The sequence below is a fragment of the Gigantopelta aegis genome, chromosome 8 (genome assembly GCF_016097555.1).
Source record: "Gigantopelta aegis isolate Gae_Host chromosome 8, Gae_host_genome, whole genome shotgun sequence".
In the NCBI taxonomy this organism is placed as follows: Eukaryota; Metazoa; Mollusca; class Gastropoda; order Neomphalida; family Peltospiridae; genus Gigantopelta; species Gigantopelta aegis.
In genome coordinates, this window is record NC_054706.1 from 54345433 (window position 1) to 54456676 (window position 111244).

The 111244-nt window shown below is 35.0% G+C and overlaps 4 protein-coding genes across 4 annotated transcripts; 3 read left to right on the forward strand and 1 right to left on the reverse strand.

Annotated features, from left to right (window-relative positions):
- Nucleotides 1–4579: 4579 nt before the first annotated feature.
- LOC121379105 (L-threonine 3-dehydrogenase-like) lies at nucleotides 4580–11563 on the forward strand. Its single transcript, XM_041507577.1, has 5 exons — nucleotides 4580–5147; nucleotides 7429–7579; nucleotides 8024–8120; nucleotides 8857–9025; nucleotides 9670–11563. The coding sequence occupies exons 1-5, from the start codon at nucleotides 4682–4684 to the stop codon at nucleotides 9870–9872; spliced, it is 1086 nt and encodes a 361-aa protein (XP_041363511.1). The 5' UTR covers nucleotides 4580–4681; the 3' UTR covers nucleotides 9873–11563.
- A 7034-nt stretch (nucleotides 11564–18597) lies between these two features.
- Nucleotides 18598–36446, forward strand: LOC121378548 (programmed cell death protein 6-like). The gene is made up of 7 exons (XM_041506768.1): nucleotides 18598–18723; nucleotides 21821–22072; nucleotides 27300–27427; nucleotides 28532–28606; nucleotides 29772–29846; nucleotides 30733–30901; nucleotides 33643–36446. The coding sequence occupies exons 1-7, from the start codon at nucleotides 18691–18693 to the stop codon at nucleotides 33682–33684; spliced, it is 774 nt and encodes a 257-aa protein (XP_041362702.1). The 5' UTR covers nucleotides 18598–18690; the 3' UTR covers nucleotides 33685–36446.
- A 2308-nt stretch (nucleotides 36447–38754) lies between these two features.
- LOC121378309 (UPF0472 protein C16orf72 homolog) lies at nucleotides 38755–51153 on the reverse strand. Its single transcript, XM_041506417.1, has 4 exons — nucleotides 50822–51153; nucleotides 45274–45345; nucleotides 43604–43900; nucleotides 38755–41882 (listed from the first exon to the last, which is right to left on the reverse strand). The coding sequence occupies exons 1-4, from the start codon at nucleotides 51015–51017 to the stop codon at nucleotides 41683–41685; spliced, it is 765 nt and encodes a 254-aa protein (XP_041362351.1). The 5' UTR covers nucleotides 51018–51153; the 3' UTR covers nucleotides 38755–41682.
- Nucleotides 51154–51178: 25 nt separating this feature from the next.
- Nucleotides 51179–104755, forward strand: LOC121378308 (ubiquitin carboxyl-terminal hydrolase 7-like). The gene is given in 33 exon segments (XM_041506416.1): nucleotides 51179–51322; nucleotides 68698–68796; nucleotides 70298–70400; nucleotides 70817–70909; nucleotides 71638–71711; nucleotides 72252–72316; nucleotides 72837–72925; nucleotides 73345–73453; nucleotides 73921–74051; nucleotides 75946–76000; nucleotides 76605–76685; nucleotides 77796–77919; nucleotides 78959–79041; nucleotides 79399–79508; nucleotides 80456–80609; nucleotides 83578–83722; nucleotides 84699–84768; nucleotides 85761–85892; nucleotides 87531–87594; nucleotides 88306–88407; nucleotides 89608–89707; nucleotides 90749–90841; nucleotides 93235–93302; nucleotides 94144–94304; nucleotides 96666–96833; nucleotides 97530–97638; nucleotides 97798–97875; nucleotides 98172–98281; nucleotides 98804–98972; nucleotides 99620–99667; nucleotides 100081–100152; nucleotides 100661–100763; nucleotides 101455–104755. Coding segments are annotated over 33 exon segments (3297 nt in total). The 5' UTR covers nucleotides 51179–51294; the 3' UTR covers nucleotides 101562–104755.
- The last annotated feature ends 6489 nt before the right edge of the window (nucleotides 104756–111244 follow it).

The following is a 111244-nucleotide window of genomic DNA, read 5'->3' on the forward strand; positions in this document are numbered from 1 at the left end:
GACTGTGACTAAGTTTGGTTAATTTACAAACCTGTAACAAATTTGGATACAACAGAGTGAAACAAGTGAAATGCCCTAAAAATCGACTAACACGCAACTCCATAACCGTTACTTCTCAGGCGCACGTATGTTTTTGAAAATATGAAAAATGCATTTTGTGGTATTAGAAACACCAAGATGTCTAGAAACACTTCAGTTGTACGGGAATGGATAATCTAAAGTATAAAATATAAGTAATGTTCGATTGCAGTGATCATAAACGGCTCTAATAATGATAAATATGCCTTAGTGTTTAAAAACTAGGATCTGAATGAACTACTTCTACTTCTATACTGGTTTTTCAGTTTGTGATAAAAAGAAATATACCTCTCGCTTACACACAATAAAATTAGAACAAAAGAAAAAGTCTTATCTTTTTATTCACCCACCCCATACCCCGATTTTGTGGGCTGGGAGTTGTGGAAAGGTTTAACATTATGACGTCATAGACAATGTACGGACCGTTAGCCCATCATCAGGGTTAGTTTTAAATATAATTATATAGTAATTATTATTGTTTTTGTACATCTTAAAATCTTTCTTCTTTTTACAGTGTTTCAAATTACTGTTTAAAATATTTTATTCTTTTTTTTGTGTTTCAAAGACAAGAAAACCTTTTGATGTATCATTCAGCAAAAGAAGTCAACGGTGTGTACCCACAACCACTAAAGCACGTGTCAAAGGATGGTGTGCACCACCAAATAACATTCTACACAAACAATCAAGGGATTGTGTCCACCCCAAAAACATTCAACATCAACAATCAAAGGATAGTGCACGACAAAAAATCATCCCATATCAACAATCAAAGGATGGGTGCACACCACAAACACATTCAACATTAACTATCAAAGGATGCTGCGTTCCCCCAAAACATGCAACATCAACAATGAAAGGATCGGTACTCACCTCAAAAAGATTCAACATCAACAAAGGATGGTGTGTACCCCAAAACATATTTAACATAAAAAAGCAAAGAATGGGTGCGCACAAAAATATTCAATATCAATAAGCAAGCAATGGGTGCACTCCATAAACATTCAACATAAAACAAAGGGTGGTGTACACCCAAAAACATTCAACATCAACAATCAAAGGAATGTGTGCACAAATCCAAATCATCAACATTAACAATCAAAGGATAGTGCGCACCCTTAAAATAATTTAATATCAATAATCAAAAGATGGGCGCGCACCCAAAAAACCCACATCCAACATCAACAATCAAAGGATGGTGTGCATCCCAAAGACATTCAACATCAACAATCAAAGGATTGTGCGCACTCCAAAAGACATCCAAACATCAACAATTAAAGGGAGGTGCACATCCAAAAACAAATGATACGTTACAACAAAAACATATTCAATATCAATACGCAAAAGATGGTGCACACTCCAAACACATGCAATATTAGCAATCAAAGGACGGTGCGCACCTGCCATTTTTATTTTTTTTATTCAATATCAATAACCAAACGATGGGGTGTACTCCATAAACAGCCAACATATTCAACAAAGGATGGTGTGAAAACATTCAACATCAACAATCAAAGGATGGTGTGCACCCCAAATACATTCAACATTAACAAAGGATGATGTGCACCCCAAAAACATCAAAGGATGGTGCACACCTACACAGACTATTCAATATCGTTAATCAAAAGATGGGGTGCACTCCATAAACATTTAACATCAACCAGGATGGTGCGCAACAAAACACATTCAACAGCAACAATCGAAGAATAGTGTGCAACCTATAACATAATTCAACATTAACAAAGGATGATGTGCACCCCAAAAACATTCAACATAAAATAAATCAAAGGATGGGTACACACCGCAAAAACATTCAACATTAACAATCGAAGGATGGTGTGCAGCCCAAAAACATTCAACATAAAACAAATCAAAGGATGGGTACACACTGCAAACACATTCAACATTAACAATCAAAGGATGGTGCGCACCCACAAAAATGTTCAGTATCAATAAACAAACGATGGGGTGCACTCCATAAACATTCAGCATCAACAATCAAAGTATGGGTGCACACCCCAAACACATTCAACATCAACAATCAAAAGGTGGTGCACACCAAAAACACATTCAATATCAACAATCAACAGACGGTGCGCACCGCAAACACAATCAACATTAACAATCAAACGATGGTGCGCACCCCCCCCCCCCCGAAAAAAAAAACCCACAAAAAAAACAACAACAACAAACTATTCAGTATCAATAATAAAAGGTCGGTGCGCACTCCCAAACACAATCAACATTAACAATCAAAAGATGGTGCGCACCCCCAAAAAATATTCAATATCAATAAGCAAATGATGGGGTGCACTCCATAAACTTTCAACATCAACAATCAAAGGATGGTGCGCATTCTCCCCCCCCCCCCTCCGCAAAACAAAAAATTAAACACCAACAGTTAAAGGAGGATGCCCATCCCAATATTGCCAGGATTTTAAAAAATAAGTAAATGCTGAAAAAACTATATACTTTTATAACTGACGAGTTACACATAAGTTTGAAAAATATATGTGTGCGTCGACACCATAAAAATGTCCAGGACCCAATTTCACTAAACAAATTCGGTCGTCTTAAGACGGGGGCATAGGCTGCGGCGGGTATAGGTGTCCAAGGAAAATGTAGACAAAAGAATCAGTTTCGTCCATATTCGATCCCCTCACTCCAGATCCAGACCATGCTATGCCATTGTAAGAAAACTTGCTCTACAAATATTTAAACATAAAAGAATAAACTTGGAAGAATGGAAATTCATATACTACTACTTTAATTTCGTCTTTACGTATATATTTTTCAGTACCAACAGAGACCACCCATTGTACATAATAGCTTTTTATTTGCTTTGTCTGTACACTTATTATTTTTTTTTTTATTCAGGTGCCTGTGCAAGTAGGGGTCTAGACTGGTGAACGAAGTCTCTAGGGGGTTCGGGTCATGCACACCCATAAATTATATTTAAAAAGACGAAAAATTTGGAGGCTTCGACCCCTAACTCGTTCCCGTCATCCCCGCCTGCCTTACTGTATTTGTGTACCCATATCTAATTTTATTACCCATATGGTCTACAATAAACGGTTAGATAAATGTATTATCCCACTCTTATCTTTATGGCATGGACTATAATATAAATAATACATTGAAAACTGTTACAGTACACTTCTGACATCGCTACAGTTGCTATAGTAGCTGCAAGTCTGCGACGGTTTGCTATGATATTGACATCATTCCGCGTCAATGTAATTGACATTGCTGAATGTTGTTAACCTTAATTGTAAAGCGATTACAATCATATTTAACGTTTGTTAGAAAGCACACTTTGTGGATAATAAATAAACATTCTTACACACCCGTTGGTGAGAACATCATTTGTTATTTTTTATAACACATACTTGTTCACATATAGGCCCTATACGTGCGTTAACATTTTAAAGACATACGGCTGGCTGCTCCAGGTGATGGACATCTAATTGTGTAACCAATAATTCATGATGTTCTCACCAACGGGTGAGTAAAAAAAAACGGTTTCTATATAGTAGTATTCAGAACAGAACTGAACTTATTTATATCTGGGGCTTACGAGGAACATAATCAAATATAGAATTTGATCGTATACGGGTGTACACACACACACACACGCGTGTTGGTCAGATTTTATTATTTTTATGGCCCTAAAGTGAAGTGACACGGAACTATAAACGCGACGGGATACCGACCAAAGGCTTAATAGCCAGGAAATGAGGAATGTATTGGGAGCATCTACACCGGGAAGGAGGGGGGGGGGGGGGGGGCAACATTGTCTGCCAGTCATGTTCTGGGGCGAAAGGAAAATATTTAAAATATATATTAAGGGTGCGCATGTCCTCCCGTAGTCTAATTTCTAATTTTTCTGTTACGCCAGTGATGCCCACAATAGATTAAATATCACACTAATTGAACAGAGGACTTGTTTTGTTTGTAATAGTCAAGCTGTGGAAGATGAAAAACATTTTATTTTAGACTGTCCTATTTATTATGTTGAAAGGCAACAACTATTTGATAAGCTAAACTCCTTTTCCGACTTCTCTACTCTAAATAGCAATTTACAGTTTATATTTATTATGTCATACAATAATGGTGACATTGAAATTCTTAACCATGTATTAACATTTATTGACGGCTGTATTTCTAAACGTAAAGTTCTTGTTCCAGCTATCAGCGGGGCAGTAATTTAATTATTTCCAAGTACTTTAACCATTTATTTTTATAATATACTTTATTCCTACAAATATGATACAAATTCTGTTTCTCCGTCTGGCATGTACATTAATATTATTATTATTATTGTTATTGTTGTTATTGATGTTGTATGTTTGTTTTTATCTCTTTGCCGACACCAGCTTCTTTGGTAATATGCAATAAACTGAATAGAATTGAATTGTATTATTTAAAACGCTAGTATAAATTTTGTTATGGGTAAATACGGTATCAAGTATGACACACTAGCCCGAGTACTCTGACTGTAAGAGAGCTAGACGGACAGAGTACTCGGGCTACAGTGCAGACATGACCTGGTCGACCCGGATAATCTAGTTGGGTCAGGAAACTGGGTCTGAACATTATCGTTCTTATGCTATCAGTTGCAAAGATGTCGTCCTCTGTTCCCGCGACAATGAAAGCTCTCGTGAAGGAGAAAGAGAGCGAGTCTTACATATACAAGGAAATCCCCGTACCCGACCCTCAGGAGGACGAAGTGTTGATTCGAGTGGACTGTGTTGCGATCTGTGGCTCCGACATAAACCTGTACAAGTGGAACGACATCGCACGGGTAATCGCGTCAATTCCATTCGTTCCGGGACACGAGTGCGCGGGTACCGTGGTCAAATGCGGGCCTAAAGCAAGTCTACCTTTGGGGTCAAAAGTGGGAGTCGAGAATCACTTTTTTTGCGGTTCGTGTTACCAGTGCAAGTTCGACAACCCTGCAATATGCCGCAACATGGGACAGTTCGGTCATGGGAAACTGACACAACACGGGGGCTGTTCGGAGTACTCGATCGTGCAACAAAAGTACCTGTATCAGTTGAAAAGAGACCTGAGTAAGTCTAGTTTTGAATGTTGTTTTTTTCTCTCTTTTTTTTTCTACTCATTATACATGTTGAACTAGAATACAAAATTTAGGGGCAGATGCTGAATTGTCCTAGGAAGGTGGTGCAACTTAAGGGCACTTATAAAATACTTCGGCGGAAGTCGACACCTATAGGTAGGGCCTACTCATGACAGGCATGCGTTCCAGCAGGTTGCTCAGAATGTGCACATAAAACCCTTTGACCTGACCTGACCTGACCTGACCTGACCTAATGTTCCAAGGTACACTACAGTAATATGAATTTTATTTAAAAAATAAAATACACACCAGTAGTTTCCGAAGTACGTACTCACCCTCTCCCTCTCTCTCTCTCTCTCTAATAACTATAGGGTCAGCGGCGTTAGGTTATCACCGTCTCCCACCTGAATTTTCTGCGTTCAATGGGGTGCGCAACTGCTCCCCTAGTGCTGGAGCAAAACTTCAAATTGAGGCAAATATTACTCAGATATTCGGGCAAAATATGCTAGCCAGAGACCTTTTTACCATCTATTCCAAAATTAGATGTAATCCATGTTTAAAAACAAAACAAAAAAAACAACCCTGATGATTCGTTTGCAGTTTGGTAGTAATGCGAATATGAATAAATGAAGAGTTTAAGCGCAAAACGCGATATATCCATTTTTGATTTTCAGTAAAAATAAATTTTTTAATTGGCGTATATCGCGTTTTGATAAATAATAATTAAAAAAACCCCAAAAAACCCCCGGGATTTACCCAATACAATTTCATAAGAATCAATCACGTTTTGCTGCAAATCAGCAGGCCTACGATTAGCCCGTACTGACATACAATAATGGCTTTAACTAAAAACTAGAAAGAAAATGGTTTATATCGCGTTTGCGCCTGAACTCTTCAAATGTTGTCATCCAGATTCGGGCATTTTCGTTTAATTCTGCCCAACCCCACCCCCTACAAAAATGGGAGCCCATACGCCTATGCATCCCAGAATCCTTTGAATTGCAGTTGTTTTTCAAAACATGTTTAAACATTTAAAACAAAATAAATTAACAATGTGAAGAAAAAGGTTTAAGATGATGAACTAAAGTATAGTACCTTTAAGTAAGTATATATAACTGCGATAGATACTCACCTCAGGTCTGTACCCAGACCTCAGTAACTGGGAGGGAGGTGTGTGTGTGTGGGGGTGGGGGGACAATAAAAAAAAGGTGATTCGGACATTAATGTATAATATTATGATCTTTATCCGGACAAACTAGGCATCTTTAAACTTAAAAAGAGCTACCTTTTTCATAAGCAACATCCCCCACCCCACCCCACCCCACCCCACCCACCCCACCCCACCCACTGGGCACGCTCCTACATCTGGGCTTAAATGGCTCCTGTCATATATACCAAGTGAGGACCGTGTGAACGATATATATGAAGTGGGTGCAAAGGCAGATCCAAGGACATGTTCCCTGAGCTCCCCATCTACAAAATTAAATAGCCCTATTTAATCAATTTCATTTAAGTGCCCTTTTCAGAGAGTTGGTTCATGTACCCATTTGTCCTTGGTCACTTCCCTAAAATATTTCCTGGGTGGGGTACATCCATAAAAGGATGGGTGGATGGGGCCACAAACACATTTTAAAATAACAGAACCAAAAAGAAGAAGAAAAAATATGTTTTAGGCATCAAGTGGGAAAGCGCAAATTTTATGGGCAGATGCTGAATTTCTCTAGAAAGGTGGTGCAACCTTAAAAAGGGCAGTTCTTAAATATTCCAAAGTACACCAATAGCAGTAACATTTATTTTAACTCCGCGATTCTAGCGGCCATGCAAAGTGTAATGTCAGTAAGATGTGGTTTTGATCGGATTGATTAGTATTGCAACACGTGATAGGCAATACGTATAGACTAATAGGGCCTCCAAGAGTCCAAAATATTGGACTCGAGTACTCGAGGGTCAAATTTGACCCGGACCCAAGTACCCTACACTTACGCTAGATGATAATGAGACTAAGGAATAAAGTAAAATAGCAATGCTGTTAGATCTACTGGTAGACCAGTAGAGCTAATTTTAATCAGACTGTAAATGAGAGTGACCTTCCTTAAACGAGTACTCGAGTCCAGTGAACGGACACAAGTCTTGCTCGACTCGGCCCGTGTCCGAGTACTAGAGTACTTGTGAAGACCCTATAGGCTAGCATCGTGTATCTAAACTCATAGGGTTAATATACACATATATAAAATAGGACATGTATATAGTTCACATAATGTTATATTTTACAGCCCCTGAAGAAATAGCCATGCTTGAGCCACTGGGGGTGTCCCACAATGCTATTGAGAAGCTAGAAGTAAAAGACGAAGAGGTTTTAGTCATAGGCTGTGGACCAGTCGGCCTGCTGGCTCAAGCGGTAGCGAAAGCTCTTGGTGCCAAAAGGTGATTTTTATGTTATATGCACTGGCCTAGGAAGGGGGGAGGTGGGGGGGGGGGCAAGGGGCATATGCCCCCCACTTTTCAGATATTTTGCTTTATATTTGCTTTATAATAGTGTAAAAGTGTGTAAATATAACAGTGTGTGGTATGTGCTATCCTGTATGTGGGATGATGCATATAAAAAATATCCCTTGCTACTGATGAAAAAATGTAGCCCTTGCTACTAATGGAAAAATGTAGCGAGTTTTCTCTCTAAGGTCATATGTCAAAATTACCAAATGTTTGACACCCAATGGCCAATTATTAACAAATAAATGTGCTCTAGTGTTGTTGTTAAACAAAACAAACTTTAACTTTATACACTATGTCTAGTTGTATGTATTTCTTCAATAATTAAACAAAAAATATTAAAAAGTTGTTGTTTTATCCTCAGACATTATTTTTCAGAGTGATCGGTGCTGATATCGACGAGACCCGACTTGAACTGGCTAAGAAGATGGGTGCCGATATTATCGTTAACACCATGAAAGAAAACCTCAAAGAAGTTAGTTCTTACTACGAACCTTAAATAAAACTGTTGAATGATATATTCCATTCTATTAAATGTATGTTTGAAAGTGTCTCCACGATCGATGTTGCATTTAATATACATGTTTGTGCCTTATTATGTATATAGGCCTACAATCATTGACTAGCAGGTGTTTAATTACCATCTATGCTTTCATTGTTCTAATGAAAGATGTACACTTTTATCACCTTTAAAACACAATTACGTTTTGTTAACAGAGAGTACTTAAGTATAATCAATTGTAAGAATAGCATCTTCACTCGTTCATCTGCTAATACCATTATATTTATATTTAAAACGAGGCCAATATGAAAATGTTCAAACAATAATAAATGTTTTAAAAAGTATTTCAGTCTCATTATAATTTTGGATATAAACATTATTAATGCTTCTCGTGGTTAGAACTCTCTGGCGAAGTCAGATATTATGCCCACGACAGGCGTGCTTGGATAGGTTTTTTTCCATATGAAAGCATGTCGAAAATTAATTACTGATTTTAAATGGATTAGGGCTGTTACCGAATTAATCATGTATTTGTTATTTTATACGTAGATGGTGCACGCACACGCATGTACACACACACATACACACACACACAGACAGACAGACAGACACAAATACACACCCTTTATATTCACATGTCGCCCAATTTAAAATCCTGGTGGGTCGATTCTGGTATAGCTATTAACGCATGTATATTCTGTTATTTTAGTTTGTGATGAAACACACAGACGGACTGGGTATTGGTAGAATATGTGAGTGCAGTGGAGCTCCCACCATGGTGAATTCCTCCTTTGGAATGCTCAGAAAAGGTGGTCATATCGTAATGGTGGGATTACCCAAGGAACCGCTTCATGTGGAAAACGTCCTGCAGGATGTTGGTATGACAATATTTTTGTTCTTAAATGACCCTGATTCTTTTTAAAATAATACGAGTCTGCCAGGGCCGATATTTTCGAATCCATCTTAGCGCTACGAAATCGTAAAACCATTGTAGGTTATGACGTCAATATCTGTTGCAGTCAACTCAGATCTCTTATAAAAAAATAAAAATAAAATGTTTCTTACTTATCCATTTCAGAGGACACTGTGTTATCCATTATATCTTACAGCGATATCCCACCTATGTTGAAGGTCGATATAAACAAAAAGATATCTAATGAAATTAACACTATTGAAGCTTATTTCTGTCTATGAGGTATTTAGAGCTGTAAGTAAGTTTTAGTTTAAACGTTTCCCCCCCCCCCCCCCCCCCCGCTATTCATGCTGCTGTATTGACTTTGATGTGTTTTTTTGAAAGTTTAATCGTAAATTCCTGGAAAATATATCCTAGAAACACACTCGCGTAATTTTCAGTCATTCATTATTTTTTTCATTTTAATTAGACAAATTTTTAGTGTAGTTTTGATCGATATGAGGTTGTTTTAGCATAGAGTATACACGGTGATAAGGCTACTTCCATTGGAGATAATCGCGAAAATAAATAAGTGTCATAATCATTGTCATTTTGGTGTTTCTTTTGTAGTTTTCAAGTCACTGACGCTAAAGACTGTGCACGGTCGACAAATTTACCACACTTGGAGTGAAGTCGAGAATCTAGTGGCCGACAAGAAGATAGATGTTAACAAAATCATTTCCCACAAATTTCAAATGTCTCATTTTGAAGAGGCATTTTCTGCTTTATTTAGTGGAAAAGCTTGCAAAATTGTCATATATCCCTCAGCCTGAATTTCTCAGATTACAAGGATCGTGAAATCGATATATACATATCTGTAAAATACATATTATACGTCCATATAAACAGGGTATTTGAATATATTTCTTGACTTGGCAAATGTCCTTGTAGCACATGTAGCACGTGCTACGGCTCCCGCACTTCAGGGGGTCCTGTGGTGATATGTACATTTACCCCCCCCCCCCAAGGTAATTTTCCCCCTCTCCCCGAGGGGGTTGCAAAATACATATCCTTGGAAGGGGCCTCGCTGTTATTTGTGCTACATGCCCCGCGGATCCTTAAACCTGCTCTAAGTGACATCGCGTATGTTAAAGATTTTTATTTAACAGGGGCGTAGGCTGGGGGGTTTCGGACGAACCCCCCCCTCTTCCCGCTGAAGCAAATAGTCCGCTTTCAGAACTAAAACATATGGGTTTATACATAATATGGACTGTCTGGTGGTGCAAAAACAAAATAGAAAAAGGGTCCACTTGGTTCATATTCGAAACCCCCCAGGTCAAGCTCACACTACGCCCCTGTTTAAATTGCATTCATTTCAATGTTAAATTAATATAAAAGGTTATTTCATTGTAATTATTGGTTGTGGCGCATGGGTTTTGTTGTTTGTTTGCTTGTTTGTTTTAACACAATAAACAACTCTTTGTTGTTTTATCTGTAAAATAATAAAGAAAAACTTATCGTATATCGACAAAAAGGAGGATTTCTTGAGAGAAAAAAACTGGCTTAAGTAATAAATATAATAATAAACTTGATACCAGTTACTTTAAAGTATTGGTCGCTTATAAAACAATGTTTAATTTCTCACTCGATAAAGCTCATATGAAGTGAACATTAATTCGCATAAAACATAAGCTTGATAATAACTTGTGATTTGTTATCAGGACACACCAATTGTACAAATATCAATATAACATACAACATTGCTTTACATGCATTGTAATATCGTGTAGATGTGTAACAATTATTCAAATATTATCGAACTTTTGAATGAAACAGTTTCAGTGACTGCGAATCTTTTCTTTTTTTTCTTCTTTTTTTTAAACATTAACAGTTTCCTTTCCAGTTTTACAACTGTCTGTTTTGGGTGGTGGGGGATGGGAGTGGCTGCAACATAATTCAAAGGAATTTGAGTTGTAATTGAACCAAATAATTAAATAAGTAACAGAGTCATTTTCAAACTGTTCGTACGCCAGTTGATAATGTATGGTATGTAACGTATTTTGTACTTTTCTTTTTACATGCACATTACGCCAATGCTTTTTAAAGTAGACAAAATAAGATGTGGTAATAGTAAGGCGTAATTGTTTTTGTTGTGGTGTTGTTGGGGTTTTTTTTGGGGGGGGGGTTTGGATTTTTTTTGGGGGGGAGAGGGGTTATCTATAGTGCCAATATTTCGTTAATATATGTCAAAACCGACAATTATTTCGTTAATATATATGTCAAAACCGACGATTATTTCGTTAATATATATGTTAAAACCGACGATAACCATACGCTTTATGAATCGTCCATTCGTTTTTCTATGAACTACATTAAAACAATACGGTGTCCAAATTTCTCCTTGGGGTGGGACATAGCCCTGTGGTAAAGTGCTCGCTTGATGTGCGGTCAGTCTGGGATCGATCCCCGTCGGTGGACCAGTTGGGCTATTTCTCGTTCCAGCCTGTGTACCACGATTGGTGTATCAACAGCCATGGTATGTACTGTCCTGTCTGTGGGATGGTGCTTATAAAAGATCCCTTGCTAGTACTTATGGAAAAATGTAGCGGGTTTCCTCTCTAAGACTCAAAATTACCAAATGTTTGACATCCAGTAGCCTATGATTAATAAAATCAGTGTGCTCTAGTGGTGTCATTAAACAAAACAAACTTTTAATTTCACCTTGTCCATGTTACATGGCACATTATCATACGTTACTCTTTTTTTTCTCTCTTTTTGTTTTCTTTCTTTTTTTTTTATTCAAATTTTTATTCGGAGCTTCAAACACATATTATTACAGTACATAATGAAATGTTACATTTTCTGTTAAAACACAGTTATTAATACAAGAAGATATGTATTACATGTGAAGTACTCTACTGAGATATTGCCACTTTTTTCTTATTTTACTAGCTTTTTCCGGGGGATAAAGATAAAGAGAATACAATTCAATCTGCTTATAACGACGTATGTTGGCTAAACATGAAATATAATTTAGCTGAGTTTTTTCATTCTACAAATATGTATATAGTATTTTATTAAAAGCAAACAAAGATTGATAATATCAATATTTGGACTATTAATAAAAAGACCAAACAGAAGTACCTCAGTGGCATTAGGTATGACAGTGCCGCATTTTACATTTAGGTCATCTAGGAAGCAATACCAAATAGTTTTAACATACTGACATTCAACAAATAAATGAACTAGAGTTTCTTTAGTATCACCACAAAATGTACATAATTTAGTTTCAAAAAGTTTGCATTGCATCAGCTTACTGTTAGTATAGTATATTCGGTGATTAATTTTGAACTGAAAAGATTGTAATTTCGCATCGTCAGTTATAAACATTTTCCCAATTGATCCCTTTATTTAATTTTTGTTGTGATTTAATTGGTTTTCCGTTTATTTTATCAATGAAAAGCTTGTAAAATGGCTTTGTTACTTTCTCGTGGTTTTTTTTAGAAGATTTACATTCGAATTGTGTATTTTATGTAATTTATTAAAATTATTAAATCTAAGTGTGTGTTTCCATTCATTTGGTATTGCATCCAAAAGTCCATAATACTGTAAATAATTTACATTCAGTTGATAAAACCTACAAAAATCCTCATAAGTAAAACAATTACCTTTATTATTTATCAGATCATTAACAAAATAGATGTTTTTTGTACACCAAGAATTATTAAAAAAAACACTGACTTATTGTTTATTTTAATACATGGATTAAACCGTAGAGGCTGAGATAGAATGTCTTGTGGGGTTGTGGTGGGGTTTTGTTGAACTTCAGCCCAACATGAAAATGCATCCTGCCAAAATTGATTAAATCTAGATATTACTTTCCTATAGCAGTCCTTATGTCAAAATAAAATTTTGTCTCCTCCCAGATCCTCCAAATCATCAAGGAGGCTCTTCCAGGCAGATAAATTAAAAGGATCAACGAGTTTTTTTAACCATGATATTTTTAACGCACAAGAGAAAGACATAATATGAGGTATTTACAGGCCACCTTTTTCATATTCCTTTATAAGTACATTTCTTTTAACTTTATCAATTTTTCCATTCCATATAAAGTTAAATAGTGTGGACTGTAATTCTTTTAAATAATGAAGTGGTGGATCTGGGAGGACTGTCAAGATTTGAATTAAAATTGGTAATGCCAGTGATTTTATTACAGTTGCTTTTCCAATTATAGATATATTTCTGAAAGACCAATCGTTTAAGAGGTTTTTTTAAAAGATTGACATTTATTCCTAAAATTCTCAGAATAGTTGTCAACTTGCATTACGTTGTATTTAATACCGAGAAGTTTAAATTTGCCATCATGATTCCATATAAAAAAAAATTATTTGTGTTGTATTCCACACTACAACCTCGTCTTGCCCCAATCCATATAGCTTGTGTTTTATCAAAATGTGCTCTCAGACCAGAACAGGCAGCCAATTTGTCTACTAAAAGAAGTGCGCTATTCAGTGACTGTTCCGTGTCGTCCAACATAAGGGATGTATCATCAGCATATTGCGTGATAAGATATTCTGTATTATTAATTTTAATTCCATTAATATTGGGGTCGTATTTTAACGCTGCACTTAAAACTTCAACTGCTATTATGAATAAATATGGTGACAGTGGGTCGCCTTGTCTGACCCCCCTTTCTATTGGAAAAAAAAGGGGACAAATGTCCATTATTTAGTATGCAACTCGAAACATCACCATAAAAAGTATTATTGAAACACTGGGCAATGGACGGACCAAGACCAATGAACCGTAAAACATGTTTAATAAAAGACCATTCTAAAGAATCAAAAGCTTTTTCAAAATCTAAAAGAAGAAGAATTCCAGGAATTTCTTCGTCCTCTATTTCTTTTTTTTCTTTTTTTTTCTTTTTTTGGAGTAAATCCATAATTAACCTAGTACATTCTCCAATATATCGATTTTTCATAAAACCATGTTGTGTTTCAGTAATTATATTACTTAAAATACTTGTAATTCGATTAGCAATTGCTGCAGATGCAATTTTATAATCAACATTGAGTAGAGATATAGGACGCCAATTTTTCAAATAGTATTTGGGTTTTCCTTCTTTTGGGATACAAATAATTATTCCCTGCTTTTGTGTTACGGACAAACTTTCATGTTCATAACCATAGTTTAAAGAACGTATCATATATACATGTAAATCTCGCCAAAAAACCTTGTAAAATTCAGTAGTAAAACCATCAAGACCAGGAGATTTACCATTTTTCATATTTTTCAATGAAATTCTACATTCTGCGTACGTTAATAATCTTTCTAATTTATCACTTTTGTCTTTGTCTAAAAAATTATCATACTCCATTGACAGGAATTATACACTTCGATGCCATTTCATCGGTTCTTGTTCAGGTTAGCCATTATATTTTTGAATCTATCACATGTATTTGTTTTTGTCCATTACATTTGTTTGACACAACCAATATCGTATGAGTTTTTTCGTTAAAAATGCATTCATTCCTATATTTAAATTCTTCATAAATTATTGTACAATGTTATAAAGTATTATACAATGAATAAGTGCTATGATTTACATGATGTTGTCTCTTTATAATATATTTTTGAATACAGTTTATATTGTCTTTAAACTTGTCTCACCATTAATACCTTATACATCTCAATAAAGTGATTACATAAATATTTACAGTCTTCTGTGTTTGATGTATACATACATTGGCACTATTTATGTTGTTACATGTATATACATTACATGCAGGTGAAGCTTTTATTATGGATATACATTGCTTAATTAAACAGATCGGGAGCCCCGGGTACATAGGCCTACTAATTGCACCCCCTTCCCCCGCATGTACGCTCACACACACACACACATACACATACACACATGAAAGAGTATTATCTGTCTGTTCAGTGTCATCGACTGTCGGGTATGCTATTCGCTTAAACATCGCTGGATCCTAATATCTAACTGTTCTACCATAACCTGCCCCGTCGGTTTAAAAACCTGTCCCGTCCACCTAAGGTGAAGCGGATCCCTCAAACTCATGTGAATCAGGTATACCCCCCCCCCCCCATCCCGCCACTGTTTAGTATGTTTAAGATATATCCCCAGGGGTGAGTTCAGCCATTCCAAACAGAAAAACGTTCACTAACGTTTGCTGGTTGAACTTTGGGTTTATGAACATCTAAGCGTATGAGACCCGGGGGTGGTGGGGGGGGGGGTGGCAATTGTCCTAATGCTGGAGCATATCCTCAAATTCGGGCAATAACGATAGATACATTCGAGAAAAATAAGGTGGGCTGAAACCATTAAACCATGTATTTGCATAATTCTACCCACAATATTGGTTATAATTCAAGTAAAAATTATTGATGATTCGTAAATGGAACCCTATATAGCTGTTTGGCAGTAATGCCAAATGTTGTTATCCACAACCGGTTTCGATAGCGTTGTGGTTAAGCCATCGGACATAAGTCTGGTAGGTGCAGGGTTCGTAGTCCGGTACCGGCTCCCACCCAGAGCCAGTTTTAACGACTCAATGGGTAGGTGTAAGACCACTGCACCCTCTTCTCTGTCACTAACAATTAACCTACTGTCATGGACAGACAGCCCAGATAGCTGATGTGTGTGCCTAGGACAACGTGCTTGAACCTTAATTTAATATAAGCACAAAATTAAGTTGAAATGAAATGAAATGTTATCCAGATTTGGGCATATTTGTTTAATCCGGGAAAAAATCAGCCTGCACCCCTACATAAATGGGAGCACGTACGACTGTTTATGAATCCTGTACCTCGTTTCAGCAACACATTGAAGTTGTTGCTGCTGGGTGTTTTTAGTTTACTTCTTGATTAGTTTATCCTAACTGAAATCTATCTTTGATTATTCTTAAAGTTGTAAAATTTGTCCCTATATACTAATTAGAGACATTTTTTTTTTTTACTATGAATAGTACGGCCACGGTCTTTGATGTACCAGTTATGTGGAACATTGGTTGAAATGGGGAAAAAGCCCTAGTCCAAAGAGGGCGATCGATTCTGCAATTCATCACACCTCGTGCGAACGCTCCGCCATATTTCGCGTCTACCATCAAAAGAACAACAAATGTGTTTACTAGTGTGGAAATCTGCGATTAATTATAATAATAATAAAATAAAATAAAGACAGGTTATGTTAACTTTGCGCAACGTCAAACATGGGATTTCCAATAACATTAGCGGATCCAGAGGGGTGTCGCAGAGGTCCCATGACCTACCTACTCCACCTAGTTGAAGTACCCCTTTAATGACTTAAAAACAATGATCATCCATACTGTACAACCCTAAATTACCATGAAAATGCGTCTCTAAGCATCTTTAATTCAAATATTTCTGGAGAACATGTTCCCCTACGCTCGTATAAATCTGGCTTCCTTTCGGAACTGGGCAAACTCAAAATTGCCTTTTATTAGAAATGTGTGACTAAATTCTGGATCCACCCCAGAATAAGCTAACAAAAGTTTCATGAAAGTATAAGATCAACATTGTTTCATCTTTTACGTGCTGGGAAATCTAATTAAAAGTGACCGCCTTGTGGTAGTTTTTTCTACTGACTATAAGTTAGCTGTTTAGTGCTATATAGACAAACAATCTGGATTTATATAGATGATTTTGGGCATATACCAGCTAGTAGTATATTTAAATATCAAGAGCTTAGTATTTTTTCTTAGTAACGTATATCTGTAATGCTATATTTTATTCGTTATCTAATACATGTATATAGATAATATCTGAATATCTTTTCCAAGCCAACTCTCAGTGAAAGATTAAATACCAAACCAGCTGCAACCATATACACTACTCCCACCAATGAAGCTGCAAAGGATCTTGTTTTTATCTACGTTTCCATTTATAGATAGCCTACGTGTACACCACTGCCTTTGATGTCACACTGCTTTAGACGTGGGGAGGGGGAGGGGGCTAAATCACTGAGCTACATCCCGCACATGATATGATATAGGCCAATGATATGATATGATATGATATGACATGCCAATGACATATCGTATATTATCGCGAAAATCGTGGTCTGCGATTTCTAGACATGAATAATAGCGCTTTATGAGTACAAAATAACGGGGGTATTTTACAAATAAATGACAAATGGTATATGAATGGTAAACAACTGAAAATGTCTACATATTATAACTTTTTAGGTGTGTTATTTTCCACAAGATTATCATGGACAAAATGTACGGATAATATGGCTTGTTAAGAAAGTGGCAGTACACATTTTATCGTATATCTGTTAGTGGTTTATTTAAACGTTTTGATAGTAAGATAAAGCCTATATTATTGTATTGAGTAGAAATATGAGGATTAGAAGAAAGACCAGTTCGTGAAAAAATTCCATGCAAACGTTTGGAAATTTGTACTGGGTGTAGATAAACATGTATCAAGTAATGCAATATTAGCAGAATGTGGAAGATGTGGTCTTTATGTTTATTATTGTATTAAATGTGTTAAATATTGGTGTAAACTAATATTACGGCTAACTGATGACCGATACCCTACACAAAGTTATCCACTTATGAACAAGCTTGATATTGCTGGGTTACTCGGGCAACGGGATAAGAACACTGTTAAACGCAAAGCCAGGATGTTGGTGATATATCCCAATTTGTATTTATATTTAGACCGAGATTAGAAGATTGTGGGAAACAAGGAATTTTAGGAAAACTTAATGATTAAGCTAGATTGTTGTTCTAGACTATAAACAGATGAAGTATTTATTAGATGTTGAATATTATATAACACACATCAATGCAAGAGAAAATAGACGTATTGATAATTCATAAATTATCTTTACGTTGTAATATTAGAAAAAACTCGAATCTTCATTAGAAAACTAAATATGTCAAATGTGTAATAACAATTGTACTGAAGATCAGTTGCATTTTATATTTATTTGTAAAGCGTGTACATACTGACCTGCGAAATATATAGGCTACGTATAAGTATTAGAATATTGCAAATATTGTAAAATTTAGTAAATTATTGAACTCTAATGATACACACATTCTTATGAATAGCATAATGTGTGTTAAACTAGCACTTAAATATTGATCCGTTACTTGCAAGCTGTTAGTTAATGTATTTTATTTACTGATATCTTGTTTTTGTATATTGTAAACTATTATGTAAACTGTTGTATATGGGCCAATGGCCTACACACAGAAATGAATAAACATATGATATATGGTATTTTGTGTTGTGGTGTGGTGTGATGTGATATGACATGACAATGACATATCGTATATTATCGCAAAAATCGTGGTCTGCGATCTCTAGAAATGAATAATAGCACTTTATGAGTACAAAATAATTAAACTTTAAAATCATCTATAATTTGTTGCTTTAATGTTGTAGTTAGGTTTGTATTTGGCATTCATAAAATATGCTAATTATGAAAAATAAAGATTGCAGCTTTAAAAACGCGTCGGACTATGATGAGCAAGCGCAGTGGACATTTCCTGCTTGATAATAGAATTATGCCCCCTTTCAATGGCGTAGAACTCGGGATTATGACTTTTACTAGTATTTTTCTTTAATATTTTGTTTGTTGAAGTCTTTAGAAAAATGTCTTGGGGTGGAAATCAACAGCCTGGATATGTAGGTTTTAATATTATTTGTCATAATACGTAATAAAAACAACTGTACTGACAAAGAGTCGTTAGCCCGAAAGTTTTGGCGAAAAGGGCCTGCCGCCAAGCGGTCACCCGAAATATGCCAAAAACCCGGTTTTTGGCATATTTACAATCAAAAAACCTTTTCGCAATCAAAAAAACCTCACAGAAAACATAATTCTGCCAAAATCGTGTCCAATAAGGTTTTTTTTATATACTTTATTGACAGTTTATCAATATTATATGATTTACAATTTACATGAAGCATAAATATTGTTGTCAGTCCTAAACATGTCATATGCATACGTCCGTTTCCACCTTGTTTGCAAAATGCGGAACAGGACTGATTTTAGGGTCCGACTATTTACCCCCAAGATACCCCAAAAATACACCCAAAAAAAACCTTTCCTCAATGCAGGACTTGAAATAGCTGCCTGCTAAAAGCAGTAATTTTTTAGACCTAAAGTCTTAACCTTTAGACTACTGGATTAATTTTTAACAAAAACCACGTTGAGTGGGTACAAGTTTATAATTTTTACTCACATATATTCACTTAAATGTTTCATAAATAAATGAAATAAAGTTCATATATGAATCGGTAAGTATTATTTTCGTGTCTTTTTTTGTAATTTTTATTATTTTAGATCGGCTAATGGTGATTAAAATTAGGCAAAAAATCTAAAAAGTTGCTTTTACTTACGGGCATTTGTGGCCAGCTGTCCAGTATTTATGTCCATTATTCCCGATAACAGTGGTTTTCTGACCAGATTTTTTTTTTAAACCCGAACTACGATTCATATTGCAATATTTGGTAATTTTCGTTGTTGGTAAAACGATCAAATTTATTATCAAATTAACTGTTACAATCAGCTATCGATCCCTGAAAATTACCGCGACGTGCCGCCATTGTTGTCAAGCGAAAATACTTGCCGAAAACCACTTTTTGAACTCAAAATTTCAAGGTATTTTCAATTGAAAAAATCAAAACAAAAACCACCATTTTGAAAAAAAATCTTTTTTCTTTAATTATATTTCCGTTTCCGGTGAGTGTCGTGTGCAAAACGGCGGGAAATATGAATTGGGGAATGCACTGTATGCAGTGTACAGTATATCGACTGACGTGACGTCGGGCGAGATATCTCGCCTGCAGTAGTCAGAAGGTTAACCTGATTGTTAACAACTACGATAAATTACTCTCCTTCCTTTAATGGCAAGACTTTCGATCATTCTTTCATTCAGTATATTCAGGCTTTAGGTTAGCCCGAGTACTCTTGACTGTAAGAGAGCAAGACGGACATTTGGAAGGTTGTACGCTCTCATTACAGTCTGAGACCATGGTATGTAATGTGGGATGGTACATATAAAATGTAAAAATGAAGCAGGTTTCCTCTCTAACACTATGATAAAATTTTAAAATGTTTGACATCCAATAGCAGATGATTAATGAATCAATGTGCTCTAGTGGTGTCGTTCAACCCCAAAAATATTTTTTTGGTGATTGTCAGGCACTTTGTGACTTGTCGTATTATTGTATGAGACAGCCCCTGGTAGACGGAATCACTGAATGGGCGATCATGTGATGCTACATTATGATATAGGCTAGTGACCGTAGAATTCTGCTGTCTGAAGTTTGCCAAAGCTTAGCTCAATGAGGGTGCTGTCGGGTTTCTTTCTGTAGTGTGTGTATTAGGATTAATATGTGGATTTTTTTTAATCAAGGAACTCGAAAATGATCAATGCAAAGGTATTTGATGTCAAACATAGGATTATTGTGGTATTAGAGCGGGAATCTTTGACTACCGGTACCCTTTGGTGGGCAGCGATTGCAAAAAAATTACATAGCTTGGTTTCTGACTGTACTGAGAGCGTATAACCTTCCAAATGTCCGTCTTGCTCTTTTACAGTCAGAGTACTCGGGCTAGCTTTGGGTTAGGGTTAAGATCAATGACTGTAACTTTCCGAACGCTTGATTTGGCTTTATACACAATAAATAAAAAGTTTTACACACCCTTTGCTGAGAACACCATGCGTTATTTTAGGTTACACATGGTTGTTTACACATATTAACAATTTCAAGACATATGACTGGCTGCTTCTAGGTGATGACCAGGTCACCAGTGCCATACATCCAATAAAAACTATACAATGGAAATCAATTAGACTGGTGTATAGTTAACATTCATGTGTCTGTGACGCATAAGTCAACTACAAGTGCAACGGCTGTAAATAACCTTTAGTCAATTCTCAGAAATATTCGTTAAAATAAGGTTAATGAGCAAAGAAAGTTTGGTGTATATAATGACACCACTAGAGCACATTGATTAATTAATCATCGGCTATTGGATGTCAAACATTTTGTAATTATGACTCATCAAAGTAGTCATCAAACGAAACCTGCTACATGTTTTCATTAGCAGCAAAGGATCTTTTATATGCACTTTCCCATAAAGTAAGTAAGGAAAGTACACACCACGTCCTTTGACCAGTTGTTTTGCACTGGTTGGAACTACAAAACCCCCAATCATTTGACTATATTCACTGAGGTGGTTTGATCCTGCGACGCAAGCATTTCAGGCGAGCGCTCAACTAACTTGGCTAAATCCCGCCCTAAAACGAGCAAAGAAAGCAGTATTGAACTTAACCCACTGATAAAGACGGCACAGTTCTTACCACCTTTTTTTCATGATTGTCAAAGTCTGTAATTTAAAAGAAAACTTAACTTTAAAAATTATTGTTTTCAGTCTTCAGCTGTACTGCTATTTAATTATTGAAGTCATATTTGTCTTTTTCTTCTTTTTTTGTTCCAGGCAGTTGGCCCCCCCGACCCTCTTTCTTGTACACTTATGTTATACATATGAAATTATTGAGAGGTAATATACAGTTTTAAGTACTATCTACAGATAAAAAATATTGATACAGAATAATCCTGGATGTGCAGACATTCATATTATAAGAGCATGACAATGGTGTCACAATGTAATTAATATACAGTTTTAATTGCAAAAAAGCCTAGTATTAGATCAAATGTGTTACAATGGCTAAAAAGTCAGGAATGTTTCTTTATTAATTTGTTTTATTTCAAGAGTGGATATGGAACTGGTGCAGCTTTTGGACAGCAGCAGCAGCCTCCCCAGTATGGTCAACGGTCGCAACCGTATGGAAGTCCGCAGTACGGCCAGCAGGGATACGGTTCTCAACCGCCACCCTACCAACAGCAGCAAGCCCCACCTCCATACAGCAGTCCACAGGGCTACGGAGGTCAGCAGCATAATGCTGGCTTCGGTGCACCAGCTCCTCCCCCCGGAATCAGTCAGGAGTTATGGGGCTGGTTTCAGGTCAGTATTTAGGAAAGAATACACTCGTGTAGGAAGCAGGGTGGGGTGGGGGGGCACTTTATAGCAGCAGCGATGGTTTTTATATATTTATAATACATGTATTTATATATGTGTGTGTGTGCCTCTCTCCACCCCCGTTATTGGCACCTTCCTACGCCCGTGGAATATACTACTCAAAAGAATTTAAGGGTCAAAAATTTATAACCAAATAAGTTTCAGAGTGTATTAGATTGATGATGTAAACTACACCAAAAATTTAATTTATTGTTCCATATTTACAAAAAACCACAAATAAACGTCACTGTATACAAGAAACTCACATGACATGCTGTCAAAGTTGAAGGTTGTCAAACATGGATTTTACACATTAGAACATTCGTTTAATAGTGTGTGAATCCACCCCTGGCGCGAATACACTCGACACATCGTTGCCTCATGCTGTTGATCAGACGTCTGAAGAACTCTTGAGGAATGGCCTGCCACTCTGCCATAAGAAGTTGACCCAGATCATGAAGGTTGGCCGGAGGGGCATGGTTATACCGAACTCTCCTGCCTAATTCGTCCCAGGCGACTCTATTGGGGCCAAGTCAGGCGAATATGCTGGCCAATCCATCCTGGCGATACCTTGTTGTCTGAGAAAGTCCGTTACCACCCTGGCGCGGTGGGGTCTGGCATTGTCATCCTGCAGAACTGCCCCGCCGCCAATCTGCTGAAGGCCTGGGAGAACCAACGGCCGGATTATCTCATTCAGATAGCGGATTCCATTCAGATTGCCATCCACCACATAGAGGGGGGTCCTGTGGTGGATAGAGATGCCGCCCCACACCATGACGCTGCCACCACCGAACCGGTGATGTTGTCTAACGTTAACGTCAGCGAAGCGCTCCCCAGGACGTCTGTAGACACGAACCCGACCGTCGTTGAACTGGAGACTAAACCTGGACTCATCAGTGAACACCGCAGATGAAGCGTGCACCAGTGACGTCTGGCCGTTCTGTGACGTGGTAGGAGTGGTGGTCGAACAGCCTGGCGACGGCAGTGTAGATTATTGGCTCTCAGACGATTGCGTATGGTTTGATCAGACACTCGAGTTCCAGTCGCAGTTCGCAGATTGTCACGTAATCGGCGTGCAGTGGTTGTGCGTTGACGTAGAGCCATATTGGTGATGTAGCGGTCCTCTCTATTTGTAGTGCTTCGGAGTCTTCCCGAACGTGGACGATTTCGAACAGAATTCGTTGCTTGGTACCGTTGCCACAGTCGGCCAACGACTCTCTGACTGACACCAAGTCTCAGAGCAGCATTTCTTTGCGTATTGCCATCCTGAAGCCAAGCAATAGCCCTTCCTCGATCTTCGATAGTCAGTTGACGTCGTACCATTGTCGAATTTGGAGTGTGCACCGTACACGAACGCAAGCTCCAATTATACGGAAATTCAGCATTGGGAACATGGAATACACATGCAAAGCGTGCAAATGAAGCGCTTTGTGAAAAAGCAAGTTATGGGCACTTAGCAGACCTTTCGCTTTCGCCCTAATTTACGTGCAAATGTAAGCATGTTTTCGCCATTAGAACTAGTCGACAGTGTTAATGACTGGATTTTAATTCATTTATGGGTTGCTTAGACCCACTTTCGTCAAAATGGAACAATACCATGCGTGACATTATGGTATAGCTAATATAATTGACATTCAGAAAATAATGTCGAAAATATCGTCTGACCCTTAAATTCTTTTGAGTAGTATATTTTATCAGGGTTTCTGCCAGAGGGTAAAACGGGTATGGTGCCATACCCAAATATTTTGGCAGATTTTATATTTTTAAGTTAACTTTTTGACAAAATTAATTACTGTTATAATTACTGTATGATTTTCTTAACCCTAACCTGAACTGAACCCATTTTCTTTCTGGGGGAGGCCCCCATACCCCCTGTTGACTGGTTGCATTCAATTCCATAGCGCCATACCCAAATAGTTCTTTCTGGCAGAAACACTGTTTATGGCTTCAGGCCCAGCAGAAGAGCTTTCACAACTGCCTCATGAGAGAGCCATAGTGTGTCGATAGCTCTAACCAGTCTCAGATGTGGGTCATTTAACACCCCCTGAAAAATAATTAGCAATAAGTCATTTGTTTTCAGCACATATATTAATAGCACATTTCTTGGTTGGCAGCGGTTTTCATCTCTAAGTATCTGTGTGACCCTTAATCATATTTCTTACACCACATAACCATAATTAAAATGTGTCAGGCAGTTTATTAAATAAAATATTCCTTCCTTCATTATATTACAAAATTTACATAAATGAGTTAGATATTACTACATGTATATGAATTTGTCTCTATGCATGTGTAAGACGTTAAAAAACCACACAATATAACCAGATCATAACATTGTCCATGAAGATAAATCGGTTATAAACAAATAGCAATGTTTTATGTAAATCAAACAACATATGACATACCTGAATTTCCTCAAGTCCAGCCATTCTCACAGAAGAGTTTGAATAGAATTTCCACAACTGTAACACTTTCCGACAGGTACTTTTGGTGGCTTCGAACAGTGTTTTTAGCAAATAATGCAGTGCATGCCTGCAAATTAAAACAAATATTTTTTTAAAGTGAAAACTGCAACTGTCAATCACTGGGGCTTGTTTTACGAAATACAGGTCAGTAGCATTATATCATAATACTCCGTACTCCGATTTTTTTGGACGACCCGTCCATCCCAACAGATTTGAAAATAAAACATTGTATAATGCAGATATATTTAAAGCAAGCTTTCTGTTGACATACCGGCCTCGGTGGCGTCGTGGCAGGCCATCGGTCTACAGGCTGGTAGGTACTGGGTTCGGATCCCAGTCGAGGCATGGAATTTTTAATCCAGATACCGACTCCAAACCCTGAGTGAGTGATCCGCAAGGCTCAATGGGTAGGTGTAAACCACTTGCACCGACCAGTGATCCATAACTGGTTCAACAAAGGCCATGGTTTGTGCTATCCTGCCTGTGGGAAGCACAAATAAAAGATCCCTTGCTGCCTGTCGTAAAAAGAGTAGCCTATGTGGCGACAGCGGGTTTCCTCTAAAAAAATCTGTGTGGTCCTTAACCATATGTCTGATGCCATATAACCATAAATAAAATGTGTTGAGTGCATCGTTAAATAAAACACTTCTTTCTTTCTTTCTTTCTGTTGACATGTTTTGCTAAAAAAAGCAGGGACAATATTTTACGCGAACCGCCGTTCTGTTCACGTGTCAGTTACACAAAATTAAATTTACGCGAACCGCAAATTGGTTACGTCATGACCTGTAAACGTTCAGAAATTAAAACTTGCAAACTTTACGATTACAGTAAGTTTATTCACGCAGACATTCCGACAAATGTTTTAGCCTGAATTTTAGATACTTGATGCGCAGCAAACCAGTAAACAACGTTATATTGCAACAGTTGTAACTTGCTACCAGTCTAAACTAAATGTTCAGTATAGAGTCGAGCCAAAAGTTTTAAAGAAATGTGCACGGACCGCTGGGGACGGCTAAAGTATCTGCTGCTATTTTATCTCTAAAGGAATATTATTATGTAGACATAATATTGGATTGGCTATAATTTTACATATGTTGAAAACAGTTTTAACGTAAAGAAGGAATCTAAAAGTGTCACAAAAATTGAAAAATACTAACATCGCATAATGAGTTTAAAAAAACAAATAGTTAGAACGTCACTGTAGTATAGAAGTACCATCGATAAAGTGAAAGTAGCATAACCACCGCAAACCGAAAAAGAGGAATCCCTCCAAATGATTATTGTATCTATTTCAAAGGCGTAGCGCCCATTACGCACAGTAAGCATGTTTGTAATGCAAAAACAAAATCCGGGAATAGGTCGAGGCTGTCTGTAATTGTTCTGTAACATATCCTTTTAAAATTGAATCGAAAAAAGATAGGAGAAAATGCCCCCGAAAAGGCTCAGAATGAATCTCAAAATCTTAACAGGGGCAGGCCCTGCTAAAAAACATTCTGGCTACGCTCTTGTATTTTGTTTTAGTACTGGGGCTGATATTCAGTTCTTTTATAATATTGTTAATTTTAGCAAGCATTAAAGACATTTTTTTTTTTTTTAAATGTTTTCTTTTGTATTTGTTTTAACTTTGTTTGAGCTAAAAACTATGTATTTAAAATATAATTTCAAAATAATTTTGAGGTAACTGATCAGGTAACCCACGGGTTACGCAAATATAATTAACGTAACCGAACAATTGGTTACCTAGGTAAAAATAATGTGAACTGACTTCCGGTTGCCTTAGATTTTGAAATATTGTCCCCTGAAAAGTGCTTCACCTATCGTTTATTCAGTTAAATGGTACAGTTTATTCTTTGATCGGCCTTGAAGCTTGATTACTCAGCACGGGAATCCCTTTACACTTAGGCGTCTTCCTGGCGGATTAGCGGTCCCAAATTACCAAACACCAATTAACACAAGAATGTGGTCGAGAGCCTGGTCCATTGTTAGGTAATGAGGAAGTTTTTTTTACTGATCGTGGTGATTAGGTGTGCTTGAGATTCTGTTGCACAAGTTGTTTCCAAGAGGTAATCAACTGCCATGCTCATACTTGTGGTAATTGTTTTCTAAAGCACTTGAAATCAAGGCGTAGCGGCAGTTGATTTAAGGTGCTTACGTGCTGTCAAAGCGCAGGGCCCGCTACGGCTAATGGCCCTGGGGAAACCCCTGGCTACTTTGTATAAAAATTAATAATTGGCAAAGCCCTGTTGAAATTGTACTTTTGACATATTAATTTTTATTATTTTAATAATTTTATTTACGTATGTACAAAAGTTATATCTGTTTGTAACTATTATTTTATTTACACGTGTAATGTACAGAAGTTAACTCTTATAAATAACACATTAAACTGGCTGTCAAAATGCTGTTAATCATATTTTTTAATTTTAAAATTAAGTACATGCCTCAATAAGCCTTCCCTAAAATAGGCTATTGCCAAAGAAACATTTTGTTTTAAAAAGAATGCATTTACTTGGCTTTGATAAAAAATCATGTAAAATTTGAGTCGTAAGTAGTAATAGTAGACTGAAAGTGAAAAGGTTAAAAGTTACTAGTGGAACAAACCAAGAAGTGAATAAATCTTGTATAATCAATCTATATATACATGAGCATAATAAAAAAAAACCAAATAGGATTTTCTTTTTTCCTGACTGTTTTTACTGTGGTTTCAGGCTGTAGATCAGGACAAGTCAGGGCAGATAACTCCCCATGAGTTGCAGCGTGCCTTGATGAATGGAAACTGGTCACCTTTTAATCCCGAAACTTGCAGACTCATGATTGGAATGTTTGACACAGACAAGTAAGTTTTAAGTATCTGTCTAAACTTGCTAATTGAGTTACTCATTGCTCCCTTTTCGTGCCAGATATAAAAAAAAAAAATTTGACTTTATTCGTGATTTTTTAAACTTTTACATTGTTTTATTCACAGTGAATAAATTGGCAGGGCTAGCTCTGGCACTCACCAAGTTCGCCATTTGCAAATTTTTAAAGCAATTCGATTTAATGAATTGGCCAAAAAAAAATTAATTAGGCAAAATAATTCAGTTAATAATTGATATTTTGTTACAAGATAATTGAGTTTCTGCAATTTTTCAAGTTTAATAGATAATTTGACAAAATTTTCTGATCACCCAGAGTTAGCCCTGATTGGCACGATAGCAGTCCCGTTCATTGACAATAGGTTGAGTGAAATCTGCCTAATCCAGCACTGTATATACCAACACATTTCATCAGTCCCACTTGAATCATCTGTACTTCTAAACCTAATCTTGTTTTTGTTTTGTCTGCTGCAGTGTCCAGTTAGTGTTAGTTGTTAGTGATTAATAAGAGAGAAATCGATGCATTACTTTAAACTTCCCCATCGAGCTATTAAAACTTACTGTTGTGTTGGAGCCAGTTTTTCAGAACCCAATACGTACCAGCCATAACAGGGCTAGCTCTGGCACTCGCCAAATTCGTCAATTGTGAATTTTGAAAACAATTGGCAAATTTTATTTTAATCTGGCGAAAGAAAGTATTAATTGATATTTTGTTACAAAATAATTGGGTCTATATAAAATTTGTAAGCTTAATATATAATTTGCTGACCTTTTCTGCCGATCCAGAGCTAGTCCTGGTTAAAACCAAAGGCTTGATAACTATGTTACTGGGGCAAGTTGTACATTGTCAAATATTCAACAATGAATAATAAATATATTTTAAAACCAGTCTTGTGATACTGTCAGTATTTTCAAACTTTCTCTGACAGTGACGGTAACAAAGGTTACTTATTTTTGTGTTTAGCTATAATTACTGTTATTTGTCATTTACTCTGATATGGTGAAATGTATTTTGCTACAAGAATATATTGCATAGCATGACAAATAGTAAATTCATTTCATCTTCTTCTTTTCTTCCTCCTCAGAAGTGGTACAATTGGCATTCAAGAGTTTGCTGCTCTCTGGAATTACATTCAGAGTTGGAAAGGATGTTTTGATAGGCAAGTAGATTTTAAAATTTCATTCTTTTGTTTTTAAAAGGTGTAAATTTTGTCCAGATTCACACTACAGAAAGAAGTATATTAGCTGTAATACTGTAAAATACATTATTTTTGCAGGATAAAACTTTTGCGATTTTATGAAAATGAGTCAGTTTACAAGCATTTATTTTTTGCGAATCTCCCATCCTTTCTCTCCCCTCCCCTCTCTCTCTCCCCTCTCTCTCTCCCCTCTCTCTCTCCCCCCCCCCCCCCCGCCCTCAATAAAATATTTTTTCGGTACCGGTACTGATATTAATCAATTCAAAATTTATTGCTTAGAAAATAACGTATGGCCTAAGCTTACGCAAGGTGTTTAGGCTACTCTGTGCACTTTTTCTAATCCTCACTTGTTATAAAACCTGAAAACAAAACAGAATTTGAAGGTGCGATGCTAGTGAAACAATATTTATTATTTTCAAAATACTCATTCAGTATAGTTTGTGATTGACCAACAGGGCAAAACCTTTAGTGTGAAGGCACAATATGAACTACGATTATAGTGTTGTTGTACATGCCCAACCCCAATTTTTTTTCACTTCCACATTTTAACACACTGAGATGTTTCCTTGGAACTGTTTTTAAAACACATCTGTTGCTTTATCGCCAGCACCCATACAAAACTTAGTATTCTTTATTATTATGTATTATATTGTCTGTACTTGTAAGTTGTATATCGTTTCTTAGTATAAAGTTTTAAGTGTTGCATTGTTACTACTAGCCCTGTGCAGTGGAAAGTAATGATTGAATGAGGCTACTTTTTTTTTTAATATCTAATTTTGGTCAGCTTTTAATTTCTTATGGAATTTATTTTCACAAATTTTATTCAGACTCGAAAAAAAGAGTAATTTACAGTATTTGACAATTGAATACATATCCGGTTGTCATAATACATATTAGAATTTAGTACATCATCGAAAAATATTCTTAATGTAAATTGCAGGGAGAAAGCTACCAGACATCTTTACTGTCAAACTAGCTAAAGCTTTAAAAATTCAACTTAAAAACAATTTAAGGTGACATTTTTATGTGGTTAATTAAAGACTGGTTTGACTGAAAGATAAACAGTCATGGCAATTAGTTTGAAGAATTCTTATTTAAAAACTTGAATATATATTTTTTTCTTCAGATTTGACGTCGATAGATCAGGCACTATAGATGCCGGAGAATTCCACACAGCGATAAGAACATTTGGATATAATCTGTAAGTGTTACAGTTTGAGATGATTATCAGTAATGTTTAGTATCTATGTTTACACTCGTTAAAATGCTTTAATGTTGAGAAAAATTCGTAAAATGACAAATACATCTACAGAGCTTGAAATAGTGGCCTGGTGGTGGTGTGTGTTTGTGTGTGTGTTAAGAAATTGGTTTAGGGGGACAGGCATATGATACCATTTGATGGTATGTGTTGTCCCATCTGTGGGAAAGTGCATTATAAAAGACCCCTTGTTGCTAATGGAAAAATGTTTGACAATCTAATTAAAATGTCCAGTTGACCTTTCATTCATCCAATCAAAACCGTACTTGCAAAATCATGCCAGTAATTTGAAAGGAATTTGAAAACATTCGGGATTATGCCGAGGGTATACGAAAAGATTCGGGTGAATTACGAAATATGCCGGAAACTAACTGCAAAATAAAATTTGTTTCAAGACGAATTTTTTTTTTAATGTGATGGTATAGCCATAAAATCTGTTTATACTAGTATACAATCCAGAGTTTATTACTGCACTTTTCCCCCTGTTTTGTTTTATGTTGAAATAGACCAACAAGTTCGCCTATTGCATAAATAGTCTCGCCCGATATTTTTAGAAATTGTATGCAATAACACTATAAAAGGCGAAGTGTAATTGGTCGATATTTAAATTGTTATTTATAGATGAAATGTCACCTGGACATGGTAGACCCAGTAGAGCTAATTTTAATCAGATTGAATGTTTGATATCCAATAGCTAATTAATATTGTGCTTTAGTGGTGTTGTTAAACAACACAAACTATAGCATTTCTTCAACACCAGTGATATGATTGTTTTTCATTTTAAGACTTAAGCTATATATACCTGGGTTTTTTTATATTTTAAATTTAGGTCACCACAGTTTGCTGATCTAGTTGTCCGCAAGTTTGATAGGCGAGGGATCAGAAGCATTAACTTTGATGACTTCATCCAGGCTTGTGTGATGCTAAAAACACTGACAGATAAATTCCGGGTGAAAGATAAACAGCAGCAGGGAGTCGTACAGATAAGTTACGAAGATGTGAGTTGATATTAAAAAGTGTCTGGGTATACAGATCAGTGGCGGTTCCAAAAAATCCATTTAGTGGGGGTGCCCAATGACATGAGGCGGAATGCCACGGGAACTTTGGGGTAGGTTTAGAGAGGATCATTTTTTTTTTTTTAAATTAATATATAATAAAATTATAACTCACAAAATTTAAGGGGGTGGGGGGCGGCCCCCCTAGATCTGCCTCTGCAGATGGTCAGTGAAGTTTACCTAGTGAATGTACTACAGTTTGTCAGGGTGGGCCCATTGGGCCATTTCTCGTCCTAGCCAGTACACCATGACTGGTATATCAAATGCTGTGGTATGTGTTATCCTGTCTGTGGGATGATGCATATAAAAGATTCCTTGCTACTAATGCTACTAATGGAACAATGTAGCAGGTTTCCCCTCTAACACTGTGAGAATTACCAAATGTTCGACAACCAGTAGCCGATGATTAATAAATAAATGTGCTCTACTGGTGTGTTTAAACAAAACAAACATTACAGTTTATCAGATGTTTTATTATAAACTGTCATTTGATTATGTAATTCAATGACCGTGATGTAAAACAGGTCACAGTGTACTACATTAGATTAATAATTGAACTGGGTCATCTTCAGGTATTTGTAGTACAGATTATGGCAGAGTTCGACAAATCCACTAGCCCAACGCCCGTGGTTAGTGGTTTTTAAGTTCATTCTAGTGAGAAATGCTAAATTGTGGGGTTTTTTTTTTTTTCTTTCTTTCTTTTTTCTTTTTCTCTCGGCTGAAATTTTGTTTAATAAATTTGATTGTGACGTTTGTCATCGAATAATATCAACAACACAATCAGTATATAATAATAATCCATTTGAGCTAGGTCTGCAAACTGCAGTAACATGCTATCTCTACATTGTCACAGTTACAGCATGCATTGTTTACCTTTCCCTTTCAAGTTTCTGGCACAGGAAATAAAGTCTAATGACATGCGTGTTTTGATTGGTTAGACACGTCACGTGGTAGTTAATCTTGCACATTTGTTTTAGGCTAAGAACATGGAAATCACCAATCGCAATGACAGGTTAATCTCAATCAAGTAAACCCCAGCCATGCTTTGAATTTCAGTGTTTGTTTTATTTACGTATTGTTTTCTAATTTAACACTTTGCTGACGTGGTTATCGGCAATCAGGAAAAGAATTTACTTTAATGGTAACCGCATATGCAATGACTCAGCTTGGCCTATTACATGTAGCGGTTTGGATAATACGTCACAGCTGCCGATACAAGATAATACCTTTTTTGTTTATCAATTAACAACGGATTAGATGTCGCCGTTATATTCTTTTGATATCGGTCTGACACTGGATAATGCCCTGTATTTGAGCAATTGGCATCACCGTTTCTGGCGACATAAATAGAAGGCCCTAAATATATAACCAACTACCAAATACACTGAACCATCTATTACTGTGTGTCACACTGTAGTAACCGTCATTTAAATTTAATTATTTTGATAGTGTCTTTAGATACCAACCAAGAGTTTGCTCAATTATTTTTCCCTGGGGGAAGTGCAAAAACGAAAACGGGACAATGACGATGGATCACACTTGACAAAAGACCAAACGTATGACACAACAAAAAACTGAAAGTTACAACATGATTTAAGTGTTTGTTTTATTTTACTGTTATACTCGTAAATGTGTAATGTTACAAAAATTATATAAAAATCCAGATATAATTGATCAGGAATTTGGGCTAGTGCTTCATCTTGGTGGGCTAGTGGTTTTCACAAACCCACTAGCCCTGTGGCTAGTGACTTTTCAAAATATTTGTCATACTCTGATTATGGTTTCATATGCATTTGTGTTTGCTAGACCGGCCTCGGTGGCGTCGTGGCAGGCCATCGGTCTACAGGCTGGTAGGTACTGGGTTCGGATCCCAGTCGAGGCATGGGATTTTTAATCCAGATACCGACTCCAAACCCTGAGTGAGTGCTCCGCAAGGCTCAATGGGTAGGTGTAAACCACTTGCACCGACCAGTGATCCATAACTGGTTCAACAAAGGCCATGGTTTGTGCTATCCTGCCTGTGGGAAGCGCAAATAAAAGATCCCTTGCTGCCTGTCGTAAAGAAGAGTAGCCTATGTGGCGACAGCGGGTTTCCTCTAAAAACAGTGTCAGAATGACCATATGTTTGACGTCCAATAGCCGATGATAAGATTAAAAATCAATGTGCTCTAGTGGCGTCGTTAAATAAAACAAACTTTACTTTGTGTTTGCTAAGTTGTTTATACTGGACAACTTGCAGATTCAGTGACATTGCACAATTCCCCCCCCAACCTTAAACAAATAAAACAACAATATGTGGGTGGAAAATTACATGGTTCTATGTGCACAAAACCTCATTTTGAGAAATCGCCACTTGAAGTTTGGAGCTGCCATATCTGATTCATAGAGAGGTCTTTGCAATAGTTTTAATATAACAACTGTGTCTTAAAATACCATATTCGAGGACTGTTTACTATGTAGATAATTTTATTTTCTATCAAATATGATGGATAACTCATTTTTGGAAAAATTGCAGATAGAACCTTGTAATTCTCAGGCCTGTCAATCAGTCAGTTTTTACATCCAGCATTAATTAACTAGAGTTTTTAAAAACTATTTGGTATTAAATACCTTTATTACATTACTGAACAAAATGGAATTGTGCACAAATTAAAATATTGTTTGTTTTCTTCTCTTTTTTTCAGTTTCTAGAAATGGTCCTGGATAACACATTAATAAACATATGACAGTTTACTTTCTGTGATTTCCTTGGAAGTATGATACAGGCAGTAAATGGTGCTCTCCAAGAGATGCCAACTGTGTGTGGAAAAAATAAAAATAGACAAATCAACACAAATATCACCCAGAGAACTTTCCTGTTGGAACTACATCTGACAGAAAACAACCTAGAAATGGACTTTTTAATGTGATGGTTGATCATGAAAATAAGATACAAAGACAGGTGCTGGCAATAACCACAAAACTGAAGTCTTAAATAGTGTTGACATTCCGTTAGAATTTCATAACTGATCATTTGTTTTATTCAGTTTGTGCCAACTGATTATATTTCAATTATACAATTGAGTAGAATAGAAGGAAGGAAGGATTTGAATTGTTAAAAACTCTGCACCTTTATATTTTAACCAGATTAGATTTTATCATCTAAACTAGGAATGTATTAAATGTATTTTCCACGACAATCGGTTATGAATAATTGATACACCGAAACATGTTTTTAAAAAAAACATTATGAGCATAATATATATTCTTTTCCATTTACTGTGAGGACAACAGTGCTGTTATTTCATGTTGACCTTTCAAGGAAGGTCCCAAAGACATACCAGTACTGTAAACTGGGAAAACGTGTGTAAAAAAAAAAATTGTTATATATATATATATTCTTTTACATTTACTGTGAGGACAACAGTGCTGATATTTCATGTTGGCTTACATGTACCCAGGTAAGATCCCAAATACATACAAGTACTGTAAACTGGGGGAAAATATGTGTGTAAAACTTTTGTATCATTTGTATCCAACCTTAGTATTCAAATTTTTTATTCACACATTATTTACATTACAGATACACATTGCAGTTACCATTGGTTGGTTGTGAAATTCACACATAGTGAACATGAATTCGTGAAAAAAACCTCACAGTAATAATCTGGTTTACAGTATCTTGGGTATCTGTTAAGAAATGAACTTGATGGCTAGTGTGAGAGAAGTCCGTGTATGCTCTTTCCATCTTAAACCCAATGGTTTTACAGGAGTGCAGAAAGTACTGGTCCACTCGACAAATGCGAGCAACAATTCTAAAGGACGAGCGAAAAAATATAACAACCAGTGAGATGGGCAACCTATCGTTTTGGAGACTAAATAAAGCATTTCTGTTTTGTTGATTCCATATGTCACAAGTGGGCTATTTGACAAGAAATGTTGGATGATTTTATTTTTGAAACCAGATTATGTCCAAAATATTACTGAAACTTTGACTTCTCACTACTACCAACAAGTCGACAACTTGAGACTGCAAAAAAGAACTGCTTCACTGGCTGGATTAGTGCCTGGATACCTAATGATGTATTTATAGGAAACCTAAATCCCAAAGTGCCATAATTTTGTCAAAACCATGGCAATAAAACATGATCAAATTATCCCCCCATCTAAATTTGCATCAAATTAATCTCCCTTAAGTAATTTTAGAGTAAGTTTATTTATGTTTAAGGACGCAGTCAAAATTTATTAACCTCCCATCTATTATTTTTTCTATTTTTGGTAGTAATTTTCAAAATTTCTAAATTGTCCCTATATTTAGGTTTTTCCTGCCCCGAGTCAGACCCCCAATCATATCAGAAGCCGGACTCGGGATGGGTGTGTTCGAAACCATAAAGGTATATGAGCACGTTAAAATCCTATCCAAGTCCAAGCATGTTATTCCATTAGGTCCAAATACTAGCAATTTATGAAGTTCAAAGATCCATGTTAATTGTTTTGCTACCCACTGCAGATATATCTCCATAGCCTTTTCATCAGGCAAGTATATTGAAAATATGTTGTGTGGGTTCACTGATTTTAATATTGAGTATGATAGTTGAGAGACAATAATTTAAACTTGGATTGAAATAAAGGCCAAATCCTACGGGCAGTGGCTCCATAAGATACAAGATTGGACAGATTTCTTGGCAAGCAAACCGTTAAATATATTGATATTTAAAAAAAGAAAAAGAGAGAAATTGCTGTCAATTCTTTGGATAGATAGAACAAAGACAGTATCTTGCACCATTTTGTTCAGTAGATTCTAGTGCTAACATCTTTCTTACATATATACCCACACATCAATGTTGTTTATAACTGACATATAGTGCTAAATTTGTGTGGTTTTTTTGTTGTTGTTTTTTTGCTTTCTGTTGATAATTAATTTTATGCTATTTCTATTCGCCATTTGAAATGGTACAAATAAATAAAACATTCTAAGAACATTTAACATACTGCTGTCCAGCCATTGCCATGATTTTCTACATGTACAATACTTAGTGCATTTTACGAATACAATATAATTATGCACCTGTACTGAAATGCTTTAAATACTGAATTCAGAACCCACAACTTATTTTATTGCATTCCACTGCTTTTTATATATTCTGTGGTATATAAAATACATCTTTTAAGTGATATGGTTTACTTTGGATCAGTGGTTATTGTACATAGTCTCGCAGAGAAGTCTGTCGTATCGAACTTTGATTGTTCATTATTTAGTGGATTCGTGTATATACTGGTAGGTGTTTATTTTTGTATTTTTATTGATACTGTTTTTATAATCACTGGACTTCTGTTTTTTGAATGCACATCTATTTATTGTGAACTTCGTGAAAAATATGTCGATGTTGCTCAATTTCAGCTGAGAACTATTTTACAAACTTCTTAAACCAACTTTTATTCATCTTTTTATCTAGGTTAGTGAAATACGTAAATAATAAAAATGTATATATATGCATGTAAATTTCTTTATTGGCGGTTTGTGATTTCTTGTTTTGTTTTTAGTCCAACTGGATGGGTCTATATGTTTTGTCTCCATTCTTCTGTCAACCCTGAGAGTGCTCCGCAAGGCTCAGTGGGTAGGTGTAAACCACTTGCACCGGCCAGTGATCCATAACTGGTTCAACAAAGGCCATGGTTTGTGCTATCCTGCCCATGGGAAGCGCAAATAAAAGATCCCTTGCTGCTAATCGGAAAGAGTCCATGTAGTGGCGACAGCAAGTTTCCTCTTAAAATCTGTGTGGTCCTTAACCATATGTCTGACGCCATATAACCATAAATAAAATGTGTTGAGTGCGTTGTTAAATAAAACATTTCTTTCCATTCTTCTGTCCGTCTGTCCCATGTTTTCCGGAATTCTTGTTTTCTACAATTCCTCAAGATACTTGAGCTGAAACTTTGTGCATAGCTTTATGATATACTGTTAGATGTCACGTTTCAGTGATTTACCCATTTTTCACAAGAGTTATAGCCCTTGAATAAACATTCCCTGTGTGGGATCAAATGGCTCGAAAGAAACCCATAATTGCACCAGATGCACATATATCATGAACAGCAATCAAAGCATATACAGAAGAAAGGAGAGGAAAAGGTATGCAAGGAAAGACTTCTTGGGTAAAGCGATATCACTGGCCCAGTCTTTTCAAAAAAGTAAACCGAGACTTGTGTTCATATAACTGCTACCCGGATATGACGAGTGTCCTTACCTACATGTCGTTCAACCCGTATACCAAAGTAGATGGTTGATCCGCAACTACATTTTTTCACATGTATGATAATCTTGGCGACCTGGAATATGTTGACAGTGCAAGACGACGACCATGGAAACCATTCCATTTACACCAGGATGCCAGAATGCACCCCTCAAAATAGGTTGCCAACCAAGCTGAAATATGGCCCGTCGGTGAACAGTTATCAAAATGAACCCACACGAGGGGTGGGAATTGACTTGCCTCTTGTTAGCATTAGCAGCAATGGTTCTTTTAAATGCACTTTTCCACACAGGACAACACATCCATACTACTGTGACCTTTGTAGTGACAGAAAATTGCTTATTAGCGAAGACAATGCAGTTCTTGTGCACCAAACAAAATGGTTTGAAACAAATTGTAAATGGTTGAAATTTGTATCTTGTGAACACGCTATAATTTTGCAAAATCTTCTCGTTTAAATATTTTATTGAAAGCAATTTGATTTTCCTTCATTACCCTCAGGCATGCACAGTGTGCAAAATTTGTACAGTATCTTTTACCCCGAAGTATACAGTTATGTTTACAACATAACGTGATCTGTACTAAAAATGACAAATACAAAGTAAAATATGCTCATTTTTATTAATGTTGGGTGGTGTTTGCAAAACAAATATGTACAAGTTGGCAGTTAATCAACTTGATTGTGAAAAGAAATTAGCACTGACCAAAGATCAACTTAAGCCACCAATAAATATTACATACCACTTTCTCTAAAAGGAAAGCTCAATAAATATGATACTTAATGTTCCAAGCAGTACTATTGGCTCAAGTGATCAAGACGTGGGAAAAAGAAATCATAAAGGGAGACAATGTTGTTAAGTGGAGAAACATCCACACCAATGAATGTACAGGCAAAACAAGATTCTGGTAACATCACAAAGAAAAATATGTGACTGGAATTTGCTGTATGCACATCTAATATGGGTTAAGAAACAACATATTAAAACAAAAAGTACTGGTGAGGTACATGATACACCCATCAGGAGTTTGATGGAAAACCATATCTACATTAATGAATATGTTATGGGTATGATTCATGTCCAATTGTGAGAAATGTTTGCAATGGGATGGATGAACCGTTTGGTTTGGACCAACCGCCATCCCAAGTTGTTCCTACATGTGGTTTAATGGTCCTGTATGCAATTATTATACGATTTGGACAAAGATTTACTATTAATTGCAGTAGACAATGAAAAGTAGGTCACAATGACCTAGTAATAGTACTGAACACACTGCCTTCCCAAGTTGTTCCTACATGTGAGGTTTGATGGTCCTGTATGCAAGAAATGGTCCGAACAAGGATTTACTGTTATGTGCAACAGACCGTGAAAAGTAGGTCACAGTGACCTAGTAATAGTACGGAACACACTGCCATCCCAAGTTGTTCCTACATGTGAGGTTTGATGGTCCTGTATGCATGTGTATGCAAGATATGGTACTGACAAGAAAAAGTTAACAGACTGACGGATGTACAGCATACTATAATACAACCCATAGATGGGCATATAAAAATAAGACACACTGAACTGGCTTTTTAATTTTTTTTATTTAATGGATCCTTTTGTGAAATGGTAAAATGTGCAGTAATAGCGGAACAATTCAGGCTTGTTTTTTATGTTTGGTAGCACCTACTACAATAAAAAGAAATAGTTCATCCATTTTAAGCATGTAATCTAATCAATATTTTAGTTTAGATATATGCTTAAAAAACACTATTAATAGCACACTGCCACCATTATGAAATGCAAAAGTAACTATTAAAACCCAATTTTGGACATTTGTTGAATTAAGTGAAAGCAGGATTCTGTCAATTACAACCCAAATAATGTAAATTTAGCATCAAAGCATATCAGGATGCTTTTTCAACTTGGAATACCCGCTTTACATCAACAAACTTGTAGCACTACATAAGTTAAAAAAAAATTCTAAGATGTTTATAATTATGACAATACTTCCGATCCAAAATAAATTCATGTGTATAATATCAGTTGATCGTTCTATTAAATGCAGTTATTCACAACAGACAAAAACCAAGTTGACCAGCCTTGTTACAATGCATTATAACAAGTTTCGTCAACAAACAAAATATGGAACTAAATCTGGATCTTTCATACCATTAAGTAAGCTTCAAATATAAATCAACTAATTCTTCAGAAAGAGATCTTCTACCAACATATATGCGACTTATTATCAGACTGATCACACATTTTAAATTAAATATTTAACTTTTTTTTGGTCCTGTTTTTAAATATTTAAAAATCCTTTTTTTTTTAAAACCTTTTATCAACATTTTTAAGTTATGAAAAATCATATCACAAATTGTAGTTGTTTATTTTTCAACAACAGCACTACATTCTAAAGGAATGGTAAATTAAGCCATTTATTATTTTCAAACGAAATAAACAGTTATGTATTAAAGATACATTAACTGTAAATCTTTGTCACATATTTGTCATCAGTTTATTTCAGGTGTGAAATGCAGGTATATTTTTTTTATTTCAACTAAAAAACCCAAATAGAATCCAGACAACTACACAGACTACAAGACTTAAATCACAAAGATTCATCTATGGTTAGAGAATTGAAATTCTTTATGGCAAATAATAAATTAGTGACCGCCTATCACAGTATCAAATTTCTAAATAAATATATGCTTCATGCATAACATCTGCACAAAAAATATATATTTAAAATACAATATTTTTAAAAACACTATTTGCATTGCCACAAGATAATGTTGCTCAATATTAAAACTGGACACCTGTAGTAACTAGCTCCTATTACAGTAATTATGAGAATAAAATATAAATCCAGCTACCATGTATGTATTTATTCAACTTAATTGTGTTTTCTTGTTGAATGCAAATTGCAGAATTAGAGCCACATCAATGTCAATTTAACAAAGTGTATCTGCTGCAAACTTGCAGTCTGTGTTGTCTAGTGATGTTATGGCCATAACGATAATTATGTTACTGTTTATTGTAAACCATGTAGGTAATACATTTATGTACAAAAGAAAACCATTTTTTTTGGTAATATACACACTGTACATATATGTATATATACATATATACATAACACATTAATATTTCTATGCAAGATAAGGGATAATTTTTTGATAAACTGTTTTATGTTTTTATACAGTTACGACAGATTTTAATAGCATAACAGATGACATTTTTTAATTTTTCTTTAACCCCATTAAAGACAAATGTTCTTTAAAAAAATTACACCCAGGTTTAAGTATCAACTACCCCCAATATCTTTCAATAATGAATAATAAAAAATATTTAATTCAGATGGTATGAGTGGATATTGAATGTAATACAATTTGTGAGGTGATTACATGAACTAAACAAGTCCACAACAGGGTACAACTGTTAAATACTAAGCCATGCAAAAGATCTGACCGAGTGCAAGCAAATTGGATTCCATTAAAAACATATCTTTTCTTTGCAACATATTTTAAATTTAATTAGTATCTTTTAAAATAAATAATTTCAATATTTATCAAACTAGTGATAAAAGTTTAGCTGGGCTAGAGTAGAGCAGAAACTTTCATCAAATAATTCGACTTAAAAAATTTCAGAAACTTTCTGTTCTTATTTTATATATATATATATATATATATATATATATATATATATATATATATATAAAATATCAATTAAAACTCAATTATTTTGTCAAATTAAAATAAAATTCACAACTGGAGATTCTGGCAAGTGGCAGAGCTAACCCTATTTAGCTGGATTGTTTTTAAAAAACAAAAACAAATATGTATGATAACATACTGAAAAGGACCTGCTAATAATATTCTAATCATAAAGTCGCTGACCTCATTGCCATTTAAAAACAAACAAAAATGATACATTAACTTCAACCAACACAGAAATAAGATTGATGATATATTTTTTTGTTACATTTTACAAATGGTATAAATTTTAGTATCAGCTCCATTACACTGAAATGGTACTAACCTACGATGACAAAGTATTCTAATTTCAAAACTATAATCTACAATTTTCCCACCTAGGAATCTGAAATGGATGGCAAAATGACACACATTTTATTACTGGTCAAATTAAGGTTCAAACATGCAGATTTTGGACCACTTGTAAGTAAACTGGCACAAAATTTGATTATCAAGCAACATACCTGCTAAAAAACTAGGGCCACATTGCTTCAAAAACATTTGGTCAGAAGTTGGGTCAAACTTTTGAGTCCAAACACTACACAAATGATGCAGTTTTAAGTTTGAATCCAGCTAATACCAAGTTTTGTTACTGTATGTGCACAGGCATGGTCTTGAACAAAGAATGATCATTTTACACCAAAAGTGTTCATTAATTGAACCAATCAGCAATTCAACTCCAAGTTGTTTTTCTGACTTCATATCAAAATTTTTTTTTTTAAAGAAAAAGGTTCTAAATATCACAAAACAAAGACAATAAATTAAAGAAGTCGACTTCGTTTTCTCGATGGAGAATCTATGACGACATCGGGAGACGTTGTCCTTTTTCTTGAACCTACATTTCTTGAAAATTCATCATGGATAAATCGGTTGAGTTCTTCAATATTTCCCCAGGCTGGCTGAGGGCCACCTGCATGTGCGCCATACCCGACACTAATGTTAGACATTGCACCATTTAATCCTGTGGAAAAAACAAAAGATGAAAAAAATCAGCGAAAACATCATTAAATTTGAGTACAAAAATCATATCTTTGTGTTTTAAGGTAAAATTTTAAAGATGTCCCCAACCTACAAAAAACAAAAGAAAAGGAAAAAAACCCCATCTTGGTCCGTTTTGTTCAGAATGGTAAGTTATCAAAGGCTATGGTATATTCTGCATGATATATAGTGAAACTTCTCAAAACCGGACCCTCTGTAAACCAGAATTCCCTCAAAACCAAACATTTTTCACGGTCCTTTTTTAAAAATCAGTACAAAACGTAACCTCTCTAAAATGGATATCTCTTTAAACAGGACATTTTATATGGTGCTGAGGGTGTCCGGAAAGTCATACAAAACGAAGGAAAAAAAAGGTCAGTTACTCTCTAGCTTCTTGCGACAAGAAGTCTTCTTATAACTATCCGCAAAGAAGTATACCAGTTTTTCAGGCCTCACGAGAGGTCAAAATCATAGAGCGAAGTCATTTCTCTCTCAAACTTTTGACAGGGCAAAGTTTTTAACAGGAGGGAGACTTAAATTTGTAATCTAAAAAAATAAATATGCAAAAAGAGTGATATTAACCCAATACAGTCAAACCTGTCTTAGACGGGAACAATAAGGAGTAGTCAAAATCGACCACTTAAAACAAGTGGCTGCTGAATACATGTGAAACTTTTACTGTCCGTAAATGTTTTCTTTTCTTTTTGACTGTCATTACTGTTAATTGATGGAAGCGCTTAGAGTTTTCTAAAAATCACTTTCTTCAGAAATAATGAATGAAATAATAACCATTTGAAATTCATTCTCTCACATGTTTGTCTTCTCTTTTCATTTAATTACCACTCCATGCAGAGTATTGTGCTAGTGGATTATTTTACCAATGTCAAGCTTAAATTACCGTACCCATGAAGGTTTAAAGTTTGCTTATTTGCTGCAACATGTCACTGTTAATTTAAGTGACCGCTTATTACAAGTGCATTTACATTAAAAATCTTTTGGTAGGGAAAAAATGGCCACTTACTACAGGAGACCACTGATTACAGGTGGCTGTTAGGACAGGTTTGCCTAGAGGTATTAGTTTATAATTTTGACATTTTTCTTTGTACGTTGAAATTAGCTAATCATTCTCCTTTGTTTCCACATATTTTTTTTTCAATATATTTTCCGGTGAAGCATGACCCAACCTCCCTAAAACATTTGCTCACCATAGTCTAGATCCCCACCCTTGTACAAGTTCCAGCATACATGCCTGACAACAGAATTAAAGTTACACACTTCAACAGTGAGTAGCACATCTAAGACTGCTTTTAGTACCAGACACGGGTGTCGTCCTAGCTAGACCGCCTATCTTTTAGCCTGTTGCATTATTTTATGGTGCCAGTGTCGCATCAAACTCTCAGCCACGTGACACCTAATTATTATCTATGAATACATGCAGGTGTTCCTCAAGTTCTTCACCATTCATCCGTGATTGTGTACAATGCAAGGGTCACGATTTTTAAAAAGCGACACCGAGTTCGCCATACTGTAACTGGTATGGCGAAGTGTAGCTAGTCAAAGCAAAGTTTGGGCTTACTTTGCCCCACTTAGGTGAGCCATGGTTTTTAATTTTAAAAAATATGAACAAGACAAGTAACAAGACTGGACCTGTTCTTAACCACCATGCTATAATACAATGTACAAACATTATTACAAAAAAACTACCTTGTAGTGCAATAGCTTCCCGGAAAGCATCTAAGTCCTGCTCCACAACATCCGATTCACTTTGAGGAACACGAGGCGAAGATCTCTCAAGTCCAACACGCGGAATTGGTCTCATCGATGAACTGCTGTGTCGATGATTTCGAGGTGGGGCAGTCTTTCCACACAAAAATGCCACAAGTTCTTCCCGCCTTATGTGTCTTCTCTTTTTTCTCGCCCAGGCAATAATATCTCTAGTTTTGTGCTGCTTTCCACACTGGATGCCAAATTCCACACATGTTTGCAAAGAGTCTATACTATCTGTAATCAAAGCAACATGTTTTATTACTTTATTCTTACAGGTTTACATTATAAACACAAAATAAAAACTTAAGAAAAACACAATCTTTTACAAGTGTTCGTCAGTACTTTCTTGATGTTATAATCTTTTATTACTATGTACAGTGAAACCTCTTAAAGCTGGAATCCCCATAAAATCGGATGTTTTCCAATGTCCCTTTTTAAATAGCCGTACAGAAGACAACCTCTCTAAACCGGATACCCAGGGCTCGCGCTGTCGGTAGCCAAATTAGCCATTGGCTAATTTTAACAAAAAATGGCTAATAAAATTTACAACTGGCTAAAATTTTGGCTAAGCCATTTTCTGTCTTCTGATGTGAACAAACGGTTACATAATCTATCCGACACCTCAAACATAATAATACTACCAAATATTCAATTAGTGTAATAGCGATCTCGCGACCGGTAACGAGAAACGGTGTCATGCAGAATACAGCGTAGGCCTTATAATGTTTGCTTATTTTAATAATCACGGTTATTAATGTTTAACGGCATGCATTCAACATGTATGACAGCAATGTCTGGAAGATCTGTAACTTGTTATTTTTACTTTGTAAAATCTTTGAACCAAAGTAATAAAAACAGACCGACAATGCTTGTCAATTTGAATTAAACATGCCAGTTCAGGGCCAAAAGACATGTAGGCCATCTCAAGGTCTGTGTTCAGCTAGACCGAGCGATTATGGCCACTTCGACTTCTCACTACTACTGATAACCAAAAATCAAAATTAGTCTAAGAAGAACACCCCAAAAAACCCACCTAAATTTTTATCAATTGTATGCTGTTTAAATATACATTACACAAACAATTACAACAAGAATAGCAATATGAATTAATAACAAGGTATTAGCATTTGTATTTAAAAATAATGGGAATTGTAAACTTTATAAATATATGTCGTAGCCCAGGCCCGTAATTTATAATAACCTGTACATTAGTTAACAATAACATGGGACTATGCTCATTTCCATACCTGGCAAATTATAATGGCTATATTAGGATCTGACAGTATTGTTAGAAAATAATCAATAGGTATAAATGTCAAGTAACTCCTTACATGTGTTTTACACATTTAGCATGCTGTAAATAAAATACACATGTGAACTACAAATCATAACACGAAAGCCCAAATACAGATAATAGCAATTACATGCCTGCAGTAATTATAAATGTTTACAACATTTACCTCTTGTGGAGTAACTTTATATAGTGCACACATATTAGGGCATGAGCGATCAAAAGATACAACCCATGAACACACATAGCATTTATCATACATTTTCACATCTTATTAATTTACAAATATACAGGTAGTGTTTGATGCATCGGTTACCTTTGTACAAATTAGTTAGCGATAATGCGGCACTCTGGAAAGGAAGCCATGTTGAAAGACCTTGTTGTCGATCTGTAGAGAAAAACATGACAAGAAATAATGGATTATTACTAAAACCCTTAAAAATATTAATAGCAGACAAAAAAATTAAAGTCTTAAAGGAAACATGTCACGTAAACCATATTTGGCACCAACCATGTACAATTAATTATAAATTGAATCACCTAAAAAAAATTTTTATAAAAAATTAATTACTTAAAATATCTCCATAAAAGAACCCCCGATACGAGCTCTTAGCGGAAATTGCCGATCTTTAATGAGCAGGGCAATCACGAGGTCCGTGACGTCAGACGCGCCGCTTGATCTGACGCCTTACACTTAAAAGCATTAGTCCGTACCACTCATAAAGAATCTAAGACTTGCACAGCTTACCAAAACAATGAGTGTTCGTTCGCAAAACGTTTTGCCGTATCAATATGAGCTGTTAGTAAATGAAGAAAGACACACATTTACTTACAACAGTTATACTAAAGAAAAAACAGATAGCAAGTCGGAGGGTGGAGAAACTGATGGTGCCAGACCAGACCGGTCGACCAATTTACAGCCCGGAGCCCGAAAGTAACCCGGAGACAAAACCAAAACTCGGATGCTAATGCCGAGGTGTATACTGTTCATATTTAGCATAAAGATACACCTCGATATGATGTATTTAAATATGTAAAAAATATAAATGTAGGACAAATATTTTTTTTTTTTTTTTTTATAGAAAATATCGCATTTTTTATGTTCGGGCTGTACATAATGAAATCTGTATGCACAGTGTACACAAACGCTCTAATTTACGACAAGGCGCTTCACTTTCATTAACCTGGCTTGTAAAACAACATAAATGACTTGAGAGTATAATCAACTTTTAAACTAAATATATTTCTATTTGCATCAATAGAACGAAATGGGGTTATAGTATTTTTCTCTCATAAAAAAAGTAGCATATTATTAGGCCTATTGGTAGGGTGTGTTAGAGTAAAAACGACCACTCACGATACCCAAGTGATAATAATTTTCTTTTCTTTGGTACTACGTAATTGGTCAGTTTTGTAATTTTAGATGGGAAAGTCTACTTAATCAAGGGTTTTACAGCATTATTTACAGTAATGAAGCAGGGCGGCTGATAATGTCCATTAACATTGTACTATAGTCGGGACAGGTTACGCCACAATACCCTGTGATCTTAAAAAAACTGGCACATATTTTGTACGTATGTCTAGACCGTGGTAATCACTTACCTGGTCGATACCCTGCAATATACACCTGCCAATCAGGAATCACATGTGCAGGCCACGGAAAGAAAGGACCAATTAACTAAAACAACACTCCGTGATGTCAAGTCAGCCCGTGGATGAAACATAATAGTTATTTCGACACCGACAGTAGTGGTTTATTTTGTATTGAACTTCGTGTTGCTTTGGGGCTTCGGGCGATGAGGAACGTTTTTGTGACGTATTCCACCCGAAGATTAAAAACATTATTTAAAATTATTATTGTTTTCTACAAGTTTTTTAAAAACATATTTAAATACATCGTACTGAGATGTATCCTCATGCCAAATCCCATGTTTGTATATGCCATATTTAATTACTTATTGACGTTTCCTTCTTCGGACGGTGAATACAGATTTTGTTATGTAGGCCTACAGCCCTAACATGAAAAATCTTTTTTTTTCCAAAAAAAAAAAAATAATAATAATTCTACATTTTTGTTTTAACATATATAAATACATCATGCTGAGGTGTATCTTTGTGCCAAATATGTACAATGTACACCTCGGTATTCGCAACAGAGTACTGTTTTTGTCTCCAGGTAACGTTCGGGCTCCGGGCTGTAAATAGGCCGACACCAAAGTACTATGCGGTGTTGGTGTCCAATCTTTTCTTTTGCGATAAAATACATGCGTCTTTCTTCGGATACAATCCTTTGGAAAACCATAAAAAGACAATCCCGATCGGTTTACACCCAAAGGCCGCACAGTACGGCACTGTTGGACTGAAAAGATCGTAAGCCCCTTACTCCATATATAAACAGTTAACAACAATGGAAGAGTACAGCGGCTCTGATGTCACTTCCCTTTTTTTCCGAACGCTCACAAAGAAATATGCATAAATCGTACTTTGATACTGATTAGCGTAATTTCTTCATTTTAAGTTAACTACACGTATTTTATTGTTATAAAGTTATTTGTATATTATTTTTATATCATTTTTCTTTTAAAATGAGCTATAATATGGTCTCGTGTCATGTTTCCTTTAATTAACAGAAAAAAAAGATACTTTGAACCATAAATACAAGATGGATGTGGTAAGATGGGTACAATAACTATATCTTTACGAAAATATAATAGTCATTTCCTATCACATTGATTGTTTATAAATGGGCAATAAGAAAAAACAACATATCATCATATGATTATTAAATTATTAAAGACAATATATGAATCCACATTGAATATAATAGCCATTGGTGTAGAACGAAATACATTGTGTAAGAGGCCATTTAACATATAAGTTAACTCTAATCACTGAATTTGTTTTTACAAAGTGGTATCTTCATCATTACTAATTCTGGTCAAATGACACTAGCCAATAATCCCTCATATATTAATAACACCAATGAAGTTAGGGTTAACAATAAAGCACATGTACTGTACATGCAAAAGGAATTACTTACTCTGGGTCACACTGAATAGACATGTAAGATGTATATTCCAATCAATTCATGTGAAAAATAAACTGAACTTAAAACAAATTCACTTCAATAACAAGGACACACATTCCATATTCTATAGTCTGTCCCATTATTCTATAAACATATTTTTGGTAAATAATTTCAGTTAGGTGTGAAGTAAGAAGAAAAGTAAAAGTGTTTTTTTTTTGGTTTTTACAAAATTGTATACATGTGCAATTTACAAGTCAATCGGCTCAGAAATAAACAACTTGTTCAGGGCTGCAGATAGTACTCGCCCGCTCGCCAAATGGGAGTAAAAATTCTTACGGACAATTTAAAAAATCAACTACCAGCCTGACAGTCTATCTCGTATCTGTCTGTTTTTATTTCATTTGACACATGATTTTGATCATTTACCAAGTGTTATTAATGTTTTGTCAATATATCTATATATTTCATTTGAAGTGAAGACACTTTATATTACAATATTGTTAATAATATACAGTATTGTTCTATAGACTGGGGGACTAGTACAAATTATGGTGGGCTAGTAAATTTTAGCTGGTTCTGGTCCGGTGGGCTAGCTAAATATTTTCCATTTATACATCCCTATTTGTAGTAAATTCCGTAGTATGAAAAAAGACTTTCCCTGTGGGACAGACTATAGATTATAACCATGTGACCTAAATTGACGAACACTGAAATTTCCAAGGACAAAACATATGCAATTTTTGGTTGGCTGCCATTTTACTTCTTTTTTTTTTTACAGAATACTCGTCAAGAGAGGTGAAAGCTTTCAAAATAAATAAGTAATGAATCTGACTTCCTGATGATTACTATATATACTGTAGCTCATGTCATTGTTAGACTACCTCATATCTCTCAACCCCTCACTCCTCTTGAAGAGTATTCCATAAAAATGCATAAAGGCAGACAAAAAAAATGTGCATACATGTGTTTTGCCATAGGAAATTTCAGTGTTCGTCAATTTTGGTGATTATTCATGCATTCTACCATATTTTATAGCACCAGGGGTGCAGAAATGGAAAATATTTCACCAGCCCGTTGGACCAGAATCAATTAAAATTTATTAGCCCATCAGCCTATAGATAGAGAATAATACATGAGTGGCAGTTAGATACCATTTATATCACAAGTTGTTTTAAAATTATCTAACGAGTAAAAGCGAATGTCAGGTTAACTATACATCACAGTCTAATCAATTTCCATCAAGTAGTTTTTCATTTAACCTTCTGAGTACTGCAGGCGAAATATCTTGCCCGATGTCACGTCAGTCGACATACTGTATACAGTGCATTCCCCAATTCATATTTCCCACCGTTTTGCACACGACACTCACCGGAAACGAAATATAATAAAAGAATTTTTTTTTTTTTTCAAAATGGTGGCTTTTGTTTTCATTTTGGTATAATATCCGCCCGGTCCCCTCCATTATTATTTTTAGTTAGGATTGAGGGTTAGGGTTAGGGTTGGGGTTGGGGTTATGGCTGGGGTTAGGGCTAGGGTTGGAGTTAAGGTTAGGGTTAGGGTTAGGGGAAGGGGGGACCGGGTGGATATTTTTCCTTGATTTTTTCAATTGAAAATACCTTGAAATTTTGAGTTCACAACATGTTTTTCGGCAAGTATTTTCGCTTGACAACAATGGCGGCATGTCGCGGTCATTTTCAGGGATCGATAGCTGATTGTGACAGCTAATTTGATGATAAATTTGATTGTTTTACCAACAACAAAAATCACCAAATATTGCAATATGAATTGTAGTTCGGGTTTTAAAAAACATTCTGGTCAGAAAATCACCGTTATCGGGAATACTTGACATAAATACTGGACAGCTGGCCACAAATTCCCGTAAGTAAACGCAACTTTTTCGATTTTTTGCCTAATTTTAATCACCATTAGCTGATCTAAAAATAATAAAAATTACAAAAACCCACGAAGATAATACTTACCGATTCATATGTGAACTTTATTTCATGTATTTATAAAATATTTAAGTGAATATATGTGAGTAAAAATTATAAACTTGTTAAAAATTAATCCAGTTGTCTAAAGGTTAAGGTATGACATTGGTGACCTGATCATCACCTAGGAGCAGCCAGCCATACAGGTAATTAAAAATAATGAATGATGTTCTCACCAACGGGTGTGCAAGAAAACAATATATTAATTATAATTTTTTAACAATATCTCTATAACACACCCCCCAAAGTCGGTTGAGTGCTTGCTCGAGGTGCTTGCGTCGCAGGATCAGATCACCTCGATGGATCAACTGATTAGGGTTTTTCACATTTCAACCAGTGCACAAAGGCTGTGGTATGTGCTTTCCTGTCTGTGGGAAAGTGCATATAAAAGATCCCTTTCTGCATTAGGAAAAATATAGTGGGTTTCCTCTGATAACTGTGTCAGAATGACCAAATGTTTGACATCAATGTGCTTCAGTAGTGTCGTTAAACAAAACAAAAAAATTAATGGTACATGTAAGAACTGAGTCAGCTTGTACAATAACAAACATTTTAGTTTTTGTACCAGATACTGAGAGGCAAAATAAGGAGTTGGTATTTCTCAAGGGAATGAGGACCTCGAGGTCACGCAGATACTCTCCTTTAATTTTGACCCAGCGAGAATACTGCATTTGATTGAGCTGATAGGTGATGTGTGGGTTTTGGGGCGAGTTGACCCCAAGACCATTCTCATAGATAAAGGTGTAAACACTGAACATTAGTCATTATTATTTCAGTCCTACAGTCCGATGAAATAAATCAAAGAGTTCATTAACCAATGATTCATCCATTCGGATTTTAATCACCTTTATATAACTGAGCAATCGCTGTAGCAGAATTCTGGAAGGTCAACCACAGCTTTTTAACTGCGTATTCTTTTTCAGCTTGCAATCTGTCCTCCATGTTTGGTTCTGAATCAAGTTCGTCCAGACATTCATCTTCAAAATTTTGTAACCAGTTTTCGGCTGGCTGGTCCGAATCTTGATTCTCCTCTGGGTTCATTATAACCTAAGAGGCACTATAAAAGTTCTTTCGTTTCACTTTTCTCATGGAATTATATTTTTTAATGTGAAAAACGTATATTTAGCTCTCTCCAACTGGCACAATCGCACAATCAGCGAACATTCGGGAGACAACGGAAGATGAAACTGCGCATGCTCCTTTCTTTTAGTATTATGCCGAAAACAACCGAAGTATAACGGAACAATATTTTGTAAATTCTAGGTGTTCCCGTAGGCTGTTATTTCCCAAGACAATAGTTTTCATAGTCTTTTAAGCCATGACAGCCAAAGTGACCTCACCTGATGGTAAGTTATAATTAAATACTGACGTTCAAATACTAGCGATCCCAGACTCCTCTCCACGAGGCGGCCATCTTGTTTATTTTCATTCAGAGCCGGGAGCATTGCCGAGCTATTTAACTATTATTTTGTATGTTTTTGGTTGACAGCAGTTTTCCCCGGTAAAGGGGTAAAATCTGCAGACATTGGGCGAATTGCCAGCAAACACGTGAAAGTGACCGTCTCGCAAAGAAGTCCAACGACTCCAGGGCGAGATCGCCAACGTACGGTCACTGCTAATATGAATAACAGCACAATGAACCATGTTAATAAGGAGGTAAACAATTCCAATCATGAGGAAATGGAAACGGACCATAAGCTTGGTTGGTATATTTATTAGTTTTTATGTATATATACTGCTCTTTAGTCTTTTTGTTAGGGAAAACATAAACGGGAGCTAATGATTTTCACCAAAATTGTCAATGCTGTTACAATGACAGTTGGTGGCGGCAAAATTACATTAAAATCTCCTAGTGACAGATTAACTTGTTTCTAGAGATCAGTAATTCACAATTGTGTAAGAGTAAAGCTATTTTGCTAATTAAAATATATTTTACAACTGATGTAAACTCAGTGGTATTAAACAAGTTTTTGAAAAATCGATTTTAAATTATTTTTATTGGAAAGTACTAGCTCATATTTTGTACCTTAAATATTTAATTCCTGTTTTAACAATTTAATAACTGTCATAAATTGTAATATATCTCTCTTGTGTACAGGTTATGATCAGATGTTTGTATATATTTCAGCAGAGCTCTGTAAACATTGAGTTCTTGGCTAAGCATTTATATTAAGAATATACAATTTATAACTGAAGCTACAACTAATATGATGTGCATTACAAATATTGGTTCCAAGACATGACTATATTACTTATTGATGAATAATGTAGGTAAACTCGGTAACAAAACATCAAATAGCAATGCTTACACATTTTTTAAATGATCAAATGAAGGTAACATATCTTACTAGAATAGAAAAACATTAAAGGGATATTCCTGAGTTTTCTGCATTGTAAGATGTTTCCGACTAATAAAATATTTCTACGATTAAACTTACATGTTAAATATATTTTCTTGTTTAGAATATCAGTGTCTGTATATTCAATGTGTTTCTGGTCGTCTTAATATTTGTAAGAAGCCCAAACTGGATGTTGTCTTCAAATAACTTCGTACATATGAAAAAATATATTTTAGGAAATAAAATGAAATTTAACCCAGTACAAATATTGGAACGATCAGAAACATGTTTAATATACAGCCACTAATCTTTTATGTAGGAAAATATATTCGATATTTAATTACAATCGTTAAAAAGTCTCTGTTAGTCGATAACATCTTAAACATTGCAGCAAACTCAGGAATGTCCCTTTAATTCCCTGGTGAATTTTTTTTTTTTAAATTATAAGCATATATATATATATATACATACACAAAGATATTTCAAATTCGTTAAAAAAAAAAATCAAGGGTCCAAGTACAGACGTTTTTCATTTCATTTAAAGGGACACGCCCTAGTTACGGCTATTTGTTAACCATTACGGCGTTGTTTTTCGCTATTAAACCCATTTTTTCACAAATAAAATTGCATTTTACTTACATTTTATTATTTAGAATACACATTTCCATTCACCTGAAGTGCTTTTTGGTGGATCGTAGTCATAACGGCCCCAGTACTAAACGGCCGTAACAATAATTGTTCAAAACAGCCAAAGTGAAAAAGTCAAATGGCCCTTGAAAAAGGTCAAGACGGCCTTAGTTATAATACTTTAAAAATGTATCTACACAAGTGTCAAGAAAGATAACTGTGCAAAGACAGTTTTTATAGTACGGTCTCACTACACGGATATTATCTGCGTCTTATTTATGTTTGAATAAACAAAGAGTTTAAAATTTACATATGTGGTTAGTGTCCTAGTACATCTATGGTAATATGTAGATTTTAAGTACAGGTAAGTTTTGGAGAAACATGAATAGTTATTATTATAACCATTCCAAACACATCTCCCGAGCCATTATACAAGAGATTGCACCAAGCAAACCCCAACCCTACCTCAAAGCCCATTGAGCTTATAATGAACTTATAATGAGCTGTTGTGTGTGTATATTATTTTCATTATTATTTAAGAAGTGAATGTTATGTTTCTGACGTTCATGCGATGATAAACACCAAAACAGTTTTACACACTGCCGTTCATACATAAATGTGTAGGCTAAAACGGTTTTGGTGTTTATTATCGCATGAACGTCAAAAATATAACGTTCAATTGTTATAATTCTTTTCAAATACAAGGTCAATTGGTGGTCTTAATTATATTTGTAAATTGGGGGACAGGCCCGTTGTGGCCCTCGGGTGAGCAGCGCCACTAGGAACTCGTTCAGACGATACGCACTCACCCAGAAAACCTAGATGGTCCACTAACCCTCCACCCCTTTCTGTGATTGAATTCAGTGTTGTTAAATAAAATGTTAATTGGTGGTCTTAATTACAATAGTATATTGCGTTGTGTAGGCTAATAAATTGTTACCAGTGATTCTGTTGTTTTGGTTGTTTTTATATATATGTTTATATAGGCTATATTGATTACTAATTATTACTAATGGGAATTAATTTAACATAATAGTACCTATTGGCCATTCTGACCATTTCTTTTGGCCGTTTTGACTTTTTCTTTGGCCGTTTTGACCATTTTCTTTGGCCGTTTTAACTTTTTTCTTTGGCCGTTTTGACTTACATGTTCAGGGCCGTTTCAACATGGGGCTGTTTTGACTGCATACCCTTTTTGGTAATCCTGGTAATCCTGGTAATCCTGATGTTTGTAAAACCACGAAATGCATTTTTTGTATTTCTTAAAATGCTGTGCGCACTCGAGAAAAAACCGTTAAGAAAGCGAGGTCCAGGTCCAATCTATTTTTAGAGGGAATCTTCCTGTGTAAACGTCACAGACGTTGGTATACCACGTGACCGTTATCATTTTGGTTTGGTTTGTTTTCTCGTGCACGGTTCGCGCAATCAACATCCGATTTGTTGTCGTATGCTTGTTGTTCATTTGTGAGATATTTCTTCACAGTTCGTGAACATTTTCAGTAACAATAAAGTTCAGACAAGTAAGTGTCTCAATACAAAACGTTACAAACCCTTAAAACCAATAATTTTGCTAAGTCTTACGATATCTGGAGAGGGATACAACCAGGACAGAACAGTTGGAACATGTTCAGGAGGTGAAAAGAACGCACCCCAAGTCTGTGCGCACTCTGTGAAATTTGTCGTGACGTAGGCATTGTTGTGCTTCGAGCGACATCTACCGATGACATCAGAATACTAACTTTCAAAATTATTTCAAGCAATTGGGACATGGGGATTCCCATGATATTTATCGATATAAAACCTGCTTTTTCACTCCATTTGATAAAAATGTGATCTAAGTGTGTTACAGGTTTGTAGATTAACCAAATTATAATTTATTTTCGCTGGATGGAACTAGGGTGTGAGGCTTTAAACATAATGTAGGGCTAGCTCTCGGTCAGAAGAAAATTTCGTGAAATTATCTATTGAACTTACAGAAACCCAGTTAATTATTACATTAAATTATTTCACCAAATTACAATAAAATTTGCCAGTTTTTGAAATTCGCAGTTGGCAAATTTGGCGAGTGCCTGTTCTAGACTACTTAATAATAAATTAATGTCACATTTTAAATGAAACATACAAGTATTTTGTGTAAATTATTACAGGAAGTAGTATTATTTTATATTGAAATAATATGATTAGAACCAAGTGTATAATTAAAAAAAAATTCTGAATGAATGCGGAACATGGTTAAACGTTACGAAATATACAGATAAAGGTTCACTTAGCCTATTTTTATAAAACTTCTCCCCTTTCTTCTGGGAAGGGAGAAGTCACTCCTACTTTTTCAGTTCTAGATCAGGGCCTAATAAAAATGTGTTGTATTTCTTGACTTTTACAATATTGATTCACAAGGGACAGGTGATTCGTAACTCCTCGTAGTGAGTTGGTTATTCTCTTTATTACCCATTGTCAATTTTAACTGATTTTTAATGTAAAAATTCCTCTGCAATCTACAACAAAGCCATCAGCCATTACGTGATATAGTATTATGTGCATTACATGACGTAATGTAAGTGACGTCGTAGCATAACGGCTTTCTTTTTACAGCTAAATGTTTACAGTACAAATTAATACAACTGTATTTACATTTGAAAATAATTATTTTTATATATTACTAAAGCCACTGTTTATGAAAATACACCATTTCATGTTTACGAAACGAATGAGTCCATTTGTTTTTGTAAATCTTTGTAGATCGTCTACAGTGTTTGAAATTAACAGTATCCCGATATCCTGGGGATAGCAGATTTTAATTTTGGATACCAGACTTCAAGAACCCAGTATCCTGTATAATGTTGTGTTGTAATTTTTTTATTTTCATTGAAACAATAAAGTCGTCATTTACTGTTGAAGTCAAGTAACATTAGTTTCAACCTCATACCTATTACCTAATGCTACGCCATAACAACATTTCCTCACTGAAAAACACCGAAAAGGCAAGTAGCCATTATAAAATGTTTTCAACTAATACAGCCTTTTCCCCAAAAATTGAAATTAAAATTGGCTTGCTTGATATTTGAATATCAGGTAACCATATCCAAAAGTGGGATATTAAATTCTCAGGTGGGATACCAGATTTTAAATGTTTGTATCCAACTGGGAGGGTACCAGGCGTTTCACCCCCTAGCCAGTTCGCCCCCAGGTCTGTTCGCCCCCATGTAGGATGTCAGTTCGTCCCCACGTGCATAACCAGTTCGCCCCCAGTCAGTTCGGGTCATGTTCCTGGCCTGGAAAGTCATGAAATTTTTATATTGGTCACGTAGTCAGGTCAGGTCATAGGTTTTTACGTGCACATTCAGAACAAGCTTGTTGTAGTGCACGTCTGTCACGGGCACAAGACATGACATGCCAGTCTGGTCGTACGCGCTTTTATGGCCATTATCACGTGTTAACCTGTTAACTGTAATCAGTCATAGTGTTTTTAGAAGATGATCATCTTTTTTGATGTTCATGGTTACTAATTAGTGGCCAAAAGAACCCCCGCAATAATCCCTCGGTTAGAATAATGCTCACCAGAAGAGGCCATATTGAATTGCTGTTCAAAGCCCTCTTAGGTGTTAGCCGAATATGCATAATCAGCATCAAGGTTATGAACAGATCATATCTGGCAGGAATGGATGTTTTAATAAATGTTGATGTGGTTTGTGAATTTGTGAAAAAATGTTGGTGTCTACGCTTATTCAGCACCCTACGTTTAATTACATCTGAAAAAAATATATAACCCCGTATTGCAATTCTCATGATTCATGATCAGTCCAAATTGTGGAAGAACAACAACCCCTCCCCTCTAAGAAAAGAAACACACACAACACACACACAACACACACACACGAACACACTTTAACATCCTCTAAAGAAACAGTACAATAATTGTTTAAAAGTAACAACTAATTGGGGGTGAACAGTCAAATATTTGGGGGCGAACTGGTTCATGGGGCGAACAGGTTAACTTGGGGGCGAACTGATCGGGGGCGAAACGTCATGGATTCCAACTGGGATATTGCACAAAATTTTTAATCTCGAACACTGGTATAACGTATGTGTAATCTGACTCATGAATGGAAACATTATATGAATGAAAGTGAAGTTCCGGCCATGGCAAGCAAGCAACCAAATACCGTGATTTTTAAGCCAGCCAATCAGTGGCTGTAGAAGCAATCTGCACACTGTGCAGAGATCGGAAAAATATTACCCTGTATATTTGAGCCCATATGGGTAATAAGTAGTTTATAATTAATTTGGTGACCAAATACAGACAATTATGTGAAAAGAGTTGTCGTTCCTGAATTGGATTTTGGGTACTACTTGTACCAGTACACTTCAAATTGATATTAAATAATAATTGAGGGTTATTTGTCAAACAAATGCAAGAAATATGTACATAATTTATTTAAGTTGTAATTTTGCATAATCTTAACATTTTAATTTTTGCTAATTATTTGTAACATTCAGTTGTAATTTTGACCTATTTCTCTTTCTAGCAGTAGTTCTAGATCTTTGATTACATTATTTTGGGGGGATTTCTGTACCAAAATAGATTGGAAATTTGTACCAGTCTGCTTTTATATATAAATTAGCATAACATTCTGAGGGTGGGAATTATCCATTTTTGAAATTGGAGATGACTAGTTCCACTGGCAGCAATTGACTTTGCTATATTAAAAGGATCAAATTTTGTAATAGTATTTACATAATCACACATGTATCCATAATTGGATTGGGATTTACAAGTCCCAGAATCTTTTAATGAGTAAAATAGTTTTTATCTAAATAGCAGCTGTCTGTAACATTAAATTTGGAATGGTGTATTTTCATAAATTATCATAATATTTAATTCCCACAGGGAAAAAAAGTTGAATGGCATAGTTTAGGTCAAGGCATTAGAGGGGCAGTGATAGATGGCCTATGCACCTATAAAATACATTTTTGTAAATGGATGTTGGCAAATTACAATAAATTGATACGTTCAGATTTGCGAACCACGAGCACAATTTTAATGTGAAATTAATGTATGCAATACAGTTATTAATAGTAGCTCATATATTGTAGAAAGTAGAAAATAATATTTTTGGGGTGACCAGTGCCATTATTTTTTAATATTTAAAGCTGCCTAAACTGGACTTTGATCTTATTTGGCAACCTGGTGACTGACAGTGTCGGGCTCAGTAATATAATATTGCAATATTCTAAATTCAGATTTGAAGGAGCAGGGATATAACCAGGAGTTTTCAGCAGTTTCAACATTGCTGAAACCATAATAAAGATATATTTAGAAAGTGATCCACAAATAAGATATAACATTGTTCTGGGTTTTGTTTGTTTTGCTTTAAGTTTAAAATAAGTTTGTTGTTAAATGAAAGCTATTTTGTTTTAATGACACCATTACAGCACATTTTACACCATGAAATATTAGTCCCCTACTGGTGTAACCGGAGGGCTCTATAGGTTTTATCTCGGTCTGTCCATTTATCCGCAGTGGTCGAACATAAGAATTTGTCACCCACAGCATTGTTTTCTTTAAATTGCAATAGGTGAAATGGCCACCGATGGCAGTTTTGAACCTGGAAATGTTTTAAAAAGTTATAATAAGTATTAATGGTCAATGGTTACATCCCAAAATAATGGCAAATGAAGACAAAAGCTAGGTTATCGGTGTACATGTGACAACTTGTCCACTGTTACAGAATAAAATAAAAAATAGTTATTTGTTATCAAGAAGGAAATTAAAAATTTACATGTTTTTGTTTGGCTGTTTTTAGTAGTTTTAAGTAATCATTTTGAAGGAATTTACTCTTAGAAATAAAAGAATGATGGACCAACAGATTAGCTACAACGATTTTAATGACCTATCTGATTTTGACATGTATCATGGGAACCTAAAATGAGAATAATCAATGATCAATTGATCTGTGATCTCTTATTAGTCCCCTATCAGTCCAACAGGAGGGGATTATAGGTTTCATCTCCATCCATCTGTCTGTGTCTGTCCGTCTGTCTATCCCACATGTTTGCTCCATGTTTTTTGCAGAAGGCTTTCAGATATTGAGCTGAAATTTTATGTATAGTTTTATCATGTACTGTTACAGATCACGTTTGACTTTCATGGCGATTTACCCATTTTTGACATGTGGGCAATTCCGCACTAAAGTGGACATGGAGTGAAAAATTAAAATCATGTTATTACTTATATATTAAAGGTAGGGTCAACTCCAACAAGAGCCTTATGTGTTGGAAAGATGCATACCCGGACCACCAACACATACTGACACTTTAGCAAATGAAAAACGCGTAATTTTAGAGTTAATAAAAAACCATGATTATTCCTGCTAACTGGGGACAGCCATTTTGTTTCGTTTTTGTGACGTCCGGTGGGATAGCTTGGGGCGAAGTGACGTCAGCTCCTGACCATATCCTGTATGTACAGTGTAAACAAAAGCAGTAATTTTCGACAAGGTGCTTCTCTTTGATCAACCTGACTTGTAAAACAGCATAAATGACGTAATAATATAATAAACTATTTAACTAAATATATTTCAAGTTGCATTAACGGAAAAAATGGGGTTATAGCACTTGTTTTCTCTGTTTAATAATCCAAAGGAAAAATGTACACTATTACGCCTATCGATATGCTACGTTGGAGCAAAAACGACAACCCACGATACCCAAGTGATAATTTTATTTTCTTTGGGACTGCGTAATTGGTCAGTTCTGTGGTTTTAGATGGAAAAGTCTACTTAATCAATAGGTTTACAGAACTATTTACAGTAATAAACCATGTCCATTACAATTTTAGGGGCGACAGGTAATATTCCACAATACCGGTATGTATTTTTGTGTCTAGACAGCGCCAATTAATTGGCTCGTCTGGTTACCAGTCAAATACACACCTGCCAATCAGGAATCAAAGGTAGAAGCAACTAACAGCATAGACCAATCAACTAAGAAAACACTCCGTGTATCATTTCAGTACGTAAGTTAATGCATGGGCAAAACATTGTTAATTTCAGTACGTAGGTTAATGCATGGGCAAAACATTGTTAATTGTTTCGACTTGTTGTGTCGCCACTTTGACAATGGTATTTTATTTTGTATTGAAAAATAATATATATATAGTGCTAGATATATTTACTGTTGGCTTACTGGGATGTGTATTATTACAGAACATTGCAATGTATGACTATTTATCATCCCGCAAAAACTAGGTAGATTGTGTTTCTTTAGTTCTAAGGCTCATTCCTGACGTGACGCGTTAAGTATTACGTAACCACCAGCTCGCCAGAGGGCGTACTCACTGAGATGGTACAAAATGGCTGCGCCTGTTATATATAATAGCCGTCACATTTAACCGTTTTATTAATTAACTATACGATTATATGTGTCGATATTAAGCAATAATGTGCATTATATATCGTTGAATATGCATACCAGGCTAAATGCCTTAATTGTCCTCTCCTTTAAGATTGTTTCTAATGTAAAATTATCTGGAGAATCCAAATCTGGTAAGTAAAATATTATAAAATAAATGGATGTGGTTGACTTTAGCCATTTTATGAGGATACCGTCACACTAAAAATATGACACTCCCATAATACACACTATGAATCTGTGTACAGCAGCCATGTAATTGAAGGCAATATTCTTTTTATTGGTGTTTTTGTTTTACCACTAACAAAGTACAACATTGAATGATTCACTTTAATAAAAAGATTTTTTTTATATAGATATAGGTGAAATTAGAAAACAGAATCAATTTGTAATTCCGTTACCGAAAACAAACAAAAAGTTAGATTATATTGTTCATATATATGTAATCAAAGAATCAACTCGTATTCTCCGAGTAAATGTTAATGAACATAATCATGCACATTTACTTTCAAATTCATGCATTATTAGTAAAATTATAGCTGTCAACATAATGTAATTCCATTACCATAGGTTTGTAATTCCGTTGCCGTCTTTGGTATATTTTGTCAAGAAGCACTTTAGTATAAACCTACGTAGTACTAAAATGTTGCACTCTTATCCATATAGTCATATACATCAAGTGATGTACCAATAGGAAGATATACTCTTTTTTTTTTAATCCACACTGTAATACATGTAGTACTAGTAGTGGCACCAAATGCATCTGAGGAACACCCATAGCAAATATAAGTCATACATTAACAATATAGAAATTAAGAAAATCTTATCAACTTTAACCAAGCAGTATTATTTAAAAGCTTATGCTGACTAAAAATCTGCAAATTCATGACAAATAATAAAAACTTACTAATATTATATCGGGCTCGAAATATGAAGTAAAATATGGCTCACCATTATTATTTTTTAAAAATTGCAGGCCAAAAGAAACATGGACAGCGCATGGTGTATGTAGGGTTTGGGACAGTGTGTGAAAAATTAGGACCTTTGAGATGTATTTTAGAGCATTATAACTAGGGATGGGACGATTATTCGATATTACCGAAAACCGCGGTTTTAGGGCCCTGGTTCGGTGCACCATTTCACAATTTGCAAACCACAGGAAATTTCGATTTTTCATAAAAAAAAACCCAAATTTTAATGATACATGTATAAATGTTTCTGCACCTTGCTGATAATCCCAATGACCATAAAAGTATTCTGGCCAATCACAGCATTTGATTCTTTTAAACTTGACATGTTTGCATGGGAGATAGACCTGTGAAAGGTGACGTTCAGATCCTGCCTGGGACCATAAAACTTGTAACCTCCCAAAATAGGGAGGGACTGACCTCAGTGATTAATCCGCCGAGAGAATAAACATTTTAAGTACATGTATGTTTCATCCCAGTCGTCAAAATTTTAAAAAAGTAACCACGTCTTAACTTCAAGAATTATAAAATGGTGACCAATATTTCAATCATATTAAAACGATTCAACATCGCTAATTTCTGTAAATTTTTATTGGGGATGAAATCGTCCGCTGATCCTGAGCTACAATGTACACAAACACCTTTGCACATTGTTTTTTTTTTTTTGTAAATAAATCTTTGCACATTTTTTTTTTTTCACTTTTAGTATGAGCAAAAAATAAAACAAAAATAATAACTAGTTAATGTGCATGTACTTGTGCTTGCTCATCTTTATTTTTATTTTTTTTAAATCGGTGATACCTTTTTATGTAATTTGTGTCGAGTTAAATAATCAACAGTAGGCCTATATATTATGTATACATTTGTGCTTATATCAAATAATCCATCAAGGATTTGACATTATCAAAATAATAATAAACATTACAGAAATATGTCTTGACAAAAATGATGTCCGTTTTGCATAATTCCGTTACCAGACTTTAATTAAGTACCCACTACACCTTGCAGTAGGGAGTCTCACTTGTGCCCATAACAAGCACTAGTGCAGCACTAGTGTATTACATAGTTATATCATTATGATAATTTTTCTTATGTGGACTAGCTGAGTTTAATGCCTGAAATATCTCTCCAACTCGTAATTCCGTTACCGTGGAATTGCCCATGTATAGTTATGGCCCTTGAACTTAGAAGATATGAAAATTTGTTTTCCCCTGACTTTTTTTTTTCCAGAAGGCCTTGAGATATTAACCTGAAATTTTGTGTATAGCTTTATCATGTACTGTTACAGATTATGTTTGACTTTTATGGCAATTTACCTATTTTTGACAAGTTATGGCACTTAACATAGGAGATGTGAAAATTCGTTTTCCAGACTTTTGTTTTGCAATACCTGAAAATATTGAGGTGAAATTTTGTATATACCTTTATTATGTACTGTTACTGATCAAGTTTAACTTTCATGGTGATTTACCTACTTTTCACAGATGTTTGGCCCTTGAATTTAGGAGATAAGAACAATTGTTGGGTCAGGTAGGGGACGTGTATTGCTTTAGCATTACTCTCAAAATGCTTGTTGTCAATATGCGAACTACAGAAAACCCCGGGTTGCCACTAACAGTGTTTCTGCAATAGGGTAAAATGGTTATGGCATCATACCCACATTTTTTGGCAGATTTTTTTTAAAGTTAACTTTTTAACAAAATTAATTAATATTATCATTACTGTATGATTTTGTTAACCCTAACCCTAAACATAACCCATTTTCTTTCTTGGGAGGTCCCCCATACCCCCTGTTAACTGTGGTTGGCATTCAACTCTATAGTGCCATACCCAAAAATTTCTTTCTGGTAGAAACACTGACTGTGGTTTAGCCCTGATCATATGTTCCCTAGGTTGATCTAGAAATCAACAATAAAACAGCTGATCATACTATATTACATGTACTTAAGAAATAAACATGCATGTAATGTATTACTTTACTTTATTAGTGTGTCTATATCCAAAAGAGGTTCAGGCACGTTATGTATTAAAATACAGCAAAACCCTTTTAAATTGGACATCCAGGGAACTAAGCAAAATGGTAGCAAGCAGCAAATGCTGCTCAAAATACACAAAATGCTTCATGATAATCACGGGGCGGGACATAGCACAGTGGTAAAACTCTCGCTTGATGCGCAGTCAGTTTGGGATCGATCCCCATCGGTGGACCCATTGGGCTTTTTCTCGTTCCAGCCAGCTACTGAACAACGACTGGTATATCAAAGGCCGTTGTATGTACTATCCTGTCTGTGGGATGGTGCATATAAAAGAGCCCTTGCTGCCAATAAAAAAAGAGTAGCCCATGGAAGTGGCAACAGCAGGGTTTCTCTCTTAGTATCTGTGTGGTCCTTAAAGGGACAGATCCTAGTTTTTAAATACTAAGACATAGTTTTCACCCAGACTCTATGGACACTAAGTTTGGTTAATTTACAAACATATAACAAATTTGGATACAACAGAGTGAAACAAGAGTCTGTGACGTTGAAATACCCTTAAAAATAGACTAAAATGTGACTCCATAACAGTTACTTCTCAGACGCACATGCATTTTTAAAATGTGAAGAGAAAAAGCATTTCGTGGTATTAGGAACACCAGGATAACCAGAAACATTTTGGTTGTATGGAAATGGATAATCTAAACAATAAAATATAAGTAATGTTTGGATTTCAGGGATCATAAACAGCTCTAATAGTGAAAAATATGCTTTAGTGTTTAAAAACTAGAGTATGTCCCTTTAACCATATGTGTTGAATGTGTTGTTAAATAAAACATTTCCTTCCTTCCTGGTAATCATCTTCACAAGCATCTTGCTTTCCACTTTATTTTTTAACAATTAATCACTTTATTTGCCACAGCTGTAATCAGTCTTTGTCTGAAACAATATATACATTTCGCAAGAAATGGTCGCAATGTGAAATAACATTAACAGTATACAATTTGTATATAATACAATATATATATATATATATATACACACACACACACACACACACACACAGGATAGAACATACCAAGGCATTTAATATACCAGTCATGGTGCACTGGCTGGAATGAGAAATAGCTCAATGGTCCCACCGATGGGGATGGATCACAGACCACCCTTAAATACTAATTATATTATTATTAATCAAAGTGCATTCACACTCAATCTAATCGATTGGTACCTGCTTCATTTACAAAATGTTATAAAACCAAGTAGACTTGATTATTTGAAGTTATTCCTTTAATTGAATGACTAAAGGCTGATGTTCAAAAGCAATACACATCTACAGAGTTAGCTGATATCTGTAACTCAGATAATATGTGACACTGTCGGCTCGCAACGAGATCAAGAATGCCAAATGGCTGTGTGTACTGCCATCATGCTTCGGCATCTGTGATTATGTAATGTCATTGTAAAGTTGTGTTTTTAGACGTCGAGTGCACATTTGTTCCTAATTTGCTGTCGGTGTCGGAAGGTGTGAATTCTGGTGTAATGGACAGAATAACATTGGTGTATGTTCATTCCCAACAATTTGTGGTCGGATGGTATAAATGTCGTAGTAACAACGGTCATTGTAACGAGGTCTGATTGTGTGTGTGTGTGTGTGTGTGTGTGTGTGTATATATATATATATATATATATATATATATATATATATATATATATATATATATATATATATATATATATATATATATATATCAAAAGCTTGATCTCAATCTTATTTCAACAGTCAGTCAGTTAATCACTTTGTTTACCACAGCTGTAATCAGCCTTCAACTGAAACAGAATATACAGTTGAGTATTATAATTTTGAGACCCAAAGGTTTAACTTGATCGGAAGGATTATACTTTGAAACTGACCACAATAAAAATGTTAATTACCTGTACGTAAATATGTCAAATGAAAGTAAAATCCACTGGAACACTGCTGATATAATAATAAACATCGTTCCAAACACACTTCCCCTAAAATTTATGGCATCCGGTTGAGTATTGTAAAGTCGAGAGTAAACACAGTATTACTTTCTATGATGTCACATTCAGTTGAGGTCACTTAAAAGAAATGTTTTGTTTCTAGAATATTTTATCACATTTCTGTGGTATTTGAAACAAACCTCCTTTTTTAACCAACTGACGAAAAGGACAGTAAAATTTAAAAAAACTGACTAATGAAACATCCGAAAATTTTAAATGCTGACATCTGTGGGGAAAAGCTGAAAATCAGTATGGAACATGCAATTCACTGTTCATTATTTTGACTATTAACAGAACAGAACTTTATTTCCACTCAGATCACCATACGGTGATATATGGAATGGATGAAAGGATGTTTAACGACACCCCAGTACGAAAAATACATCGGCTATTGGGTGTCAAACTATGGCAAATGCAAATCTAAAGTGATGATCAACATCAATAATAACAATTCAACAGTTAAACAAAAACTCAGTGTAAAGAACCGTGCAAAAACACAAATATCACAGATAGATACTGACTTTTACTCAATTTGTGCTGTATTGGCCATTCTCTTTTATTCTCAAAGAGAATGTTACACCCCTGCACCACAGTGAGGTTACAGCAGGTGAGTTAAAAACATTTTGTGCAGCTGCAGTAAAAATAAATAGTACAATAAACTATAGAACAGTAGAAAATATCTTATATAACAATAATTTGAAATATATATTTTTCAAACATATCTTTAAAGACAGAGTTAATATCTATAAGATATTTAGTTTTTCACTATTGGACCTACAGTGATGGCAAACAAATTGATCACTCTTTTTTTTGGTGCAGTACCGTACATTAAAAGTAGAATTTCTGGCATTATTACTCACTCTCAAGTGATCTGTCGGTGCTTTATTTGATAAGACTCCCAACTCTGTTAGTATCCATTTAATTACTTTATTGTGGCCTCACAGAGACTGAGAGTCCCTCCTAATTTGTCACATGTCCAAAATCTGTCATTTTTGCCATCCAACCCAAACTATTTTTGTCTACTTCCGTATTTTTGATAATGCTGGACTGGTTTCTGGGTTGAAAACAGGAATTAGTGAAAACAGTTAAAAACTATATAAACAAACATTTTGTTCTCGTTATACCTGTTTGTTTCGCATTGTTTTTGTGAAACTTGTTCATAACCTCCTGGTGTCTCTTCTGTGTATTTATTAGCAAAAACAATGGTTGAAGCGTGAGTGTGCTTTTGAATTTCATAAAAATCGCTCAGTCTCGAACTCAGAATACTCTCGATTGTTCAGTACTCAACCATATATATTTCACAAGAAATGGTCACAATATGAAATAGCATAAACAGTATTATGAGTATACCATTTTTATATAATAGAATATGTACATAAAACAAGAGTCTGACGATGTTGCTTATTTTAATGATAACAAGTTTGTTAATGGAAGACCATGTACAATAATATTTCTTTCAATACTTAGTTCTTAGGTCTCTATAACATACAAGTAAACAGTCATACTCATTCTCTACAGTATTCATATTACTGTACATACGACTGGTATATCAAAGGACGTGGCATGTGCTATCCTGTCTGTGGGATGGTGTATATAAAAGGTCCCTTGCTACTAACGGAAAAATGTAGTGGATTTGCTCTTTAAGACTATGTCAGAATTACCAAATGTTTGACATCCAATAGCCGGTGATTAGTAAATCAATGTGCTCTAGTGGTGGTGTTAAACAAAACAAACTAACACACTGGACAGATTTTTTTTTTTATTTTTTTTTTTTTATCCCACTGCTCTCTTTCCTTTCTATCCTTTGAATTCCATCTCAAATCTTCCCGATCTGGCAACTCCTATCTTTCAACTTCTTTTGCTGTCCACCTCTACATCCCAGTCCTTGTCTCTCCAACTGCGACAGGTGCATGTCTCTTGTGACTATCTGTGCCACTCACCTGCCATTCCCCATCAGCTTTTAGCTATGGAGTGTTCAGTAGTTACTTCTGGCATTGTTAAGAGGCATACTGGACGGATTCTTGGTTCTCTTGGACACATTTTAAATCTCCCACTTTCAATATTAATATTTAACGCACCATATCTAAAATTAAGCAGCGAATTTTCAAAAATATTATCTTGTTTATAACAGTACATTGATAGACGTGAGAATGTAGATAACCTCGCTAACATATTAGGAGTAATGATCTCTTAGGCATTGTTTGATGACTTGGGAAGATAAATATGATCATTTATCGCCATTATTCCAGGCTTCTATAAATACCTAGTTCATAAAGAAGAGATTTCTCATTATGCAGCCCAGTTCTTACAACTGTAATACATACCATTTTAAATCTTAAAGATCTGTACATTTTATACAATAGTTTTGGTTATGAACAATTTTTAGACAATACAAGTGACTAATACAACAGAATTTCTTTACTTAAAACAGAAATTGGCATTTGTCCTAATTCTGCAAAACTAGCAACATTTGATGTTCTAGCTTTTGCATTGAAAATAGTCTTGCAGTAGTTAATTTCAAGTCTAATACATGTAGTATTTATGCTAGCAATTTGGAACCATAGATATATAGGTAGAATCATTCTACAGGGCTTCTAGATTATGGTAGCCCCACTCCCATGGCTAGTGATATTCAATGTTGGGCTAGTAAATAATTACTGTTGCCATGCCCGACGGCTAGTGAATTGTTTTTGGTCAAATGTTGCAGTTAAATATTTTGTAAATATGAATATATCCTGACCCTACCCAACCCCCAATGTTAGTGTTTTTAAGCTATATCTCCCTCTTTAGATGACATATCTGATTATTACTATTATTTAGTAAACTTGTATTAACTTAAAGTAAAGTAGAGCTAGTGAATTTTTAATCATGGCTAGTAAACAAATTTAATCACTGATCCCATGGCTAGTGGATTTAGAAAAAATTCTAGAAGCCCTGCATTCTATCAAAAACAATATTTTTTGTTAATATTAATTGGAACAGACAAAAATAAATTGTACACAGAAAACATATTTTTCGTGTAACAGTACATGTATTCCAAGTACATGGAGAATTTCTCGTTTGCATGAGCGATAAAATATATCAAACATTATCTAGTTACATTTGTCGCAAGTTTTTACAATTGCTGTTAAAAAGTTGCACTAATTAGAAGATTAAATTTAAGACTACTTTCTAGAAATGTTTCTGTTTCTAACATTTGCTTCCAGCTAAAAATTTGATAAACAAAAATTGCTTTTCACACCGTAAAATGAATTTGAAGCCTTAGTATATTCTGTTGACTTGACTCAGATGATCTTAATGTGTACAGATGCATTTTATTTTATGATTATTTTTTTTTACATTGATAGTTTTATCAGTTCCAAATTATTTCATTCAGATGACAACAACGGGTGTACAGATGCCACTGGAAATGCTGCGATTAATGGCGACAGTCAGGAAATGGGGGCAACGTGTCAGGATGAAGAGATGGACGAAGGTAACACTATTTTTTGTAATCTGTTTTTTAGTGCTGTGATATTTTGTATCAATATAGATGATAATCAGATTGTTAACAAATCAGTGTTAGCAGTCGAGGATATTTGGTTGAGTTATCTCTGATTGTTCTTTGTATACTGTCCATTTTTTAAAACAATAATTAGTTTGTCAAGACACAGTGCCAGCAGACCTTTTGGTTGTTTTGAATGGTGTGACATGCTCGCCAAATAAACATGCAGACATTTCATGTCAAATCAATAACTTTTAGAACTCAGTGTCACAGATTGCAATGAAATTTGATTCATTTATAGTAGTCTGTGAGAAAACGTGTGAAGCAAAAATTTAGACTTCTATTATCTCCAATAATCTTCGTGATGGAGGTTGTTTAACTTTTACCTCATTAATGGTACCACCCATTTTCAAACGGTTGTTTATGATAATTAGTTTGATCACCCTCTCATCATTCATTTAACATTTGGTGCAGCAACCATGTTAGCAAACATTTTATTTCACAATGGGCAGGGTTCATGCAGGTCATGAAAATCCAGATAAGTAATGAAATTTGGAAATGCCATTTCTCAGGTCATTGAATTCTGATTTAGGTCATAGAAAGTCACTGAAAATAAATTTGGGTTGACAGTTAATTTTTGTTCATGGAAAATGTAACGAGAAGAGATTTGGGAATTAACATATTAGCATTGTAGTATTGTTACATTATGTAGATGTTTGCAAACAAATTCTTGAAAATCCTTCAAAAAAAAAGATCATGGGAAATGCCTTTAAAAGTCATGGAATTATTGACTGGTTGATAACAAAGTTAATGACCCCTGCATAGAGCACTCAAGTCAGATGATTGTTGGGTTGTCAGTGCCATAGCTAAGAATTTTTGTTTGTGGGGTGGAAGGGCAACTGAGTAGTTAATAGTCTAAAACTCCTTTTCTTTAAGTTTCTATAATGTTTTCAGAACTTTTTTCGGGGTAGGGGGGCAAGTGCCCCCCCTTGCCCCCATGCTAGCTACAGCCCTGGTTGTACTCTGAGTTAGAATTTATATTAGCAGGCCTCGAATTTGGTAAATAAGAAGGCACGGCCATTTGGCCTAGATTCAGGGATGTGAGGGAAACGTGTAAATGAGCTTGTCTATTTCGTCTAAAAAAAACCCCAAAAACATGATGTTCAATACTGTTGACCACACAAAGTTCATTTGCATGTTTTCACGGTTTCAGGTTTATAATGCGTGCCTTATATTATAAGTATGTGCTTTTCCTGTCTGTGGGAAAGTGCATATAAAAGATCCCATGCTGTATTAGGAAAAATGTAGTGGGTTTCCTCTAATGACTGCAGGTCAGAATTACCAAATGTTTTACATCCAACAGCCGATGATTAATTAACCAGTGTTCTCCAGTGGTGTCGTTAAACAAAACAAACTTTTAAAATTTGAAGCCTGTATTAAACGGAACACAGCCCTGAACAAGTTATGACTGATGATGGTACTTTTGTTTCAGATGAGAGTCGATCTGAAGCAACTTTCCAGTACACTGTAGAAAACATCAGCAAGCTGAAAGAAACTTCACTGAGTTCGGCGTGCATGGTTCGGAATTTGCCATGGTAAGAATTTGGTGTACTGTTCAAGTCTTTTAGTCACAGAATAATAACATGATGACTGTGAAAATAAAGTTCTTCATAACTAACTGACATAGTATTTTTTTCATAGCACAACATTCTAAATGTAGCGAAATGTTTGTTAATCATAGATCCAGTTAACTATTTTATTAAACTGGAAAAATAACTATTAAATATGTGGATATGTTACTACTCATACCACCTACTTTTGTGTTTTCTACGAATGTTTGAAGATAATAATTACATGTTTATACATATTCCTTAACAGGGCTCACGCTGTCCAAAACTAAATTCTTTTCAGTGTGAGTCCTGAAAGGATAGAAACAGAGAAACATGGGCAATAACAACTTTATATAATATTAATAAATTATGTATCATACTTTAATGCATTTCTTTTATAGGAAAATAATGGCAATGCCTCGATACAACCAAAATGCAGAAAGGCAGAAAAGCTTGGGATTTTTTCTACAGTGCAATGCGGAATCTGATTCGACGTAAGTAAATTGCACATAATAGCATATGTATCTTCACAGATCTTCTGTAACAAAGAACAGCTTCAAATAGCATATCTATCTTCACGGGTCTTCTGTAACAAAGAACAGCTTCAAATAGCATATCTATCTTCACGGATCTTCTGTAACAAAGAACAGCTTCAAATAGCATATCTATCTTGCACAGATCTTCTATAACGATAAACAGCTTTAAATAGCATGACTATCTTACACAGATTCCTTGCAATATTTAGAGTAAAAGCCAAGCCTGTGTTAAGCAGATACTTTAAAGCCATGTTTTTTAACTGGTGTGTCAAAAGGTTAACCAATATGTGTATTATGGCATTAAAAAAAAAAAAAAAAATCTGAAATGATAAGTGCTTTGATTTTATAATTTTAGATAAATACAATCTTCAAAACTCTCCATTTGTCATAATCGTCTTTCCTATCTTTTGGTTCAGTTTTGTCTTTCAACTGATAATGTTTATTTTTCAAACATATACGCTGACTGTATTTATGATGGAGATTAGCTTATCTTTATGATGATCAACATGCTATTGTTATTTATACTCCATATTATTTACTCCAGACACATCTGAAACCAATTCTGTTTTCATTAACCAATCATACATGTATGTCATTACTTACCATAGTGGGAATAGTTGTTGCCTTTTACTTTACAGAACACTTATAGTAAGACTTAATAATTGTGCTGTGCTCATTAATTTCAGGTCGTGGTCGTGTAATGCCATGGCAGAGCTGAAGATTCTCACCCATTCTAGTGATACTGAACCATTTATACGCAGTAAGTAGTCGCATTTATATGTGATGAACTTGAAGAAGATGGCTTATTAAATTAGTTTTTGTTTCTTCTTTCGTTATTAATTAATTTTAGCCTTTTGAATTGTCTTTAGAAAAAGAAATATCAATTGTGTCTAAACTAATATTTTCAAACTACTTAGCAGGTTTAGGAATTAATTTTCAATGACTGGTTGTTAATTAGTTCCCATGATTTTTCTTGATGGCTTTGATAACAGTCTTTCTGTTTCTGTTTGAGAGTTGGGTGTTTTGTTATATTGCCGTATGCTAGACACAGACTGCCAACTGCCAGCAGAAAATGGGTCAACTCAGTTGCATTGTTATTTCCCCAATTCCCGACTTAAGATGGGTGTGCTCAGATTAACAACTAATGGGTTGTACGACGAGAATCAAGTTGTAAGAGCACTCAGACTAGCAATTGAACTGTCGTAGAAGTAGAAAATTGGCTAACTTTGTCTTGGCAGTTGGTAGTCTGAATCTAGCATTAGTTTATGACATTTCACGTGTTTCATTGCTTTTTTTTTAGGAATACAGCACTTGTTTTACTCAAAGGAAAATGATTGGGGCTTCAGCAATTTTATTTCATGGAATGTAAGTAACAATTTATTATTTTATTAAATATATTTGAGATGGTTAATAATTGTTACACATTAATTTCATTTGCCAGTTTACATTAACCAGGCCCCGTGCTTATAAACCTTAAAGTCTAGACTTGAAATAAAGTCCAGACTTTAACGTCATGGCAACACCATTCAAATAGCATTATGTTAAAGTCTGAACTTTATTAAAGTCTAGACTTCAAGTTTTATAAGCACGGGCCCTGTTACAGATTCTAAATTGAGCAGTCCTGCTCATTTTACTTTTTAAACTTTTATCACTCTGTATTCAAAGTTCTAAAGGAAAAAAATCTTTAAAAGTTTATTAAATCCCTCTGCATTATTTCTTGTATTGATATTATATATTGGAGATAAAAATACAAAGAACTTCATATTTTTGGATTTTTTTTGTCCAATGTGATTTGTTTTCTCTGTTAAATGCACAGGGACATGTATTTTCTATTTTTAATTTGTTTTGTATTTTATTGTTACAACATATTGTGTTTTCATTGTAGGACCTGTTAGATCCAGAAAAAGGTTACGTCAAGGATGACAAAGTTACACTTGAGGTTCATGTGAAGGCCGATGCACCTCATGGTGTCAGGTAAATTGAGGGGGAAAAACCCATCAGAACTAATGGATGTTGTATGTTTAACTGTGATGCATAATTTTTTTTAATTAATGCATTGATTAAATGGAAATTAAGTGAAATGCTCTATATTGAGATGTACACACTGTAGAATAAACAATCCGAAATCAGTAACTTTCACTGTGTTTAAAAAAAGCCTGATAATTTTGTGTGTGAAATAATGTGGTTCTTTTTGACATTCAGACCAGTGCACGATTCTCTACACCATGTTACACATATTAAGCATTAACAAAATCATGTGATGTTGTGGACAATTAGTCTTAAGCATATGCCCATTTCCACATCTGTCTATCCATTAATTTTAACAGATGTTGTTATACAAACAGAGACCGTTCTGAGAGAGCAAATAAATATATATATTTTTTTTTTTCCAGCTGGGATTCCAAGAAACACACTGGTTTTGTTGGTTTGAAAAACCAGGGTGCCACCTGTTACATGAACTCCCTTCTTCAGACCCTGTACTTCACCAGCAAGCTCAGGAATGTAAGTTAATGGTCCCAGGGATAACTCTGGGTGAGCAGAAGATTGCACCAAATTATCCATTAAAATATAAAAAATTGCTGAAACCCACTTATTTTGAAATAAAAAATCAATTATGATGAGAAATTAAAATAAGATGTGCCAATTGTTTTTAAAATTTGCAACTGGCGAATTTGGTGAGTGCTAAAGCTAACTCTGGGTCCGCTGTCGGGCACAACCTGGTATCTGTACACTGGATCTGTCTTTCTGACAGTAGATGTCAACTTTTAGTGGCACGGTGGTTAAATCACTGAATTTAACGCTGATAAAATCTGTGATACATTCACAACACTAGGAATAAGAATCTTTGTTTTATTAGTTGTCATTAGCATCCCTGCTTACCAGTAGTGGTGCCAATTCTTTCTTTTTTTGGTTGTCTTTTAATAATCGGTACAACTCTTGATTCAATGTTGTTGTTTTTTTCCTTCAAGGCTGTATATATGATGCCTACAGAAAGTGATGACAATGCAAAAAGTGTACCATTTGCTCTTCAACGTGTGTTCTATGAACTTCAGTTCAGTGACAAACCTGTTGGAACGAAGAAGCTCACCAAATCATTTGGGCAAGTTACTTAATGTATATCTCAAATTACAGGATAATTTTAATATGCAATTTGACTGAACTAATAGCGCGTTAACTTTGCATTGTTATACTGTAGATCATGAAATTAACAGGTCACCAAATTAATACAGTTAACAGGGGGTCGGACTAAATGCGACATGAAATTAACAGGTCACCAAATTAATAGAGTTAACAGGGTCAGACTAAATGTGACATGAAATTAACAGGTCACCAAATTAATACAGTTAACGGGGTCAGACTAAATGCAACATGAAATTAACAGGTCACCAGATTAACACAGTTAACAGGGGGTCAGACTAAATGCGACATGAAATTAATGCAAGTTGGCTCCTTTGAAATATTGCTTTTGTAGCAACATGCATTTGTACTTCCATTAGTTAAATCTGATGTTCAAATGTTTTTGATGAAGTAAACTCAACTAACTATATAACATATTTGTGTACCCATAAACAGTGACAATGAAGGAACATTTCACAAAGTGGTATGCAATCAGCATTGCAGACAATTTATGAAAAAACTTACCTCACTACAAATATACATTACTGAAGAAAATATTTATTGCCTATCTAAACATTGGTGGAACATATACACATAGAAAGTACCCCCCTCAGTAAACTCCTAATCCATATACCTAATACCAATATACTAACTGCAATTAACAGAAACAAAACTATTTTGAAATCAAAAACCACTAACATAAAGACGAAGGTGAAGTTTGACCTACTTGTAAAAAAATTTTTACCTCCGATGTAAAGGGAATACTGTATAACCGGAAATTTTCGTGGTTTGGGGTATAAAAATATTTCAAGCTTTCTTATTTTCGTCGTTTGCCAAATCTAAATTGAAAGTGATTTTATTTTCGAGTTTTAACAAGTCTAGTTGCAAGAATATTTGTTATTGTTGATTAAAGTTTCACCTCGGCTGCCAGTTGTGCGATACCACCGATGTGTAATGTTAAACAATAGAACACTCAGCTGTAGCCTAATTGGCCACTGTAATACCCGGTATGCTATTCGCCAGACAACTGATCACAGTCTTTGATTTTGTGTAAAGCCAATTACGATGTATGTGTGAACAAACCACTTAAGCACATGGTATTCAAAGCAGCTTTCTCTGGCTATGAAAGACGGCGAAGGTGTAACAGACATCAAGATCGAAATGCGTACTTCGGCGATAAAACCATTTCATGCAAGGTAGATTATGAAAGTTATGGCAGAATTAAAAACACGCCAGGAAATGTTGAAATCTGCATTCATGCACCCCGGAATCACTGATGCAGTGCGGGCGGACATTGACAAAAACAATATACGAAATTAAAAAATATTTCATTATATTCTATAATATTCACACAATAACTTTTTTTTAAATTCTCACTTGTTGTCTTGACTATATTATTTTCTTGTCGTATCCGGTGGACTGCGCATGACAGGAAATAAAATTGTCTGTGTGTTATGGTTTTCACAATAAATGTTTTAGATAGAATTTGTTGATGTTTTCAAATATTTTCAAGAATTTATATTTTCGATGCTGACTACTTACCCTCGAAACCCACGAAAATAAAAATCCTCGAAATTTCCGGTTATGCGGTATGTTCCGTGTATATTTGCATGACTACAATCAAAGCAAAGAAACAGTTCACTTTCACATTAGTGTCTTGAAACTAATTCAAGGAAAGGTATTAATGCAAATAAACAAAAAAAAATTGCATTAAGTTTAGCATCTACAGTATTATACCTTTCATTTCAATGTTTCTTAAAACTCCTCTTTACCTAATGACATTAAAAATGTAGCTTAAATGTTTTTATGTGACCACCGTTCTGTATAATGATATAACCATTTAAAAACGATGAAAAACTGGTTTGTTTCATTTTCAGATGGGAGTCTTTAGATTCTTTTATGCAACATGATGTGCAGGAACTGTGTAGAGTGGTAAGCTGAAACTATTGTATTAATAGTAGTTGTGAAAAATTTCCTCTATATTGATCATAATAAGAGTAAACTAATTTTCTGTTTTTGTGTCAATTAAAAAACCAGTTTTTGTCTTGCCTTTACAAAGTAAAAAAAAGTGAGGGACTTTGAATGTTCCATCTTAATGTATGTTTAAAGTAAGTTCAGTTATTTTTTTTATTTTTTTAAATATACATTGATATTAAAATCTATGTCGACAACACCCAATAAGTTTATGATAGACAAGATATTTAAGTATTCAGAAGTCTTGTGAATTTCAGCTCTGTTAATAAGTAATCACATACACACACTGAGAAAGGAAAACTACCACAGATCACTACTTGTTCATCTGCATACTTTGTGATAAAGAAATGATAACCTGTTAATACTTGCACATATCTATTTTCTATTGTTATTAAGTTTAGTCCAAGAAAAATATAACGATGCACACGCCTATCTATTTATTTAATGTTACTGCAGTGCAGCAGTTTAATTCATTAAATGTTGGTAGGTGTTCTTTGTTTAAGCAACTTGATATGTTTATTTTACAAGTGCATTTAGTTTTGTTTGTGTTTATCTGTTTTAGCTGCTGGACAACATGGAAAACAAAATGAAGAGAACATGTGTGGAAGGCACAATACCAAAGCTGTTTGAGGGCAAGATGTTGGTACGTAGTTTACAACCAGGGCCCATATTTTCGAAGATATCTTAGTGTTATGAAATCGTAAAACCATTGTAAGCTATAACGTCACTATAGTGGGTGCTGTAGTGATATCATAACCCTCACGATGGCTTTACTATTTCATAGCGTTAAGATGTCTTCGAAAATTCCTAGCCAGTAATTTATCTTTCTTAAAAAAGTTCATCGTATTTGCAAGTGTTTTATACATACTAAGACAAAAATGTAGAGCAATTTTGTAAATGTGCTTAAATAAAAGAAAACTGATGAATTCCAAATTGAAAATCAGACACTGAATTTAATTGATGCTTTGTTTGTCTGTATAAGTAACGAGAGATTTTCAATACAAAATGAAATGTGTAATTGCCACATCATTGAATGTAACTTGTATTTTAGAGTACAAAGCAGTAGTACCAAATTGCTAAACTGGTTTTTTTCTTTGTTTTGTTTGGGTTTTTTTTTTTATCCCACTGCCCCCTTTCCTTTCTCTCCTTTGAATTCCATCTCATTTCTTTCCGATATGGCAACTCCTCTTATCTTTCAACTTCTTTCGCTGTCCAACCGCAACAGGTGCTTGTCTCTTGTGGCTATCTGTGCCACACACCTGCCATTCCACATCAGCTTTTAGCTGTGGGCTTAGTCTGATCACTTCGGGGAGTGTTCAGTAGTTACTTCTTGCTTTGTTAAGAGGCACCCCTACTACCGGCGGTCGTTACAAATTGTGTCCCCTGCATGTACTGGTGAAGTTGTTTATTCAGTCCGTTCACAGCGACGGTCCATTGGGACTCTTCAGGGGGAGCGACTACCGGGGCTGGTCTCTCGGCCTGGCTGGCCGGTCGGTCGGTGATGTTGCCTTCCTTTTTTCTCCAACGGTGGTCGATCGGGCCGAGGCGAGGCTAAACTTTGTCTTAGTATATAATATAGATGATGCTAAACATGATAATTAAATTTCTGTATCACATATATAGTTATTCATTACTTTTATTGAAATGACATATTTTTGTGTGCTGTATTGTCGGTTGATCTCAGTATTTCCATTATTGTATGCTGTGTTTTAAATTTAAATATAATCGTAACATTTTAAAATTTCTTTTTCAGTCTTACATCAAGTGTAAAAATGTTGATTATGGATCTCACCGCAGTGTTGAAAAGTAGCGGTGTCGAAACCTTCGGTTGAGCCGCCAGCTTGATATTCAACTTAATATCAAGGGCAAGAAAAATGGTATGGTTTGCTCATTTCAAGCTGTTATTTACATTTTTATTTTGGTATGCAGTCCCCCTCCAATGCTCCACTTCATTTGAATATGTTATGTATATCTAGTTTGATCACACGACAGGCTTATGCTTATACATCAGTGATATAAAACCATAATTTACAGTTTCAGTTGCAATAATATTATTCTCTAGCATTTAATGCATCTATATCTAAAAACTGCCTTCTAACTTGCTATGAAATAAATGTACAAAATATACATGTGTCCTTTTATGAAATTTACTAAAAACAAACTCATTGATTACTCAACCAAACATTAAATATGAAAAGTTGTAAATATCATGATGCGTATCAATATGCAAATCATATTGCAACCACCTATATCATTACACCTAATAAGTATATGGTATAGGTTTGAAATGGGTTTTTTGGTTTTTTTTTAAATGTGTATCACCTCAATGTACAGTGAAAACCTTCTAAACTGGACCACCACAAGACCAAAACAAAAGGCTAGTTTAAAAGGGTGTCTGGTTTAGAGAGGTTATTTTCTGTCCTGATACTTTAAAAGGGACAGTGAAAAACATCTGTTTTTGGTTTATAGAGGGTTTGGTTTTGAGGAATATCACTGTATATACAGAGAATTATCCAGGTGTTCTGTGGGTACAAAGTTAGGTCCCTTCCCAAAAGAAAGTGGCACTGAAAATTCCCAATTTCTATGCTAAAAATAAATTATTTTAACAGTGGTGTGCTGCATCATTCAGTGCCCTGAAAAAATTTCCAATGTATGATTTACTCATGCTTAATATTCCCAATCCCACGTGGAACCATGGCAAAAACATCCTGGATAAATTCCTGGAGTCTTAATTCACTAAACTCTCGCAACTTTGCGATCTCGCAGTGCAGTGCTAAAGGACTTGCAAAGAGGATGCTTTGTTGTCTAGCAGAGCCTAAGAGACCTTTGTGAATTAGGCCCATGATATATAACACCCATACGTTCAGTTACTTATGTTTTAAAAAGTGTGTAACATCCTGGTTTTATTTCTTCTAGTCCATGATTCATTCAAAGAGTACACCACAGTGGAGATGCTGGAGGGCGATAACAAATACGACGCAGGTCAATACGGGTTGCAGGTACCAGTCGGTGTTGTCTTGTCTCACACAAATCACTTGTGTTTTTTATTCACCAAAATATGTTATAAAGGCTAATTTGCTTTCAGACATTTTACTGCAATCATTTATTTTCCATTTTTTAAATGATGAAACTGTATTTAGAAGATCTTTACAGATCATTATAAGTGGATATAATTTAAAACTTTTAGATCTATCTTAATTGGTTCCAGAATAAAATAAGCCATAGTTAAGACTGTTGATAGCATCATGATAGCTTTGGCCATTAACTTGCTGAGATGATAATGGACCAAATTTCTGGTACATTCATGACGTGAATTGCCTGAAAGTGGGAAACCTGATTTTCACTTTATATTCCAGGATGCTGAGAAGGGCGTCGTTTTCCTCTCGTTTCCACCAGTTGTGCATTTACATCTCATGAGGTTCATGTACGATCCTGTCACCGACACAAACGTCAAAATCAATGACAGGTATGAATTTTGAATATTTGCCTTTTATATTGGTACTTACGACACAAAGAATTTGAAAAAAAAAATAATAAAATTAATGCTATGAATTGTCTAAATTGAATTTTAAGAGGTACATTATTTTTTAAATATTATTTGATTAAGAATTGGAAGAGATGTTGCTGGTTTCAACATCTTTGTGTGGGGTGGGATGATGTAGTGCCCAGCTGAGTTGCAATGGGTTTGTGGGATTAATTCCCTATAGAGGACCCTAAGTGGGGTTTTTATGTTCGGTCGGTGTCTCAAAGGCTATGATGTATATTTTCTTGTCTATGGGAAATTTAATACATAGAAAAATCCTTGCTGCTATAGGGTAAAGTAACGTATATGGCAGTAGCGTGTTTCTAGACTCGCACTATAATCAAGTATCCAAATAACAATCTGTTTAACATCAAATAACTAATCAGGGCTAGCTCTGGGTGAGCAAAACATTTCGCCAAATTGTCTATTAAACTAAAAAAAATTGCGGAATTCAACGAGTTACTTTCTAAAAAATGTCAATTATTACATAAAATTATTTCGCCAAATTAAACTAAAATTCGCCAACTGCTTTCAAAATTCACAATTGGCGAATTTGGCGAGTGCCAGAGCTAGCCCTGCTAATTTACAAATCCTACAAGTATTTTTAGTATCTAGCTCAAAATGCATTTGATCCAAAACGGTAGAGGTATGTACCTCAAGAACTCTGGTTAGAACCTTGCTGAGATGCCTAAATATAGTTTGGTTTTTATTCCTTGTTGTATGATACAGACTTTCATTTTTAAGGGGCGCAAGCAACCTTTCTTCCTCTAGATACAATCCAATGGGTACACAATATTTGTAAAAACTGCCTTTCCCCATAAAAGTCAACTGTTTGTTTTAGATTCAATAAAATCCTAATTTATTTCCACTGGAGCTTGCTTGTTTTGCAGGTTTGAATTTCCCGAGAGGTTGAATTTGGAAGAATTTCTCCAGAAGAAAGAAAAGACCCCAGCAGTATACATCCTGCATGGCGTTCTTGTACATAGTGGTGATAACCATGGCGGTCATTATGTTGTATATATTAATCCTAAAGGAGATGGCAAGGTGAGCAAATTTCTTCTTGTCTAGTGAATAAATTTTAATCAGTGTTATTCCCTTACCAGTCCAACTGGAGGGCACTATACGTTTTTTATCTCTCTATCCAACTGTTATGTCTGTCCGTTCCACATATAGTTTTCTGGAAAAATGTTTCATTATACCTCAAGATATTGAGCTGACTTTTAGTATATAGCTTTATTATGTACGGTTACAGATCAAGTCTTGACTTTCATTGTAATTTACTCATTTCACAGTTATGGCTTTTGAACTTTGTGGCATCTGATAGGGGACATGTATTGCTTTATAGTTGTTAAATTATTTCTTTTTTCTCTATGAACTTGACTTTCAGAGTTCAACAAATTCGCTAGCCCGACGCCTGGGGCTAGTGCGTTTTAACACAGGGCTAGTGATAAATGCAAAGCCAGTAGCTCGATGGGCTAGTGACTTTTAAAAAAACGCAAAAAAACCTGCTAGTTCACGATGTTCTTCCTCTACTGACGTACGTTTGATAAATGTTATTCTGACATTGGTCATCACATAATATCAACAAATCAATAAGTATATATTAATATTTAACCTGAACTAGATTTCTACCAAATGCAGTTTCGACATCGTCAATTACAACAATACACATAATACAGACTTTTTTTCTTTTCACTTTCAAGTTTCATGGACAGGAAACAACCTTAATAAAATGCATAATTTGATTGGTTGTACAAGTCACGTGGTAGTAAAATCTTGCATAAAAAAAGTGTGAATTGCCAGACCCAATTAATTAACAGACTAGTATAACTGAAGTACAACCCCAGTCATGGTTAGAATTACTGTGTTTGTCTTATTTATCTATTGTCTCAGTGTTCTCGCTGGGTGAAAATTAAAGGAGGGCGGCCACTCGGCACCACACCCTTCAAAAAACAACAACAAAACAACCCACACCAATAAACGAGAAGCAAAAAAAAGAAGAAAAAAAAGGGGTGTTGGTAAACTGAAAAAAGACATACTTCTTATTTTGCCTACAAAACAGTGCAAAGGGGTTTATAAAAATAATCGTCTTTTAATTGAACCGAAGATGATATCGGTCTGACATTCATGGGCAGTTCCGGTTTTGCTGGACTGATCGAAGTTTTAATATTATTATTTTTAATAAAGATTTCAAGATATACGAAAAACAATAAAGATGTTTGTAAAGTGATCTAATGTCGGATACATTATTGTTATTTCCAACTTCATCGAATGAATCAATCGCTGTGATAAAATATTATCGCCAGCTGATAAAAAGTAGTTTCGTTTTTGTAAAGACAGTGTATATATTATTTTTGGCACTCAAGATAAATGATTTTAATGATAACACTACCACTTTCGTTGTTTTTATAAGCGTTCATATCCCCTCAAAATGAAAAGTTTACAATATTTTATAAAGAACTGCTGAATAAACAGAATAACAGAAAGTAAAAATCATCAATTTCAACCAATTATATCTGCAACTGAGGACAGAATATCAAACGATAGTTAGTGGAAACAAATGACTGTTCTGATCACGTGACAAATTTGGCGCCAAATAAGAGGGGTTTTTTTCAATTGGAGATTGCCGAATCCGTAAAAAATAAAATGTTTTCATTGCTTACATAAAATATAACTTTTATTGTGTCTATCAAACATACAGATGGATACAGATATTGAACAAAATAGAGGCTGTTAAAAATACTGTTAACTTATGTTACGGTAACTGTCGTAAATGTTTCGTCAATTGCTTTTTCGTACACAACGCGGCTTGTTTTTTTTTATGTCCAGTGTGCAGACTGATCGTTGTTTTTTGTGTGGATTTGGAAATAACAGAGATAGGTGCTGGAAAATAAAGAGGGGCACTCAAAAATAAAGGAGGGCGGGGAACGTGAAAGGAGGGCGGGGAACGTGAAAGGGGGGCGGCAAAATGGAATAGCGGGGCGGGACAAGAGAATACTTTTTTTGTTTATCAATTGACAAGTTAAATCTTGCCGGTATATTTGCTGACATCTGTCTGACATGGGATATATTGTCTTGTAGGCTATTAAAGCAACTGATATTACCGTTCTTGGTGACAATTCACTACCGAATACACTGAACAAAAGATCATGCATTATCGTACTTAGACTTTGTTAATTACTTGCCCCCTCCTGATTAGGTGGGGATGGTGGGGAGGGGTGGGAAATGTTTAGGATAAAATAGTGTAGGTGATGCAGTTTCAAAAATAAATAAATTATTGATTTATTTTTGAAAGTTCATTCACCTCTACAAATTGTAATAAATTTTCACTAAATAATACTAATACTAATAATACTAAAAAAAAATATTACATTTTTTTTATACTCATGTACATAAGAAAATCAGTCGTCGGTTTAAAGGTACTATAGGGGTTGGGTTCCTTGAAACATTGTTTTTCAGCCTCATATACCTTAGTTTGTTGTAATTGATCAGAAATTTGAGCTAGTGCTTTATTTTGGTGGGCTAGTGCTTTATTTTGGTGGGCTAGTGGAATTTACAAACCCACTAGCCCTGTGGCTAGTGACTTTTAAAAAAATGGTCATACCCTGACATTGTGTGTCAACTGATACATGTTGATGTTAAAAATGTATTTAGTTTGTGAAAATATTTTTTCTTTGTGAATTTACATTTTTTCTGAATTTACATTTTTTCTGAAGCCAGACTTATCCAAATATGCAAGAAACTTAGTATATTTCACTGTTTGGTGTGATGGAGTATTTGGTGCTTCTCTTTTCCTGTTGTTCTCTCTCTCTCTCTCTCTCTCTCAGGAGTTAAAACAATAAAGTGGTCTCTCTTAATTAAGAATTTATTACATTGTTTTTATAGGACACTGTACATAGCCGCCATTTAAAAAAAAAAACATAATGTACAATCAGTAAATAAAAGTATTCAGTTTAAAATAATAATAATTGTAATGTTTCCGGACAACTAATTGCATGTATTTGTTATGCAGTGGTTCAAGTTTGACGATGATGTGGTGTCAAGATGTTCAAAGTTTGAAGTTCTTGACCAGAACTTCGGTGGTCAGGATGATGAACTGTCTGTCAAACACTGTACGAGTGCTTACATGTTGGTGTATGTCAGGGAGAGTAATATGGGTAAGTCTTAATTTGGCTTAAACTATTTATTTGTCAACACATAATGGGATTGGTCTTAGTTTCAGATCCACTGGGCATAAATATATATTTCTGATCTTCCCATTTTGTAATCTTACAAGTTTATAATATACAAATGGAATTCCTTGGAATGATTTGGCTATTTCTTGTTCCAGCCAATTGCTCCACAACTGGTGTAACAAAGGCTGTGGTTTGTACTATCCTGTCTGTGGGATGGTGCATATAAAAGATCCCTTGCTGCTAATTGAAAAGAGCAGCCCATGAAGTGGCAACAGTGGGTTTCCTCTCTCAGTGTATGTGTGTTCCATAACCATATATCTTACACCATATAACTAAATAAAATGTGTTGAGTGTGTCGTTAAATGAAACATTTCCTTCCTTCCTTCCTTCCTTCTTTCCTTCCTTTCTTCCTTGGAATGAGTCTCACTAAGGGTTGTTTTCTTGAATGTTTAAATAAGATGGGGAAAAAAATTGTGTGAAGTCTGGTTTGTAAATCCCCTATAGTTTGTTGTATTTCCATAATTTCTACATAATTATTTAATTTTTATGTTAATGTAAATAATCCTTTTCATATACTTATCTTTAATTTACACAGAATTGAAGACATTTTTGACGTGGGCTGTTGTTAAACATTTGTTTGTCCATCCATCCATCCATCCATCCATCCATCCATAAACAAAACCATTTCAGAATCAGTTTAACTGTGAAACTTTCAAGATAACCAAAAACTCAAAGATGATAATAGCACACATAGTGCATAGACAATAAAAATTTCATAAAATTTTCTGTTGTTCAAATGTGCAGATTTCAGCACCGTAAACGTCTTTCCCAAGTAAAATTTTAGTGCTGTGTCTCCATTTCACCAGTTGGATATGCTTACCAGTCATTGAATTTGGTATTTAAAAAAATAAAAATAAATCATCATTCAAATGTGTATGTAGTTTTTCTTGTTTTTCAGGTGACACTTTCCAGACAATAAATGGAAATGATATTCCAGAAACATTGAAGAATCGGTTAGCAGAGGAAAGGTAAAAATGGAGATGGAAGGATGTGACTTTCAGTTTGAACTGTTTTTATTTGTCTGATTTTGTGACATAGGTTACAGTGACAGACCCTAGTTTTTGAACACTATGAGGTAATTTTTAACTATTAAAGCCATTTTTGATCATTTAAATTAGAAATACTTACATTTTATTATTTAGAATATTAATTTCCGTACACCTGAAATGATTCTGGTCATCCAGTTTTTTGCAATACCTCAAAATGCATTTTTCATAATTCTAAAAACACTATTTCCTATGAGAAGTAATGGTTATCGAGACGAGCTCTATTTATTTCAAGACAGTATTTCTCTGTTTAAACATCACAGACTTTACCTTCTCCTTGTTATAACATTATCCAGATGTGTGTTACAGGTTTGTAGATTAACTAAACTTAGTGTCCATTTTCACTAGCTGAAACTAGGGTCTGTGCCTTTAACAACATTTGTCTTTATCTTGTATTACGTCGACGTACATTATTTGGATAAAGAGCATTGCTGATACATTACATTATTGTGTTTACTTACTCCTTGGTCTTGGGATCAATTCCCGTTGGTGGACCCATTGGGCTATTTCTTGTTCCAGCCAGTGCACCATGACTGGTATATCAAAGGCTGTGGTATGTGCTATCCTGTCTTAGATGGTGCATATGAAGATCCATTGGTACTGATGCAAAGATGTAGTGGGTTTCCTATCTAAGACTATATGTCAAAATTACCAAATGTTTGACATCCAATAGCTGATGATTAATAAACCAATGTGCTCTAGTGGTGTTGTTAAATAAAACAAACTTTAACATACTTTTACTCATTGGTCAAATAATGGTACACTTGTATATTCTGTTACTTGCATCTGCTTGCTCAATATTATATATTTTTAACATGAGAATCAACAGTTGAAAATTTCTGTATTTTTCCAGAACAACTGTGACAGTAGATGCCATATGTGGTAAACTAAATTTCTTTTATTGTTATTTACAGGAGGCTAGAAGCTCAGAAACGCAAGGAGAGAACAGAAGCTCATCTGTACATGAATGTGAATGTGTTACTGGAAGACAACTTCTGTGGTTTCCAAGGCAATGATCTGTTTGACCTAGAGAAAGTAAACTACAGGTAACAACTTCATTTGTTTTGGAACTTAAACATTAATTTCACAATTAACTAAACGTCCACTGAGGGGATTTGAATTGGTGATCCACCATTGCAGGAATTGGAGTTCTACTGTCGGAGCTAACAGGGATATTTATCAGTCATTGAGGGCAATATGTTTTATGGAACAAAGAAATTGATATTGACTGAGGCCAACGGCCGAGGTCAGTATCAATTTCTTCGGTCCATAAGACATGTTTTATTACATAATGTCATCCATAAGACTCGTACATTCCTGCTTTGTTTTATCAGAATCAAAATATGCTAACGCTTATAATTTCCTGCAATGTATTAACACTGATGGGATTTAGTGATGTCACGTAATCCTATGACGTTGTATGCAGAAATAAACAGTTGAAACATTACCAAGACAAAAATCAAATTCAAGACATTTATAACCAGCAAGAGTGTCAAAATCATATTAATAGCAAAATAAAACACAAAATGTGATAAATCTGAACATACATTTAATACTGAAGAGTTACCGATAACCTCCAAATGCATTTTTTTATTTGTAACAAAAATCCTGAGAGTGCAGTTTTCAACTGCATTTTGACGTATCATGTACGTTTCCAAATCTGCGAGATATTCCTTACACAGTTTGACGATTACCGACCTTGTTTTTGTTGTATTTGCGGAATTAAACTCGGTATGACTAAAGATGTTATCTTTTTATTGAAGGACAGCAAAGCGTTTTGTCACAAGTTTGTGCTTGTTTAGGCTACATTAGAATTAGCAGTTGATTAATTGGAGAGAATTTTGTCTCATATTTATTTTCATTGGTCAGGGCAATATCACTTTTGATGGACTGGTGGGACCGTCACAGGGCAATATCATTATTTACGAGAGGTTATGTGACTGGTTTTTAACCAATAAGAATACAGATATTTTCATTATGTAAAAATTTCTCTTATACTAATGCTGTGTTCAAGTGTGTACGTAAATAGCATTAAAAAAGATGCACTTGACTTCTAAAAATGCACTTGAGTTCTGAATTATGACTTGTAAACATGGAAGAATTAAAAAAAGTTACTTTAGTTGATCTTTACCTTTGAATTTACAAGAAAAATTACCATGCAATGTTTCTTTTTAGTCCGTTTTGATGATAAAAGTAAAGCATACATTAAATGTGCCATCACTGGCAATCAATCATTGCAAAATTAGTGGGAGACTATTCTTTAGTACTTTTTGTTACATTTTATGTGGGGAAAAGATCTCATTCATAACTTACAAAATATTTTGGGTTGTTGAATAATAAGAAGAAAAAAAAACATTCATTTGTTTTATTAATAGTAAAAATAGCTGAATTTGTCAGTGACATATGTTGGTGTTGACTATTTTGATGCAACTAGAAACTACTTATGTACAAGTGCAAAACTGTTGTACTTCGAGTTTACAACTCTGAAATATACATTTCTGTGCACTTTTGAATACAGAATAAGCATACACGTCTATAGGACCAGAAAAAGACCAAAGACATTGAAATTCCAAGAGCCTGTAAAAGTGGCAATTTGTTCCTGTGTGGTATCAGTATATTAGTCCATAATGTTTTTCTATTTCCAAGTGTTTCCAACTGCTATATTCTTTCTGTTTTTGTTGTAGAAATTTCAAAGTGAAAAAAACTTGCACCTTGGAAGAACTCGTCGAAATGTTAGCAGAAAATCTGGTAAGTGTATATGTAAATTACCTGAAGTATTGGAATATTAATAGATTTTGTTTTTTTTCTTTTTGTTTTTTTTTCTTTCTTTGCTTCCTGAATGCAAATGTTTTTTTTACATCTGCTTAGCATACGATTTGATGCCACATTTTATAGCTAGAAAATTAACTATTATGATATCGATGAACTAGTAATAAAAAATCTAGAACCGACTTAAAGAATAAAATATCACAGAAATTTTATTTTGATTATTGATCATAAAAGCTAAAATTAAAAGTATCCTTAATATTGCATCTTTAATTTTGTTCTGAAATGACTAAAAAACCCAAAAACAATTGGTACTAAAATTCAATGACAAAAGAAACAGTTACGAAATGAACTGAACTCAACATTTATTTTAACAAAAGGCAAAATATTATTTATATTAAAAAAAACCCAGTCTCGGTGGTGTCATGGTTAAGCTTCCGGACTACAGGCTGGTAGGTACAGGGTTTGCAGCCCAGTACCGGCTCCCACCCAGAGCGAGTTTTAATGACAATCGGTAGGTGTAAGACCACTGCACCCTCTTCTGTCTCACTAACAACTAATCCACTGTTTTGGACAGACAGCCCAGATAGCTGAGGTGTGTGCCCAGGACAGCATGCTTGAACCTTTATAAGCACGAAAATAAATTGAAATGAAATGAAATGTATAAAACACTTGATTCATGTTTACTTTCAGAAATACCCAGTAAAACAAATAAGACCCTGGCCATTTCACTGTCGTCAGAACCAGACATTTAGACCAACCATGATTGATATTGACGCAGACTTGACCAAATCGGTATGATAGATTTAATTATTTTTTAATATAATTTCATTGTTTTTAGGTATTCACCTCTCTTGTTTTCAATTAGCCATGGCACACAAATATTGGCCTAAGTAGCAGTTAAACCAGAAATGTTATTTTTAACTTTCTACCTTTTGAAAAAAAACCCCAGCCCCTGTGACTAGTCTGCCATCTAGAGTTTGAAATATTATTACTCATTTATTTGAGGGGTCCAAAAGGGGAAGTAACTCACCTCAAACCTGATATATAGTCAACATGATATGACATTCAGTTCTAGATACAGGAGTCAACCCTATATAACCTAACCTGCTCTGATTCTAACAATATAAAAATAAAGAAAATGGCCATCTTTTCAATGGATCCATATTTGTCGCCTACTAAGTGACTGCAATATTGGTATAATTCCTTTAACAAATGGTGAACAAGGAATTGGATACCTTAGACAATTAGAATTTTGTAAGAATAAAATATGATACAGTCAAACTTCATTATCTCGATGTTGAAGGGACCGGTCCAACAAGCTTGAGGTATCAGTAGCTCAAGATAAACACAATAGTTGCTGATGCAAATTATTCCAAACATGAATTTATGTTTGTTAAGGTAACAGCACTAAACAATATAGTCGTTTTTGTATTTTAAAATAACCCTATTTGTGTGTGAATTTCTTCATGCTGACATAGTTAGAAGAAGGAAATGGCATATCAAATTAATACCCTAAACATAAGTAAAAAAGGAGTCATTTTACATGTAAATTTTGAATATACTTTGAAAACCCCCCAGTAAAGTGCACCTAGGGATATCTAAATATGCTTGAGATAAGCCTCATATTCGAGATTAGCATGCTTGAGATAACAGTGTTTAGTTTCGTAACTTTACATAGAAAAATTGTCTAGACCGGCATTGGACCTCGAGATATATTGGGTACTCGAGTTTACAGAAATAACGAAATTTGACTGTGTATGCATAGTTGAATATAGGTTAGTTGTATCAATTATTGATTACTTACATTGCATTATGTTACTAAGTAATGCTTTTATGATTACTAGGAACCTTTTTAAAACATATTTTTGTTAGATGTTAAACTGTATACACTAGATTTTAAGAACATTGGTTTTGTTAATAAAAAGGTAGTTTCTTTTTTCTTTAAAAAAATGTATGTAAAATTTCATAGTATATATTTTTGTTATTAAATAGGTTCAAGATTTGTCAGAAAATGATTGTCCTTGGTTTGTCTTTGTTGAAACACTCAGTCCAGAGAGTGGGTTGAATGAATTGCCTCCCTTTGACAAAGAAAGTAAGTCGTCTTTTAGAGTAAATCAGTATAAAACAAAGAATATTTTTGATGTTTAGCTTTCGGATTTTAAACAAAAACCACACAATTCAAGCTGTTTGCTAAAACTAAGTCTTCTAATCCACTCATAATTAATCCTCAGTGTTTGAATAGTTGATTTGTATTATGTTTGGTGCGGTCCACATTGATGTTTTCCCCAGAAGGTCAGTATAAAAGATGTAGTTATGAAATATAGAATTTGTATGTTTTAATAGCTGTCATTACAGGCTTCATCAAGTAAACTGATAGTGCCACATTTCTGTCTATATTGTGTCATGAAATACTACAAAATATAAAATATTGTTACAGTAGTAGTGAGTAACTTAGTGATGTAAAGTTTTTATGGAAAACCGCCCTGCTAAGGCAATAGATAGTAATCAGGGCTACATTTGTCATTTGCAAAGTTTCAAAACAATTGGCAAATTTTATTTCAATTTGGTGAAATAATCTCATGTAATATATATAGTCAACACACTACATGATATGACATTCAGTTCTAGATACAGGAGTCAACCCTATATAACCTAACCTGCTCTGGCACTTGCCAAATTTGTCATTTGCAAAGTTTTAAAACAATTGGCAAAATTTATTTCAATTTGGCGAAATAATCTCATGTAATAATTGATATTTTGCTAGAAAATAACTGGATTTCTGCTATTTTTTAATTTAAGTTTAAGAAATAATTTGGCGAAATTTTCTTCACACCCAGTGGTAACCCTGAGTAAGTGAAAATCAGATACAAAATGTGTTTTAAAGCAAGCATCAAAATCATGTAGCAATAACCAGAAAAATATCTTCCTGAAACGTTATTATTTAGAAAACAAATCATTCAACTGCTTACTAAAGCCTGCCAGATGGATAAAAGTCACAAAAAGTGATTTTCTCCAAATCGTTAATTCATCACTTATTGCCGTTTGCCTTAGCATGGCAGAATATTGCTGTATATTAAGAAATGAAATGGGTTTTTTTTGTATATTGTGAGTAACATTTATATAATTGTTTTAGGTGATGTGCTACTGTTTCTGAAGATGTATGATCCAAGCACCAAATCGATGTCATTCTGTGGACACATTTATGTTCCTATTTCGGCAAAAGCAGGTTAGTTGAGTCTTTTGACATTTAGATCAGTTTGTCACAAACTTGTGAATTGGTCAGTCAGACGTAACTACACACTTGTATATGCATATGTCAGGGATCATGGTTGCCTTGTAAATCATGTGTCATAACCATTCTGAAAAAGATCATATATGGGGTAATGGGAACCTGGATTTTTACCGATCCAACCGGAGGGGACTATAGGTTTTGTGTCTGTCCTGTCTGTCTGTGTGTCTGTCCATCTGTCTGTCCTGCATATAGATTTCAGGACCTTTTTCACACAATTCCTAAAGACATTGATCTGATATTTTTTGTATAGCTTTATCATGGACTGTTACTGACTTTTGTGGCGATTTACCCTTCTTTTTTTTTTACAGAGTTATGGCCCTTGAACTTAGGAGATAAGAAAATTAGTTTTCCCTGACCTTTTTTTTTTTTAATATATATAAAATATATTGAGCTGAAATTTTATGTATAGCTTTACTATGTACTGTTACAGATCAAGTTTGACTTTCATGGTGCTGTGCCCATTTTTCGCTCTTATGGCTCTAGAACTTGGGAGATATGAAAATTTGTTGGGCCCTATAGGGGACATGTATTGCTTTAGCAGTACTCACAGAATGCTTGTTTTTATGTGAGTGGTTCTTCAGACATTTTTTATATAAATGATCTTTGGTTGTCTAGTTTTATGGTGGATTTAGTTGGGGTGAGATATACTGAAATTTAAAAGTGTTTATTTAGATGGTAACAGACTGTGAAGAATAGGGTGTTTTATTTTAAATTTAGGCTGCTTATGTTATGCTAAAAGGACTTGGTATGGTATCTGTTACATTCCCGTTCCAGCCTATACTATTGTTGTGGTAAATCGTCATACCCAGAATGCAGAACTAACCTACCATGAACAATAAAGCCCAGAGAACACACTAGTGATAATTCACACAAACAAATAACAAGTGATAAATTTAGATATCTTTAATACAAAATTATTAATTATGTAAATTCCTCATATATGAAATTACTATTTACACAAATGGCATTTATGTGTATATTAATATTAATATTCACCAAATGAGTCCAAAACATAACGAATTCCCAAATCCGGATACGATGACGTCAATATTCACGGCACTGGCACAGTTCATCTTGTCCGTTCACTCCTGTTGTTGTTAACCACCTGGCTTGCCTCCGACCTGTCACCGTATGCTGAACCACATTCGTGTCTCATTTATATACTATCCCGGTGCGTGACATTTAACCTTGAATCTCTCCATGATCAATCATGAGATTTGATCTATACACCAATCAAATCATTTCCAATATATAATTCACACTCAACTGGAGCTATTTACAAATCAACGGAAACACCAATACAGAAATCCCGAAGAGTTACTTCCCTTGTCCGAATACACCACGTCGGTTGCTCGTGCACGAGGTCGGCCATACTTCTAATTCAGATAAATATTATCAGTTCAGGTAAGTCATTATAATTCGTATATTTTAAACATCCTTTCTTCATTTCTTAAATAATAACAATGCTGTTATTATTTATTTTACAGTTCATTACACATTTACGTGTGTCACAATAGTTCACGAATTTTCACACAGGGATCCAAATTTCACATATCGATGTCCGCCACACAGTCCAACACATTATATACACACTATGCCAGAATAGCATAACATTTTTCCCCCCCCCCCCCCCCCCTCCCCCACCACCCCAATAAAAAAAAAAATATTGCTTCAATCAATATTTTTATACATATCTATTATGCACTTATCAACACATAAATACTACATGGTCAGTTAACTAATTTACTAATAATTATTAAACTACCATATAATAATATTTTCTTATATTACTATACACTATTGACAACAAACAAAATATCATTTCATACATTATCTGCCCTAAATCAATAACATCTTGACAATGTATCTGCCACTACATTTTCACGTCCTTTAATGTGACAAATTTTAATACTGTATTCTTGTAATTGTAAAGACCATCTTAACAACCTCTGATTTTTACTTCTCATTTTATGTACAAACACAAGAGGATTATAATCAGTCCAAACAACAATAGGTTCCACTGGATTACACAAATAAACCGGACGAGCCCCCAATCGTTACATTCCCGTTCCAACCTATACTATGGTTGTGGTATATCGCCATACCCAGAACGCAGAACTAACCTACCATGAACAATAAAGCCCAGAGCACACACTAATGATAATTCACACAAACAAATAACAAGTGATAAATTTAGATATCTTTAATACAAAATTATAAATTATATAAATTCCCCATATCCCCATAATAGTATCTTTGTCCCATATACCCTGGCACTTTCTGTTATGGTATTCATGAAGATTTAATTTATTTGTGTTTATTTTCAGTGGAGTTGGTTCCAGAACTGAACAGAAAAGCTGGCTTTCCTATCACCACTCCACTCATAATTTATGAGGTAAGTTGTACCTGTAGGAGGTAATAGCTAATGATGATCAGCATGCTCTAAGCTTTAGTTCTTTTTAATTAAGTAAGTGTATGTTTGCTGTGTGTTGTACTTGCATGAGGTATTAGCACAATGTCAGGATAATCAACATACTCTAGTGATGTCATTAAACAAAACAAACTTTTCTGTAATTTTTACGTGGGGTGGGACGTAGCCCAGTGGTAAAGTGCTCACCTGATATATAGTCAGTCTAGGATCGATCCCCGTCGGGCCCATTGGGCTATTTCTCGTTCCAGCCAGTGCACCACAACTGGTATATCAAAGGCCATGGTATGTGCTATTATGTCTATGGGATGGTGTGTATAAAAGATTCCTTGCTAAAATGGAAAAATGTAGTGGGTTTCCTCTTTAAGATTATATGTCAGAATTACCAAATGTTTGACATCCAATAGCCAATAATTAACACATCAATGTGCTTTAGTGGTGTCATTAAACAAAACAAACTTTTAACTTCTTATTTTTATGCAAGTTACTGGACATTTACTGGCTGTTGTACTTGCAGGAGGTAATAGCAGATGATGATGGTGTTTAAAACAAAATAAACTTTATCTTTCTACATAAGTTACAGGACGTTTGCTGACTGTTGAACTTGCAGGTGGTAATAGCTGATAATGATCAATATACAAACTTTACGTTATTTTTACATTAAGTTACTGGATGTTTGCCGACTGTTGTACTTGCAGAAGGTAATAACAGATGATGATCAGCATACTTTCACTAGTCATTAAGCAAAACAAACTTTACGTTATTTTTATGTAAGTTACTGGATGTGTGCCGGCTGTTGTTCTTGCAGGAGGTGAAGCCGAACATGACGGAGCAGCTGGAGGATCTGAATCAGCCGATGGACAAGTTGCTGGAGGAGCTGATGGACGGCGACATCCTCGTCTTCCAGCGAGACGAGCCCGACCTGGAGTCAGGAAACTATGACCTTCCTTACGCCAAAGATTACTTCAGGTATGCAAACTATGACCATCCTTACGCCAAGGACTACTTCAGGTACGCAGACTGACCTTCCTTACGCCAAGGACTACTTCAGGTACGCAGACTGACCTTCCTTACGCCAAGGACTACTTCAGGTACGCAGACTGACCTTCCTTACGCCAAGGACTACTTCAGGTACGCAGACTGACCTTCCTTACGCCAAGGACTACTTCAGGTACGCAGACTGACCTTCCTTACGCCAAGGACTACTTCAGGTACGCAGACTGACCTTCCTTACGCCAAGGACTACTTCAGGTACGCAGACTGACCTTCCTTACGCCAAGGACTACTTCAGGTACGCAGACTGACCTTCCTTACGCCAAGGACTACTTCAGGTACGCAGACTGACCTTCCTTACGCCAAGGACTACTTCAGGTACGCAGACTGACCTTCCTTACGCCAAGGACTACTTCAGGTACGCAGACTGACCTTCCTTACGCCAAGGACTACTTCAGGTACGCAGACTGACCTTCCTTACGCCAAGGACTACTTCAGGTACGCAGACTGACCTTCCTTACGCCAAGGACTACTTCAGGTACGCAGACTGACCTTCCTTACGCCAAGGACTACTTCAGGTACGCAGACTATGACCTTCCTTATGCCAAGGACTACTTCAGGTACACAAAGTATGACCTTCCTTGTGCCAAGGACTACTTCAGGTACGCAAAGTATGACCTTCCTTGTGCCAAGGACTACTTCAGGTACCCAAACTATGACCTTCCTTGTGCCAAGGACTACTTCAGATAAGCAAAGTATGACCTTCCTTGTGCCAAGGACTACTTCAGGTACCCAAACTATACCTTCCTTGCGCCAAGGACTACTTCAGGTACACAAACTATGACCTTACTTGCGCGAAATTTCTGTATTTTGAGATTTGCTTGGTACAGTAAATGTTATTAACATGATACCGATATTGAATGATAGATACGGTATACCGCTCAGGTCTACAAGCCACGCAGAATGCCAGTATTTTTATAATGATACTGCTGGCCTCAACTTAGTCACTCATAAAAATCTCCATTCCCGTTTTTTCTTGACCATAATTTTTTTTTTTTTACAATACTGAAATGATGGGTCGAGTTAAAAACAAATGAAAACTTTTGTAACGGATATTCTTCATTCAAATATTCAATCGCTTGTAAAAAAAAAAAAAAAATGTGCATAACTGTAAATAGATAGTTACTGTATAATACTTTATTTTCGCGTGAAATTTATTTTCGCGTTTTTCGCATGTGAATGAAATTCGTGAAAATATATTCCACGCGAAAATAAACTTTTTATAATGGCCGACAAAAAAAAAAAAAAATATGTAGTCTCGTTCAACTATACCACATTAGTTTCCGATGCACAAGGCTAGTAGTAACAAAGCAGTGCTCCCTCCTGTCACGGAACAAACCACAAAACACAAAAGCTGTTTAAAACTTTAAATCAAGAACACGATTGTAAGTACATACATGATAATAAAACAATACTAATGCTAAAAAGCTTTATGCTGTTTTCCTTCGCATGTGCTAGCGATCAGTTCATCGGACAGAGTCAACACGTGTTCAACGACGGAAGTAAACCTGCATTATCACAGTAAATCCGGACTTGGGCTATGTTCAGATGTTTCACAATTTTATTTTTATTTTTGGCCTGTTAGCCAATCACAAACTGTTTTGACCTAGTATTTTGACGGCAATAAATATTGTTTCAATCAAACTTAAGTTTCTGAGTACTAGTAGCTTGTGCCTTCAAATTTTGTTTCGTTTGTTTTCGGTTTTTGTTTTTATAACAATTATAAGGACAATAAAGTCTTGATTGGTTAAAGCAAGAAAACTATTGTTTTATGTGTATAGCACTCGCATGTACATGTAGGATTAGTTCTACAGATTAGCGTAACAACCGGCAAAACTAAGTTCCGTTTTCAAAACAAAATTATTGACATCTGTACTTTTTTTTATTATTGATGGGGGTTGGGAGATTCGCGAAAATAAATGTTCGTGAATTGACCCATTTTCATTAAATCGCTAAAATTTTATATGCCAATCTATGATGGGTCGTATTATGGTATGGCGTTGTCTGTCCGTCTGTTAACTTTTTCTTGTCTGGACCATATCTTGCATACAGATGCATACAGGACCATCAAACCTCACATGTAGGAACAACCTGGGATGGCAGTATGTCGCGTACTATTACTAGGTCACTGTGACCTACTTTTCAGTCTACTGCACATAACAGTAAATCCTTGTCCAGATCATATCTTGTTTTATTTTTTTGTTGGAACAGATAGAATATTATTACTGCTTAGATTTCAAATGGTGTGTTGACAACTGATTTGTTTTTCACTTTCAGAGATCTGTATTACCGAGTTGAGGTCATATTCTGTGATAAGCAAAATTCTAATGATACCGGTTTCCCCTTAGAATTGTCACTAAAAATGAACTATGACCAAATGGCACACAGTGTAGCAAATCATCTCGGCACGGATCCTTACATGTTGCAGTTCTACAAGAGCCAAGGGTATGCTTTAGTTTACATTCTATTAGACAAATTAGAGACGTATCTTATAAAACAGGAATGGTCATTTATCATTGTAAACTGATGGCGAGTGTGTTCTGTATTGTGATTGGTTAATTACATTCTTTTTCCGGGATCAAATGAAAATTGCAATTGGAACAGACGAAGTTGATGATTCAAGGCTCTATAGTTAGATTGTAGCCAGGTATTTTTTTCAAGAAATACCAAATATACAGTTAGTTTCTTAGAAAAAGGATTCAGTTTACAATGGACATAATCATATTGAGTTTTTAGATTTGCGGATGTTATTGTCTGTTTGATGCCCGCAAATGTTTCATTTGTGGGATCAAATAGACAACACTTGCAAATCTGAAAACTCAATATGGTTATCTCCTAATTGATAAATTGAGTTAATGAAAATTTGTAATGTCATTTAAAAACTAACTGTAGAAAGTAAAAAGAATCATGTCATAGAAATATTTGGTATGTAGTTTTCATGCTTCTACAAAAAAACTTGTAGTAATGTCTCAGTAAGTTGTGCTTCGATGTTTATTTTCATTTATAATATGTTGGTAGAGGGAAGATGGAGTTTCACAAAATCTTTTAATTTTGTGTTTACATAGTATTTTTATTTATTTTTATGCTATCTTGAATCAAAAGAAAGTGATTAAAACAGTTTGACTAATTTTTCTTATTCAGATACAGAGATGGTCCAGGGAACCCCATCAAGTGTACATATGAAGGTTCTTTGAAGGATCTACTCATCTACTCGAAGCCCAGGCAACCCAAGAAAATCTATTATCAACGGGTATGACAGTTTACCATCGTCTGCATAGTAATGAAATATTAAATTACCTCTCTGTGTTTAATATCTAGTCTCATTTTGAATCTTATAAAAGCCAGAATTATTTTGGTGTTGAAATGCTTAAAAAATATATTATTATAATTATTATTATTTTCTTTATAGTTGAGCATCAAGATCAATGAACTGGAAAATCGGAAACAGTTCAAGTGCGTCTGGGTGAACAGCAGGTTAAAAGAAGATGTAAGTACTCGGTGATTGGAATTGGGTAAAGAAATAATTTAGAAATGTTGTCACGGTGCTGTGAGCAAGAGACGTAATATCAGAATTAGTTACTAGGCAAGTATAAATAATTTGCATTAGCAGTATCTGATCCCACCTACCTACTAAGTTTAATTTTTTTTAAATATAAAAAAATTGTATGGTAGGTTTTTACCCCATCTATCCCTAAGTTTAATTTGTAACAAATAAAATTGTATGGTGGGGTGAGGTGGGGTTTTTTATAGTAAGATTTAACCTTGTTTTTACTCTGTTCACAGAAAGAGTTGGTGTTGTATCCTGTCAAGTGTGGTAGAGTTCGGGATCTGTTGGAAGAAGCACTCAAACAGCTCGAACTGGACAGCAATGGCGTAGGGTCTGGTAAACTCAGGTAAGAGTTACTCATAATGATATACAGGGGACCATATCTCGAAATCTTATGTCCATTCATATGGGGGGGTTTTCACCAAGGTAACTAATTGTTATCAAATTTTGACTACTATTTGATTCTTAATGTGCTCAGCATCTAGTGTCCAAAAATCAGTTTAAAAGTGTTTGTATTAGTTTGCAGCATGTAATTTTAAAATGTAAAACATCGGCACATAAATAATTGGAGGCTTGTGTGAATTAAATGTTGCATAACTGACCAAACAGCGTGCATAATTTGTAATTGGATATAAGCTGAAAACTGAAATGAAATAATTAAGCAACATTTGAAAATCGCCATCAGTTCAATTGTGCGATTAAATTATTTAATGTACATAAGTTTTGTTTTACTTGGCTTTTAAATGGCAAATAGTTTATCATTGTTTGACTTTGCAGTTGTCTCCATTTACTTTTGGATAGTGTAATCATCACAATATTTACATTAAATTCAACTTCACATGGGATTTTTTTTCCCACCTGTCTCTAGGTTATTAGAGATTATTAGCAACAAGATATTTGCCATCCAGAAGGAGGAGGAACAACTGGACAGTCTGAATGCGGCTGGTACAAAAACATACAGGGTTGAGGAGATCCCCAAAGATGAAGAAAATCTGGCCGACGATGAAATACTGATCCCGGTGGCACATTTTCACAAAGTAAGGCAATGTTCATAATATGTTCAGGTTACTATTGTTTGATTAACAATAGCAGGTGGGGTTTTTTTTATTAATGCTCTGATGGTTTTAATTGGTAAATAGAGAATAAAGGTTTACAATATTTAAGTTATAGTGACAGATATTCAAGTTGGTGCTTCAGAAAATATAACCAATGATAAAATCCTGATCCAGGTGGCACATTTTCACATAATAAGGTGGTGGTCATAATATGTTTAATTGTCACTCTCACATAAGCCACACAATATTTATGGAGCTCGTTTGAAAATTATTTTGTACACCTTGCTCTTGTGCAGGAAATAACTCACTACATAAATTTCGAAGGCACTCCCTCCCACTCATGCAATTATCTCCAAATGCGTAGCCAGCATGAGGCAGATGAGGCGCTTGCCTCGTCTGGAATTTCCCCAGATTTATTTTATTTTTCCCCAGGGGCCTAATTCATTAAACTCTTGCAACTTTGTGATCTCACAGTGCAATGCTAAAAGACTTGCAAAGAGGATGCTTTGTTGTCTAGCAGAGCCTAAAAGATCTTTGTGATTTAGGCCCCAGATCTCTTAGTTTGGGTTACAGAATGAATTTTTGCATTATTTGAGTTATAATGAAATATATACTACCTCTGTTTTTAGGAAGTGTTCTCCACATTTGGTGTCCCATTCTTATTAAAAGTGAAGCATGTAAGTATTTATTTATATTTATTTTTATTTGTATCACAGCCGTTATTGCTATCTTTCATGTTCTACCTAACGTACTAATTAGGTTTCAAGTGTAAGGCTTTGTTTATCTCAGTTTATTCCTTATAAACTTCTTCACATTTAATGGAGTTACGGAGTTATTGTTAAGTTAATATTAAATGCTTAATTAATATTGTTATAGAAACAACATGTTTGCTTATGTTACTGCAAATGCATACAAAGCTTGTGGTATGTAATGAACAAGCACCAAATTTGCTGTGTGGTTATCGCAGTATTTCTTTTTAAAGACTACTATTTTTGTTTAATCAGTATTCTAGACTTATATCAGAAAGGTTGTAAAAAAGATACAAGCAGATAATTGTTCCAGTTTAATGTATTGGAATATTTGTTTTTAGAATGAAACATTTGCATCAGTAAAAGAGAGAATACGAAAAAAACTTGATATCCCAGATAAGGAGTTTGAGAAGGTAAGAGTTTGTTAAATTAAAGGGCTCAAACCCAGATCATTCTAATATCAATTATGTTTAAAACAAAACCAAAAATAGAAAAACAAAACCACTAATAACCTAATTATTATATTCTATAAAAGACATTAATATTAATAAGTGAAATTCAGAACTGATTTACTTAAAAAAAAATTATTATTACTTTGAATATATTCTAAGTAAAACCGTAATATTTTAACAGGTCCATTCATCCAGCTTTATGAAAACACATTCAATTGACAATTTTGAATGACTGAAAGGTCTAAAAACAAGGATGAAAAATATCTGGAAACTGTTTGTCCTTTTCGTTAAAGAAAAGCTCCCAATAATTCCCTTTCTTTCTTTTTTTTTTAATAATACCTGTGAAATTTTCGGAAATTTTATTTGTCACTTTCTTCTCTCTGTTAGAAAGCATTACAGGTACTTCATACTGAGAAAGAATTGGGTGTGTCTTCGAATTGAATCGACTTGCTTGCTTTGTGTATTTCAGTACAAGTTTGCCGTTGTTGTCATGGGGAGACAGGAATACATACCCGACGACGAGGATGATCTCAAAGTGAATCTTACACAGTTTCTGCCACACAGTGTACCAGGTGGGTGAAATAATTGAAATCCAAAATAGTTTGGGTTTTATTTAATATGTTCTTAATCCAGTCGTCGGAGAAAATGCATATTCCCGACAATAAAGAGTAATAAATATTCTAATATAAGACCCAAACAAAGCATAGATATGTTTCTTGTGATGTTCCCGACATCAACATTTACGGACCAATTAAAAAAAAAAAAAAAAATGAAATAAAGAAATTAAAAAAAGAAAAGAAATTAATGTGATGTTGATAAATACATAATGTGACATGCAGTTAAGTCTGAAAACCGGTCATATATGTCTTACCCACTAGATTGTAGTAGCTAGCTTTTGCACAGGGCTAGAAAATTCTGTCAAGCCCTAGGCTTGAACAACTAAATATGCTTCCATAAACCTCAGCCCTCATAAAAAATCTACACATTTTGTCCCTTGGTTGGAATTGCCGTATCAACAGTAATAGATTCTGTAAATTTTTCCAAAGGGAAATTTTAATCATATTTTTACATTTCTCCAGGTAGATATTATATATGATAGCAGTAACATGTCACATGGTCGCAGCGTTTTTCTTATCTTTATCCACAATTTTGGCTCTCCTTATATGATTGAGCAATAATACAATGTGCACTTTCTTAAATAATATGCATTTATTTTATTCATATGCGCCATGTACTAAACTGTTAGTATAAATTTCATTACAGGCGGTGGAATGCAAGCCCGTCCATGGTTGGGGCTGGACCACGTGAACAAAACACCCAAGCGTTCACGCTACAACTACCTAGAGAAAGCCATCAAGATCCACAACTGATACAGATGTTTCTGGGATGAGCCCAGAGGATTTTTTAACTTACCTACTGCACACCCTGAAATCTCCTATGCCATCATCTATCTTGGCTGTAGGTCGCGGTTCTGCCGACCTGTCGACGGGAATATCTTCTCAGTCTCTTGTAACATCTGTTGGAAGCGTGATGATTGATCGCGGTACCAGAGCGAGCTACAAACTGTGGGTTTTTTTGTACTTTTTAATCAACACTCAACAATTATCAAAAAAATTTAATTTGTAAAGCAATGTATTGTTGTTGAGTATATGTAGTGTCGGAAGGGATTGCTTGAGCAAAGTGAGACTCTCAAAAGTTCTGTGGTGTCGAATGGATGTACATACTTTGAGAAACTTTTTTTTTCTTTTTTTTCAATTGCTGTTGATGCATATTCGTGTGGCTTCAACAGCTTAACGCGTTCATTAAATCGGTTGCAAGTGCCAGTTTTGAATGTTACATCATTTATTTTCATTTGTGTTTGAATTGTTCTCTCTGTGTTGATGTCCAGTTCAGTACAGCATGTTTACTGAAATTTATGGCGATGTTCTATGGGTCCGTGTTGAAGATGAACTGAGCACTGATTCCAGCCAGGAAGAGTGTTTGATTTAGATACTGCTATGAAAAAGGGATGGACATGAAAATGTGATCTAAATTGTATATTTTGACAGATGCACAAAGTAATTCAAAGTAACCCATGGACTCGGTTTTTGTTGTATTTGCAGCAAAACGTTAAAAACAGTGCTTGTTTTAGTCAACACTATGTTTTGCTTTTACTGTTCATTTAAAAGTCTCAAAAGTCTGTTGAACGGACATTGTATGCAAGTTGTTTTTAGGGATAAATATTATTGTACAGAAAGAAAATAATGTATGTAGTTCGGACAGTTTTTACATATCAACTAGGGCTGAATGACAAAACCATTTTTGCAGATGAATTGAAAGACTAAATGGTATTATTTTTTGCTGTCAACTGTGGTTGCAATGACCACTCTTGTGCCATAACCACATTCTCAGTATTTTGTTAATAGCATGACATGGGGCCCAGTTTCGATCAATGGACTCCTGTGTCGACTGGATAAACATACATAGTTAAAATTTGTGTCCGTTTATAGTCTTATTATTTACTTTATCTCTTGTCTGATTGCAGCTTTTTCTAACTAAAATTTCAAGTTTGCTTCTTTATTTTTTAAAACATTTTTTGGCATCAGATTTTTATGGTCATTATTGTAGTGTTAATTTCAAAATAATGCTTGGATTATCTTTGTCAAAAGAAAGAAAGTCACATTTTTGTTTTTTCACACCATATATTAAACTTACATAAAATTTGCTATAGGAAGTACTTTCTACAAATGTGGTCCCTGCAGGTCACGATTGGCACTAAATTTCAGGTCGGTAAATGTAGATTAAAACAATTAATGTTATGACCCAGACTTTCAAAAGTGCTAATCTAAAACCTTAATAACTAAGCAGCTGCATGCAAACTAGTTTTAAAGCTTACACATTTTTTTTTATTACGGCCTAGCATTATTTATACTTCAGTGAACTTTTAAGTGATAAACTGATAAAATAACATAACCAGCTCCAAGTTAAATGTAAAAATTTCAGTAATAAGAAGACCAGTATATGCAAATATCAGTGGTGCTCATTGCCACTGGAGTTACAAGTAGGTATGATTTATTTTTATATTGTACTATTGGAATTGTTCCTTGAATTTGAAAAGAAATTTATTTTACACACACATACATACATATATATAAATATACATGTTTGGAGGGGTTTTTTTGTGGGGTGGAGGAGGCATATTGGCATTATAAATATTTTTCATTGATACAAAACATTTGACTTGCAAATTAATCTTCTTTTTAATGCAAAAAATAATAATGAATTGGTTATAAAAAAAAGTTAACATTAAGAAAAAACCCACACCCAAAAACATTTCTGAATATAAATGTAATAAAAATGTTAACTCATGATTTTCATTTTTTTTTTTTTAGGTTTTTAGCCAAACATTTTCTTAACATCACAAGCCAAATTGTTCTAAGAAATGATAGAAGACTCCAAACCGTTAAATATAATTTGATGCTAAAGAACATATTTTAAGAAGCTTCTGTGGATAAAAAAAAAACAGAAAAAAAACAAACAAAAGAAATATAACTATAAATTTTGAAATCCCTAAATTTCTGAAATAACTTTAAAAATGTTGTATAAAATACCTATTTAATGTAAATATTAAATAGTTTAGTTAAATATCATTGCATTTACAGTGTATAGAGCATGAATTGGCTATAAAAGTTCTAAAGCATACTTGCAATATGAAATTATAACATATTTGAGCCACATTTTACCAGTATTCTAAAATTGCTTAACCACGTACAATGGTCTAAACTACACAAAAATAAAACATTTAAAAAGATGATCCAAAATGTAATATTGATGACAAAACCAAAATATTTAACACATCTTCATGGACTAGTTTCTAAAATAAGGGTTTGTAAATTGTTGATCCTTTCACTCCAACAAACCTTTTACAAACTGGTTTGCTTGTTATGGTTTTATTCATTTAAAAAAAAAAAAATCTCATTTTGTTTTGTAATTTAAATGTCTGGTTAATATATTATGATTAAAATGGTCAATTGCAGGGCTCACTGCACTTTGTTACTAGTTATGAATAGTTAAAGAACTTCTTATGTTTGTGTTTTCACAATCCATCAAGAGGCATGTTCAGGAAGGCAAGCAATCGCAGTTGTTTGCTATACTGGTTTTTGCGCCCAGCAATAGATTAATTTGATATGATAAAACACGATGGTACCAGTCAAGTTCTCGAGCATTTGGCCTGAACACACCATAGATCATTTACTTTTTGAACAGTGATCCCTAGATTTACATCATTTGGTCCAGTCAAGGTTTTTTCTCTCGTTTGAAACTGAAATAAAACATTATTATCAAATAGCTGGAGTGAAAGGTTTAATGCAGTCCATATAATTAATTCTTGTTGAATCTTTCCTTTTCTTTCATGTTTTATAAAGTGTTTTTTCTTATTATAAAATGTTTAAAAAAAAATAAAAAATTGTTCTGTGGATGTGAAATTACCTGCATTTAGCAACTTTTTTTTTATTTATTTATTTTTCCCCCCAAGCTTTAAACATAATTCCTAGCAAATCTGGCATGAACTTTATCTGTGATGAAAGAAGAATGTTCTAGGTGTATGAGAAATTGACAATAAAATGCTCAACAAAAAATACATATTGTTATTGTTTGTGCATGTTGACTCAAATATTCAAGAGATGCATATAACACAAGGATCAATGACCATGATTCTCCGGTTGAAAACATTTTTTTTTCTTTTTTCTTTTTTTGTATGCAGTTAATGTTTGTACACAATGTCCTGGGTACACATCAGAGTCCAATTTCAGAAAACATCGTAAGCCTAGTTTTGCATGTAAACGTAAATCTCGGACTAAACCACAATTCTTATTACTATTATAGTACATGTACAACAAATATACTTAGAAATACACATAAAATTTCATTTTCTTTTGTCCTTGAAATGCTTCATTTTCCTTAATGATGTAATTTTCTTCATGGAATAGATGCCAAACACTTGTAAATGTATGCCCGGTATAGCTGCTAGTCGCAGACGTAAACTTAACGATGTTTTGTGAAATGGGCCCGTTATTTAAGTTGTTGAAGACACTGATGATTAATTTAATCACCAATTCGTTTAAACTACTCTGGTTATTGTAGTAGTCAATCTGTTGGCTTTAGGAGTGGGATATAGCTCTGTCAGTAGAAAGTTTGTTTTGTTTAATGACGTCATTAGAGGATCGATTGATCGGCTACTGGAGGTCAAACATCTGGCAATTCTGATTCAGTCATCAGAGTAAACCCGCTACATTTTTCTGTTAGCAGCAAGAGATCTTTTATATACACTTTCCCACAGACCGGAAAGCACATACCATGGCCTTTGACCAGTTATGGTGCACTGGTTGGAACGAAAAAAGCCCCAATCAGTTGAATATATCTGCCGAGTTGGTTTGAACCTGCAATGCAAGTGCTCAATTGACTGAGCTAAATCCTCTTGTCGTGAGAGCCCGAGGTGCTTGGGTCAAAGAATCAAATCCCCTCTGGACCTATTCTCTGATTGGGTTTTTTTTCCCCCTTTCAACCAGTGTCCCATGATTGGTGTATCAAAAGATGTGGTAAATGCTGTCCTGTCTGAAAAAATACATTTAAAAGATCTTTTGCTACTTAATGTAAAAAATAAAGCAGGTTTCTTTCAATGTGTCACAAATATTTACGGTTATATGGCATCAGACATATGGTTACGGCCCACACAGATTTTGTGAGGAAACCTGCTGTCACCACTACATGGGCTACTCTTTCCGATTAGCAGCAAGGGATCTTTTATTTTCGCTTCCGACGGGCAGGATAGCACAAAACATGGCCTTTGATTAACCAGTTATGGATCACTGGTCGGTGCAAGTGGTTTACACCTACCCACTGAGCCTTGTGGAGCACTCACTCGTTGGTTTGGAGTCTGTATCTGGATTAAAAATCCCATGCCTCGACTGGGATCCGAACCCAGTACCTACCAGCCTGTAGACCGATGGCCTAACCACTACGCCACCAAGGCCAGTCGTGCTCTAATGGTGTCATTAAACAAACAAGCCATTGGTTTTAAATCTAGTTGGTTCTGGGTTCGTCAGACCTGTCAACCCTCCCGGATTCCGCGGGAGTCTCCCGGTATTTGATCAAATCTCCTTTCACCTGTGCAGGAGAACAATTTATCCTTTTAAATGACATTTTTTGTAAGCATAAAAAAAAATCGTTCCTCTTTTGTCAAAATAACATAAGGGAAGTAACTCTGCCTTTTTTTCTCATTCGGAAAATGTCGACTACTTTCGGTTTCTGAAAATGTAACAAACCGAATTGTTCCGACTGTTTAACCTTTGCCGAACTGAGAATTGTGGGATAGCCTATTTATATTGTTCAAAATTCAACAGGCTGTGTATTGAAATTCAGTGTTGCCATATATAAAACTATCCAATTTAGTTCTAATAACACCTCTGAATTGTAAAATGTCTTCCCACTGGATTACATAATGCAACTATGACAAATCTGAACTGCCAGACTCACGAGTTGACAGCGATACACACGATCATGACGATGCATGTTAAAATCATGTCACGGCAAGATCATGAAAAGACCAATTAACCGTTTGTTTCCTAGTACTGAAAGTTAGTTTGTTTTGTTTAACAACACCACTAGAGCACATTGATTTATTAATCATCGGCCATTGGATGTCAAACAATTGGCAATATAGTAGAGAAAACCTATTACATTTTCCCCATTAGTAGCAAGGGATCTTTTATATGTACCATCCTACAGACAATACCAGTTGTGATGAACTGGCTAGAACGAGAAATAGCCTGATGAAGATCGATCCCATCCCATCAGGTGAGTGCTTTATCACTGGGCTACATCTCGTCCATGAAAGGAAGAAGGAATGAAATATTTTATTTACGGTTATATGGTTAAGGACTACACAGATATTGAGAGAGGAAACCCGCTGTTGCCACTTCATGGGCTACTCTTTTCGATTAGCAGAAATGGATCTTTTATATGCACCATCCTACAGAAGGGTAGTACATACCACAACCTTTGATATACCAGTCGTGCACTGGCTGGAACGAAAAATAGCCCAATGGGCCCACCTACAGGGATCGATCCCAAACCGACGAACACTTTACCACTGGGCTGCGTTCTGCCCCATGAAAGGTAGAAGTAACTTTATTGGCTGTCAAACATTTGGTAAATTTGACATATAATCTTTGAGGAAACCTGCTACATTTTTTTCATTTGCAGCAAGGGATCTTTTATATGCACCATCCCACAGACATGATAGCACATACCACGGTCTTTGATAACGAATGAGAAATGGCCCACTGATGGGGATCCATCCTAGACCAACAGCATATCAGCCAAGAGCTCTACCACTGGGCTATGTCCTTCCCCCCCCCCCCCCCCCCCCAATCGTTATTAAAGTAAAACTTAATCTGTAATATTACATGATAAAGCTACACACAAAACTGAAGCTTAATATCTTGAGGCATTGCAAAAAATAAGTCTGGAAAACCAATTTCAAAGCCATAACTCAAAAATAGGTAAATCATCATCTGCCAAACTTTATCTGTGATAAAGCTATACAGTGTTTGCTCAATATCGCAAGGCAATGTAAAAAAAAAAAAAAAAATTAAATCCGGAAAACTACATGTGGGACAGATGGATGGACAGACAGACATGACAGAGAGACAGACATGACTGAGAGCGACAGACAGAAGGACGGAGTAGTTCATCAAAATTAACCTCTAGTGCAAGTACTTGCATTCGAGGTTAATCTTGATGAATTAAAGGATGGAGATGAAAGGAAGGAAATGTTTTATTTAAGGACACAACACATTTTATTTATGGTTATATGGCGTCAGAGAATTATTTAATAACTAATAGTATGAAGTTAGTGAATTCACAAATCCACTTTTTATAGAATCTCCACTAAAAGCATGTTAAAAACTGAATGAAATGCGAAAGCACCTCCTAGAGATCCACAATGAATAGAAAAGTCAATATTAAATTCATTAGTTTAATGGTACCAGAGCAGCAAAAGTAAAAAAGAAACCAAAAAAAAGAGACAAGCATATGGGTTTATTTGTTTGCATTGGGGTCTTTTTTTTGGGGGGGGGGGGGGGGGGGGGGGGGGGGTTGGTTCATACTTTATCCAACATGAAATACCAGTACTTGTGACTTGTTCACCAATTACATGTATATCCATGTCTAAGTTTGTAAATGTGTAATTTCAACATGAAAAGGAATGAACTGCAGTGGAAAATGAACAGTCAACAACACGATCATGTAATTTTTTTATTCCTAAATATATCTTTTGAATGTTCAACAAATTTAACAATGTGCCAATACATTATATTATGCAACATTGTTTGCCAATAAAATGCAGCCTTTTATATTTAAATTTAAGAATTAAAAATGTGATAATAACAATGCAGTTGGGTTTTACTATAACAAAAAGGTTTGTTCCAAACATAATTTATCTGATTACCAGGTAATGTTGTCTTATTCCACCAGTGTGCGATTATTCTATGCTAATTTAAAGCAATAAATGTCCCCAACATAATATATCTCCTAAGTTCAAGGGCCATAACTCTGTCAAAAAAATGGGTCAAGACCGATAAAAGGAAACTTGATCGGAAATTCTATATAATAAAGCTATATATTTAATTTTAGTTCAATATCTTGAAAAAATTAAAATAATAAAAAATCAGAAAAATTATATGTGGATCAGACATAAAACCTATAGTGCCCTCTGATTGGATTGGTAGGGGACTAATAATTGTGTAGCAAAATGTTGACTATTGACCATTAGGGAGAAACACAACATGGTAATTACAAATACACAGTATCAGTGGCAAGAGGCCAAAATTACTGCAACAACACATAATACAGGAACTGAAATAATTATTAAAAAAAAGAAATGTTTTATTTAACAACGCACTCAACACATTTTATTTACGGTTATATGGCGTCAGACATATGGTTAAGGATCACACAGATTTGAGAGGAAACCCACTGTCGCCACTACATGGGCTACTCTTTCCGATTAGCAGCAAGGGATCTTTTATTTGCACTTCCCACAGGAAGGATAGCACAAACCATGGCCTTTGTTGAACCAGTTATGGATCACTGGTCGGTGCAAGTGGTTTACACCTACCCATTGAGCCTTGCGGAGCACTCACTCAGGGTTTGGGGTCGGTATCTGGATTAAAAATCCCATAACTCTACTGGGATCCGAACCCAGTACCTACCAGCATGTAGACCGATAGCCTAAGCATGAGGCTGGTGAAATAATTATAAAGTCTGGTAACCCATGTACAAGTTACCTATGCCTAATAACCCTAACAAGGGCCTTGTACAGCAGGGGTGCACAAATAGAAAATATTTCACTAACCTTTTTACTAATTGCCATTTAAAAATTCTGCCCATTTTCAACACTACCCTCTCTCCCCCCCCCCCCCCCCTCCCCCATAGGCGTGTTCGAAACCCTAGTGGTATATGGGCATGTTAAACTAGTCATCATCATTATCATCACTAGCCGGACCAGAACCAACTAAACTTTACTAGCCCCAAAAGAATTTCTATTAGTTCGCCAGCTTATAGAACAATATTACTGTTTAACAATATTATAATATAACACCGTCTCCACTTCAAATTATATGTTATTAAGTGCCCTTGGTAAGTGTTAAACATCACGTGGCAAACGAAATCAAGCCCCATACCTTGTTTGACAAATCAATACATTTTAAAAATATTCCGATATAAATGTTTTGACATGTCTTTTATATAGATTGACAAAATTCAAGTGACATCCAGCGCAAGTATTTAACAGAACAATCTATTCAAAACCCCCGCGGCAACATACTTTCAACATAAACAAGCAATTTCTGGGAAGTGTTGACCTTTGACCGGCCCTCTTTCCATCATCTATTAGTCAGAAAAAGAGAGATCACCCATCAGACTGGTAGTTGCATTTTTTAACTCGTCCGTCAGAATTTTTACTTGCATTTGGCGAGCAGGCGAGTACTTTCTGCACCTCTGTACAGGTTATGATAAATTACAGGCCTGGTAACCTATAGGTTACGACACACTCATGAAGGTTACAAGTTCCAGGGTTTGACAAATCCACCAGCCCTCAGTTCTGGCTAGTCAATTTTTGGTCTGGGCTAGTGTAGATTATCAACTGTATTACTATATTACATAGGACACTAGCAAAAGCCTTCTCGGACAGCTAGTGACCTTCTCAAACACTGCAAGTTCCAGTATCATTCCTTCACAAACATGCCAATACTTTTTTTTATTCATTCATATCATTGTTCATGTATTGATACTTTGTTTGTGTAATTAATATTTAAACCACACACATTTTATCAAAATATAGGTGGTGTTTTCCGAAAGATTCGTGGAGAATGAAGTTACCGTTCTTCACTTTCTTGACATGTGGTAACCTGGGTCCTAATTCACTAAACTCTCACAACTTTGCGATCTTGCAGTGCAATGCTAAAACACTTGCAAAGAGGATGCTTTGTTATCTAGCAGAACCTAAGAGACCTCTGTGAATTAGGCCCCTGGTAACCTAAATGACTGTTCTAGACTTTTTTTTAAATGCCTGACACTACTCTTTTTTTTTCTTGAAGTAGAAAGTGTGATTTTATTTTTCGTTGTCCACTTCATTACACCTACTATTTTGAAACAAGACATTTCTCAATTATCTAAAGAAGCCTCTTCAAAATACACCTTAAAATAAAACAAACAGCACCTTTTCACGGATAAAACGGAAAGACGGGCCCTAAATCTACTTCTTGCCAAAATTCCCAACATGATTCTCTATGCATTTTTATTGTTCCATTCAATTGCACGATAAACTAATACTACTATTCCATTCATATTGTCCAAGACAGACAAGAAATGAATTAATGCATGAACAATATCTCATGACAAAAGAACAAGGCTGTGTTTTAGATGAGTTCCTAATTTGTTTCTTTCTAGAAATTAAAATGGTTTTGTTTTAGGTAATTGTTCCATCTTCAGGGTTCTTCTTCACGTGATTATG

Bases quoted from the DNA above. Each gene is read 5' to 3' on its own strand.
- LOC121378548 (XM_041506768.1), top strand. From the start codon at position 18,691: ATGTCTTGGGGTGGAAATCAACAGCCTGGATAT. The intron at 18,724-21,820 runs GTAGGTTTTAAT...TTTTATTTCAAG, and splicing joins GAAATCAACAGCCTGGATAT to AGTGGATATGGAACTGGTGC. The intron at 22,073-27,299 runs GTCAGTATTTAG...CTGTGGTTTCAG, and splicing joins AGTTATGGGGCTGGTTTCAG to GCTGTAGATCAGGACAAGTC.
- LOC121378309 (XM_041506417.1), bottom strand. From the start codon at position 51,017: ATGAACCCAGAGGAGAATCAAGATTCGGACCAGCCAGCCGAAAACTGG. The intron at 45,346-50,821 runs GTGATTAAAATC...TTTTCTCTACAG, and splicing joins GATTGCTCAGTTATATAAAG to ATCGACAACAAGGTCTTTCA. The intron at 41,883-43,603 runs GTAGTTTTTTTG...TTTTTTCCACAG, and splicing joins GGAAGCTATTGCACTACAAG to GATTAAATGGTGCAATGTCT.
- LOC121379105 (XM_041507577.1), top strand. From the start codon at position 4,682: ATGCTATCAGTTGCAAAGATGTCGTCCTCTGTTCCCGCGACAATGAAA. The intron at 8,121-8,856 runs GTTAGTTCTTAC...CTGTTATTTTAG, and splicing joins TGAAAGAAAACCTCAAAGAA to TTTGTGATGAAACACACAGA. The intron at 9,026-9,669 runs GTATGACAATAT...TTTCTTTTGTAG, and splicing joins AAACGTCCTGCAGGATGTTG to TTTTCAAGTCACTGACGCTA.